The sequence below is a fragment of the Suncus etruscus genome, chromosome 12 (assembly GCF_024139225.1).
Source record: "Suncus etruscus isolate mSunEtr1 chromosome 12, mSunEtr1.pri.cur, whole genome shotgun sequence".
Lineage (NCBI taxonomy): Eukaryota > Metazoa > Chordata > Mammalia > Eulipotyphla > Soricidae > Suncus > Suncus etruscus.
The window spans coordinates 52,158,247-52,295,906 of NC_064859.1; the positions used below are offsets into that span (position 1 = coordinate 52,158,247).

General features: G+C 48.6%; 9 protein-coding genes, 1 long non-coding RNA gene and 1 pseudogene across 12 annotated transcripts in view; 6 read left to right on the forward strand and 5 right to left on the reverse strand.

Moving 5' to 3' along the window:
• Window positions 1-1,820: 1,820 nt before the first annotated feature.
• GGCX (gamma-glutamyl carboxylase) lies at window positions 1,821-17,649 on the reverse strand. Of its 2 annotated transcripts, XM_049784913.1 has the most exons (15): window positions 17,539-17,649; window positions 17,055-17,225; window positions 14,955-15,113; window positions 13,858-14,023; window positions 10,657-10,735; window positions 9,093-9,199; window positions 7,130-7,293; window positions 6,436-6,701; window positions 6,168-6,299; window positions 5,672-5,823; window positions 5,147-5,316; window positions 4,848-4,978; window positions 4,254-4,401; window positions 3,878-4,073; window positions 1,821-2,093 (listed from the first exon to the last, which is right to left on the reverse strand). In XM_049784913.1, exons 1-15 carry the CDS (start codon window positions 17,582-17,584, stop codon window positions 1,901-1,903), a joined length of 2,280 nt encoding a protein of 759 aa, XP_049640870.1. In that variant the 5' UTR covers window positions 17,585-17,649; the 3' UTR covers window positions 1,821-1,900. The 2 variants fall into 2 exon arrangements, with proteins under 2 accessions (XP_049640870.1, XP_049640871.1); XM_049784914.1 differs by lacking the exons at window positions 1,821-2,093; window positions 3,878-4,073; window positions 4,254-4,401; ... (6 more) ...; window positions 9,093-9,199; window positions 10,657-10,735 and adding an exon at window positions 13,301-13,468.
• A 2,454-nt stretch (window positions 17,650-20,103) lies between these two features.
• LOC126024171 (40S ribosomal protein S26-like) lies at window positions 20,104-36,138 on the reverse strand (annotated as a pseudogene).
• VAMP8 (vesicle associated membrane protein 8) lies at window positions 36,094-39,893 on the forward strand. Its single transcript, XM_049784965.1, has 3 exons — window positions 36,094-36,160; window positions 37,842-38,000; window positions 39,477-39,893. Exons 1-3 carry the CDS (start codon window positions 36,137-36,139, stop codon window positions 39,618-39,620), a joined length of 327 nt encoding a protein of 108 aa, XP_049640922.1. The 5' UTR covers window positions 36,094-36,136; the 3' UTR covers window positions 39,621-39,893.
• A 5,784-nt stretch (window positions 39,894-45,677) lies between these two features.
• Window positions 45,678-57,161, forward strand: VAMP5 (vesicle associated membrane protein 5). 2 transcript variants are annotated; one of them, XM_049784966.1, is made up of 3 exons: window positions 45,678-45,690; window positions 56,120-56,257; window positions 56,726-57,161. In XM_049784966.1, the coding sequence occupies exons 1-3, from the start codon at window positions 45,688-45,690 to the stop codon at window positions 56,879-56,881; spliced, it is 297 nt and encodes a 98-aa protein (XP_049640923.1). In that variant the 5' UTR covers window positions 45,678-45,687; the 3' UTR covers window positions 56,882-57,161. The 2 variants fall into 2 exon arrangements, 1 of the variants encoding a protein (XP_049640923.1); XR_007500881.1 differs by lacking the exon at window positions 45,678-45,690 and having other exon boundaries at window positions 56,130-56,270; window positions 56,726-56,800.
• A 5,455-nt stretch (window positions 57,162-62,616) lies between these two features.
• Window positions 62,617-64,456, forward strand: RNF181 (ring finger protein 181). Its single transcript, XM_049784951.1, has 5 exons — window positions 62,617-62,747; window positions 63,172-63,305; window positions 63,483-63,592; window positions 63,936-64,010; window positions 64,319-64,456. The coding sequence occupies exons 1-5, from the start codon at window positions 62,662-62,664 to the stop codon at window positions 64,376-64,378; spliced, it is 465 nt and encodes a 154-aa protein (XP_049640908.1). The 5' UTR covers window positions 62,617-62,661; the 3' UTR covers window positions 64,379-64,456.
• Window positions 64,457-65,581: 1,125 nt separating this feature from the next.
• Window positions 65,582-69,943, reverse strand: TMEM150A (transmembrane protein 150A). Its single transcript, XM_049784941.1, has 8 exons — window positions 69,908-69,943; window positions 69,224-69,404; window positions 68,710-68,757; window positions 68,293-68,379; window positions 67,705-67,772; window positions 67,312-67,439; window positions 66,518-66,695; window positions 65,582-66,326 (listed from the first exon to the last, which is right to left on the reverse strand). The coding sequence occupies exons 2-8, from the start codon at window positions 69,286-69,288 to the stop codon at window positions 66,085-66,087; spliced, it is 816 nt and encodes a 271-aa protein (XP_049640898.1). The 5' UTR covers window positions 69,289-69,404; window positions 69,908-69,943; the 3' UTR covers window positions 65,582-66,084.
• A 1,189-nt stretch (window positions 69,944-71,132) lies between these two features.
• On the forward strand, window positions 71,133-78,908 carry LOC126024554 (uncharacterized). The gene is made up of 2 exons (XR_007500882.1): window positions 71,133-71,163; window positions 78,844-78,908. It is a non-coding gene; the product is annotated as an uncharacterized LOC126024554 (long non-coding RNA).
• Window positions 77,521-80,643, reverse strand: C12H2orf68 (chromosome 12 C2orf68 homolog). Its single transcript, XM_049784998.1, has 4 exons — window positions 80,521-80,643; window positions 80,311-80,429; window positions 79,093-79,244; window positions 77,521-78,408 (listed from the first exon to the last, which is right to left on the reverse strand). Exons 1-4 carry the CDS (start codon window positions 80,631-80,633, stop codon window positions 78,286-78,288), a joined length of 507 nt encoding a protein of 168 aa, XP_049640955.1. The 5' UTR covers window positions 80,634-80,643; the 3' UTR covers window positions 77,521-78,285.
• Window positions 80,644-82,922: 2,279 nt separating this feature from the next.
• On the forward strand, window positions 82,923-113,152 carry USP39 (ubiquitin specific peptidase 39). The gene is made up of 13 exons (XM_049784922.1): window positions 82,923-83,201; window positions 85,025-85,094; window positions 88,484-88,578; window positions 91,914-92,050; window positions 93,358-93,510; window positions 96,837-97,062; window positions 97,710-97,787; window positions 100,780-100,847; window positions 102,224-102,412; window positions 103,814-103,956; window positions 111,514-111,649; window positions 111,882-111,968; window positions 112,717-113,152. The coding sequence occupies exons 1-13, from the start codon at window positions 82,928-82,930 to the stop codon at window positions 112,762-112,764; spliced, it is 1,704 nt and encodes a 567-aa protein (XP_049640879.1). The 5' UTR covers window positions 82,923-82,927; the 3' UTR covers window positions 112,765-113,152.
• Window positions 113,153-119,429: 6,277 nt separating this feature from the next.
• Window positions 119,430-124,899, reverse strand: SFTPB (surfactant protein B). Its single transcript, XM_049784611.1, has 10 exons — window positions 124,833-124,899; window positions 124,530-124,660; window positions 124,305-124,376; window positions 123,955-124,080; window positions 123,478-123,645; window positions 123,233-123,322; window positions 121,966-122,149; window positions 121,729-121,886; window positions 120,497-120,589; window positions 119,430-119,492 (listed from the first exon to the last, which is right to left on the reverse strand). The coding sequence occupies exons 1-10, from the start codon at window positions 124,897-124,899 to the stop codon at window positions 119,430-119,432; spliced, it is 1,152 nt and encodes a 383-aa protein (XP_049640568.1).
• An 11,630-nt stretch (window positions 124,900-136,529) lies between these two features.
• Window positions 136,530-137,660, forward strand: part of GNLY (granulysin) — a 1,768-nt gene continuing 637 nt past the window's right edge. The window contains exons 1-3 of the mRNA XM_049784612.1: window positions 136,530-136,581; window positions 137,129-137,232; window positions 137,558-137,659. Of these exons, the coding sequence (XP_049640569.1) occupies window positions 136,530-136,581; window positions 137,129-137,232; window positions 137,558-137,659 (258 nt within the window). The remainder of the gene's footprint in view (window positions 136,582-137,128; window positions 137,233-137,557; window position 137,660) is intronic.

The window sequence follows — 137,660 nt, forward strand, 5'->3', positions numbered from 1 at the left end:
TAACCCCTGAGCGTCAAACGGGTGTGGCCCAAAAACCAAAAAAAAAAAAAAAGATGCATTCAGGGTCTGGAGTGGAGGTGCAAGCAGTAAGACACTTCTGCCTTGCCCGTGCTTTCCTAGGACAGACCAAGGTTCGATTCCCCCCCCCTCCCCCCCCCCCCCCCCCGCCCTCTGTGTTCCATATGGTCCTCAAGCCAGGAGTAACCCCTGAGCATCACTGGGTATGGCCCAAAAACGGAACAAAAAAATGATGCATCTATCAGGGTTGGGGAGTGGGTAGTGCATAGGATGTTTGCTTTGCAGAAGGCTGACCTGAGTTCAATCTCCAGCATCCCATTTGGCTCCTGAGAAGTAATTCCTGAGTGCACAGCCAGGAGTAAGCCCTGAACAATGCCGAGTATAGTCCCAAAACTAAAAACGCCTCCCAAAGCTTTTAGTTGGTAGTGGTTTAGTGTTGCTTTTGACCACACCTGATGATATGGGCTTACAATCCTGGCAGGACTTAACATGGAGTGCAGGGATTGAGCCCATATAGACATGCAAGGCAAGTGCCTTAACTGTCCCTTCTTTTGGAATGCTGTATCAGTTTCACGGAATCAAATTTCTGGAATTACCCTTACACATCCAAATCTACAAAGTATAAAATCTTTAGTTGACTTACAACACCTGCTTATAGCTATAATAATGCTAAGTACTTATTCTTAGAGAAATACAATCAAATCTTTAAATTTTCTATTTGTGAAATTACTACTGAAATTACTCAACTGCTAGCCCCCCAAAACTTAATATATAGGAACAAAAAAGAACTGTAATGAAGAGAAAAACTGAATTAGAATCTGTTCACCAGGGGGCCAGAGTGGTGGCGCAGCAGTTGTTTGCCTTGCTAACCTAGGACAGACCAAGGGTTCAATCCCCCAACGTCCCCAAACCAGGAGCGATTTCTGAGCACATAGCCAGGAGTAAATCCTGAGTGTCACAGGGTGTGGCCCAAAACAAAAAAATGTTCACCAATCATGATTCATAATTAGGACAAGTTTTAAACCACATATTTATTTTGGGGGGGTTAGGAGCCCTATTCAGTGATGGATCAAGGGAGCATTGTGCAAGTGCCTTAATCCCTACATTATCTCTCTGGCCCTAAACCACATTATTTTAAAATCAACAGTGATTCTGAAATTGACAAGATAAGAGTAGAACCTTAAAGCAAAGAGACTTAAGCTTCATATTTATGGGTCCATTTTTTTTAAGAGCTGTATGTTTCTGAGCAATTACTACTTCCTGCCTCAGTTTTGTCCAACTGTAAAATGGAGGTGTAAGAACTATGCAGGATTATAATAATGCAGGCTTAATGCTTTACACAATGCTCACAAGAGCAAGCACTTGATAAAAGCTATTACTCGTGGTACATTGAATCTTCTGCTTAAGTCAGTCACTTGACACCTATCTTTTATAACCCTTTATCCTCAAAGGGTATTTCTGATTTGTTTTAACCCCCTCCTGGTCTCTCAACCTTGAATTGATAAATATGAACTGTCCTTCATTTCTCAGCTCCTTAAAATATCTCAGAATTAAAAGTAATTATGGATATATGAGGGAAATGTATAAAAAAAGAACCTTAAATTATTTTCTTTCGGGCCTGGAGAGATAGCACAGCGGTGTTTGCCTTGCAAGCAGCCGATCCAGGACCAAAGGTGGTTGGTTTGAATCCTGGTGTCCCATATGGTCCCCTGTGCCTGCCAGGAGCTATTTCTGAGCAGACAGCCAGAAGTAATTCCTGCGCACTGCCAGGTGTGGCCCAAAAACCAAAAAAAAAAAAAAAATTTTTCTTTCAAATTTCTACTGTATATATAAAATGGTCTTGTGACTGCTCCAATCTGTAACCAATGTTGGCCCCACGCTTTCAGAACTCTGAGTGAACATGGTCTGAATTTGGCTCAGGAGGATTAGGATCTGAAGAATCTGTGTTTGAAGGGCTTGATTCTCCAACCGGCTCAAAAGGCCTCAAGTTTGCATAAGTCACCTCTTGGGCCAGCTGCTCCAGGGAAGGGCGGCCTACTGCCAGATTTCGAAGTGAGATACAAGTCATCAGGAAGCTGGAAAGAGACAAACAGGTGACAAGTCTAAACTCCTGTTTCAATAAAGGAACCCTGCCATAGCACTTGGTTCTAGCTCTTCTCATCCAGCAGTACCAGTTATCGCACATCCTAGCTAGAAAGGCACATCACTCCTTAAACAATCTGGCTGTGGATTTCAGGGTTAGGTAGGGAGAACCCTCAGAGAAGCTGGAGGTAGATATGGCCAAAGAGAAGATCAGGCCAGGGGCTGGAGAGTCTAGAGAGCGGGGAGCTTGCCTTGTACATGTTCAATCCCTGGCATCCCATGTGGTGCCCTGAGCACTGCCAGCAATAATTCCTGAGTGCAAAGCCAGGAGTAACCCTTGAGCGCTGCTGTGTGTGAACCCCCACGCCCCAAAAAAGATAACACTTCTTCAAATGCAAGTCCATCACTTTCCCACTTTATCAGCGAAAGAAGGTGGTGAAAGGCTCAATGCCAGAGCGCATACTCTGCATGCAGAGTTCAGACCTTGTACTGCATGGTCCCTGAGCACTTCTGGGTATTAACCCCTCTTTTCAAGTTCCCCTCTCCCTAAAAAAGGGGTGGGGGAAAGAACCAAGGGAAAAAAAAAATAACCTGATGCTAGATCCCGCGGTCACTAAAGAAAACTGATTAAGGGGCCGGGCGGTGGCGCTGGAGGTAAGGTGCCTGCCTTGCCTGCTAGCCTAGGACGGACCGCGGTTCGATCCCCCGGCGTCCCAGCTAGCCTAGGACGGACCGCGGTTCGATCCCCCGGCGTCCCATATGGTCCCCCAAGAAGCCAGGAGCAACTTCTGAGCGCATAGCCAGGAGTAACCCCTGAGCGTCACAGGGTGTGGCCCAAAAACCAAAAAAAAAAAAGATACTATGGGGGCCGGGCGGTGGCGCTGGAGGTAAGGTGCCTGCCTTGCCTGCGCTAGCCTAGGACGGACCTCGGTTCAATCCCCCGGCGTCCCATATGGTCCCCCAAGCCAGGAGCGACTTCTGAGCGCATAGCCAGGAGTAACCCCTGAGCGTCACCGGGTGTGGCCCAAAAACCAAAAAAAAAAAAAAAAAAAAAAAAAAAGATACTAAAAAAAAAAAAAAAAAGAAAACTGATTAAGCTTGGGGGCCAAGAGTTATATGCCTGGTAACTAGAGTTTGACTCCCAGCAACACATGGTCACCCAAACATCACCTGAGAAACCCCCACCACCATGGCACCCCAGCACTGCTGGATGTGACCTTGGAGGCCCAACATTGCCAAGGAGCTGCCTTTTTTTTTTTTTTTTTGGTTTTTGGGCTATACCTGGCCACGCTCAGGGGTTACTCCTGGCTCTACAGTCAGAAATCACACCTGGGGGCTGGAGAGATAACATGGAGGTAAGGCATTTGCCTTTCATGCAGAAGGTCATTAGTTCAAATTCCGGCATCAGAGTGATTTCTGAGCGTGGAGCCAGGAGTAACCCCTGAGCACTGCCGGTATGACCCAAAAACCAAAAAAAAAAAAAAAAAGAAAAGAAAAGAAAAGAAATCACACCTGCAGGCTCAGGAGACTATGGGATATCAGGGATAGACTAAGGCAGATGGGTATAAGGCAAAATGCCCATCCACTGTGGTATATCTCCAGCCTCTCTGAGGAGCTTCTTGTGCTGACCCACTAACCCAATTAGGGGTCAAAAACAGTCAAGAATAGCCAGTAAGGCTCCTGGGTCTCGAGCTCCACTATGGAGTCCCAGCGTGCCTCCAAATTACTCAGTTTGCAAACATCTGAGAGAAATGACAAACACTTTGGGCAAACTTGCCTGCGACGGAAGATATAAAGCTTCCGCAGGAAGAAGCGGAAGAGCCGCTCATGGAAGGGGGTGTTCCGCCGACGTTCAAGCTCCTGGCGCCTGCGCTGACGTCTAAGAAATGTCTGAACCAAAGGTGTTGGCTCAGGGCCGCCTTTGACTTCCCCTTCCAGCAGAGGCTGCAGCTCTGGAGGGAGAGGCCCTGTTTCTGCCAAAAGGAAGCACAAATCATTCTTTCAGAGCTCCTGGGAGCTTCGCTCTATTTGCCTCTTTTCAACTTCATTAATGAATCATTTAATTAATTGAATTAATTAATTGAATTAATGAATTCATTGAATCCTGTACTTGTGACAAGGGGCCACCTCTACCCAAACCAGAACGTACTTACCACTTCCATTCTCAACCTTCTCCTTCAATTCCTGCAGATATGCCAAGTCCTTCTCCAGTGCAACCTCTGTAGTGTTGACATAGATGTACATGTAGCAGGAAGGAGTGGCTGATGTTGTATACACTTTATGGTATTCACCAGAGGGCAACTGGCAAGGAGGAAGAAAGAGATCTAGTTCACTCTAAATTTCCCCTAGTTGGTCTCTAAGCTCCCTATACCCTCACTCCAGCCATCTTCTGGTTGTCTTCTGCAGTCAACTGGCCTCTAGAATCCTAGATGAGGCACTCCACATCCCACTGGCCTGTATTTTTTGAGGCTCACCTCTATTATTCCTATGGTAAATCATTTTAAGTCTATCATAAAGTACTCTCCTAGGGCTAGAGAGCTTGTACAGCAGATAATTTGTGCTTTCCACACAAATCCTGGATACAGTCCCTGACACTGCATCCTTGAGCATCAGGAGTGATTCTCAGAGCACATAGAGCCAGGAGTGAGTCCTGAGCACCCCCAAGTGGGGCCCAACCCCCCACCACATACACAAAACCACACTCCACTTATCTCAATTTTGTGCCACTGTGAATCCCAGCAAAATACCTGCATTTTGTCTCCTTCCAAGAGAGTATGATTCTTCTGCTCTGCCACCAGTTCCACAGTCACCTCCCCCTGCAGCAGCTGGATGCTAGTGTTGCCCAGGTCCTCGCTCACAAAGTTTTCCAGGTGCAACCCTGTCCCGGAGCAACACAGTCCCGGCCCATGATAGAGTGACCTCTCTCAGGAGGGGCCGTCCCACTCTCCCATGCCCGAATGCACTCTCCCACCCTACACAGCATGCAGGGGTGGAGGCCACAGAGGCCAGAAGGAAAGACAGCAAAGCTCCTTGCTTTCTGCCAGACCTGGGAAGTCTGCAATGAACACCACCTCGGTGAAGTTGTCCAGGCTGCTCTTGATTTCCTGTAACTTGGTCCTCCAGGGAGACAGGTCCATCAACAGAGGCTGAAGCCAAGGAGTCCGCTGGAAGGGGGACCAAGCGGCCTGCACAATGTCCACACGAGGGTCAAATATCCTTCATAAAGAAAATCAGGTTCAAGGAGGTAACATACGCCTGCCCTGCAGAACCTCCATCACTGTTTCAGACAGAGTGGCCTATGGCAGCGTATTACTGAGCCAGTCCTGACAGAGAGGAGGGGAAGGATCTTCTTGAGCAGTGGGGAAGAACAGGGGTTAGTGGCCACCTGAGAATCATGTTAAGTTCTAAAAGAAAAAGTTGGTTATTTCCTTTCCCCTTCTATACACTAGCACCCCCTGCTGGAAGCAATCGGTGATGCCCACAACCACATCAACAGAAACATGCACAAAGCAAGGTCTTGGCAAAAAGGAGCTGACGGCACCATATCCCCTTTGGTTGCCCTCATGCCCACCTCTGCTGGAAGCGATCATTGATGGACACCCAGATATCAAAGTAGATTTGGGGCTCAGTGACATTGTACTTGGGAAGCAGGTGGCTCAGGCAAGTGGCATACTGCTTCAGCATGTCTGCATGATCCTTCCATCGCCGGCTCTGTGTAAATACCTGCCCCAAACCCTCAGGTTAGTCCCAACGCGTCACTGTCACTCTCCCACTGGTACAGAGACACGGGGTAGTCGGCAGCCTGTGTCCAGAAAAATCCCCACAACACTAAACTTGACTGTGGGAAGCAGATTTTTCAGGGCTGGGCAAATGATACTTGGTTTTCTAAATCTAATCTCAGCCCATGGAAGTCACCAACAAAGCCCTATTTCAACCTAGTTTCCAAGAAAGGGAAAGGGGACCCAAGTTATTTTACAGTGAATTATATTTCAGGGCAAAGTAAAAACCCAAAGATTGGTGGGAGAAGGGTATGAAGAGAAGTAAACTGTCCACAACAGGTAGCTCACCCCTGGGTTGAGATAGCCCAGCTCGCCCGTTTGGCCGTCGCGGTAGGTGATCTTGACATGCTGGTGGGAACGGGAATGCACCATCATGTCCCAGGAATAACCGTACAGCCCATTGGTCCAGTTATTGTAGCCCTTGACAAGGAGTGCAGAGACAGTTGGCTCAGAAGCTCTCAGGGTCATCCTGGCCTCATCAGCCTCTAAAGCTGAAGTGCTTGCTCCCTACTGATGAGCCCACCACTGCCTAAGCTCAGCCCAGCCCACCACATACCTGGGTGAGGAAATGGGAGTACGGCATGAAGAGCTGCTCCAGGAGGTAGAGCAGCGTAAAGGCGGCACCCAGTTGATGGCGCAGCCCTGGTTTCTGGCCGCCTCTGGTTGGCCTCCTCTTATACACGCAGGAAACACTGGGCTGAGGAGAGGCCTGGAGCGGCAACAGCTGCTGCAAAATTTGGGGACAGTGGGACACCAGCTTCCGAGGCCACTCAGGAGAGCAGAAGAGAGGACTGCTGGCCAGCATGACATAGGAGAACATACCTAGGAAGCAGGGAGGACAGAAGTGGAACTGAGTTCAGAGAACATAGGTAATTGCCAAATCACCTTCCCTTAGACACTTCTCCCAGGTGTTCCACTTACAAAAGAAATTTGTAACAAGAGAGATTTACCCTCCTGGGTTTCTTACTATATAATATAACATACTCCACCCAGAAGTCCCAATTCTCTTCTCCCCTACAGACACTGCATCTAACTTCATTTAGTTCCTGCTCCCATTATTATTACCTCACTAGTCCCTCTCTCCATGCAAACCTCTGGTGTCCAGGGATTTCCTATTTGGTTTGGGGACACACACGACTGTTCAGGGATCACTTCTATCAGGGTCATTCTGGAAAGACCACATGCGAGACCAACCCTTGCCACTGTACTACCCTTGGTATCCAGTTTCCTAACAGACTCCAGGTACTGACCTATGCTGAAAAGCTGAGAATTCATGCAGTGAAAGTAGGATACGAAGAAGAGGCCAGCAGATCTTGAGGCATCGAAGAAGAGCAGGAAGCCGGCCGAGAGGTCCAGCATCAGCCCGCACCAGTGCACCACAATGAGACTCGTCATCTCCTCAGAAAGGATCAATCTGCAGACAGCAAGAACAGGGGTCAGTCCCCAAGTGCTCCCAGCACATTCGACAAAAGGGTCTCAGGGCACAGTTGTTCAAGGGGCCAACGACAGCAAATGGGAAAAAAATCTCCACGAGAGACACAACACCCAACAGTTGTGTTCCTACCTCCTTCCCTTTCCTCACATGGAGGTATCCAACCTTTTCAACACACCTATGTAGCAGGAGCAGGTCTCCTGAGGCAGAGTCTAAGTGTTTGTGTGGCAGGGGACCAGCTCCTCAGGGGGTCATACATGAGAATACGGAGAGGTAAATGGTTGGCTGACAGCATAATGAACCAATCAAACACTGGAAAATAAGAGGTGGAAGAAAAAGAATGAAGTAAAACAAGAGGAAGGAAAGAAAGAGCAGAGGGACAGACCTGTTTTTCATAGTTGGCTTTTCTGGGGAGAGAGAGTACTGTGGGTAGGGGTTTTGCCTTGCATGCAGCCAACCTATGGTTGATCCCTATCACCTCAAATGGCACAAGCCCTACTCCCCAGCCTATTAGTCCAGAGCCAGAAATAAACCCAGAACTGAGCACAGCTGAGTGTGGCTCCAAAATAAAAATAAACAAAAAGGTCAGTTTTTCTCAGGGCAGGGACACTGGATATTTAACTTCTCAGCAACTGACTGCTGGATACCAAGTCCCCAGTTCTGGCCTCCCGTTTTCTGGCCACACCTAGAGATGTTCAGGGGATACTCCTAGCTCTGTACTCAGGAATCACTCCCGGTGGGACTCCTGGTGCTGGGGATCAAAAGTGGGTGCGTCGCATGGAAGGCAAATGCCCTACCAGTCATACTATCACTCCAGCCCCAGACCTGCAACTTTTTTTTTCTGGACCCCACCCAGTGATGCTCAGGGGTTACTCCTGGCTATGCACTCAGAAATCGCTCCTGGCTTGGGGGGCCATATGGGATGCTGAGGAATCGAACCGTGGTCCATCCTAGGTTAAGCTGCATGCAAGGCAAATGCCCTACTACTTGTGCCACAACTCTGGCCTTAGGCCTGTATCTTTTCATCCTGACTTTGTCTTCTGCAGAGTCAGGAGACAAATGAGAAGACCAGAAAGTAAGGTACAATTTCAGGCAAAGGAGAAATGGCAGTCTTTACTACAGACTTTTTTCTTTGTGGTTTCTGGGCCACAACTGGTAATGCTTCAGGACCTATTCCTGGCTCTCTGTGCTGAGGGAACCATACGGGTGCCGGGGATCCCCAACCTCTGTTGCCATGTGCAAGGCAAGCACCCTACTTGCTGCACTACTGCTCTATTGACTACTTTTCTATTGACTTGAGAGAGATGCTATACCCAGCCAGTACAAGGCCTATGGCCTGGGGAACCAACCATTCAATTGTGTGGAACGACTACTTCATGAGCATCAGGCTGCAAATTCAATCCACATGCACAGAAAATCGTTTCTCATGCCCTGCTGACTATAGTCCACAGCTTTGTGGTCAATTTCAGGCAACATCACAGCCAGAGGTATATAGCACCAAAGTGAAGGGTGAGACCCTGGGTAAGCCTCAGTCCAAAAGTGTGATCCCTGATTCAGATCAGAAAGCAGTGTGTGAGCATGGTGAGAAGCTCAGAGAGGTACCAACAAGCCCCATGCAGTCCCTAGCACAAGGAGAGCAGCTGGCACGGAGCACACACACTGCACAGAAGAAGGCAATGCCACCAAGCGCCACAGCTAAACATGTGGGCCCTGGTCATGACAAGAGCACTGAAGGCATAGGAAGGAGAAAGAACAAGGCCTCTGGCCTGAGCAGAGCTCACTTGAAGGGACTGAAGAGCCAGTGTCGGGACAAATACTCCATAGAGTAGCCTTCCACCCAGTCTGCATCCAGCTTTTTCACTCCAGCAATGAAGTACACAATGAAGATCTGTGAACAGAAAATGTAAGAAATGGGACAGACAGATGGTTCAAAGGACTAGAATTCAGTGTTCTGCTCGGGAAGGCCTGGATTCTGCTCAACATGGACTCCATAAACAGTGGCCCCCCGCCCAAAAAAGAAAAAAAAAAAATAAGGCAGAACAAATGCTAGGAAGAGAGGCCGGAGCAATAGCACAGTGGTAGAGTGTTTACCTTGCACACGGCCAACCCGGGCCAGACCCAGGCTCAATCCCTGGAATCCCATATGGTCCCCTGAGCCTGCCAGGAGCAATTTCTGAGAACAGAGCCAGGAGTAATCCCTGAGCACCACCAGATGTTACCCAAAAACAAAAAAACAAACAAAAGTTTGTTTGAAGAGAACTTGGTTTGTTTTTGGGTTTGTTTTTGTTTTTTTTCTTTGGTGGGGGGTGTCACACTCGGCCTTGCTCAGAGATTACTCCTGGCTCTGTGCTCAGAAATCACCCCGGCAGGCTCCAGGGACCATATATGATGCCATATTCAAACCACCATCCTTCTGCATGCAAGGCAAATGCCTTACTGCTATGCTATCTTTGCAGACCCAAGGAATTTGTTTTTTACAACATGAAATAGGTTCATAGCTCAGTGCAAGACCCAAGCGAAAATAGATCCTTTCCTCTATTCATTCATCCAATATTTCTTTTATATTTTTTAGTGTTTTAGGGCTAGTGCTCAGCTCTCTGCTTAGGAGTCACTCCTGAGCTTGGGAGAACATCTGTAGTGCTAGGGATCCAACTGAACTAAGTCAGCTATGTGTGAGGCAAGTGCCTTAATTCCAGTGATTTTTCTCCAGTTTCCAGTAAGGATTTCATCTTGGGTGGAGGGGGGTTGGGACCACACCCAGCAGTCCTTAGGGGTTACACCTTGCTCTTTGTTCAGGGATGATTCCTGGCAGTGCTTGAGGAACCATATGTGATGCCAGAGACTGAATACAAGTCAGCCATGTACAAGGCAAACTCTACCTGCTGTGCTGTCATTCCAGCCCAAGTAAAGATTTCTTAGCATCCTATCAATGCCAAGCACAGTATCAGGCATAGGGGGAATAAAGATATGAAGTCCAGTTATTATCCTTCTCTCCAAATGATTCTATCAGATAGAGACAAAGCTCTATTCTTTCAAGGTAAGAGCCCAGGAGTGTAAAGAATGGAGGGGCTAAGGTGCTAAGACACTTGCCTTGCATAGCTGATACCAATTCAATCCTCAGCGCTACATACAGTCCCCTGAGCATTAGCAGGGAAGTCAGGAATAGGCCCTGGGCTGAGCACCACTGGGTACAGCCCTACCATCTCTGCCCACCCCCAAAAATAGTAGAAAACAATGAAAAACCAGCAAAAGAGCCAGATCTAGAGAAGAGAGCAGTACTGTGGCAGAGTGGCCAGGCCGACAATGGAAGCCGCACACACTGCCCTCATCTTCACACTTCCATACCTGGCCACGAAGCACAGCATAGTTCCAAAGAGGTACGTGGCTGTTCCGCTTCCGGGAATGCAGCAGCCCATCCAGAGACCTACACCAATGGAGGGATACACTCAAACCAGCCCTTTGGCCAGCCGCCTTCCTACCTACACATGATAATCTCCAGAACATCCCCCCATCTCCATTCTCCAAAAACCTCTCGGTAATTTAGAAGCTTCTTATTTTTACAAATGTATGAACAAATTGTAAAATACAATTTTAAGTCAGAGCTACCATAGATAGTATGAAGCCAGATTTATCTCTAGAGAGTTTAGAATAAGATATTCGGGCTGGAGAGATAGCATGGAGGTAGAGTGTTCGTCTTGCATGCAGAAGGATAGTGATTCGAATCCCGGTATCCCATATAGTCCCCTAAGCCTGCCAGGAGCGATTTCTGAATGTAGAGCCAGGAGTAACCCCTGGGCACTGCCAGGTGTGACCCAAAAACCAAAAAAAGGGGCCGGAGAGATAACATGGAGGTAAGGTGTTTGCCTTTCATGCAGGAGGTCATCAGTTCGAATCCCGGCGCCCCATATGGTCCTCTGTGCCTGCCAGGAGCAATTTCTGAGCCTGGAGCCAGAAATAACCCCTGAGCACTGCCGGGTGTGACCCAAAAACCACAAAAAAAAAAAAAAAAGAATTAAGATATTCATCATTAGTTAGCTGATCATAGTGGACCAAATCAACTAGAAAATGACCGAGAAGGGGGCCAGAGTGATAGCACAGCAGTAAGGAGTTTGCCTTGCAAGCAGACATCCCAGGATGGACCCATGTTTGATTCCCAGCAACCCATATGGTCCCCTGAGCCTGCCAGGAGTAACTTCTGAGCAGAGCTGGGAAAGCCACTAGGTGTGGCCTCCATCAAAAAAAAAAAAAAAAAAGACAGAGAAAGAATGGATTTGTGTAAGTTTCTGAAAAGTTCAAGGTGTACAAAAATGCACTGAACTGTTTTTAAATTCAATTTCCAAGATACACTGACATTACATAGCAGACATGGCACATGAAGAGCATGCTAACAATATACTTAGGAGAGAAGAAACAAGCCTGGGCTATTAGGCCAGACACAATCTGGATGCAAAGCATCTTTAGGAATAACAAATACTGAGCAAGGAAGCTGGAAAAGAAGCAAAAGTTGCACTGATGTTCAAGAGCCCTGGAACCCCAGGAAGGGGAACTGCATTCTCCCATGTCTCTCACTATGAGAACTGAGGCAAAGGCTTGACTAAGCCTCAATTTCTTCATTTAGAAACAAGAAGCAGGATGAGGCTGGAGTGACAGCATAGCAGTTGGGCCTTTGCCTTGTACACAGACAACCTGGACCGGACCCAGGTTTGATCCCCAGCATCCCATATTGTCCCCCCAAGCCTGCCAGGAGCTCTGAATTCAGAGCCAGGACCCACTGGTGTTACCCAAAAGAAAAAAAAAAGAACAGAGACCAGAGCTATTACAGTGGGTGGGCACTTGCCTGGAATGCAGCTGACTCAGATTCTATTCCCAGTATCCTATATGGTCCCCTGAGCACCACCAAGAGTGATCCCAGTGCAGTATCAAAAGTTAGCCTTGAATATTGTGGGGTATGGCATAAAAACCAAAGAAAAAAGAAGGGGAGAGGGAAAACTCTAGACCAGTGGTCAGCAACCTTTTTTTTCAACTGAGCCAAATCTCACCAAAACCATGATTGAAATTTATTTTGAGAGCCACACAGGGCGCACACTGAGAGAGGCTAGGAGCAGAATCCTGACTCCTGGAGCGGCCATCCGGCACACAAAAGAGCCAAATTAAAAGTGTAAAGAGCCACATGTGGCTCACGAGCCGCAGGTCGCCGACCACTACTCTAGACCTTACGGGGTTAGCATGAGGAAAAATGGAGTTTTTAGGCTAGTCCCAAGTACATGAAAACCCTCTGTGGTATTTTTCCCCTAAATTGTGCAAAAAGGGAAATAAAAAAGAAAAATGTCAAGGATATTCTATCAAAACTACACCATGGGCCAGAGAAATAGAGACTTCACATGCAGAAGGCCCCAGTTTAATTCCCAAATTCACATGGTACCTCAAGCATCTCTAGGATAGGCACCCCACCCCAAAACACCTCCCAGTACAGAGCCAGAAGCAACTCCTGAGCAATGCTGGATGTTACTGCCCAAACGAAAACAGTAATTTTAATTCTATGTGATCAGAGCTGACCATTCTAGGGGGTAAGGGACATAAAGTATAGCAGGCAGGTTGCCTTGTATGAAGCCAACTTAGCACTACTATATGGTCCCGAAAGTCCATCAGCACTGATCCCTGAAAGCAGAGCCAGGAATGAGCCAAGTGTGGCTCAAAATACAACAAGAGGGCCAGAGAGATAGCACAGCAGAAAGACGTTTGTCTTGCGTGTGGCCAACAAAGAACAGACGTGGTTCAAATCTCAATATTCCATATAGTCCCCCATGCCAGGAGTGATTTCTGAGCACAGAGCCAGGAGTAACCCCTGAGTACCGCAGGGTGTGACCCAAAAACAAAACAAACAAACAAACAAACAAAAAAAAAAAACAAGAACTGGCCATTCTGAATGAGCTTAATGATCATCCACTTTGCTAACCTGTCTCCAAAATGCACTGGATCCCCTGAAAGATCCATTGAAGAAGCAAGAAAACTGTTTCCTCCGCTTGATAGTCTTTCCTAATTCTGCCCTCAGGGCTCACGAAGAAGAAGGTGATGTGACTACCTCCATGTATCTGAAAACAGTTATGTCTAGCTTTTTTATTCTTCTCTTCTCCTAAGAGGGCACAGATCAAGGCATCTGAGGAGATGTGGACAGAGTGAAGGGGAAATGGAGACATTCTGCTTGGTTTGGGGAGAGGGTTCTTTTTACCCCCTTGCAAGTCTGTCTAAATCAAAACGTGACCTTCTGACTGCTATAAAAAGACACCTAAGGGGCCGGAGAGATAGCATGGAGGTAAGGCGTTTGCCTTTCATGCAGAAGGTCATCGGTTCGAATCCCGGCGTCCCATATGGTCCCCCGTGCCTGCCAGGAGCAATTTCTGAGCATGAAGCCAGGAGTAACCCCTGAGCGCTGCAGGGTGTGACCCAAAAACCACAAAAAAAAAAAAAAAAAAAAGACACCTAAGATAGACTCTAACCTCAGTAGGTCCTTAGCTCTGATCCCCGAAAGCAGCTGAGCTCTCATACCAGTAGCGGTTTGCATCCAGGAAGGTCAGCTGGAAGGCCAACAGCCCATACAGGTAGGAATGGTTGTTCCATGATGTCTTGTCCAGGAGAAACACGTACCAGTAAGGCAGCAGGAATAACACACAGCTAAGCCGGTAGCACAGGCCCAGCATCACACCTAGAGCCCCTAAAATTTGTGAGGGAAGAAAATTAAGAGGTCAAGAAGCAACCACCAGACCCAGGCCCTAGTACAGGCTTCAGGTGAGACTAAAATAGAGTCATCGCAGGGCTGGAGAGATAGCACAGTGGTAGGGCATTTGCTTACACGCAGCTGATTCAGGATGGACAGTGTTTCGATTACCAATATCCCATATTTCCCCCCACCCCGTGCCTGCCAGGAGCAATTTCTTAGCACAGAGCCAGGAGTAACCCCTGAGTGCTGTTGGGTGTGACCCAAAAACCAAAATAAATACATAAATAAATAAATGTCATTAGACATTTTATTTTATTTTATTTTATTTTGGTTTTTGGGCCACACCCGGCGGTGCTCAGGGGTTCCTCCTGGCTGTCTACTCAGAAATAGCTCCTGGCAGGCACAGGGGACCATATGGGACACCGGGATTCGAACCAACCACCTCTGGTCCTGGATCGGCTGCTTGCAAGGCAAACGCCGCTGTGCTATCTCTCCGGGCCCCTAGACATTTTATAAACAGGCAGTCAAAGAAGAAGATTAAAGGCTCTATGACTATTTGAAAAAAAAGTCAGGAAGCCCTGGAGTCATATGGCATACCAACTCAACCAGATGCAACTATGCATCATGATGGAACTGAAACAAGGGGAGCCAGAACAATGGGACAGCAAGGAGGGAACTGGCCTTAAACATGGCTGACCAAGGTTCTATCTCCAACACCCCACATGGTCCCCCAAATCTGCCAAAAATGATCCCTTAGTGCAGACACCGGAGTAACCCCTGAGCATCATCAGATGTGGCCCCCAAACTAAAAAATAAATTGAACTAAAGCAGGAAACTCAAGACACCAGCTATTTACCAGCTTGTGTTGTTTCTCTGTGTTTGAGGGGAACCATTCTACACCCCATGTCTCCTACAGCATTCTCACCTAGGAACATTATGGTATAGACAAGATACATCCAGTCAAGCGGCAGTGGTTTCAGGGCATTCAGCAGAGGAAAGCGGCATACATCCAGTCCGTCCAGGTACCTCCGATCAAGGGAGCTGAGGCCGCGCTCCTGGGGGATGTCCAGCACCATCAGCAGCCCTGACAAGACAGAAAGGGGCTCTTAAGGTCTCAAACAAGGAAGTTGAGCAGCCAGGTCAGCACACCAGCTAGAAATCCACACATCTTCTTTTGGAACCAGCAATGACAGAGCCTACTGTGTACAAGGTATTATCTCACTGTGACCACTGACACCCACAACACCCCACTGCCTCTACCTGCCATCGTGAAAGGCTCAGAACATTTCATAGACTTGCAAAGAGGATTGGAGAAAAGCAAACCAAATGCTACAAAAGTGAGCAGGTGGGGCCGGGCGGTGGCGCTGGAGGTAAGGTGCCTGCCTTGCCTGCGCTAGCCTAGGACGGACCGAGGTTCGATCCCCCGGCGTCCCATGTGGTCCCCCAAGAAGCCAGGAGCAACTTCTGAGCGCATAGCCAGGAGTAACCCCTGAGCGTCACAGGGTGTGGCCCAAAAAAAAAAAAAAAAAACCAAAAAAAAAAAAAAAAAAGTGAGCATTTTTCTCTCACTCCCTTTCTCTTGATCCAACACTGACTATGCTGAAGACAAATTCCTGATACCTGGGGTCATTCCTGGTTATGCTGAGGGTCCATATGCCAGTACCAGAATCAAACTGGAGTTGGTCAGCCAGAGTGATAGTACAAAGGGGGCCGGCAGTGGCGCTAGAGGTAAGGTGCCTGCCTTGCCTGTGCTAGCCTTGGAAGGACCGAGGTTCGATCCCCCAGCATCCCATATGGTCCCCCAAGCCAGGAGTAACTTCTGAGCGCATAGCCAGGAGTAACCCCTGAGCGTCACCAGGTGTGGCCCAAAAACAAAAAAACAAACAAAAAAAAAAGAGTGATAGTACAAAGATAAGGCATTTTTGCCTTACAAAAGGCCCACCTGAGTTCTATTCTGGCATGCCACTGGGGTAGTTCTTCTTTTTATTTTTTTTGTTTTTGGGTCACACCTGCCTGTACTCTGGGGTTACTCCTGGCTCTGCACTTAGAAACTACGCCTGGTAGGCTCAGGAGACCATACGGGATGGCAGGGACCAAACCCCAGTTGGCTGCATGCAAGAAAATCACCCTACCCGCTGTGCCATCATTCCTATTACTAAGGGTAGTTATTCTTGAGCACAGAGCCAGAAGTAAACACTGAGATCTACTAGGTGTGCCCAAAAACTGGAGTTGGTCATAGGCAAGGCAAGCATCTTAATCCTGGTCCCATCTCTCTGACCTCAAAAGCTATGAAGCTGTGGAAAGTTATTTACAAAGGCCTAGCCTACTGTGCAAAGGTTCTGGATGTAGAGCTTTGACACCTCTTTCCCTCCTGGCACAACCAGAATACAGTACACCGTGGTAAAAAGAAAAAGCTGATTTAGGGTCAAGAAGTCAGTTCCAGTTGAAAGAGGATTTCAACTCCAGAATCACGTTTTGCACTGAACTACTACTATTAGCTGGGAGAGGTTGTCTTGTGTATTATGGGTCATTTTAGAAGCATCCCTGATTCCTCTAACCACATTCATTTCCCATTCTTCCGGCTATGACAAAAATATCTCCAGACACTGCCAACCATCACCTAAGAGGCACAAATGCCCCAGCTCTGCATCACTAGCTCAAGTACATTCAAGTACATCCAGAACCCATTGCAAGCACAGAGCTGTGGCCTATGAGCTGGATAAGGGAGCCACAGCCGAAAAGTTTGCCCTTTAAACCTAGTCTGAAGCCTAGTCCTCTGCAAAGATATTGGGCAATTGTATGCTTTAAGCCAAAAAGTCCCTGTTTTTCTGCTTTGCTATCTTCTGCGGATTCTTCACCAACGTTCACTGTTAAACCCTGATCCCTGTAAAGCAAGCTGAGGTTGGTCTTAAACTCCACAAACACTTGTTAATCTCTTATGTCAGCAACATCTTCTTGGACAAAGCACCAGTGCCCTTCCGCCCTTCCTCCCACAAACCCACCCCCATCTAGGAACTGCACTTACCAAAGAGAAAACGGAAGACACCCAGGCCTGCAGGATCTGTGGGTCGATTCAGCAGGCTCACCAGCCTCTCCCAGCTGCACAAATCAGCCGCCTCGAAACCCAGGAGTTTGCCCATCCAGCTGCCCTGCCTGGGTCCTGAGATCTGTGCAGCCTTGGCTTTGCGTGCTTTACCTGTAATCAATAATAGAAAGGATAATAGTCGTGATGTTATTTTTTGTTTGTTTGTTTTTTTGTTTTTGTTTTTTTTTTTTTTGCAAAAGGTATATCATAGACATATCTTTGCAGGCCCCAGAAAAATTCGGTTCCAAAGACTCGGGCGTGTGTGTCTTTACTTGATTCAGCCTCGGAGCTTGCAATACCTGAATATTTGCAGTGAATATTTGCTCCTCTCCACATCCCTCCCCAATCTCTTTCACAACTTGCTGGGCCCCTAGGGCGCTCTCAGCCCTGATCCTCTAGAGGAGCCTTTCCACCGCGCATGTACCTGAACCGGGCGAGGCCCGAGCCGTCGACCCGGCCGACTCTGCCATGGCTCTGCAGGCAGGATGGGTTGTGCAGCAGCAGAGCTCCCGGGTAGCTGCAAGAGATAGATAAAACCACGCCCCGCCAGCCCAGGACAACTCAGCAGCTGTGCTGGAAAGCAAAGAACTGTCGTAAAATGACGTCGCAAACTGTCGTAAAAACGTTACGAACAGTCGTGAAATGTGCCCTGCTTGGCGGCAGGAGCCGGAAAGAAAGAAAGGGGGTTGGGAATATTTGTTTGGTTTTTGGGTCACACCCGGCGGCGCTCAGGGGATTACTCCTGGCTCTGTGGTCAGAAATCAATCCTGGCAGGCTCGGGGAACTATATGGGATGTCGGGATTCGAACCACCGTCTGTCCTGGATCGGCTGCGTGCAAGGCAAACGCCCTACCGCCGTGCTAGCTCTCCAGCCCCCTAGTTAGTGATATTTACCTATGTTTCTCGTATTAGAAATTTACGCTGGGGGTGGACGGAACGATAGCACAGCGGTAGGGAGTTTGCCTTGATTGCACACGGCTGATGCAGGACGGACCTGGGTTCGATCCCTGGCTTCCCATGTGGTCCCCCGTGCCAGGAGCGATTTCTGAGCTCATAGCCAGGAGTAACCCCTCAGCGTCGGGTGTAGGCCAAACACCACCCCCCAAATAAAACAAATTTACACTGGGGCCGGAGCAATAGTGCAGCATAGCTGTAGGGCATATGGCCTACCCTGGTTGGGTTTTTTGTTTTGTTTTGTTTTTGGGTTTTGGGTCACACCCGGCGGTGTTCAGGGGTTACTCCTGCCTCTGCGCTCAGAAATCGCCTATGGCTGGCTCGGTGGACTTTATGGGATGCTGAGATTTGAACCACTATTCATCCTGGGTCTGCTGTTTGCTGCGTGCAAGGCAAACGCCCTACCGCTATGCTACCTCTCTGGCCCGCAACCCCGATTCGATCCTCGACATCCCTTACGGTCCTCTGAGCCTATTAGGAGTAATTTCTGAGCGCATAATCAAGAGTGACCCCTGAGCGCCGCCCGAAAGAAATTTACTCTGAATTGTGTCAAAGACAACTTGCACGCAACTGACCCGGGTTCAATATCAGGCCTCCCATAAGGTTCCCATTGAGTACTTGCCAATCACTCTAGCTCAGGAGTGATCCCTGAGTGCAAAACTGGAGTAACCCCTCAGCACCGCCAGTTGTGCTTCCCCCCCCCCCCCAAAATAACTGACGAATGTTTTTTTTTTTTTTGTTTTTTTGTTTTTTTTTTGGTTTTTGGGCCACACCCGTTTGACGCTCAGGGGTTACTCCTGGCTATGTGCTCAGAAATCGCCCCTGGCTTGGGGGGACCATATGGGACGCCGGGGGATCGAACCTCGGTCCGTTCCTTGGTAGCACTTACAAGGCAGACACCTTATCTCTAGCGCCACCTTCCCGGCCCCTAACTGACGAATGTTTAAGATACTTTTACTAAACACAGAAAAGGAATAATTTACTTTATGTTCACATGCAAGACCATTGTTAAAAAGCGGTGTTGAAGAATAGGGGCCAACTAGGCTAGTTCCTAAAGAGGTGCTGCTGCCAGTAGTAGGGCATTTGCCTTGCACGTGGCTGACCCAGGATGGGGTTCAATCCCCAGCGTCCCACATGGACCAATGCGCCAGGAATGACTTTTTTTTTTTTTTTTTTTTTTGGTTTTTTGGTTTTTGGTTGTTAGATCACACCTGGCAGCATTCAGAGGTTTCTCCTGTCTACGATCAGAAATCACTCCTGGCAGGCTCGGGGAACCTAATGGGCTTCCGGGACTCGAACCACCATCCTTCTACATGCAAGGCAAACACCCTACCTCCATGCTATCTCTCCGGCGCCAGGAGTGATTTCTGAACGCAGAGCCTGGAGTAACCCCTGAAAGTCACCAGGTATGCCCCTCCAAAAAAACAAAAACAGAAACAAAAAAATAACCCGACAGGCTCAGGGGACCATATGGGATGCCAGGATTTGAATCACCATCCTTCTGCATCTAAGGCAAACACTCTACCCCTGTGCTATCTCTCCAGTCCCAGCTTAATTGGTTTTGGAGATACTACAGGACCTATGGTTCCCTGGGCACAATCAGGAGTAAGTCCTGAGCAATGCTGAGGGGACCCAAATCTCCCAAAAAAGATTATTTGGATGTAGAATAGTGATATCAGTAAATATTGTGCTTGATTGCATTAGTATCATTGCTTTCTCTTGTACTTGAACTTTTTGTTGTAAAAACAAGACAAAAGAAACTTTTTAGAGTATTACTTCCATTTTATTTACCCTCAGAGGACTTTGTCTTTAGTTCTTTTCGTTCTTGTTGATTCTGTTTTTGGGGGCTAAGCCTGGTGACGATCAGGGGTTACACCTGGCTATGCACTCAGAAATCACTACCGGTTTGGGGGACCATTTGGGATGCCGGGGATCAAACCGAGGTTCGTCCTGGGTCAGGCACAAGCAAGGCAAATGCCCTACCACTGCGCTACTGCTCTGGTCCTGTCTTTAATTCTTAATGTTTTTAGTTGCTTTACATAGGTTTTGATGAAGGTCTTGGGGCAACACCCACAGGTCTGAACCTAGATGGAGGTGTTCGGTCCTTGCAGGCCTCATATACAGCTTGGGAAGTACATAAACCTGAAAAAGATGCTTGCTTTGGAAATGTCCCTCACTGGCAGCAGTCTCTCTGATGTTTCTATTGAAAAAATTCTTAATAGTTTTGTCCTTGGGGACACACTGGGCACATGTGGTGCAGCGAATTGGCTGCACATATTCGAGACCCTTTTTGACTCACCCATTGTTCCTTCTTGGTCATCTTGGAAGTGAAAACTCAAAAAAGGAGACAAAAGAAATTTAACATCTTGGGGGCCGGGCGGTGGCGCTGGAGGTAAGGTGCCTGCCTTGCCTGCGCTAGCCTAGGACGGACCGTGGTTCGATCCCCCGGCATCCCATATGGTCCCCCAAGAAGCCAGGAGCAACTTCTGAGCGCATAGCCAGGAGTAACCCCTGAGCGTCACAGGGTGTGGCCCAAAAACCAAAAAAAAAAAAAAAAGAAAAGAAATTTAACATCTTATTAAAGCAATTGTGAATAAAAACATGAGACACCTATTAGAGTGAAAAAATAATATATTTTTTAAAGTTTGGCTGCTTTCATAGCAAATGCCCTACCCACTGTGCTATTGATCTGCCCTCCTCCTCCATTCCAATCATCTCAGTGAATAGAGGAGCATAAGGGCTGGAATATTTAATTTTGGTTTTTGTTTGTTTGTTTGTTTTTTGGGCCACACCAGTTTGACGCTCAGGGGTTGCTCCTGGCTATGTGCTCAGAAATCGCTCCTGGCTTGGGGAAACCAGATGGGACACCGGAGGATCGAACCGCGGTCCGTCCTACGCTAGCGCTTGCAAGGCAGACACCTTACCTCTAGCGCCACCTTCCCGGCCCAGAATATTTAGTTTTGTAACAAAATTACCAAACTGCCTTTTTTTGTTTGTTTGTTTTTTTGTTTTTTGGGTCACACCTGGCAGTGCTCAGGGGTTACTCCTGGCTGTCTGCTCAGAAATAGCTCCTGGCAGGCACGGGGGACCATATGGGACACCGGGATTCGAACCAACCACCTTTGGTCCTGGATCGGCTGCTTGCAAGGCAAACGCCGCTGTACTATCTCTCCGGGCCCTTTTTTTTTTTTTTTTTAATAGTAGGCAACACACTTAACACACTTAAGACCTGTGAGAGGAGGCAGGAAACTTGCAGCTTCAGGCTATCTTACACAAGGTCTTGGGGTCCTGTGACAGTGGGAGATGAACTCAGGATCTTGCAGCTCAGCCCTGAGTTATCTTCTGGGACTCAGCCAGTTTTTCAAAGCAGACAAACCATTTTGCATTCCTACCAACAAAACAGAGTTTCCGGTATTCCAGGTCTTCAGGAACCTTTGTTGTCAGGGCTTTAGATTTAAAACATTTTGTTGTTTGGGGGCCATACTGGAGGTGCTCAGGAAACCATATGCAGTGGCAGGATTCAAACTGGGATCCACTGCATAGAAGCTGCACCTTAACTCCAGGACTTTTTTTTTTTTTTTTGGTTTTTGGGTCACACCCGGCAGTGCTCAGGGGTTACTCCTGGCTATCTGCTCAGAAATAGCTCCTGGCAGGCACGGGGTACCATATGGGACACCGGGATTCGAACCAACCACCTTTGGTCCTGGATTGGCTGCTTGCAAGGCAAACACCGCTGTGCTATCTCTCCGGGCCCAACTCCAGGACTTTATAGACCCTCAAACTTTAAAATATATTTTATTTTTTCACTCTAAAATCTCTGACATCCCATATTGTCTCCCGAGTCTGCCAGGAATGATTTTTGTTTTGGTGATGATCCTGGCACCAGAATCGCTCCTGGCTTGGGGGGACTATATGGGATGCCAGAGGATTGAACTGCAGTCCATCCTGGGTCAGCCGTGTGCAAGGCAAATGCCCTACCACTGCACCACTGCTGCAGCCCCAAGAATGATTTCTGAGCTCAGAGCTAGGAGTGCCACTGGGTGTGGGGAAAAAAAGTCTACACAAAAATGCAAAAGAGGCCGGAGAGATAGCATGGAGGTGGGCGTTTGCCTTGCATACAGAAGGACAGTGGTTCGAGTCTCAGCATCCCCTATTGTCCCCCGTGCCTGCCAGGGGCGATTTCTGAGCATAGAGCCAGGAGTACCGTAAGTGCTGCTGGGTGTGACCCAAAAACCAAAAGAAAATAGGGGCCAGAGAGATAGCCTGGAAGTAGGGTGTTTGCCTCTCGTGCAGAAGGATGGTGGCTCAAATTCCAGCATCCCATATGATCCCCCGAGCCTGCCACGGGTGACTTCTGAACACAGAGCCAGGAGTAACCCCTGAGTGCTGCTGGGTGTGACCCAAAAAAAAAAAAAGAATGCAAAATAGCATTTTTTTTGGTTTGCTTTTGATTTTTGGGTCACACCTGGCAGCGCTCAGGGGTTACTCCTGGCTCTATGCTCAGAAATCTCCCACCGCAGGCTTTGGGGACCATATGGGCTGCCAGTATTTGAACCACTAGCCTTCTGCATGCAAGGCAAATGCCTTAACACTGTGTTTTCTCTCCAGCCCCCAAAATAGCATTTTTTTAAAATTTCTGGCCACACACTGATCATCAGGGGTTACTCCTGGCTATGTGCTCAGAAATTGCTCCTGGTTTGGAGGACCATATGGGACGCCAGGGAATCAAACCACAATCCATCCTGGGTCAGCTGTGTGCAAGGCAAATGCCTTACCACTGTGTCATCGCTCCAGCTCCACAAAATAGCATTTTAATGTCAGCAGAGTCAAATGAGGGTCATAGAGATAGCAGGGGTTATGGTGTTTGCTGTGCATGCTGGCGACTCTTAATTCCTGGCACCATATATGGGTCATCAGGAGTGACCACAGAGCCAGAAATAGCCCCTGAACAAGCACTGCCAGGTGTGACCTAAATGAAAAAGACTTCTCAAACCCATGTTCCCTTTTGAGTAAGTATCTTGCTATCTCAATGTTCTTTGCTTATTTCCATTTTTTTTTGTTTGTTTTTGGGTCACAACCGGCAGCGCTCAGGGGTTACTCCTGGCTCTATGCTCAAAAATAGCTCCTGACAGGCTCGGGGGACCATATGGGATGCCGGGATTCCAACCACCATCCTTCTGCATGCAAGGCAAATGCCTTACCTCTGTGCTATCTCTCCAGCCCCCACCTTTATTTCCTTTTTTTGTTTTGTTTTGTTTTTTGGTCACACCCGGCAATGCTCAGGGGTTACTCCTGGCTCTATGCTCAGAAATGGCTCCTGGCAGGCTCAGGGGACCATATGGGATGCCAGGATTCGAACCACTGACCTGCATGCAAGGCAAACACCTTACCTCCATGCTATCTCTTCGGCTCCTTATTTCCATTTTTTTTTGTTTTTGTTTTTGGGCCACACCCGTTTGACGCTCAGAGGTTACTCCTGGCTATGTGCTCAGAAATCGCCCCTGGCTTGGGGGGACCATATGGGACGCCGGGGGATCGAACCGCGGTCCTTCCTTGGCTAGCGCTTGCAAGGCAGACACCTTACCTCCAGCGCCACCTACCCGGCCCCCTTATTTCCATTTTTTAAGTGAGTTCCATTCAATAAAAATGCCTTTACTTGAACCCGGAGAGGTGGCGCTAGAATAAGGTGTCTGCCTTGCAAGCGTTAGCCTAGAACGGACCTCAGTTCCACCTGCATCCCATATAGTCCCTCAAGCCAGGGTCGATTTCTGAGTGTATAGCCAAGAGTAATTCCTGAGCATAAAATGGGTGTGGTCCAACCTGGCACTGCATATGATTCCCTGAGTCCTGACAAAAACCCCTTATCGGGGCCGGGCGGTGGCGCTGGAGGTAAGGTGCCTGCCTTGCCTGCGCTAGCCTAGGACAGACCTCGGTTCGATCCCCCGGCGTCCCATATGGTCCCCCAAGAAGCCAGGAGCAACTTCTGAGCGCATAGCCAGGAGTAACCCCTGAGCGTCACAGGGTGTGGCCCAAAAACCAAAAAAAAAAAAAAAAAAAACCCTTATCATAGAGCCAGTAAGCAAGCCAGTACGTAAGCACAGTTGGGTGTGCCCCAACACACACACACACACACACACACACACACACACACACACACGAACTTTAAATATGTATTAGTAAGTGAAAGGAATTATATAAAAAGATATATTTGAAAGCCAGAAAGTACAGTAGATAAAGTACATTGAATTGTATATTTGCCATATAAAAAGATATATTTGAAAGCCAGAAAGGAAAGTACAGTATATAATGTACATTGAATTATATATTTGCCTTGCAGGACCTTTGATTCCCCAGCATCCTGCATGGTCCCCCCAAACACCACCAGGGCAATTCCTGAGCACAGAGCCAGGAGTACCTCCTGAACACTGTCAGGTGTACCCTCCCTCGAAAAAAGATATAGTCGATATAACTCAAACTAAACTATGATGTTTTAGAAAAGACAAATCTTAGGGCCCGGAGAGATAGCACAGCGGCATTTGCCTTGCAAGCAGCTGATCCAGGACCAAAGGTGGTTGGTTCGAATCCCAGTGTCCCATATGGTCCCCCGTGCCTGCCAGGAGCTATTTCTGAGCAGACAGCCAGGAGTAACCCCTGAGCACCGCCGGGTGTGGCCCAAAAACCAAAAAAAAAAAAAAAAAAAAAAAAAAAAACCAAAGAAAAGACAAATCTATAAGGGAATTGAAAAATTGTGGGCTGGAGTGATAGTAGAGCAGATAGAGCGCTTGTTTTGCATATGGCTGATCCAAATACAGTCCCTGGAACCATAAGCAATCCCTGGAACCTGCACTCAGCTGTGTAGGTTGAAGGGAATTGAATGGTTGCAAGGATTGGGGGAAGGGAAGGAGAAATTAAAAAGAGTATGGTCAAAAAAAATTTTTTTTTCTTTGGTTTTGGGGTCACACCTGGCAGTGCTCAGGGTTTACTCCTGGCTCTGTGCTCAAAAATCACTCCTGGTAGACAGGGGACCATATGGAATGCTGGGATTCGAACCACTGTTGGTCCTGGGTCCACTTGCAAGGCAAATGCTCTCCCGCTGTGCCCAATATGGGCAATTTTTTTTTACAGTGACACCCAGTGGTATTCAGTTATTCCTGGCTCTGCGCTTAGGGGTTATTCCTGGCTCTGCACTCAGAAACTACTCCTGGTGGTGCTCAGGGGACCACATAGGATGCCAGGGATTGAACCCAGTTTGCCCACATACATGGCAAATGCCCTAGTTTCTGTACTATAATCCTCCAGACCCATAGTAGGACATTTTTGAGAACTGCTCTAGACAGTATTATAATAGTGTATTACTTCATGCATATTATGCATTTGTCCAGTGTACAATATAATGAATCCTAATGTCAAATCCTGGCTCTGCACTCAGGAATCACTCCTGGTGGTACTCAGGGGACCATAGAGAATGCCAGAGATTGAATCTGGGTTGACCATGTGCAAGGCAAACACCGTACCCACTGTGTTATCACTCTGGCCCTGCATAAGTGTTTTATCTGAGAACTATGAACCAACCATCACACTTGAATGTTCTGTGTACAAATCTTCCATTTCCTCACACAAAACAATAAAGAGAGATATCAGAAATCTAGAGTCAAGATTAATAAACTTGGGGCCTGAGCGATAGCACAGCTGTAGGGCATTTGTCTTCTACTGGATGGACCCCCGGTTCGATTCCTGGCATGCCACAGAGTCGCCTGAGCCTGCTAGGAGCGATTTCTGAGCACACAGCTTTGAATAAACCCTGAGCGCTGATGGGTGTGACCCAAACCATCCCCCTGCCAAAGAAAGATTGGTGGGGCACCAGGGATCAACTGGAGCCGGATATGCACAAGGCAAATATGCACCTGCTGCACTATTGCTCCAGCCCCTCTTCCTTCCTTCATTCCTTCCTTCCTTCCTTCCTTCCTTCCTTCCTTCCGTCCTTCCTTCCTTCCTTCCTTCCGTCCTTCCTTCCTTCCTTCCTTCCTTCCTTCCTCTTTTTCTCTTTCTCTTTCTCTCACCCTTCCTTCCTTCCTTCCTTCCTTTTTTCTTTCTTTCTTTCTTTCTTTCTTTCTTTCTTTCTTTCTTTCTTTCTTTCTTTCTTTCTTTCTTTCTTTCTTTCTTTCTTTCTTTCTTTCTTTCTTTCTTTCTTTCTTTCTTTCTTTCTTTCTTTCTTTCTTTCTTTCTTTCTTTCTTTCTTTCTTTCTTTCTTTCCACATCTAGCAATGCAGGGCCACTCTCAGCTCAGCCTGGCTTGGGCCACTGGTGCTTGGAGGTCACTAAGGCCATACCCGGTGCTGGGACCTTGTAGATAGCATTTGAGCTCTCTCCCTGACCCCATTAAAAGCATTCTTGGGGCCCAAATGTGTCTCAGTAGTAGAGATGTGTGAAGCCCTAAGTCAATCTCTAGCATTATAAAAGGGGGAACCAAAAAAAAAAAAACCAGCACAAAGGGCCAGAGTCCATGCTTTCAAGTGGGATCCCTGGGTTCAATCCCTGGCCTCGAATTCCCAAACATCACAGTGAACAAACCCCAAGCATTGTCAGATGTGGCCCAGAAAACTGAATAAGCATGTGGAGCAACAGTATGCTGCTTTGCAAGCCCCTGGATGCATATAACCCCTCCAATCTCCACCAGCAATGAACCCTGAGTATCTGGTAAAGTTTTGGTGTGGCCAAAACACACACACACATACACACACGAGAAAACAAATCTCTGGGATCAGAGTACACAAAGGCTGCACAAAAGCTGACCTGGATTTGATCCCTCACAACCTGTATGGTGCCTGAGTTCTGCCAGAGCCAAGAACAAGTTCTGAGCACTGCTGAATCTGGCCCCTAAACCAATACCCTCCCCTCCACCTTCCAAACCAGCAAATGACCTGGTAAATTTTAAGAGCTTTTCTGGAGGTTCTAGCAGGGGAGCACAGCCAGTCATATACCTTTGACCGAAGAACGGTCTGTCTCTATTTGGGGAAGGCCATCTTCTTTGACATGGAGCGATGAGAGAGGAAGGGGACACCTGCCTAGCCAGCCAGATCAGCCGAATCAACCCTGGTGATCAATGGAATGACAGATGTTGCAGCCATCTTTACATCCTGGCATGGTAAAGTTGAAGGTAGGTGTTCCTAGGGACAGATAATTTTGGCTGAAATTACTGAGTTAACAGTGTTTTCACTGTTAGTAGTTTAACTACTATCGAGGCTCTAGCCCATTTCTAGGTCATCCAAACAAACAAGGTAGGCAAAGAAAGATATTAGAAAGTTATTCAGAGGATATTCAGGTTAGGAAGATAGTATAAGAGGTAAAGGGCCGGGCCCGGAGAGATAGCACAGCGGCATTTGCCTTGCAAGCAGCCGATCAAGGACCAAAGGTGGTTGGTTCGAATCCCGGTGTCCCATATGGTCCCCCGTGCCTGCCAGGAGCTATTTCTGAGCAGACAGCCAGGAGTAACCCCTGAGCACCGCTGGGTGTGGCCCAAAACCAAAAAAAAAGAGGTAAAGGGCCTGGAGAGATAGGACAGCGGTGTTTGCCTTGCAAGCAGCTGGTCCAGGACCTAAGGTGGTTGGTTCAAATCCTGGTGTCCCATATGGTCCCCCGTGTTTGCCAGGGGCTATTTCTGTGCAGACAGCCAGGAGTAACCCCTGAGCACTGCAGGATGTGGCCCAAAAGCCAAAAAAAAAAAAAAAAAAAAAGAGGTAAGGTACTTACTTTGCATGTCATGTGGCCAAACCTGGCACCACAAATTGTGCCCTGAGCATTTCCAGGGGTCACTCTTGAGCACAAAGCCAGAAATAACCCCTGAGCTCAACCCCTGCAAGACAAACCAAAAAAGTAGAGAATGTATCTCTTAATCCACTGTCAAGTTTCAATTCAGTGAATTCTTTGTGGGGTGAGAAACTGGGTTAGTTCTTCTAACACACAAGATTGCATGATTTTACTAAACTCAATGTGTTTGGACTGTTACATACCAAGCACTGGACAAATTACAGAGGAGAGAACAAAGGATTAATTTGTGTCCTCTGCCCTACAGAAGCTTAAGAAAAAAATATAAAGGAGCCACAAGATGGCTCAAAGAGCTGGAGCACATGCGTCATAGGTTTGGAGCCTCAGGTTCCATCTCTGGTACATTGCGTGCTTCTTCAAGCACAGCCAGGAATCAATTCACAGCACTAGATTAGACGTGGGTTTCAAACATGAACAGGTATGATCCCAAAATTAAAAGGAGAAGAAAAAGAGCTGGGGGTGGAGGGGAACAGAGCAATAGCATAGCTGTATGGTGTTTGCTTGATGGACCGGGTTTGATCATCAGCATCCCATATGATTCCCCCAAGGAGCACAAAGCCAGGAATAACCCCTGAGCGCCACCCAGAGTGTCACTGGGTGTGGACCCTCCCCCCAGAAAAACAACACCAAACAAAACTAGAAAAGGGGTAAAATCACATAAAAATGAAGGGAGAGGGTCTGAGAGATAGTACAGTGGGTAGGGCTCTTGCCTTGCACATAATCAAACCGAAATCCTATATGGTCTCCTGTGCCTGCCAGGAGAAGTTTCTGAGTGCAGAGCCAGGACTAATCCTGTGCATAACCAGGTATGGCTTAAAACAAAACAAACAAACAAACAAACAAAAAAGGAATGAAAAAGAAGAATAGGAGAATATAGAAAAAGCTTTCAGTATTAAATGGGGTTAAAAGTGTATGAGAGGGCCTGGAGAGATAGCACAGCGGTGTTTGCCTTGCAAACAGCCGATCCAGGACCAAAGGTGGTTGGTTCGAATCCCGGTGTCCCATATGGTCCCCCGTGCCTGCCAGAAGCTATTTCTGAGCAGACAGCCAGGAGTAACCCCTGAGCACCGCCCGGTGTGACCCCCCCAAAAAAAAGTGTATGAGAGGGGTCTGAAGATATTCCAGGGGGGGGCGAGTGGAGGGTTGGGGAGGGGGAGTCACTTGCTTTGCCTGCAGTCAACCCAGGGGTCACTACTGAGCAAAGAAGCAGGATGGCGGGCCTGGGGAAAGCAGGGTGTTATTCAAACTTCCCTCTCACCCACCCCACAAAAACCAACAAATGCTATAACTCTGGGGAAGAAATGAATTGACAAGAGAAACTGTGCACCCCCTGGCATGAACTGCCAAGACTTGGTGCAAGCCGTCACCACCTGGCATAGGTTTGCATGGTCTGGCATTGAGACATAGGCTGGCACCATCTGGCTTGGATTGACATCATCGTGCACAGGTTGGTAATGTCTGTCATGGACTGGCACAAGAGGGCTCTGGCTGGAATGTACTATCACAAGTTGGCATGAATTGGCACAGGCTAGCAGGATCTGACACTGACTGCTTATAGATTGGCAGGAACTACCACTGCTGCCACAGGTTGGCACGGGCTGGTAAATAGGGCCCAACTCTCCTCCTAGGACTCTCCTCTTTTTTTTTTTTTTTTGGTTTTTGGGCCACACCCGGTAACGCTCAGGGGTTACTCCTGGCTATGTGCTCAGAAGTTGCTCCTGGCTTGGGGGACCATATGGGACACCGGGGGATCGAACCGAGGTCCGTCCAAGGCTAGCGTAGGCAAGGCAGGCACCTTACCTTTAGCGCCACCACCCGGCCCCAGGACTCTCCTCTTGCAGCTGGGGTAAATCACCATCAAGTTAATGACCTTTGAAAGTACATGCCTGAGGACTTTTTGAGGTGCCAGGGATCAAACCCAGATTAGTAAGATGCAAGATAAGCATCTTACCCACTGTACTTTGTCTCTGGCCCTGCAGGAATTTTGAGATGAACTGGCGTTCATGTCCCAAATGTAAGATCTAGGAACCAGAGAGTTAGTACAGGGATAACTTTTGTTTTTTTTTTTTGGGTCACACTCAGTGATGCTCGGGGGTTACTCCTGGCTATCCCTCTGGCCCCATAACTTTTTTTTTTTTTTTTTTGGTTTTTGGGCCACACCCGGTAACGCGCAGGGGTTACTCCTGGCTATGCGCTCAGAAGTCGCTCCTGGCTTGGGGGACCATATGGGACGCCGGGGGATCGAACCGCGGTCCGTCTCCTAGGCTAGCGCAGGTAAGGCAGGCACCTTACCTCCAGCGCCACCGCCCGGCCCCCATAACTTTTTTTTTGTTTTTGGGCCACACCCAGTGACGCTCAGGGGTTACTCCTGGCTATGCGCTCAGAAATCACTCCAGGCTTGGGGGACCATATGGGACACTGGGAAATAGAACCGTGGTCCATCCCAGGCTTGTGCGCACAAGGCAGACGCCTTACACCCTGCGCCACTGCTCTGGCCCCACTTTTTTATTTTTTCATTTTATTTTATTGAAACAATTGTGACCTACAAAGTCCTTCATAGCTGAATTTCAGATATACAGTGAGTCAGGGCCATTCCTTCCACCAATGAACTCAGAGTGCATCTTATACCACTACACTTTGGCTCTTGGCCTGCCAGGATAACAGCCCCTATTTAAGTTTAGATTGTTAAAGTTTAGGTCTCTTGATTCTATTGTCATTAATTTTGGCTTGAATATTTAGTTCTGTCTTTATTTTTTTCCCACCAATGCATCTGAGACCACTTGGCCCCTAGCCCCAAGCCTTTCTTTATTCCTTTCTTCCCAGGGTTTTTTTTTGGGGGGTGGGGTCACACCTGGCAGTGCTCAGGGGTTACAACTGGCTCTGTGCTCAGAAATTGCTCCTGGCCGGCTCCAGAAATTATATGGGATGGCAGGATTCGAACCACCGACCTTCTGCATGCAAGACAAACGCTCTAACCTCCATGCTATCTCTCTGGCCCTCTTCCCAGTTTTTTAGAAAAATGCAGAAATATCTGGCAAAACAAAGTAATCTGTGTCCCAAGGTTCTAAGAAAAAGGCAGGAGCCCCTATTTAAAAGATAAGAAAGGGGTCGGTGAGGTGGCGCTAGCCAAGGAAGGACCATGGTTAGATCCCCCTGCGTCCCATAAGGTCCCCCTAAGCCAGGGGCAATTTCTGAGCACTTAGCCAGGAGTAACCCCTGAGCATCAAACGGGTGTGGCCCCCTCCCAAAAAAAAAAGATAAGAAATAAAAAAATAGGGCCGGAGAGATAGCATGGAGGTAAGGCATTTGCCTATCATGCAGAAGGTCGGTGGTTTGAATCCTGGCATCCCATATAGTCCCCTGAGCCTGCCAGTAGCGATTTCTGAGCATAGAGCCAGGAGTAACCTCTGAGCACAGCCGGGTGTGACCCAAAAATAATAATAATAATAATAATAATAATAATAATAAATTTAAAAAAATTTAAAAAGGGTGGGTGGATGTGGCAGCTTTTGTTGTTGTTTTTGCATAGGCACAGCAAAATATGGGAAAAATAGAAAGAAAAAACCTGGAGCTGGGAAGGTGGCGCTACAGGTTAGGTGTCTGCCTTGCAAGCGGATGGACCGTGGTTCGATCCCCCGGGTGTCCCATATGGTCCCCCCAAGCCAGGGGTGATTTCTGAGCGCATAGCCAGGAGTAACCTCTGAGCTTCAAATGGGTGTGGCCCAAAAACCAAAAAAAAAAAAAAAAAAAAAAAAGAAAGAAAGAAAGAAAAAAACCTTTGGCCTAAAACCTTGTTTGTTTTTGGGCCACACCCTGCAGCATTTGGGGGTTACTCTTGGCACTATGCTCAGAAATTCTGAAATCGGGCCTGGAGAGATAGCTCAGTGGCTTTTGCCTTGCAAGCAGCCGATCCAGGACCAAAGGTGGTTGGTTCGAATCCCGGTGTCCCACATGGTCCCCCGTGCCTGCCAGGAGCTATTTCTGAGCAGACAGCCAGGAGTAATTCCTGAGTACCACCAGGTGTGGCCCAAAAACCAAAAACCAAAAAAAAAAAAAAAAAAAGAAATTCAGAAATCATTCAAGGACCATATGTGATGCTTAAAATCAAACCTGAACTGGTTCCCTGGGTTTCTCTCAGGTCAACCACAAGCAAAGCAAATGCCCTATAGCTGTCCTATTGCTCTGGCCCCAGGGATAACCTTTGTATGCATGCCTTGCATGCCAGGGTCCCACTGATCCAGGATCAAATCCCCAGGCAGGCACTAGGAGTCACTCATCAGCACAGAGGCAGAAATAGCCCCTGAACAATGCCAGGTTTGGCCCCCAAAAATCTCTTTTCAAAATAATAGCAAATGTGGGGGTCATTGGGGGTCGGAGAGATTGCATAAAAGTATGTCATTTGTCTTGCATGCAGAATGGTGGTTCGAATCCTGGCATCCCATATGGTCCCCTGAGCCTGCCAGGAGCAATTTCTGAGCACAGAGCCAGGAGTAACCCCTGAGAGCTGCCAGGTGAGATCCCCAAAAATGTGGGGGTCAGGAATGTAGCTCAAATGGTATTGCATGGGTGAGGACCTGGATTAAACAATATCTAGTACTGGGCCCGGAGAGATAGCACAGCGGCGTTTGCCTTGCAAGCAGCTGATCCAGGACCAAAGGTGGTTGGTTCGAATCCCGGTGTCCCATATGGTCCCCCGTGCCTGCCAGGAGCTATTTCTGAGCAGACAGCCAGGAATAACCCCTGAGCAAAGCCGGGTGTGGCCCCAAAACCAAAAAAAAAAAAAAAAAAAAAAAACAACAATATCTAGTACTGCATGAGTACTCCCCCTGAGTACTGCCTATGTAGCGAGGGTGTAAACCCTAATAACAAAAAACTGGGGAGAGCTCAGCAGACTGAACATATGTTTGCATGCAAGAGACCCAGATTAAACCTGGCATCCCATGGTCTCCAGAGCTCCTACTAGGAGCTCAGAGCACAGAATTGGGACCAGCTTCTGAATTCCTGCTTCCCCCACCTAATAAAAGCAAAAAACTATGGTCCCCCGTGCCTGCCAGGAGCTATTTCTGAGCAGATAGCCAGGAGTAACCTCTGAGCACTGCCGGGTATGGCCCAAAAACCAAAAAAAAAAAAAAAAAAAAAAAACAACAAAAAAGGGAGGGCTGAAGAGATACTTACCTGTACATGGCCAACCCCAACACCCTAGCAATCCATTTGGTACCCTGAGTCCTGCCAGACAGAGCCAGGAGTAAACCCTGAGCACAACTGAGTTTGATCTAACCCTCCTCCCACCCAAAAGAAATCATATAAATATATAAGTCGGGGCTGGTAGGGCATTTGCCTTGCATGTGCTAACAGAATGGATCATGGTTTGATCCCCTAGTGTCCCATATGGTCCCCTAAGCCAGGAGCGATTTCTGAGCTCTTAGTCAGGAGTAACCTCTGAGCATCACCAGGTATGGCCCCCAAACCAAAATATATATCTATATACAAGTAGATGCAATAGGCATATGTAATAAAAATATAACTTGTGGGCCCGGAGAGATAACACAGCGGCGTTGCAAGCAGCCGATCCAGGACCAAAGGTGGTTGGTTCAAATCCCGGTGTCCCATATGGTTCCCTGTGCCTGCCAGGAGCTATTTCTAAGCTGACAGCCAGGAGTAACCCCTGAGCAACGCCGGGTGTGGCCCAAAAACCAAAAAAAAAAAAAAAAAAAAGAAAAAGAAATATAACTTGTTTTGTTTTGGGACCACACCCACACTCAGGAATTACTTCTAGTGTTGCTCAGGGGACCATATGGGATGCCAGAGATTGAACCTGGGTTTGCCACCTGCATGGCAAGCACCCTACCTGCTGGGTGATGGGGACAGAACTTGTGGCCTCTGACGTGCACAGCACATACATACCCCAGCCCTGAAGCTAGCTCCCTGGGATATTTTTTGTTATTGTTGTTGTGGTTTGTTCTGAGGCAATACCTGGTAGTTCTTGGGACTTATATCTAGCTCTGCACTGAGGCATGGCTCCTGGCAGTGCTCAGAGGATCATGTTAGGTTTTTTTTTTTTGGGGGGGGGGCCCACATCCGGCAGTGCTCAGGGGTTACTCCTGGCTGTCTGCTCAGAAATAGCTCCTGGCAGGCACGGGGGACCATATGGGACACCAGGATTAGAATCAACCACCTTTGATCCTTGATTGGCTGCTTGCAAGGCAAACACCGCTGTGCTATCTCTCTGGGCCCATCATGTTAGGTTTCGGAATGAAGCCTAGGCCACATGAGAGGCATGTGACCTACCCACTATACTATCGTTCTGCCCCTATTTACATTTGTTTTATTTATTTTTATTTTTGTTGTTGTTGTTGTTTGATTTTTGGGTCACACCCAGCAGCGCTCAGGGGTTATTCCTGGTTCTATGCTCAGAAATCGCTCCTGGCAGGCTCAGGGGACCATATGGGATGCCGGGATTCGAACCAATGACCTTCTGCATGAAAGGCAAACGCCTTATCTCCAGCCCCCATTTGTTTTATTTATTGCCCACTTCCAACAGTGCTCAGGACTTACTTATGACTCAAGGAAAACTAGTAGTGGTGCTCAGAGGACCATATGGGTTGCCAGGTAAAGAACCCAAGAAGTTGGCTGCATGTAAGATAAGTGCCCTACTCACCATACTCAATTTAGCCCCGTTAACATTTTTTTTTTTTTTTTGGTTTTTGGGCCACCCTGGCGTTGCTCAGGGGTTATTCCTGGCTTTCTGCTCAGAAATAGCTCCTGGCAGGCACAGGGAACCATATGGGACACCGGGATTCAAACCAACCACCTTTGGTCCTGGATCAGCTGCTTGCAAGGCAAACGCCGCTGTGCTATCTCTCCGGGCCCCCGTTAACATTTTTAACACCAAATCTTTAAAATCCATTATGTATTTCATATCATATTTCAATTCAGATCAGCCACATACCAACTGCTCTAGAGTCACTTGTGGCCAGTGGCTGCTGTATTGGACGGTCCTAGGCCAGGTCAGACATTCTGAACTATTTTCATTTGGCCACATTTTAAGGATGGTGTGAAGTGGGGCTGCATTCCATACATCACATTCCTGAGAGAATCAAAATCAGGTCTTCGGAATAGAATCATTTTACCGAACGGGCAGAAGATTTCATTGTAAAGGACAATCATGCAACTTAAAATGCTACAGAGGGCAATTTTTTCCACTAATGCCTTTTTAAAAAGTGTTTGCCAGAGAAGTTGACATTTCCTCTTTAGAGCTGTGAATTTGGGGATGGGACAGGAATATTTGTTCCCTCCTGCATTTCTTTGTTATTATTCTGCTGTCTTGATAAACACCATCCGGGAAGAGTGAATTTTCTCTGGCCTGGATCCAGGTTGGTGGAAAAATCCTTTGCCTTCCCCTCTCCACAGGACAATCCTCTGGCCACGTTTTTGGACAGAGCTCAGCACCCCTGCGGTGACCCCTGACAGCACTGCAGGTTTGCTGAACTCTGGAAGGAAAGACAAGGGTAGTGGCCTCCTTTCTTGATGAGCACTGAGGGCAGCACCTGACCTAGGCCCTGTGCTGGGCACAGGCCATTTCCTCACACTTGCTGTCTCAGGCCAGCCAGAGAGGATCCACAGTCCTCCCAGCATTTAGTCACAAAGCAGAACTTTTTTATAGTTTATCACATTTTCTTATTTTGGTCTTAGGGCCATATCCGGCATTCCTTAGGGCTTACTCATGGCTCTGCACTCAGGGATCACTCTTGCTGGAGCTCAGGGCACCAAAATGGGGCGCTGGGGAATGGAACCTGGCAAGCAAGGCAAGTGCCTTCTGTACTATTGTTCCCACCTGGTTCTGGGCTTTCTAAGGCCTGGGGAGATCCAGGTACTCCAATGTAGTGTGTGAAGGAAATCGGACTCGGTCCTTTGCTTTGTCTCCTCAGGACCCTGGGCCTAGCAGGAGGTTTTTGAGAGGATTTCAATCTCTGGGAACTGGGGGACCCTCAGGAGGGCAAGGCGGGCCCCACCCAGGCCCTATCAGAAGTCCAGACTGCTGGATCTCACTTCTCCGGTTCCTGCCGCCTCCGGGGACTCAGGGCCCCGCGGCTGTGAGTCCCGGGGAGGAGCCGAGTACCTGGGAGAACCTGGGAGGTGCGGCGGGCGGGCTGAGAGGTGGGCGGAGGCGGCTACAAGGCGAGCGAGCAGGAAGTGAGCCGGGGCGGCCGGAGGAAACACACTGGGCCAGTTCTACGGCTGACATGTCCGGGACGCTCAGAGACATGGTGAGTGCCTGGGAAGTCGGACGGGGCAGCGGGGGTCCGGGGCCGGGGGGCCAGGCAGGGGCAGTCGGTGACAGCGTCCAGAGGGCTGGGGCCTGGGACTTTGACAACTTGCCTGGCCAACAGGTCGGAACCGCCCTCCCGGGAGGGTGTCCCGCGTCTGTCCTGTACCTTCCCGCGCCCGACGGGGTCGAGGGTGCGGACCCTGGAGCTGGGCTTGCTTGGGGAGGAATCGGATCGGGGATCGGGCATTCGAATTCTTGGCCCAGAGTTACCCAGAGACTTTCAGCCCTCCTCCCGGCTGGCCAGGGTTGTGGTGACACTCATCGCTCCCGCAGCGCCCCTCTCTCCTGGGTGCGACTGCAATTTGGCCCAACCCACGGCCCTCGGAGCAGAACCCCAGAGCTGACCCAGGGATTGACCCCCCTCCAGCGTCCTGATCGCCAGCGTCGGCTAAAGAAGCCGAAGATAATTGTCGGAGTTCATTTCCTTGGGGCCTGTTTCTGGAGGCCCCAGTGGGTCAGGGAGGGAGGAGCTTAAAATTGTTTTTCCCTCCCAGTTCACAAACCTTATCTGGAGGCCTGGGGCCCCGGGCTTTAGCTTCGAAGGTACTTAGCCTTGGTTTCCCTGCCTGCCCCCACTCTAAAGAAGGCAGCTGTTTTTGTTTAATATCTGCCCCAGCAGGCTGTGGCCTGGTGCCCACACATGTGGGGAAAGCAGAAGTTTGTGGTTCAACGGCGTGACCCTCTCTTCTGAGTCCTAGGAAGCGTGACCCTCTCTTCTGAGTCCTAGGAAGGGTTGGGGAGAGGGTTGCTGTTGGAATTCAGACACCCCAACCCACCAGCCCCCCCCCCCCCGTTCCCACTTCCCACCCTCTTATGTCTTGGGCCAGCAATGAGGGGGTTCTGCTAGCCAACATGGGCATTTTCAGTGAGTTCCGTGAAATAAGGAAAGAGAGGGAGATTGACCCTTAAAGAAAATATTGGTGGGACGCCAAAGTATTAGTACGGTGGGTAGTGCTGGCCTTGTACATGGCTGACTGGGTTCCGTCCCTGGCACCCAATATGCTCCCCTGAGCCCTGCCAAGATTGATCTCAGAGCACAGAGTCAGGAGTAAGTCCTGAGCACCGCCAGATCTGGCCTAAAACTCAAAAGGTTACTAAATAATAAGATTTTAAAAGAATGTATATTGGTGGGGTTCTGGGCTGAGTGACTTTTCCCTACAGTGAGGAGAAGGGATGCCTTAGTATTGAACTTTTCCTTGTCAGAGGACCTAAGAACCCCCCCCCCCCAAAGAAGTCTGATCTAATTTGTCTTGGATCACGTGCTTGACTTTACAATACATTTGTTTATTTTTACTATTTGGGTTATGAGATCATATCCAGCGGTGCTTGGAGCAACTTCTAGCGGTGCTCAGGGAACCATAAGGTACTGGGAATCGAACCCTGGCCTCCTGCTGCAAAGCCTGTACTCCCGTCCTCTGATCCATCTCCCTGGCCCTACAATATATTTCTTTCTCTTTTATTATGACATGAGTAATATGTGGAAGCATTCTCTATGTAAACAGTTCAGATAATATACAAAGCTAAAGGTCACCTGGGGCCTTCCCCTCCTCAGGCCTTTGAGGTAGCTTCTCTGGGTACCTCCACTTGGCTTAATGACCCCTTGTGCTGTCCTCACTCAGGAGGAGGCCGGAGGGGGTGGAGGAAATGACCGTGTCCGGAACCTGCAGAGTGAGGTGGAGGGCGTCAAGAACATTATGACCCAGAATGTGGAGCGTATCCTGGCCCGGGGAGAGAATCTTGACCATCTTCGTAACAAGACAGAGGACCTGGAAGCCACAGTGAGCTGGGGGAACTTTTGGGGCTCGTAAAGGGAAGAGAGGATTGTGGGGAGGGTTTCATGGGACAGAAGAAACTGTAGCAACAAAGCATTTCTATGCCTTCTCCCCTATTTTTGGAATCGATGCCAGGTGAATCCCTGCCTGTAATTCTGCTGGAGCAGCTCAGTTGGGGCATTCTTGGGCCTCTAGCCCATGAACTGAGTTTGGCTCTGAAATTTGCTCTCAGCCATCTTCTGACCTTTTCTGAGGAAATCCTCCTAGGACAGAAGGATGTGGAAAGCTCCTCAAGTCTTGCTGCCTCATCTTTAAAGAGAAGCTGAGGAGAGCAATTCCATTCTCTGCTGGCTCAAAGCTGGAATAATAGTAGCTCCCACATACCTTGCCGAAACCTCCTCCCTGGAGCAGAGGCTGCAGCCAGCTGCTGTGGAAGGGAGTTGAGCTAAAAGTCCACCTGGAGCCTAAGTAGCTAAGACCAGCTGGAAGAAGAGCTGCAGTGGCCTTCCTGGTCCTGTGTTGTGGGTTGTCTTGGGTATAAACCTCTTTATCTCTCTAGGACTTAGTGTCTCAGCTCCATGTAAAAAAGCCTGGGGAGTGGGACCTGGAAAACAGTTTCTAAACCAGAGTTGTGAAAAGTAGTTTTTCAAACTTCCAAATCCTGTTCTGCTCTGTGCCCCTTCAATAGTCCCCAGGTTGGGGCCGGAGAGATAGCATGGAGGTAAGGCATTTGCCTCTCATGCAGAAGGTCATCGGTTCAAATCCCGGCGTCCCATATGGTCCCCCGTGCTTGCTAGGAGCAACTTCTGAGCATGGAGCCAGGAGTAACTCCTGAGCAACTGCCGGGTGAGACCCAAAAACCAAAAAAAAAAAAAAAAGTTCCCAGGCATGATACAGGGAGTTAAAGGACCGGGTGGAGGGGAGGTGGGGGGTGGGAGAGCTAGAATGCCAGGGATGAGCTAGAGGGCCAGAGAGGGAGTTGGGGGGCCAGGGAGTTAGAAGCCCCAGCATCACCTCCGAGAGTAAATTTTGCCACCAAAATTTCAGACAAATGTGTCTGGGGTATACATCTGGGGTATACACATATGTTGAAGGCCTGTCAGTGTGCTTGGCAGTGTTGGTGTAAGAGTCTGATCACACTGGGTACATAACTCCCAGGAACCCACATATTCTAAGATTACCTTGGTCCATGAGATTGTCATGGATATCAAGAGAGAAGGGTAGGCCAGAGGGATAGCAAAGCAGATAAGGCACTTGCTTTGTACCACGCAGACCTAGGTTTGATCCCCAACACCCATACAGTCTCCTGAGCACAGACAGGTGTGGCCCCAAAACAAAGAAATAACAGGTAGAAAAAAAAAAAACACGGGCACCCAGTCACCTTAAGGACTACTGAACTATTTTGATGCCTGGGGTATGGGCTTCTGTTTTTCTCCGGGCCTTGGGAGAGAGCACTGGCTCATTCTGCTTTGTCTCCCACAGTCTGAGCACTTCAAGACTACATCACAGAAGGTGGCTCGGAAGTTCTGGTGGAAGAACGTGAAGATGATTGTCATCATTTGTGTGGTTGTCTTTATCATCATCCTCTTCATTGTGCTCTTTGCCACCGGTGCCATTCCAACATAGGGAATCTCTGATGCCTCATGGGGCAGCCCTACATGAGGGTGCCCAGAGGGGCCCTCTTTCCTATCTATTTCTACAAGGAATGCTGCTCAGTCCTCCTGCCCCTCACTCTGTACTCCTTTGTCCCCAAGGGCTCTTTGCTCCCCCAGAAGGAGAGAGCTGGACCTTGGTGGTTTCACAGGTTCTCAGAGTTGGTTGGAGAAACCCAGAAGGTCCAGCATGTGGTTGGTAAACTGTTGGTGGCCGGTGGGCAATAAAGACCTTTCACTGACTGTCCCCAGGCGTGTAAGGTACTATCTCTCCTTTTTCTCTTTGATCCTTCTTTTGTTTTTGTTTTTGTTTTTTGACCACACTGGTTAGGGGTTACTCCTTGCTCTGTGCTCAGAAATTACTCCTGACAAAACTTTTCCTGAGACCATGAAGAAAGACTTTGAGACTAGGTAACTTAGTATGCCTGGAGCCTGTAGTTGGTCTTATGGCAGGATGCTTCATAGGTAGGAACACACTTTTTTTTTAGGTCAAAGGTTATTTTCTTTCTATTTTCCCCAACTTTTGTGCACCTATGTAAAAAACTGCCATTCCTTTTTTATCTTTTAGACAGGGGCTTCTGCCTTTTTCATAGAACTTTGGAACATGAATTGCTTTGTTTTACCTCATATTTTGGCATTTTTCTATAAAAATAAGAAGGGGGAAAAACCAAAAGGATGGGAGCCAGGGGCCAAGTGATCTCAGGTGCATTGGTAGAGATAAAAAAAAAAAAGTACCGAACTAAATATCCAAGCAAAGATCAACAACAGGGGCCTGAGAGATAGCACAGTGGTAGGGCATTTGCCTTGCATGCAGCCAACCCAGGACAGATGGTGGTTCGATTTCCAGCATTCCATGGTCCCCTGAGCCTGCCAGGGGCGATTTCTGAGTGCAGAGCCAGGAGTAACCCCTGAGCACTGCCAGGTGTGACACTGCCCCCCCCCCCAAAGTCAACAGCAATGGAATCAAAATACCTAAAATTTAACAATCTAAATTTAAAATGGGCCTGTTATACTGGTAAGCCTGGGGCAATGGTGGTGGTATAGGATGCACTCTAGGAACATTGGTGGAGGGAGATTGACACTGGTGGTGGGATTGGCCGTGATTCATTGTAGGTCTGAAATCCAACTATGAAGGACTTGTAAATCATAAAATAAAATTACATTAAAAATAAAGAAATTACTTCTGACAGGCTCAGGGACTATATGGGATGCCACAGATCACACTCAGGTTTGCTGTATGTAAGGCAAATGCCCTACCTGTTGTGCTATCGCTCCAGCCCCATTGACCCTTCTTTTTAATAAAGATATATTATAATTGGGGCCGGAGCGATAGCACAGCAGTAGGGCGTTTGCCTTTCACTTGGCTGATCTAGGACAGACCTTGGTTTGATCCCGTGAAGTCCCATATGGTCCCCCGAGCCAGGAGCAATTTCTGAGTGCATAGCCAGGAGTAGCCCCTGAGTGTCACAGGGTGTAGCTCTAAAAAAAAAAAATGATATAGTCAGTAAAAATACATCTTCTCAAGAGATAGTACACCAGGTAAGGCGCTTGCCTTGCACATGGCTGTCTTGGGTTCAATCCTAGAACTACCACCTATCCCTCTGCCTAGAACTATCAAGCCCTGCCAGGTACTGTCCTTGAGCATAAAGCTAAGAGTAAGCCTGAGTATGACTCCAAAATCAAAACAATTAAAAAAAAAGTTTTCTCAGAGCCAGAGAGATAACTTTAAGGCTCAGGTCTTGTGTGTATTCTTGGCATCACACAGTTTCTTTTCTTTTTTTTTTTTTTTTAGTTTTTGGGTCACACCTGGCGGTGCTCAGAGGTTACTCCTGGCTGTCTGCTCAGAAATAGCTCCTGGCAGGCATGGGGGACCATATGGGACACCGGGATTCAAACCAACCACCTTTGATCCAGGATTGGCTGCTTGCAAGGCAAACGCTGCTGTGCTATCTCTCCAGGCCCCATCACACAGTTTCTTGACCACTGCTAGGTATAGCTCTGGAGGACCCCCCCCCCCCCCAGGCATCACTAGAGTGGCTGTGGAAGCACCTGGGTGCTGCTGGGGTAGCCTGAGTAACAGCCTCTTATTCTCTGCTACTCACCTCAATCCACCAGCCCAGCGGTCCCAGAAACACTGAGCAGGTCCCCAGGTTTGTGAAAGCCACTTAGGAGGTCCCCACTCATCAAAAAATATTACCTGGACTGGAGTGGTGGCTCAAGTGGTAGGGTGTTTGCCTTGCATGTGCTAACCTAGGACAGAACGGGGTTTGGTCCCCCAAGCCAGGAGTGATTTCTGAGCGCATAGCCAGGAGTAACCCCTGAGCATCACCAGGTGTGGCCCCAAAAACAAACAAAAGTATTTCCTCCCCAAAAATCCCCTCTGGCTGAGGTTCTATGTAAGGCCTTAGTTGTTGAGGAACAGGAATAGATTAGAGAAGAAGACAGAACCTCTCTATGGTTCTCTCTATGGTTCTCTATGGTTGTTTGTTTGTTTTGTTTTGTTTTTGGATCACACCCAGCATCGCTTAGGGCCTATTCCTGGCTCTATACTCAGAAATCGCTCCTGGCAGGCTCAGGGGACCATATGGGATGCTAGGGCTCAAACCACCATCCTTCTGCATGCAAGGCAAACACCCTACCTCCATGCTATCTCTCTGGCCCCTCTATGATTCTTTTAGTTTTGTCTTGTTTTGTTTTGTTTCATGTTGTTTTTGGGCCACAACTGATGTTCATCAGTTACTCCTGACTCTACACTCAATAATTACTCCTAGGGGCCGGAGAGATAGCATAGAGGTAAGGCGTTTGCCTTTTATGCAGAATGTCATTGGTTCGAATCCTGGTATCCCATATGATCCCCCGAGCCTGCCAGGAGCGATTTCTGAGCATAGAGCCAGGAGTAACCCATGAGCGCTGCCAGGTGTGACCCCTTTCCCCCAAAAAAGAATTACTCCTGGGGCTGAAGCAACAGTAGGGCACTTGCCTTGCACACTGACCCAGGTTCAATCCCCAGCATCCCATATGGTCCCCTGAGCCTGCCAGGAGTGATTGCTGAGTGCGGAGCCAGGAGTAATTCTTGAGCACCACCAGGTGTGGCCCCAAAGCAAAAAAAAAAAAAAAAAAAAAAACAAAAACAACAATATAAAAGAATTACTCCTGGCAGTGCTCAGGGGATCATAAGGGGTACAGAATGGGCGATGGGGAACAAAATTAAGTTGGCTGTAAGCAAGGCAAATGCCATACCAATGTACTATCCCTCTGGCCTTCTCTCTGTGGTTCTTTATCCCTCCTTATTTCATTCACTGTTACAGATCTCAAGAACAACAATTTCCTTAGAGTCTTGGGCATGTGGAAAATTAAAAACTTTCCCATGGGGAAAGGGGGGGGGCTTTGGGGGAGGGAGGTAGACACTGGTGAAGGAATCATTGTTGAAATATTGTATACTTGAAACCCTAATCATGAATAACTTTGTAATCTTATGGAGACCAAAATTAAAAATAAAATAAAACACATCTTTCCAGCAGTGTATGTAGCATGAAAGTGTTTGCTTTGAGGCTGGACATGGCTGTTTTTACTTTCGGGTAGTCAACACCCAAGAGTCAGGGCTCTTTCCTGACTCTGCTCAGGGGACCATGTGTAGTGTTGAAGACTGACCTGAGTCAGCTTTATGCCAGGCAGGCACATTTCCACCTGTTCTGTCCAGCTGGTCCTTCTTTTTCTTCTGCTGCAAGTGTTAACTGAAATTTGAAACCTCTGTGTGGATTATTTAAGGATGTGGTGGGGACCTTCAGCTCACCCTCTTCACAATTCTGTAGCCACAGGGGATTTTAGAGCCTGGTGTGGAGGAACTACAGTGTCTCCTCTCCTGCTACTGCAAGGTCCTTTGTCCTTCCTATTCCCCTGCCCTTCTGGAATCAAGCCTGGCCTCTGGGTCCCAGATTTCTTGAGTGGGTGGCATCTCTTCTCTGTGTCCCATGCCAGACACAGTCATTTTCACGGGACAGGGCCCAGAGCCTCCCTTCCCCTTCATGTACAATGGCTCCTCTGTCTCCGAGCCTCCTCCCCTCCAGGTTCCATCATCATCGGACTGTGTCACTCTTTTTCAGTGCATAGATGTCGTGGGAAAAGGGTTTGCCATCTCTGTTCCTTCTGTGTGCATAGGTATTCCAGAAGTGAAAACAAACCTGTAGGGGCCAGAGAGATAGCATGGAGGTAAGGCATTTGCCTGGCACGCAGAAGGTCGGTGGTTGAAATCCCGGCATCCCATATGGTTCCCTGAGCCTGCCAGGAGCGATTTCTGAGTGTAGAGCCAGGAGTAACCCCTGAGCGCTGCTGGGTGTGACCAAAAAAAAAAAAAAAGAAAAAAAAAAGAAAAGAAAAGAAAAAAGAAAAGAAAACAAACCTGTAAAGGACAGGAAGTGGGGAAAGGGGCAGGGTTGGAAGACAGGATTTAGGGCTAGTACTGGCAAGTCAGGTTCAAGAATCAGGTTTCCAACTCTGGGGCGGAGGAAAAGAAGGCACTGAAGCATCCTGTTTCCTCACTCGAAACCTCTTCCCTGAAACCCAGATGGGGTGGGTGTAGGGTCTGTGCTCTCAAAGTGGCCTGTCCCACAGTGGGAAATCCTCAAATGGGCTGTTATTTGAGATGTGGGGTTAAAGGTTGTGTGGTGCAGAAGGCTGATGGCTTGTTGTAGATTCAGCTCAAGAAGACACTGGTCAAGGGCCAACCAATAGCATAGCAGTAGGGCATTTGCCTTGCAAGAGGTCAACCCTGGACAAACTCCAGTTCGATTCCCGGCATCCCGTATAGTCCCTGGAGTCTGCCAGGAGCGATTTCTGAGCGCAGAGCCAGGAGTAACCCCTGAGCGTGGCCGGGTGTGACCTCCCCCCACCCCTCAAAAGAAGGCACTGTTCAGCCTTGCCCAACTTCTACTTTCCTAGGGAAGAAGAAATTCAGAAAAAGCTACAGATAGTATTCCTCCATGGGGGTTGGATCTAGAAAAAAAATATCGAAATGAAATTCACAGAGTATACACAATGTACAATTCAGCTGCCTGGGTGATGCCCAGGGGGCACAACAAGAAAAATGTCCTAGAAGTGTGAAACTAGGGGCCGGAGAGATAGCGCTTGTCTTGCAAAGACCAACGGTAGTTTGAATCCCTGTATCCCATATGGTTCCCGGTGCCTGCCAGGAGGGATTTCTGAGCACAGAGTCAGCAGTAACCGCTGAGCGCCGCCGGGTGTGGCCCAAAAACCAAAAAAAAAAAAAAAAAAAAGTGTGAAACTATGGGCTTGATGCCCTAAGCAGACTGAGCTCGCAGGAGCGCAGCAACCAGACCTATGGGAGTATCACAACTTAGGGAGTGCAGAACCTTCCTGTCCTACCGCCCCCAGAGTGAGCCCCATAACCAGATCTATGACCAGGAGTCACCCCCCCCCCAGCAGTACAATCTAACAGTAACGTGCGGGGAAGAAAAGGGGAAATAATAAAGCGTACACCGCCGTGGCAGGTGCTACACGCGTGATGTTTTGCAAGTACCACCTCTCCCGTTTCAAAACTCCAGGGCGTGGTTCGGGTTTTGTGGGGTTTTTCCCTTTGGTTATGCGCGTTCGAGACCCCGCCCCAGTCTTCTTAGCCTGACCCAAGCCTCGCTGGGGCGCAGAAAGAGGCTGGTGCACAAAAAAAGAACGACGTCTGCCCCGCAGAACTTGCCGTCCGTCCGAGCTAGCCCCGAGTTGCGGCCCGTGCCCCAAGCGTGCGCCAGGCTGCCCAGGTTGGCCAGGTGTTGGTGCAAAGGCAAGGAGAGCGGAGGAGAGAGAAAGTCCTTGGAAGTTGGGCGACGCGGGTCTGGGACAGGCGCCCTACGGACTCCGGTCACAGTCACCACCGGCCACTTTCGATTTGTCACCACTCGGGTCACCGCTCCACCAAGCGCGCCCCCTTCCTCCGATCCCCGGCCGGCCCCGCCTCTCGAGAGCTTCCTCCCGGGTCTCTCGGCTCGCCGGGCAGAGCAGCCGCAGCGTGCGGGGCGACGGCAGCCGCGATGGTGAGGGTTCGGGTCCGGGTCCGGTCCGGGCGGGCTCCCCGGCCGGGTGCGGGGTGCAGAGCGCGCGGGGTTGGGGCGCGCACCGGGCAGGCGCGCAACTGCAGCAGAGCCAAGGGCATCCTCCTCCCTGGGGCCTCCTGGGGCCAGGGGGTGCTCACTCTGGGTGCCACGCGTGCTCCCCGTCGGGGCCACTCCAAGTGGGGCTTGAGGGGACTTGGGGGCACCCCTGTTTCTCAGAGATCGCGATGGTGCGTGGTCCCTGGAGTGACGGACCCGGGTCCAGCCACTTCACCTCTCTGAGCCTCCTTTTCCGCACCGGCCAAGTGGGGTCAGCGCTTGGCAGCCTGGCTGCATCTTTGCGCGGGGAAAGGAAAGCCGGAGATTCCGGGATTCCGGGGCAACCGCCTCTGCCCCCCTAGAAGTGGTGGGTATTGAGATGACCTCTTAAGTCCTTCTTGGAGTTAGTTGCGAGGAGCCCAGCGCTGCCGTCCAGCAGTTGGAAACACGAGCACCCCGGAGGCGGAGTTGGGGCGGCCTTGGGTCAGCTGTTGGAGGGCAAAAAAACTCCCTGTCCCGCAGAATTAGAAAGATGGTAACTAGGAAAGTTCCAGTGAAGTTTACTCAAGGGTGCCAGGGGCCTCGCCACTCGTTCTGGGGTTGAATACATTCCCCATCCTTTCTGCCGTGCTCGCTCTGGGGTAAAGGGTAAAGCCAGTTTCCTCCCGCTGTCCCTGAGTCTCCCGGGGATAGAGGGTACAGCAGGAAGCCGAGGTGTGATGGATGTGGCCTGGCAAGAGGTCAGGATGCCTGGATGGCCCCCTGTCCAGGGAACTGGAGGCAGGAAGAGGAAAGGGGGCAGGAAGGTAGCACTGAGCTGTGAAGCAGGCCAGGAAGCAGAGGGAGGCACCAGGAGCCTGCAGCCCCGGCCCACTTCCTCTGATGCCAGGCACTGACTTAGCAGTCTGTGGTGGGCTGTGGCAGGCTCTGAGCACTGGGACAGGGATGAGAAGAAGCTCAGTGAAAGGGGAGATGTATGGGGTGTGTTGATACCCTCACAGGCTTATTTAAGACAAGTATTGGTTGGATCAGAGCCTGATGGGGACTGCTGATCCCTCCCCGACTCTCCTCTCCTAGCCCGGTGACTGTCTATCCCACTCCTGCCCCTTTCTTTACTCCCAGATCTTGCCCTTCCTCCCTTTCACCCCCTATCCCTAATTAGGGTGCTGCTTCTTTTCCCTCCTTTTCTCCTCTCTTGCTTTCTTTAGCCAATAAGTATTTATTTGACAAGTCCTTTGTGCCAGACATGGTGACTGATATAGAGGGCAGCAATGATTGGAAAGATGGAAATCAGTTCAGGAAATGGCATGAATATATTTATTTATCTTGCAAATGCCCAGAGACTTTGAATTCTGAGTTCTGCACCTCCCTCACATGTGGCTTTAGTCAGCTGGGAAAGCATCTTATACCGTTCATTACATCATCAAGCTTAGCACAGGGGTTAAAAGTGTGATCCTTGGAGTCAATGTTGCTTCAACTCATGGCTTTGGGCTTTGTGACATTGGTCAGATGCCTTTTTTTTTTTTTTTTTTTTTTGGTTTTTGGGCCACACCCGGCAATGCTCAGGGGTTACTCCTGGCTGTCTGCTCAGAAACAGCTCCTGGCAGGCACGGGGGACCATATGGGACACCGGGATTCGAACCAACCACCTTAGGTCCTGGTTTGGCTGCTTGCAAGGCAAACACTGCTGTGCTATCTCTCCGGGCCCGGTCAGATGCCTTAACTCCTAGAGAGCCTCGGCTATGAAATTTTCTTTATTTTTTTTTTTGGTTTTTGGTTTTTGGGCCACACCCTGCAGTGCTCAGGGGTTCCTCCTGGCTGTCTGCTCAGAAATAGCTCCTGGCAGGCACGGGGGACCATATGGGACACCGGGATTCGAACCAACCACCTTTGGTCCTGGATCGGCTGCTTGCAAGGCAAACGCCGCTGTGCTCTCTCTCCGGGCCTGAATTTTCTTTTTTAAATAAAACTTGGCTAATAGTACTGCTCGCAATGGATTGTTCTGAGGATTAAATGAGATAGAGTGAGTAAAAGACTAAGTAGTAAAGGACTTACCTCAGAATAAATGCTATTGAATTTGGGCTAGAATCTCAACAGCCTGCAGAGACTGAAAAAAAAGCCAACTAGATAACCAGCTTGGGCAGTTTGCCAAAGCCTAAATAAAATTCTGTACTAAGTTAGAAGCAGTTAAGTGCACAAATTTGAAATAAGAGCTTAGATTACTTGACTTCTATTTTTAAATTTTTTATTATTGGGGCCCAGAGAGATAGCACAGCGGCGTTTGCCTTGCAAGCAGCCGATCCAGGACCAAAGGTGATTGGTTCGAATCCCGGTGTCCCATATGGTCCCCCGTGCCTGCCAGGAGCTATTTCTGAGCAGACAGCCAGGAGTAACCCCTGAGCAATGCCGGATGTGACCCAAAAACAAAAACAAACAAAAAAAATTTATTGGAGGGGAGGTGTTTGGGATGACCACACCTAGCAGTGCTCAGGGCCTACCCCTGCATGCAAGGCATAGTACTCCTGTACTATCTTTCTGCCCTTAGCTGGATGTTTTGTTTTGTTTATTTATTTATTTTAAAGTTTTTGGACCAAACCCAGAATTGTTCAGGGATTAGTCCTCTACACAAGGAAATTACTCCTGGCAGGTTTGAAGGACAGTATGGGATGCTGGGGACCAAACATGCAAGCCACAGGCCCTACCTATATGCTGTACTATCGCTCTGACCCAGCTGTGTGGGGTTTTTTGTTTTTGGTTTTGGTTTTGGTTTTTGGGTCACACCTGGCAGCACTCAGGGGTTACTCCTGACTCTATGCTTAGAAATCACTCCTGGCAGGCTCAGGGGACCATATGAGATGCCGGGATTCGAACCACTGACCTTCTGCATGCAAGGCAAATAAATGCCTTACCTCCATGCTATCTCTCTGGCACCCCCAGCTGTGTGTTTTAAAAAAATTTCCAAAAGGGGCCTGGGAAGAGTTTTGTTTTTGTTTTGTTTTGGTTTGGTTTTGGGGTCACACCCAGCAGTGCTCAGGGTTTACTCCTGGCTGTAACTCAGGAATCACTTCTGGCAGGCTCAGGGGACCATATGGGATGCTGGGATTCAAACCACCGCCCTTCTGCATGCAAGGCAAACACCTTACCTCCATGCTATCTCTCTGGCCCCTGGGGAGAGACTTCTAAAGGTTGAGTTCATGAGGTGTAGGTTTGATCCAGCACTATATGATTACTGAGCAGGGATGAAACCTGAGCACAAAAGCAGGAGTAGCCCTTGAGCACTGCTGGAAGAGGTCTAAAAATTTTAAATATGTATTTTATTTTGTTTTATTTTTTATTTTTTGGTTTTTGGGCCACACCCGGCGGTGCTCAGGGGTTCCTCCTGGCTGTCTGCTCAGAAATAGCTCCTGGCAGGCACGGGGGACCATATGGGACACCGGGATTCGAACCAACCAAGCACCTGGATCGGCTGCTTGCAAAACAAATGCCGCTGTGCTATCTCTCCGGGCCCAATATGTATTTTATTCTATATTATAAATATATATTTAGGTTTCTGGACCATAAGTATTGTGTAGGAACTGACTGCTAAATAAAGCTAGGTGAAAAAACTTGGGCTACACTGACAATAGTAGCTATTGTTCGTTTAGTATTTGTATGAAACACTTTTTTATACACTGCCACATGCCTCCGCTGAATGGATATTATTTTATTGTCACCACTTTACAGTTGAGGAAGTAGGGGGTCCGGAAGGTCAAGCATCAGTCATTGGTGAGTGGCAGAGGCAGGGCTCCAAGGAGTTCAGGCTGCAATGCGGAGTTTGACCCCTTAACTTTGAACTTAGGTGAGGGCTAATCTTAGTAGTTGATACACCTGGCTTCCAGATTGATGTTCAGGCTCATCTGAAAATGAAAGGATGGGGCCCGGAGAGATAGCACAGCGGTGTTTGCCTTGCAAGCAGCCAATCTAGGACCAAAGGTGGTTGGTTCGAATCCCGGTGTCCCATATGGTCCCCCGTGCCTGCCAGGAGCTATTTCTGAGCAGACAGCCAGGAGTAACCCCTGGGCACTGCCGGGTGTGGCCCCCCCCAAAAAAATGAAAGGATGACTTTTTCTTCCTTCCTTCCTTCCTCCCCTCTCTCCCTCTTTCCCTCCCTCCTTCCTTCCTTCCCTCCTTCCTTCCTTCCTTCCCTCCTTCCCTCCTTCCCTCCTTCCTTCCTCCTTCCTTCCTTCCTTCCTTCCTTCCTTCCTTCCTTCCTTCCTTCCTTCCTTCCTTCCTTCCTTCCTTCCTTCCTTCCTCCCTCCCTCCCCTCCCTCCCTCCCTCCCTCCCTCCCCTCCCTCCCTCCCTCCCTCCCTCCCTCCCTCCCCCCTCCCTCCCTCCCTCCCTTCCCTCCCTCCTTCCTTCCTTCCTTCCTTCCTTCCTTCCTTCCTTCCTTCCTTCCTTCCTTCCTTCCTTCCTTCCTTCCTTCCTCCCTCCCTCCCCTCCCTCCCTCCCTCCCTCCCTCCCCTCCCTCCCTCCCTCCCTCCCTCCCTCCCCCCTCCCTCCCTCCCTCCCTCCCTCCCTCCCTACCCTCCCTCCCTCCCTCCCTCCCTCCCTCCCTCCCTCCTTCCTTCCTTCCTTCCTTCCTTCCTTCCTTCCTTCCTTCCTTCCTTCCTTCCTTCCTTCCTTCCTTCCTTCCTTCCTTCCTTCCTTCCTTCCTTCCTTCCTTCCTTCCTTCCTATACTCAGTGGCAGCTCCAGGGACTAGCCCCAGCTCTGTTCTCAGAGGTTGTTCCCTATAATCTTCAGGGCAGTGGCTGGGATTGAACCAGAATTTTCTTCCTGCATTCAAAGCACATGCTCAGTTCTTTAACTGATCTCTTAGGCCCTGGAATAGATTTTCCTTCTTCTTTTTTTTTTGGAGGGGGGGGTACAACTGATGGTACTTAGGACATATTCCTTGCTCCAAAGCATGTGCTTTAAATTATCTTTTAGACTCTGGAATAGGATCTATTTATTTATTTATTTATCTATTTTTGGTTTTTGGATACAACTGGTGCTCAGGGAGTACTCCTGGCTCTGTGCTCAGGAATCACTCTTAGTCGGCTCAGTGAACTATATGGGGAGTCAGAGATCAAACCTGGATTGGCCATGTGGAGACAATTCCCTACCTGCTGTATTATGACTTCAGCATCTGGAAAAGAGTTTCTTGGGGCCCGGAGAGATAGCACAGCAGTGTTTGCCTTGCAAGCAGCCGATCCAGGACCAAAGGTGGTTGGTTCGAATCCCGGTGTCCCATATGGTCCCCCGTACCTGCCAGGAGCTATTTCTGAGCAGACGCCGGGTGTGCCCCCCCCCCCAAAATGACAAGAGTTTCCTTCCTTCCTTCCTTCCTTCCTTCCTTCCTTCCTTCCTTCCTTCCTTCCTTCCTTCCTTCCTTCCTTCCTTCCTTCCTTCCTTTCTTTCTTTCTTTCTTTCTTTCTTTTTTTCTTTCTTTCTTTCTCTTTCTTTTTTCTTTCTTTCTCTCTCTTTTTCTTTCTTTATTCCTTCCTTCTTTCTTTCATTCTTTCTTTTTCTTCCTTCTTCCTTCCTTCTTTCTTCGTTCTTCCTTCTTCCTTCCTTCCTTCCATCCCTCTTCCTTCCTTCCTTCCTTCTTTCCTTCCTTCCTTCCTTCCTTCCTTCCTTCCTTCCTTCCTTCCTTCCTTCCTTCCTTCCTTCCTTCCTTCCTTCCTTCCTTCCTTCCTTCCTTTCTTTCTTTCTTTCTTTCTTTCTTTCTTTCTTTCTTTCTTTCTTTCTTTCTTTCTTTCTTTCTTTCTTTGCATTTGGGCCACACTCGGCAGTGCTCAGAGGTTACTCCTGGCTGTCTGCTCAGAAATCGATCCTGGCAGGCTCGGGGATCATATGGGATGCCAGGAATTGAATCCCGGTCTGTCCTGGGTAGTCAGCATGCAAGGCAAATGCCCTTCCACTGTGCTATCACTCCGGACCTGGAATAGAATTTCTTGAGAGACAAGAACAGTAGAGAAGCTGAGAGCTTTATTTTTGGGGGGGAGAAGACTCCTAAGCAGTGCTCAGGAGGTGTGGAGGCCACATATCTAGTAATACTTGACTCAGCTATGTGAGCCAGAAAACTACATGCTTGGCTGAGCACTTCTGGGGGCTACCAGGGCAACCTGCATTGTTGGGATGATTGTTTTGTCCTGGGATCTCTGGAGGCCAGCCATGCTCTCCGCCTTTTAAGAGTTTTCTTTTCAAGGGTATTTGGTTTGGAAGTCCCTGAGAGTTTTGAACTTGGAAGAAGGGAGATCATCTATATGGAGGGTAACTGTCAGCACATTTCCTGCATCATTGTCCACTATCTGCTCAGCTGGCTGCTGCCCTCTCCCTGGCCTCAAAACCTCTTGCCCTCCAGGCCCTAGAAGGGCTCTGTCCCCTCCCATCTCCCTTCCTGCCTTCCCCTTATCTCTTCACACCCTTGCCACTACACTTCTCCATCTCTTCTGGCCAGCCTCAGTGCCCTGTGGGCACCAACCACATGCCAGTCTGTGCATGGGATATGATCTCAAAGCACCTTTCCAGGCTCACAAGCCCACATTGGCTTGGACTATCTTTTCCCGGCCCTCCCCTTTGTTTCTCTCTTCCCTCTTTTTTTCTTCCGCGCTCTGTGGTGCTCAGGTATTCCTATGGTGCTGGGATCAAACTGGGCCTTCTTATATGCAGTGCATGCACTCTAGTCCTTTAGACTCTCCCTGGCCCTAGCTCTGGTTCTAGTCCTCTCTCTAAATCTCTTTAGGACTTCTTGTTTTTCTTGTTTTTATTTATTTATTTTGGTCAGGGAGTGAATAGCTGGTGATGGTCAGAAGTTATTTCTGGCTCTGCACTAAGAAATTTGTCCTGGGGACAGAGCAATAGCACAGTGGTAGGATGCTTGCCTTGCATGCGACCAACCTGGGAAAGATCCGGGTTTGATTCCTGGCATGCCACATGGTCCCCCTGAGCCTGCCAGGAGTGATTTCTGAGCACAGTGCCAGGATAACACCCTGCTGAGTGTGGTAAAAAAAATTTTTTTTTTGTCCTGGCCATGCTTGAGGGACTATATGGCATGCGAGGAATCAAACCTGGGTCAGCCTTGTGCAAGGCAAGAGCCCTATCTGCATACTATGGCTTTGAACTACATGTCTTTTTGTTTTTGTTTTTTGGGCTACACCTGATGACGCTCAGGGGCTACTCCTGGTTATTTGCTCAGAAATTGCTCCTGGCTTGAGGGACCATGTGGGACATCGGGGATCGAATCGAGATTCCTGGTCAGCCGCGTGCAAAGCAAATACCCTACTGCTGGCCTATCGCTCCGGCCCCAAACTACTTTTTTTGTTTTGACTTTGTTTTTGTTTTTGGGCCACACTCACCAGTGCTCAGGGGTTTCTCCTGGCTCTCGGCTCAGAAATAACCCTGGCAGGTTGGGGAACCATATGGGATGCTAGGGATTGGACTTCTGTTGGCCTCTTGCAAGACAAACACCCTACCCACTGTACTATTATTTTGGCCCCTTGTTGTTGTTGTTTTTTTTTCTCTGACCACACCCTGTGATGCTCAGGGACTATGCCTGACTCTGTGTCAGGCACTGCACCTAGTGTGCTCAGGAATCATGCCTAGCATTGCTCAGGCAAAGAGTATGCAGTGCAAGGGATTGAACTTGGGTTGGTTGTATGCAAGGCAAGTGCCTTGTATTCTGTCTCCAAGTCCCCTTTATTTCTCATTGTGCCCATACTGATATATGCATGCAGCATCTCTTTCCCTTTGACACGCGCAGTGGGGCCCAGGCAGGCTTGACACCAGAGCTGTAGCCGCAAACATGTTCCTTCAGGCGTGGGTCCATCTTGGCTCTTAACCTGCCTGGCTTTGCAGCGGTGGATAGAGCTTGATTGGTCAAGCTCCATCACTGGGGGCACACCCAGTGATGCTCAGGGGTTACTCCTGGCTATGCACTCAGAAATCGCTCCTGGCTTGGGGGACCATATGGGATGCTGGGGGATGGAACCGCAGTCTGTCCTAGGCTAGCGCAGGCAAGGGAGATGCCTTACCACTTGCGCCACCGCTCCGGCCCCTTGCTTCCCAATTTTCCTTTTTTTAATTTTGGATCACACCCGGCAGCGCTCAGGGGTTACTCCCGACTCTATGCTCACTCCTGGCGGGGCCGGGGCCGAGAAGGTGGCGCTAATGGTAGGGTGTCTGCCTTGCAAGCGCTAGCATAGGACAGACCTCGGTTCAATTCCCCGGCGTCCCATATGGTCCCCCCAAGCCAGGAGCGATTTCTGAGTGCATAGCCAGGAGTAATCCCTGAGCGTCAAACGGGTGTGGCCCAAAAACCAAAAAAAAAAAAAAAAAAAGAAAGAAAGAAATCACTCCTGGCAGACTTGGGGGACCCTATGGAATGCCGAGATTTGAACCATTGTTCTTCTGCATGCAAGGCAAACACCCTACCTCCATGCTATCTCTCCGGCCCCCCGATTCCCAATTTTCTGCCTTTGGATGTGGAGACACTTTGGACTGTGAGAAGTTCAGTAGTACTAATGGTTGACTCTGTAGCATCCCTGCGCTCTTCATTATCCCTCTTCCTTCCCCCTTATGGCTTCCTATGCCTTTGAGTGCGCCCCCCACCCCCGCTGTGGTTTGCCTGCCTCCTCTGAAAGCATGTTGCTTTCCTAGCTCATGAGTAAATATTGGCCTCTGAGTTTTAGATGCCTGCTCTCCAAACCTTTGTGAGGTTAGATAAACATGCTGAGATAACAGCTCTTGAGAATATAAGTTGCTTTTGGCTTGAACACAGAGGATACTCTTGCAAGGGCCTTGAAGTGGTCAGTGCTGTGCTGGAGCCCTGGACCCCCAAGATAGTGGTAGATGGATGACCCAGCCTCCCTCTGAAGCTGGAGGTCCTCTTGGGGAGAGAAGCCTCATACATACCCCAGGAATGCATGTGCAAGGGCAGTTGCAAGGATCTTGAAGGAGGATTCTTGCCTGAGTAGGAGGTGGCCCTCTGACCACCAAAACCTTTTCTTCTCTGTGGTTTGAAGTGGAATTCAGTCAAGTGCCAAAAAGTCTGCTTCGAACAATGGGCAGTATGGGTCGGCAGGAAAGGGAGCCTGACTGACGCTTTGTGGGGAGAAAGAACAAGGCTGTAAGGCGGTCTGGGAGGAGTCCTAGCTGTGGCTTGTTCAACGCTCAGACTCATCTCTCTGACATGTCTCTTACTATGCTTCCAGCTCTTTACAGAGCCTCCTATTTTGCTTTCTTTTTGTGGCATGTGTCAATAGTCCAGTTCTTTTCTTTTTGATGACCCATTTGTTCTTCCTCTCCCTGTTCTCTCAATTTACAATACCTTGGACTTTCACAGTCCTCTGAAACAAGCCTGGTTCTATTGTCAGGGGGAGTGTTACCCAGACTGGAAAAGCCAAAGGTTGGGCTTATCTCTTATTTGGATCCAGCGAAGATCCTGACTGACTGGAAGGCTAGAGATTTCCAGGTAGACAAGCATTGATATGGGGATCTAGTTCAGGCCAGGTCTTAACTGACTGGCTTGACCAGTCAGAGATGTAAGGCTGAGAAAGTTGGAGGACCATAGATCTGAGAGAGATTGTGTGTGTGTGTGTGTGTGTGTGTGTGTGTGTGTGTGTTCGTGATGGTGAGGGTGATGGTGATGGTGGTATTAGTGGTTAGGTAGAAACTAACATTTGTTGAACCAAAACTATCTTTCTAGTTCTGTGGGGTGAATCTTTTTCCTGTCTGGCTTCTAGCCATGCAACTCTGTTCCCTGTTTTTGTTTCTTCTGTTTCCTTAGGCCAATAGGACAAGTGGCATTGAGAGCATCCTGTTCTAGAGACTTAAGGCTTTGCAGGCAGTTGCGGCAGCTGTGGCTCTAGTTCAAATACCTGACACTATGTATGGTTCCCTGAATACCTCCAGGCTCATTCCTAAACACAGAGTTCAGTACAACTGAGCAAGGTTCCCCCAAAAACAAACAAAAAGGAAAAAGCAAAAGAGTAGAGTCCTTTCTAGAACAAGGGAGCAAAGTGTCTGCTTTGTGAGAGGATGGTCTCCGGACTTATCCCATCCTGGGTTACCTGAGTGGAAGCTGAGATACTGGAAGCTTCTAGGCTGACCTGCTCTAAGAGGCAGCAGAAGCAACCCTTAGTCTCTTGCTCAGGAAGTTGAACCTCCACTCCACAGAAACCATACTTTCATGGGAAAGAAGCTGTTTCTCCTACTCATATTCTCCCCCCACCCCACCCCCCCACCCCCAAACACACACGCGGGCCTAGAGCAAGGAGGCCTCTGGGTCTCAGAACAAGATGAGGGCCTGGTGGGGGCCTGATGCAGTCCTGACTTGGGGCTTGGTGCCCAGGCAGGGCAGGAGTTGCAGCGATGCCAGCAGCAGGCCGATGAGGTGACAGAAATCATGCTCAAAAACTTCGACAAGGTCCTGGAACGCGATGGGAAACTGTCTGAACTGGAGCAGCGCTCAGATCAACTCCTGGACATGGTGTGAGGCCTGGGTAGGCTGGGAGGGCCTAGGGATTGTGGAGGGGCCCTCAGAGGTAGCTCTGATGCTTGTAGGCATAGACTAGTAAATTCAGAGGTTAGAGGCCCTGCCTGGGGCATGAGGCTCATTCGAATACCCCAGAGAGCCTCTAGATTTTTCAAGGTTAGATATGCAACAAACAGATTCTGGAGTATGCAGGCCTTGGTTTGAAGCTCCAGCCTTCCCTGAAGTAGAAAGTTGTCATTATTAACTGGGGTAAGCCAATCTAGCAGCAGTCCAGGGTTGCACAATGAGAACAAGTATTCAGTGGGAACTGGGGGACAGCTGGGGTCCCAGCATAAACTGGGTGGGGAAAGGGAGCAGACAGCCTAGGGAGGAAGCAGGAGGAGATTAGTTCCTGCTGGGCTGATGTTGGGAGGAGTTTGCTTCAGGCTCTAACTCCCTCCCTGTGTCTGGGGGTATCCACAGAGTTCAGCCTTCAGCAAGACAACCAAGACGCTGGCCCAGAAGAAGAGCCAGGAGAACAACCGCTGTCGGATCATCTTGGGGCTGGTGGTGGGCGGTGGCCTTCTCCTTATCTTGATTGTGTTGCTGGTGGTCTTTATCCCACAGAAAAGTGACTAGAGCCACTCCCCATAGACCCAGAACACAGGTGCCAGAGACTGAAGCAGCCGTGCCTGGAGCAGAGACTGAACGGCCACACTGACTGGTTCTAGGTTCCAGCAAGTCTTGGTGTTTGCTACAGCTGAGCTTCTCCAGTGGGAGCTGAGGGCAGCCCCCATTGTGTGCACCTTTGCATCTCTCATCATACCACAGAAGTACCCCTGAGGGGAGCCCTCTGTACTGTCATGCCTGCTGTGTCTGAAGCTCAGTAAAAACTGCTGTTTGGTTAAAAGCTGTTGGACACATGTGTGAAGATGTATCCATAAGCTTGTTTGGGGCTGATCAGAAAAGGTCCTACCTGAGGGAGTTCATCATTGTTCCTTCCTCTCCCTTCTCAACCCAATCTTACCAATCATGTTGGGGTACAGGTGTAAAGATACAACAGCTCCCAAAACAGCACTTTCAACTGGGACCCTTTTGAGCCTTTGTTCCGGAGAAGGAATCCATGATTTTCCTAATGTCTCTTGGAGATGCTTTTAGATTCATTAGGCCAACAAAGAGGAAAGCACTTTGAAGATTTTTACACATGAGGTTTTCACCATTAGATAAATTCTTCTCCCTTCAGAATGTCTCCAATCCTCCTTTTTTCTTCCCAAGCTTTATCCCAGATTACCGATGAGACAGGAGGTGGTGATAGTGGGGTGTGCTTCCATTTCAGCAGAGCTGAAATGATGGAGAGCAGAGCAGTTCATACAGTAGGAAAGATAAAAACTTTCAAGTGTCAGTAACCCTCAGAGCCAGTAGTTGGTACCTTCAGGGCTGCTGCAAAGGACTCTATGTCCGGGCTGTGAAAGACACAGGAATGTCATCAGGGAAGCTTCTAATTGGGCTACTTAGTGGAAGAGCAACTCAATTTTGGTTGGGCAAAGAATTTGGGGGGGCTCACACCTGGAGGTGCTCAGGGGTTACTCCTGGTTCTGTGCTCAGAAATCACTCTCAGCAGGCATGGAGGACCATATGGAATGCCTGGATTCAAACCACCATCTGTCCTGGATCAGCTGCTTGCAAGGCAAATGCCCTACTGCTGTACTATCTTTCTGGCCCCTGGGCAGAGGATTTGAGGGTCAACTATACCTAAGTAGTTCCCTCTTACTTAGAGTGGAAAATAATAATAAGTGGTAAAGGTCTGGAGAATAGTATAGTGGGTAGGGTGCTTGCCTTACATGTGGCTCACCTGAGTTCAATCCCCAGATCCCATATCACCCCCAAAGCCTACTAGGAGTAATTTCTGAGTGTAGAGCCCTGAACACTGCTCCAGGGTAAATAAAATTGCTTTTGGGAGAGTTTATATATAATTTTCCAAATTACCTTGACCTGCAATTCTCTGCATCTCTAACAATTAATCTGGATGTTATCACAGGGAAAGCCTTGGGCTCTTTTTGTTTTGTTTTGTTTTGTTTTGGGACCACACCCAAGAGCATTCAGGGGTTACTCATGGCTCTGTACTCAGAAAACACTCCTGGCAGGCTTGGGGGATCATATGGGATTCCAGGGATCAAACATGGATTTGTTGCATGTAAGTCAAACACCTTTGTGTTATTGTTTGGCCCCAGCCATAAACTCTTGATGGTCATTTTTTTAAAATTTCTTATTATAACACTGTGATATACCAAGTTGTTCATAATATAGTCATTTCAAGCTTTAAATGCACAAACATGGGGCCGGGCGGTGGCGCTAAAGGTAAGGTGCCTGCCTTGCCTGCGCTAGCCTTGGACGGACCTCGGTTCGATCCCCCGGTGTCCCATATGGTTCCCCAAGCCAGGAGCAACTTCTGAGCACATAGCCAGGAGTAACCCCTGAGCGTTACCGGGTGTGGCCCAAAAAAAAATGTTCAAACATGAATCCCACCACCAATGTGATCTTCCCTTCACTGGTGTCTCCAATTTCCCACCCACCACCATAGCCGGCCTCCTTGCAGGCACAAATAAATTTACTTCATATTGATTGTTACAAAACAGAGGCAAATAAAATTATCAAAACTTAGATCAATTTGGAATAATTGTTATATCTCTCTGTGCTGTTACTGGAGTGTCTAAGGATTACTGGGCTGTGATGATGAGCCTCCTCACATTTATCCAAGTTATATCTTTGGACTTGGATGTCCACTGAGGAAAGAACTCTGCAGCTAACAAAATTAAAAAATTCCTGAAATTTGAATTCCTTAAATATAGAGAGTCCCGGGCCCGGAGAGATAGCACAGCGGCGTTTGCCTTGCAAGCAGCTGATCCCGGACCTAAGGTGGTTGGTTCGAATCCCGGGGTCCCATATGGTCCCTCGTGCCTGCCAGGAGCTATTTCTGAGCAGAGAGCCAGGAGTAACCCCTGAGTACAGCTGGGTGTGACCCAAAAACCAAAAAAAAAAGAAAAAAAAAAAAGTCGAAAAAAAATATAGAGAGTTCCTAATACATTTGTTTGGTCTGTGGCCATCAGCAAATACTGCAATGCTCAGGGCTGACTTCTGGCTGTGTACTCAGAGATATGGGATCATTACTGGCAGAACTTAGGAGACCGGGCCCGGAGAGATAGCACAGCGGTGTTTGCCTTGCAGGCAGCCGATCCAGGACCAAAGGTGGTTGGTTCGAATCCCGGTGTCCCATATGGTCCCCCGTGCCTGCCAGGAGCTATTTCTGAGCAAACAGCCAGGAGTAACCCCTGAGCAACACTGGGTGTGACCCAAAAACCAAAAAAAAAAAACAAAAAAAAAAAACAAAAAAAAAAAAAAAAAAAAAAAAAAAAAAAGAACTTAGGAGACCATGTGGGGGTGCCAGAGATTGGACCCAGGATAGCAAATGTCCTTCCTAGCTTCTTTTATAAAGGAAAAAACTCATTTTTGGTGTAACCTACTGGTACATTATTGTATTGCTGAATAAAAAAATAGGGGTATTAGAAGTTATAAATCTGGCATTATGATAACCTTTATATATCCACTCAGCACATTTTTAGGGAGACTCAACCATGTTCTAGATCCTGGACTGCTGTTTGAAGAAGAGAGATGTGGTTTGTCTCTTCTTAGTCAGAGACTAATAGTCTAAAAAGGGAGACAAGCAAGAGACCATGTAGAAGCAGAATAGATTAGATTACATTAAAGTACTCACCTTGTTTTTATCCTTGGTTTTATCTGCCAGGAGTCTTGGGTAAAGAGTCAGTATTCCCACTCAGTCCTCCAAAACTCTGAAAAGTTACTCTCTTTCTTTTACTGGGGGTGCAGGGAGCAGGGAGCTGGGAAAGAAGGTGTTCCTGGGCGATTCATTCAGGATGATATTCTGTCACTATTTTAATTTTCCTCTGCCCTAAGACATATGCCTTGGCTCCCAAGAACTCTGGAACCAGTTTGGTCCTGAGCAGGGCTGGGGAATTGGTTTCTTCTAATTGGAAGAGCCAGCCAGAAGTTGCTGCTCCTTGAAGAAGCTACCTGCCTTCTGGACAGGGTTGCAATGTCTAGCAGCCTGTTTCAGAAAGGTGATCATTTCTCCTGATTTTTATTCCTTCTGTTCTGCAACATCAGACATTCAACCTATTGGACATCTGGAATTCAGCCTTGTGCCAACTCCAGACTTCTGAATCAGTAGGTCTGGGTGGAGTCCAAGAACTCCAGAGAGTTCTAAATTTACTGGTCTTCTTGATGGTCCTTTTATATTCTTCTCAGGGCCTTTAGATTTTCCTGTATTTTCTCTCTCTCTCTCTCTTTTTTTTTTTTTTGGTAGGGTCTACCTTTCTCTGGGTGGTAACTCAGTTTCGGGGCCTAGATTTTTTTGGGGGGGTCAGATCCAGTGGTGCTCAGAGGTTACTCTTGGCTCTGTGTTCAGTAATCACTCCTGGTGAAGATGAAGAAATCATATAGGATGTCAGGTATCGAGCCAGGGTCAGCCCTGTTCAAGGCAAGTGCTTTACCCACTATACTATCATTCCAGCCCTGACTTTATGCCAGAAACTGAATGCAGGAATTTGTACATGTGAAGTATGCACTCTTTCACTGATCTGTATTCACAACTTTAACTCAGAATCTTTGAGAGTACCACACTTAAGTTATTTTATTAATTTAATTATTTAAATTTTTATAAGTCAAAGCATCATGTTTTACAAAGAAAGTTATTAGAAGTTGTGTATTAGATAGTGTTTCAGTACTGATCCTATCACCAGTATCAACTTTCCTCAACCCAGTGTTCCCAGGTTTCTTCAGCCAATCCCATACTCTCGGTATGCATTTTGATTGGCACCTTATTAAATTTGGTTGTTGATGTATGGATCTCTTGTTTTTGGTGCAATTGATGCTGGGCTTGGGTATTTATTCCTACACCATTTATTCCTACACAAGGATGTACCCGAACCTTTTTGTACCCAGCCCCTCCTATTGCTTCCCATCTGTTTCTTCCTCTCTCTCAATTACTTTCCTTCCACGCCCCTGCACTCTGGGGGGCTAAGTGTGGTCTTCGCACCCCCTTTTAAACGATTGCATTCCCTTGTTCAGTTATTCTATGAAGTGAGATCATCCTGTGTCCAGAGCACAAAACTTTTTTGGTTTTATTTTGGGGGATACCCCTGGCAGTGCTCAGGGCTTACTCTTATCTTTGCTCAAAGATCAATCCTGCCTGAGGTTGGGGATCATATGGGTTGCTGGGGATAGAACTCAGGTCAGCCATGTACAAGGAAAACTCTCTACCCGCTATACTATCTCTCCAGTTTTAAAGTACCACACATTTTCTTCTGATGATGGGTACTGAGTCCAGATGCTCCACATGAACCACACTTTTAACCACTGAACCACATTCCAAGGTTCCTTCCTTCCTTCCTTCCTTCCTTCCTTCCTTCCTTCCTTCCTTCCTTCCTTCCTTCCTTCCTTCCTTCCTTCCTTCCTTCCTTCCTTCCTTCCTTCCTTCCTCCCTCCCTCCCCTCTCCATATGGGACGCTGGGGATCGAACTCATGTGGGCCGCAAATGTCCTCTTCTCGGTAATCTCGTTCCAGCCCCTGCATTTTTATTCTAACGTTGCAACGCTTCAGCTACTCCTAGATTGCCTGAGATCGAACCTTGGTCAGGTGCGTACAGGTAAGCACTTAACTGGTAGCTCCTCCCCTCAATCGTCCTTTATTACTGTGCCAGGGGCCAGCGGGAGGAGCCCGCTCCAGGCTCATCTACACTCAGGACCCAGTGTGTGTCTCAAAAATTACTCCTGGCAGGCTCGGGCAACCATGCTGAGGATCGAACCCGGATCCAAACGCCCTACCTAGCTGTGCTATCCCTCTGGCCCCACATACTCGATTTTTTGTTTGTTTGTTTGTGGGCCACACCCAGTTATGCTCAGGGGTTACTCCTGGCTCTGTGCTCAGAAATCGCTCCTGGCTTGGGGGACCATATAGGACTCCGGGGAATCGAACCGCGGGCTAGCGCGCGCAGGGCAGACGCCTTACGCCCTGCGCCACCGCTCCGGCCCCCACATTCTCGATCCTGAAGATGTAGCAACCTCAGATCCACGAGCCTTTTTCCCAGGCTGACTCAGGTCTAAATAAGTGTTTTCTAACAATCTCCGCTCTGCCATTGGCTGTATGTTTCGGTCACGTGACTTGTCTAAGCCAATAAGGAGCGGCAGAAGTAACACTTCCGCTTTCTGCGCTGTCAACGAGCCACTGTGCCCGCCCTTCGGCTGCTCTGATTGGTCATATTTCCTAAACCCGCCGTTTTATTGGCTAACACCTGGAAGCCGCTGTCCAGCGGCCTGAGACTTGGGTCATTCTGCCGGGGAGCGATGGCGTCCTATTTTGATGAGCACGACTGCGAGCCGGTGGGCTCCGAGCGGGACACCAGGAACAACAGGCTGCTCGAACTCGCCCGGTGAGTGCGCGGGACTGGGAGACGGGGGCTACGGGAGGCAGGTTTTCGCGGCCTTGTTTGAGGTAGCAGGATCTATGGCGGAAGGATGAATAAGCCGGTTTGTCAGCCGGACCTGGAGATTCCAGGGTGCTGGTGGTGGTGGATTTGCCGTCGGTCATGCCCTATTGGGCTCGGGTTCCACATGGATGCTGGGGATCAGGCTGGATTTGCTGCATGCTAGACTTGCTAGCTAGGCCTTACCCTCTGTCTAAATAGTGTTTCCAGTCCACTATTTATCTGTCCCACTTATTTTATTTCCCTAGCACTATCTCAGGGCAGATCTGACCACAGCCAGTGGGGCAAAAGTGTGCATATGTGAGTGCCCGGTGGGTGGTGGCAGCGAGTCACTCTGGGTGTCTGGTACTGACCATGCCTTTTCTTTCAGTTCACTGTTCAATAGGATGGATTTCGAAGACTTGGGCTTCGTAGTAGTAGACTGGGATCACCAACTGCCTCCGCCTGCTGCCAAGACCGTGGTTGAGAATCTGCCCAGGACAGTCATCAGCGCCTCTCAGGCTGGTGAGAATGGTTTAGTCCTACTTTTTCCATCAGCCAGGCCACACACATACACACAGACCCCACCCAGCCCTGACTGTGGCCTGGTCTTTCACTTTTCCAGCTCGGGGAAGGAATGGCTTCAGGAGGGGTAGACTGGGGGCTACAACAGCTCTCCTGATCCATAACTTCCTCCTAAAGAGCTCAAGTGCCCTGTGTGTCTTTTGGAATTCGAGGAGGAGGAGACTGCCATTGAGATGCCTTGCCATCATCTCTTCCATTCCAACTGTATTCTTCCTTGGCTAAGCAAGGTACCACTTCCTGTCCCCTAGCTGTCCACCCTGCTCTTGGCCCAATTCTTGCCTCATTTGAGTTGTGAATCATTGGGACGGGTTGGGTACTATTTGATTTTGCTTTAGGAAACCAGAATCCTTATACACCAGGGCTTACTCCTGACTTTTCTCAGGGATCATTCATGATACAGTTTGGGGAACCATATGGGATAGTGGAGATTGAGCCTAAGTTAGTCCTGTACAAGGCAAGCACCCTGCCTATTCTGGCTAGTTGCCCTGGTCCCTGAGATGACATTTGAGAGCATGGGAAGTAGCTGATAAAGACCAGATGCAGGTTGAAGCTCTGCCTGACTTTCCCCAGACAAATTCCTGCCCCCTATGTCGCCATGAGCTGCCCACGGATGATGATACTTATGAGGAGCACAGACGAGATAAGGTAAGGGCTTGTGATCAGTGGAGGGTGTTTGTCCTTGTTGTCCACTGTGGTATCACTCCAGCCCTATCCAACCCCTATCTTAAAGCTATGTTCAAACCAGACTCTTAAGTGGGAAAGGAAGTAATGAGATCAGGTCAGTTGTTGTGTTGTCCCCTACCACAGGTCTGGGTACCCACAGATGACATCCCTGGCTTTGGCTACTTTTCCAATCACTTGGGCGTCAGAGCTAGTCCAATGACCACAGCCTCTGTCCCTGGCTCACAGGCCTTTTGGTCTGGTGTCTGCACAGTGAACCCTCTTTTCTTCAGGCTCGAAAGGAGCAGCAGAAGCACCGGCTTGAGAATCTCCATGGGGCCATGTACACCTGAGGCATCAGGATCTGAGCACTGGTGTCCACTCCATCATCATCTTGCACCTTGACCCTCATTAAAGATTTCTTTACCCATCCTGCGGCTGCATTGCTCACAGGCTGGGGCTGGGGCTGCCAAACCTCTATGTCCCTGCCGCAATTGACAAAGGTAGGCCTGAGTAGAAGGTGCCAGGTATATCCCTCCTCGCCAAGCCTGCTGGCCTCAGGCTGGGGCCTCGAGGATCAGGGGCTTGTTCTGTATGTAGTGAGGAAGCGTAATGTGCTAAATTGTCAAGGCCTGGTACCAGGAGTTAGAGAGGCAAAGTAGCCCACAGCCCAGCCCTGCAATTTTTCATTAACCCCAGGGGCTTACTGCATCTTTTTTTTTTGCACCTGCTGGCACCTATAAATCACTCCTGGTGGGCCTTGGGTCATATGGGGTGCTGGACTAGCTTACAGGCTGTACTGTGTAATCTCTCCCCATCTCCCATTCAGGGGTTTTCTGTAACTCCATTAGGAAATTATTTCTAGCATTTTAAATATTTGCTCTGCATTTTTTATTTTGCCCCATCCCCAACTCCTTATTTTTGGGCCACATCTAGCGGCACTTGGATTACTCCTGGCAAGTTTGGGGAGCCCTAGGGGATGCAGGGGATTGAATTTGGTTAGCCACTTGCAAGGCAAATGCCTGATTCACTGTGCTATTACTCCAGCTCTATCCAACCCCTCTCTTAAAGCTATGTTCAAACCAGACTCTTTTGTTTTTGTTTTTGTGCCACACCTGGCGGTGCTCAGGGGTTACTCCTGGCTATCTGCTCAGAAATAGCTCCTGGCAGGCACGGGGACCATATGGGACACCAGGATTCAAACCAACCACCTTAGGTCCTCGATCAGCTGCTTACAAGGCAAACGCGCTGTGCTATCTCTCTGGCCCCTCAAACCGACTCTTAAGTGGGGAAGAAAGTATGAGATCAGATCAGGTCAGGTTTTTTTTTGGTTGTTGGGCCACACCAGGCCAGGCTTATGGGTTACTCCTGGTTTTGTGCTCAGAAACTACTTCTGGCAGACTCGGGGACCATAGGAGATGCTGGGGAATCCAAGAGAGAGCCGGCAGCAGTCTGAAAAGAGCTTGTGCTCTCAGGCTCCCTCCCATGTTTGGCTTGGAGAAAGCCATGCTGGATGGATAAGGCCCTATCTGACTCTCTAGAACATACCACAAACATGCAAATTAGAATTCTTTTAATAGATATAAAAAAAGATACTAAAATACCATGTGGTTCTGTTGTGTTATTTTGCCCTAAAGAAAGTCAGGGGCAGTGGGGAGCGTTCTGAGAGCTGTAAGAGGGCTTCTCAGAGTCTAAGGCCTGCTCAGCCCTCTACCTCCTCCTTTCTGTCTTGCTGTTCCCAGCCTCCAGTCATGCAGCAGGAAACCCCAGTGATTTAGCTTTGGCACCAGGGTGTTGAAGACACCGGAAAGGCTGGCTGGGTGAATGAGAGGTTCCCCTTGGACAGGGAAACAGTGTGTATAGGGCAGAGTGTGCAGCACTGGCAGGTACCAGGTACCAGAGCCCACTCCTCATTGGCATTGTGGTATGTGCAGACCGCTCCTCTAGGACAGGGAGCCTAGAGCCCAATGCAATTGAGGTTATTTTTGGTACAAAAGAAATGCAGAAGAGAGGTGTGGTGAGCTATGGAGGCCACGAAGGCCCTCAATGCTCCCCAGCCTCAGATCATGGCGATGCTCTCAGGGGCACAGTTGAGGTGAGTGGAGGTGCTGCTGCTCCCAGAGGCCTTGTAGGCCCGGTTCGGGGCTGGGTGCAGTGCTGCGACTAGTGTCTTTGAGGAGACGGCCCCGAACTCATAGCTGAAGGTGCCGTAGAACACAAGGATGTCAAGAACAAATACCCATTCGCACAGGGCCGCACCGTGCTGCAGCTGAAAGTTTTCGTGCATGAAGAAGACGCTACCTGGAAGAGGGCTAAGGAACTGTTCACAAGGGGTGATGGGCTGGCAGTACCCCTTCTGCTCCAAATACATGCCTAGGTCTCACCAGCTCCACAATGCTGGGCAGTGTTAACTGTAGCATGTGCAATCCCCCCATCCTGGGTCTGAGAAGGGCTGGGCTAGAAGCAAGCTCCTGGCCATTGTGGAAGGATACTGAGGATGAGGGTGACAGAGGCGATGACAGCTAGTACAATTCGGAGGTAGGCAATAGCCAGGTCCTGGGGGGCAGAGGCTCCGTGGTAGGACAGGGCGCAGTGCAGGCAGATGAAGAGCAGGCCAGCAGAGAAGGCCACTCCAGTCCCAACATAGTGCAGAGACTTAGCGTGATCCACCTGGACCCAGAGAGGGGCAAGGCTGTGAAGCGGCTACATCCACCTCCCTTCACGGGGCTCTGTCCCTCTCCTCTCCCCATACTCCAGCAGCTTGGGTTAAAACCTCAGGAAACCCAGGACCTTCCCCAGCAGGAGTTCCGGAAGTTATTAAAAGCACAAAACAACCAAGAATTCCATCTTTTCTCCCAAGAGCGAAGGTATTCTACTGTTATGTCAGATTTAAATGTTGGCTAATCTGGACTTTGGGTTTGCATCCTCTTCTGCTGACAATTCAAATATGTTTTTGTTTCTTTTTTTTTTTTTGGTTTTTGGTTTTTGGGCCACACCCGGCGATGCTCAGGGGTTACTCCTGGCTGTCTGCTCAGAAATAGCTCCTGGCAGGCACGGGGACCATATGGGACACCGGGATTCGAACCAACCACCTTTGGTCCTAGATCGGCTGCTTGCAAGGCAAACACCTCTGTGCTATCTCTCCGGGCCCATGTTTTTGTTTCTTACCCTTTTCTCAAATCCTTTTGAGAAGAAAGAGACCATGACACCTTCCCGGGGAAGGGGGGGGGGGTCAGTATGTGCTGCATTTACCACCCAGCCAGGACCAGGTGGGCTGATAGCATACCTGGAAGTTCCCTACCACCACCAGGCCTGCGGTGTTGGTGCAGCCTGTGATGAGGGTTGTAGTGTTGAGCCATGAGTGCCGACTCTGCTCCAAGAGCTGCCCGTAGCGCAAGAGGCAGAGCAGGGCCACTGAGGGAGGAGAGTATGGGTAGGGCTTGCCAGCTCCCTGCCACCCCCAGGCCAGAAGGGAAGAGATAAGCGGGAGATCCACTAACTGGGTTTCCTCAGGCTGCGGGGGCGGCAGGGTGACTGTGTGGGAGTCAATCTTTGACCTTCGAGGAAGAGAAGTGGCCCTCTCTCACCATAGTTCTGGAGGGGGAAGGCCTCCTGGGGCCTTTCTGGGAAAGGGGTGGGGGTGGCTGGGCTGGTAAGGAAGGCTGAGGGTACAACTCACCCATGAAAGCACCCATGTTGCCAATGAGGCTGAAGAGGCAGCTCTCGGGGGGATATGTGCCACACTTGCTAAGAGGAAGGGAACAAGGACAGAGAAAGGATGAGTGCACCAGAGCCCCCTCATTCTGGTCCTCCCGCTCCCCCGCCTCACTGGAACCTGCTTTTTGGAGGGTAAGCTGCTGATTTATGAGATGAGCAATGTCCTTCACGAACCAGAGGCGCCCTCCCCAACCCTGATCTGGTGGGCAGAGTACCCAGCACTACTCTCAAACCCTGAGACTGGAACTCTGGGATTCTCAAGGTCACAGCTATTATGGCTTTTCTTGAAGAGAGGGGAAGGAGCTTAGTCTGGAACCTCCATTTAAAACTGGGGGGGGGGGGTCTGGATCAGAGAGATTAACTGAGCCTCAGTTATGAACCTTGTTTACAAAATGGTGAAAACAAGCAGCTTCGAGAGTGGGAAGGATTAGGTGCATATAAGGCAATCAGCACAGAAGCACCACAGTATTGCTGTGGGCTGACTGAAATTATTCCTGGGCACCTCTGCGGGGATTGGGTCTCACGTACCTGCCCCATTTCTAGACCTCACCTGATGAAGGGCACATCATCCAAGGTACAGCAGGTCTTGGGGCCCCCTTGTTCAGTGGGGTCAGGAGAGCAAGACTCATTATAGGACCTAGCAGGCGGATAGAGAGTAGACTGGGGGGAAGGGGCTCTCCCAGGCAGCTGGCCTGCGGCCTTGGCCTGGTCTCGATGTGAGACCACCCTTTGAGGCCTCCCTCAGCAGGAGCAGAAGAGCCCACTTCCCAGGGTCCGCCAGAGGGCGAAGCCCGAGGGGTGAAGGGAGAGTGGGAAGCAGCAGGTGGGCACAAAGCCATGCCTGGGGAGGGCAGGCGCTGCCAGTTGAGAGAAGAGCAGTGAGGCACAGGGTCTCCACCGGGCCCAAGAGGGAAGAAAGATGAAGAAGGGAGCGTGAGAGTGAGGCGCTCTGCAGAGTGCACCATACCAGTTCTCCACGGGGCACACGTGGCGGTTCATCACGGCCATGGCATACCTGCAGGGATGCAAATATCACTCCCCTGGGGCCTGCCCTTCCTTGCCTCCCCAGACTTCTCTCTCAGCACTCCTGACCCATTCAGCCTTATTGTTCTTGGGTGTGTGTGTGGGGGGGGGGAGGGACTAGCTGGGCCCGGAGGCTCAGTGCTACTTGGCCCCCACAGCCCAGTCAACTACAGGGCCACTGAGCAGAAAATGTGCCTGAGTGCTACCTGGTCAGGCAATAGGGGTGCCAACTTGTCCCAAGAGGTAGTGGGCCCAGGCACCAGGCGAGGCATTGGAGACAGGCCTAGAGGTACTGGAGACAGAAGCACCCTGGCTGCCACCACAGAGCCTTCTACAGGACAAGGGACTTGTGCTCCCAACTTTCTCTTGGTTCTGGCTGCCCCTTCGTGTCCATTCTCAGCCGAGGCCTCTTTTGTTCCCTTGGGTTGACTCGGCACCGGGACTTGGCAGGTACTCACACAGTCCATAGGCCCGTGATGGAGAAGGCAGACAAGCTGACAGGAAGGAGGATCCAGGCGGTCATGAGGGAGGGGGGCCAGGATGGTGGCAGAGAGGGGGAGAGGGCGAGAGGTAGGTGGGGACGAGGGGTCGGGCCGAGCTACCTTAAGGCACTTCGCCAAAACCATCAGCTGCCCCGGCCTGGTGGAAAGAGACAGGTCAAAGTCCAGGGTCCTGTGACTGGCCAATGAGGGCGGGGGAGGGGGTGGTGGACGGACACCAGCCTGCTCTGCTCCCCGGGGCTGCCCCGGGGCCTGGCGGGCTCCAACTTCGGGCTGAGCCCACCCACATCGGAGCGGCAGCCACAGGGGGCTTCCACGTCCCAAATGCCACTGGCGCGCTCGGGACCCAGGCGCGGGGCGAGCGAGCCCTGACATCTGGAGCTGGGGTCCTGGGGCCGGGAGACCGGAGGGGATCCGGCTAATCACGTCCAAAAAAGCCCGAGAGGCGGCGGACCGGGGCGCAGACACCTGACCACACACACATACACACAGCGCTCCGGGGAAGGGGCAGCCCCGCGGGGGCACCGGGACCCCCGGTTCGGCTTTGAAGCCCGCGGCCGGCTCCTCCGCCGGGGCTCCAGCCTCCTCGCAGGACCCCGGGAGGCTCCGGGGGAAGGCAGAAGGGGCCCCCCAGAAACTCACCTCCTCGGAGCTCTCCCCTCCGCCGCGCCCAGCCTGGCCCCCTCGTGGCGCTGTCTCCGCCCGCTGCCCGCAGAGGTTTAAAGGGCCGGCCGCCCCGCCCCGCCCCGCGCCCCTGGCCCGCCGCGCCGCCCGCCGGGACGTGGAGTCCGCGGGGCCCGGGCAGTGGCGGCCCGGCCCCGTCCGAGACTACAACTCCCGAGCCCCCGCGCCGCGGCACGGTGGGGACGGGGTGGCGCTCCAGCTTCGGAACCTGGGCGCGGAGGGCTGTGGCCCGGGACGCGAGCCTCGGAGGCTCTGCAGGGCGGGCAGCCCCGGGAAGCCAGGTCGGGCGGCCGAGGCGACGGGGCTGCACGGTCTCTGGCTCCGCGGCCGCCTGTCAAGATGCTGGGGCTGCAGGCGGCTGCCCGCCCCCGGGTGCACTGTGCGTGCAGCCCGGGTCCCCGGCCAGTCGGCTTTACTGTGGCGCCCCACGCCCTCCTTCCCCGGTCCCGGGCGAGGCCGGTGAAAGCTTTTGGCCGTGGCTTTTAAGAAACCTAAGCGCCCTTGGCTTCTGCTTCCCTGAGCTCAGCAAACTCCGGAGGAGGGCTCCTGCATCCGATACTTTTTTTATTTTCAAGGGTACAAGTACACAGAGTGCTGTCCAGAAGTCAGGGCCCAGGACACTTGCCGAAAGCTCACTTGACTACAAAGTGCGGCAAAGACCAATGGAATCATTTCGAAGTGAACACACGGCAAAAACCAGTAGGGAACTCTCTGCAGAGTCTGGGAAGAAGACACGGGGCAGCGCCGGAATTAATTTCAGATTTACCCACTTTTTTGGTTTTGGGGCCTCAGTCAGCAGCACTCAGGGAGGCTCGGGAACCCAATGGGATGTCGGGGATTGAACCCGGTCCGTCCCGGGTCTGTCGGTCCCGGGTCTGCCTTTACGCTGTGCTCTCTCTTTGGCCACACGATTCACCTGCATTTTAAGGGCGAGTAGCTTCCTGGACGTTTTCAGGGTTAAATGGCGGGAATATTTCTCCTGCATACATGTGTGCAGCCCAGTGTTTGCTGGCGTCCCATGAGGCAATACTGGTCGATAAGGTCACTGACCTCGAAAGGTCCGGGGCCCACGCCGGGGAGCTGAGCTTTGGGAGTTGGGGAAGACAACGGTGCAGGACGGGAGGTGCGTGGACCAAGAGCACATACATTGTGTTTGTTTTTGCATCAAATCTGGAGACGCTCAGGGTTTACTGCAGACTCAGGAATGACTCTGGGTAAGTGCTGGGGGCGAGGGGAGTGCGGTGGCCATCAGGACTTGGGGACAGAACCTGGGTGCGCGCGCTGTGTGAGAGGAAGTGCCCCAGGAAAGATAAATTGGACTATAGCTTTATGAGGAGATATTTTCTGGACCCAGAGGTTCTCAAACATGGCTTATTGCACCAAAACACCCCCTCCCTCCATCTACCTTTTCTTTGGTTTCTGGGCCACACCACTCAGTGATCTGCAGTGCTCAGTATTGGACTGAGGTCCTCTGAGTGCAAGACAAGTGCTTTTTGGTCGCTGTTCTCTCTGGCCCCAGCTATTTTCTTTAAGCAAACAAAGCACCCTCTCATTGTACCAAGGCGCAAGGCTACTCCACCCCTTTAGTTCCAGTGGCCACCACACGGTTATACCGCCCTTTTTGAAAAACACTGGATCTGGGGCCGGGCAGTGGCGCTAGAGGTAAGGTGCCTGCCTTGCCTAAACTAGCCTTGGATGGACTGCGGTTCAATCCCTCCAGTGTCCCATATGGTCTCCCAAGCCCGGAGCGACTTCTGAGCGCATAGCCAGGAGTAACCCCTGAGCATCACTGGGTGTGGCCCAAAAACCAAAAACCAAAAAAAAGAAAAAGAAAAGCACTGGATCTGGTGGTGAGTTAAAAAACAGAAGCAGAGATAGGAGAACATTAGCTTGTGTTGCATATGGGAAGTTTGCTCCCTGACTCAGCATGTTCCTAGCATAGCTGGGGCTAGCCATTGAGTGCTGCAGGTGACACCCCCCCCCCCCCAGCTCTGCAAAGATCCCTATGAATTCCTGGCTGACTGGGGTGCACACAATTGAGAAGAACAGACAGGAAGTGGGGTGGCCTGGAGGTGACACAGCAATAAAGGTGGTACTAACTGCACCTAGACCATAAATGTCACCATCACTGTAAACACAGACAACATCACCCTAGCTGAATGGGTGGGATGCACAATATTTTGTGACCCAGGACAAACACCTTTAGAGAAGAGGCAACTTCCCACCTACAGGTGCTCCCTTTGGGCAGGAACCCTCAACTCTCACTATAAATTGACTCTGTAGCTTGAGGTCCTGCCCAACCATGTTCATGGGAAGGTCTGATGTATACACAGACCTTACCTTGTTTCAACATAATGTTGGGGTGAAACAGGCTCTGCAGAGAAAGGAAGGGCAAGGGAGCAGATTTGGGCTTAGTGACTGATTAATCTCAAATTGAATCACCCCCAACTAAAGCTCCTATGAAAGGCTCTTTATGGTGGCTGGCCTATCAGGTAAGAAGTAGAAGCTTCTTTAAAGGGGGTCTTTAAAGATGCCTTCAGATCTAGGGCTGCAGTTACTGCAGCAGGTAGGGTGCTTGCCTTGCATATTAAAAAGAGAAGGAACTTTTTTCTTTTTCTATTTTTACCTGCCTTGTTTTGCTTGAGCTTACTCTGGTACCCCATATGGTTCCCCAAGCACCTCCAGGATTATCTCCAGATTTTTTTTTTTTTTGGTTTTTGGGTCACACCCAGCAGTGCTCAGGGGTTACTTCTGGCTGTCTGCTCAGAAATAGCTCCTGGCAGGCACGGGGGACCATATGGGACACCGGGATTCGAACCAACCACCCTTGGTCCTGAATCGGCTGCTTGCAAGGCAAACGCCGCTGTGCTATCTCTCCGGGCCCTATCTCCAGATTTTAGAGCCAGAAATAACCCTTGGTTACTGCCAGTGTGACACCCCTTCCCCTATTGGGAAAAAAAAAAAAAAAAGATCCTTTTTAGCTATAATGCTACGTGACAGTGTAGCTGTTACGTTCCAAAGAGGTCAAGTCTTAAAATAGAAAAGACAAAGTTATGAGATGAAATTTCAAGCTCTTGGTTCTATGCTGCTGACTGGACATTAAATTGTCCCTTCCTTTTTATACACAAGTGATTTCACAACTTTTGGCAAGTGTTAAAAAATGTTTTAAATTTATTGGTTAAAAAGAATACTGTATTTGAAGAGTAACTACCTTCTAGAGTTTTCAAAAATAATTTGCTCACTTCACTTTACCCACACAGAAGACACATTGGAAACGAGAACACAGAACATATGGCTTTTCAGACAATATCACAATACACCAGTGCAGCTGGGATGCTGACATGGCTGGGGAATTATTCATCTTGCAAGGTTTCACTCCAGCATGATTCCTCACAAGGGATTTGGGATGGATTCCCAGGGCTTCCTGGCCATCAAATTCCTCCCACAAAACAGGACTTCTAGGGAGCTTCCAAAGTTTCCAAGAATTGTCAAATTCCTTACCAGATCTTCTCAAAAGAATCTGGGAAGTCAGAAGGTTAAGTCCTTTATCTAGAGCTAATGGCCTAATTTACATTGAAGCCTGAGGGGATCCACTCCTCAACCATCCAGGGATGGATCTAGACTACAGGAAAGAAACCCTCCAGCCTCCAGGGACTCATTTCTCAGGAGCAGTATCCTGTAGACTGGGCTACAGAGATGGACAGTCACTTCCAGAGGATCATTCACTGGGGCAAGCATTTGTCTGGAGCCTGAACAAACGGTGTGGAAGTCTTTGAAGAATATCATAGAAGAGGAAAAGAAATGTGAGACTGTTCTGAGACAGACTTCCAAACTGGTTGAAAATTCAGGCTGCAGTGTTTTTTATTCTTGCACAACCCAAAGCTCTGCAAGTCCTGTTTACTTCTTCATCATCATCTTCTTCTTTTTTTTTTTTTTTGGTTTTAGGGCCATACCCAGTGACGCTCAGGGGTTACTCTTGGCTATATGCTCAGAAATCGCTCCTGGCTTGGGAACCATATAGGACACACGGTCCATCCTAGGTTAGCTCGTGCAAGGCAAACACCCTACCCCTTGTGCCACCGCTCCGGCCCCTTCCATTTACTTCTATCTGTAAGATCATCTAGTGTGGGCCAAAAAAGACAAAACCTTAAAACTCAAGGTTCACCCTTAAGAAAAACACTTCGTTTGGGCACTACTTGGCACTTTTTAGAGAGCTAAGAACACCTATAATCACTGAAGTATTGATTCCAAAGTAGTCTGCTGGAAGATCCAGCTACTCCCACACTGCTCCCGCAAAACAGTGCCTGGCAGTCTCCCTGAGGCATCTACTGAGCCTGTAGGAAGGCTTTGGAATGGGATTCTTGATAGCAAGAGCATTAATTTAAAAAACATGAAAGATGATTGGAGGCACATCTGGTGAGTAATTGGATCTAGTTTCAGATTGGACTCAGAGGAGGGGTGGCAATAAATAAGAAGCTAGAGCTAAAAAGCTGCCAACCAGCAGTGGGCCAAGACAAATCCCTAGACAAGTGGAAGAATGACTGATCCAGGAACAGGTCTGTTCTGAATGAAAACCTCTCATTTTTGTTTCTTTTCTGTTACGCCCAATGGTGCTTGGGAACTACTGCCAGCTTGGTGTTGGGAAAACATGTGGTGCTGATGCCAGGCACTGAGCCCATGACTTCAGCATTCCAAATATGCACACCAATCCTCTGAACTAGTCTAGGAGAGCCTCTTATTTAAGCACCAGACTTCACACTTTATCCAAGCCATATCATATTATTTAGTAAGAATTAGAATATTTCTGAAAAAAAATTAAAAAATAAAAGAATATTCCTGGGGTTAAAGAATAGTCCATGGGCTGGAGCGATAGTACAGCAGGTAGTGAGTTTGTTTGCCTTGCATGTGGGCTAGTACAGGTTTTGATCCTTGGCATCCCATATGGTCCCCGAGCACCTATGGGTGTGGTCCCAAACCAAAAACAATATACATGTCCTGATAAAGTGCTTCAAAATTTGTCTGTAAGCAAGGCGTTCCCACCAGTCTTTTACCTGAGAGGGTTATATGAGAGGTACACAATTCCCTTCTCACAGAACAGGAAAGGAAGCTAAAATTTCAGGTGCCATGTTTTAGCTTCCTCTCCTGGTCTTTTCTGAATTCTGTAGTACATCTAGGAAACTGGCAATTTGGCAGTGAGATGAACCTATAAAAATTACTTCCAGAGTCAGAAGCCTTAGAGTTCCAGTAAAATCTTATGTTCAAGTCAGGTCAGCCAAAGAACTGGAAGTCTAGAATGACTGGTCCTCAGAGCTGCAGACTGGAGACAGGGAATGTCACAATCTCCTAGGCCACAAGAGCTCCAGAGGGAGGGTAGTTAACACTGCAGATCACAAGGCACTTTTTTTTTGTTTTTTTTTTTTGTTTTGTTTTTTGGGCCACACCTGGTGGTACTCAGGGGTTACTCCGGGCTGTCTGCTCAGAAATAGCTCCTGGCAGGCACGGGGGACCATATGGGACACCGGGATTCGAACCAACCACCTTTGGTCCTGGATCGGCTGCTTGCAAGGCAAACGCCGCTGTGCTATCTCTCTAGGCCTGGATCACAAGGCACTTTTAGGCCATCAGTTAAGTACAAGGAAGACTTTCTCCTTTGAGAATAAAAAATGAGCCCAGTATTGGGGCTAGAGAGCTAGCATGGAGATAGGGCATTTTCCTTGCATGCAGAAGGATGGTGGTTCAAATACTGGCATCCCATTTGGTCCCCCAAGACCACCAGGAGCATAGAGCTAGGAGTAACCCCTGAGTGCTGTCAAGTGTGACCCAAAAAAAAAAAAAAAAAAAAAAGAGTTTAGGATTAAGTTTAAGGTATTTCATTTTCTTTTCTTTTTTTTTTTTTTTCTTTGGGTTTTTGGGTCACACTGGCAGTGCTCAGGGGTTACTCCTAGCTCTATGCTTAGAAATCACCCTGGCAGGCTCGGGGGACCATATGGGATGCCAGGATTCAAACCACGGTTCTTCTGCATGCAAGGCAAATACCTTACCTCCATGCTACCTCTCCAGCCCTGGTATTTCATTTTGGACCAGCTCTGTGGGCCAGGAGCATTAGCATTAGCTCCATGGCTGTCCATTTCAATCAGACCCTTAACTGTTCTTCACTTCACTCATCTTAGTATATCCTGACAACACAAGTTGAAGCCTGCTGTGTACACACACACACACACACATGTATATATTCTCCTCCCCCATCAGGGCCATACTTGGCAGTGCTCAGGGGGTCTATGCAAAGTCAGGGATACATCTCAGGTCTAGATGTATAGAAAGCATGTACCCTACTACTTCTCTGGTAGTTTAAATAGCTGCCTCACCCCATTTCTGGGGTGTTGATTTTGTTTTGTATTGGGGTCACACAGGCAGTGCTCAGGAGTTACTCCTGACTACACTCAGGAATTATTCCTGGTGGTGCTCAGGGGACTATATGGGATGCCTGGGATCAAACCTAGGCAAAGCAAGCAAGAGACTTAACCACTATGCTATTGCACCGGCACCTGGGGTGTTTCAATTTTTCAGGGATGTACAGCACAAAATAACAGTGCTCTCAAATGAAAAGTGTTTTTGGTTTTTTTTTGTTTTGTTTTGTTTTTTTGGGTCACACCTGGCAGCGCTCAGGGGTTACTCCTGGCTCTATGCTCAGAAATCACTCCTGGCAGACTCGGGGACCATATGGGATGCCAGGATTTGGACCACCATCCTTTTGCATGCAAGGCAGACGCCTTACCTCCATGCTATCTCTCTGGCCCCTTGAAAAGTGTTTTTCAAAGATGAGATGTTACAAAGATGAGAACAGGCTTAAGACACTGACCTGGGGGCTGGAGAGATAGCATGGATGTAAGGCGATTGTTTGCTTGTTATGCAGAAGGACGGTGGTTCGAATCCCAGAATCCCATATGGTCCCAAGACTGCCAGGAGCGATTTCTGAGCTAAAGCCAGGAGTAACCCCTGAGCACGTGTGACCCAAAAAGCCAAAGAGCCAAAAAAAAAAAAAAAAAAAAAAAAAGACACTGACCTGGAGAACCCCCCCTCAGGGAAAGAACTTTGGTTTTAGGAAGTCTCACTGTTCACAAAATTCACTTCAATTCCATATTTTATAACACTGTTAAGCCCATTTGTTGGAAAACTGAAATGGCTTAGAACTTTAGAATGCAGGTATCTTGTGAATTCTCAAATAGACCTTGGCTTAATCCTGCATTTGTACAAATGTTACTCTACATGATAATGGTGTTACTTCTGGGGATGTTTAGTCTAAGGATCTGGGTTTTATAAACCATTTGGAGGCATGAAAGGAAAAAGCAGATGCTGGTAAAGGTAGATGACACAAGTTCATTTTAACTACCCCCTTCTGGGGAGTACCTAGGATCCCAAACAGGCAATTATTGCTCATGTTGAACATCTCTTCCTATGTTCTAGACAAATCATATTTGGACTTACTTTAGTTTGTTCTGATAATTCCCTGTTAAAAGGAGAATGACCTGTTCAGATAGGTCTGAGGTCAAATGCTAGGATTCTACAGCTCTAAATGGATCAGATTTTGCATCAGAAATCCCTAAAGTTTAGTTTCATCCTCCTTCTGGGTTCCTTTGCCTGAACAGTGCAAAGCCTTGTATACCATGACACTTGCAAAAGTTTTGAAAGGGGAACACATAGGCTTGCAAGTAGGCTTCAAAAACAATGATTTTCCAGTTTACTGGTATGGGGATTACTGAGACAAGAAGACAGACTCCCCAGAGGCCCACCTCCAAAGTCCTGAGTAATTGGATGTGCATAGTCAGTTTGGGAGGTGGGTGAAACTGGTAAATTCAGAAACTAAAAGATAAAGGGGACAATAAAGATCACTTGAATATGTAGGAAAACGTGGATGGAAATGAGCAGCACAGGTAAGTGAAAATCTGATATCACAAATAAGGTTCCTAGAGCTGAGTGAGCTAGCAGTGGCCTGGCACCCCAAGCCCATACAACCCAACCTCAGCAAGGAAGCCTAAGGCTCTGTAAACCTTGGTTCTCTCTGGATTCTGCACCCAGACACTAAGATAGCTAAACAAAACTCTCAAAAGTTCTAAAATTATTAGGCTCATCAAACGGGCCAACATACAAGAAAAACGAACCGCAAGGGAGGTAGCCAAGAACAGTCCCTGCAATATCCTTTTCTTGTGAATTCGGCTGCTTGGGGAAGGAGGGTGGTGTCTCAACTCAAGATCAGCCCAGTCTGGTTCTGCACTCCCAAGGGAGGGTTGAAGACCCTGAGAATCGAATCCAGTTTGGAGAGAATGCCTTCAACCAGGTCAGTGTCTGCTTTGGCGCTTGGCAATCTCTTCTTGGATGCGCAACTTGAGGGCCTCTTGCATGGGTGGATCCAGAGGCGTGTGAGCTGACACCTCTTCACTCACCCTTCCTGGATCATCGTCCTATGTGAAGAAGAGTCAGGAAGCTCAGCGCCTGGCTTCTTCTGGAAAGACGAGCTGTCCTGTTCCCAGGCAATACTCCCAGAACACCTTTGACTCAAAGGTTACTACTATGTCCCAGCCTTATATTTGATTCTGGGCCACTCAGCTCAGGGATCACTCCTGGCTAAGGTAACCACAGCTAGGTTTTGAACTAGGGTCTCAGATCTCAGCTGGGGACTGAACTGGGCCAGCTGTGTGCAAGGTGTGCCTTACTTGCTATACTGCTGTTTTGTGCCCATAATAGGATTATTTTTGTTTTTTGGGGGGTACAATTGGTGGTGCTCAGAGGCTATTCTTGGCTCTGTGCTCAGGAGGAACCCCTGGTGGTGCTCGGTATTCAAACTGGGATTAGCTATGAGCAAGACAAACATCTTACTTCCTGTCCTATCTCTCCAGCCCTATAATAGTGACACTTAATTGGAAGCCATATACCCTGCCTGGCGTATGGAGAACCTTATGCCTGATTCCTGGAGAACCACTGGATGACAACTTTGAGTTGTGGCCAAAACTATCATCCAGCAGCCTATGCTCCTGTCTGGAGGAGCTCTTTCCCACTGGCCTGGATAACAGAGGATCACAGCCTGGCAGTGATTCTAAGAGCCCAGGACTTTCCAGAACAGTTACAAATGTTTCCATGAAGCATACCTGATACACAATAACTGATGTGACTTCTCCGCTGTCTGCCTCATATTCTAAGCAGAAGAGCTGATGGCTGGAAGACTCTGGTTCAGAACTGACACTACTGCTGCTTTCTGCGGACTCTGCACAGTCTCGGCTGCTGGGGTGCGCAGAACCATCTGGAAGGATGAATCAGAGTGACAGGGAAGAGGACTGGACTTCCATCCACAAAGATAACACAGGAAACATACGGTTAAACAAGCCCCAATCTCCTTGTGGATGGAGTGTGTGGGGGAAAGGGTGTAGAGTAGACAATCTATTTTATTCACCTTTGTATTTGTATCCTTCTGGGACTAGCACATCCAACCAAACAGCAAATGTGCACATGGGGTGGGAATGGGGAGGTGGGCAGAGCACTGCCTGGTCTAATCCTGGGTCTGAGTTCTCAAACACATCAAGCAGTCTATGCTTGTTAACCATAAAGCACAACAGCTCACAGAAGCTGTGATGTTCACTCAAAGTGTAACTAAATGCACTGCCGATGTTCAAAACTAAGAGCCTTTTCTCTTTATTTTTATTTGGGGGGGGGGGGGTCACACCCAGCAGCACTCTGTGGTTACTTCTGGCTCTAAGCTCAGAAATCGCTCCTGGCAGCCTCGGGAGACCATAGGGGATGCCGGGATTTGAACCACCGTCCTTCTGCATGCAAGGCAAACACCTTACCTCTATGCTATCTCTCTGGCCCCAAAACTAAAAGCCTTTAAAGGAAGCGTCGAACACTGTGGCCGCCTGGGAAGAACTCTATGCTCGCTAGATCCTAGGGGAAGGTGGGTTGGTCTTTTACTAGGTTTGATTTTCAGTCTACAATTATGTGCAATATGTCTTGGACCAGCACGGAAAGGCCATTTACTGGAGGCCCTGAACCCTCCTCATTTCTCTGCCAGAAGCATTTCTGTGCAGAAACTGGAGGATGTTGGAGAGAAGGAAGAGATCTCGGGGAACAAGCCTGGGAGACAAGAATTCTTTTTCCAGAAAAAGATTGTTGAGCAGGGGAGCGTTAGCCTTGCAAGCAGTCGATCCAGGAGGGACGGTGGTTCGACTCCCGGCATGGCATCCCATAGGGTCCCGCCTGTGCCTGCCAGGAGCGATCTCTGATCGCAGAGCCAGGAGGAACCCCTGATCGCCGCCGGGTGTGACCCCAAAACAAAGAGCCAGAGTGCATCGTGTGCGTCCGTGGGGCCTCACCTCGGTGCCGCGGCAGGTACACCTGCAGGTCGGGCCTGCGGGGCCGCGTGGGCGCGGCCGTGTGGCGCCTCCGGGCCTTGTCCTTGGCCGCCTGCTTCACCTTCTTGTCGTAGTCGTCCCTGCGGGGAGCCGGGCGGGAGTCAGGGGCCGCCGGGCCGGGCCAGGCCTCGCCGGGCTGGGGCAGGCGGCGGCGGCGGGGCGGGGCGGTACCGGGCCTGCTGGTTCCTTCGGATGTGATGCACGAAGCCGTGGCTCATGTCCAGCCGCCCGCCGGGCTTACAGCGGAGCCGCGACCCGGGACGCGGAGAAGACGAGGACGCCATGTCCAGCCGAGCTCGAGACCGCCGCTGCCGCCTCCGTCTCCAAAACGGCCCCACGGCGACGATGCGCTTCCGGGAAGAGGCGACAGCGCGCGCCACACTTCCGGCATTCCGCACCACACTTCCAGCATACCGCGCCACACTTCCGGCCCCGCGCGTGACGTCGCGGCTGGGAAGGCGTGAGGCCTTCTTCCCTCAGTAGCTGCAGGACCTCTCCTGGCTTTTGATTTTTTTTTTTAAGTCATAGTAATATATTTTCAGTTTTACATAGAGGAATTGCTGTATTTAGTTTACAAATATTCTCTATTCTTTATAATAATTTTTATTTTGATTAAAGTGGTTACAAATCTTTCACAGTAACGTTTTAGGTACATATTAACATTGAATCAGGGGCATATCCAACAACCAATGTTGTCTTCCCTCCACCCCCATTCCCAGCTTGCATCCCATATCCCCTACCTTTACCCCCCGGGGTGCTAGTATAAGTGGTCCCCTCTGTGTCTAGCTTATCACTTAGTGATCATATTACTGTTTGGTCTTGGTACCCTCCATTATTTCCCCCTCTGTTTATTTTTAAAATACCTTTATACAATTTGATTACAAATATGATTGTAGTTGGGTTTCAGTCATGTAAAGAACACCCCCACTTCACCAGTGCAACATTCCCATCCCCAGTGTCCCAAATCTCCCTCCTCTCCACCTGTACTCTAGACAGGCTTTCTACTTCCCTCATTCATTCACATTGTTATGAGAGTTCTCAGTGTAGTTATTTCTCTAACTGCACTCACCACTCTCTGTGGTGAGCTTCATGTAGTAAGCTGGAACTTCTAGCCCTCCTCTCCTTGTCTTATTGCAAGAATGTCTTATTTTTCTTAAAACCCATAGATGAGTGAGACTATTCTGCGTCTCTCTCTCTCTCTCTCTCTCTCTCTCTCTCTCTCTCTCTGACTTATTTCACTCAGCATAATATTCTATGTACATTTATGTATAGGAACATTTCATGACTTCATCTTTCCTGACAGCTGCATTGTGTATACATACCACCGTTTCTTTAGCCATTCATCTGCTGAAGGTCATCTTGGTTTTTTCCAGAGTCTGGTTATTGTAAATAGGTGTGAGGAAGGAATTTTTGTATTGTATCCTTGTGTTCTTAGGGCATATCCCTAGGAGTGGTATAGCTGGATTGGGGTCATTTAAGCCATATCTGGCGGTTCTCAGTGCTTGCTTCAGGCTCTGCACTCAGGGATCACTCCTGGCCTGCTTGGGAGTTCCCGGGGAATCAACCAGGGTCGGTACGTGTAAAGCTAGAGCTTTATCAGCTGTTCTATCACTCCTTCATAAGCCTCCTTATTTAATTTTAGGGGGCACACCAAGCGGTGCTCAGGGTCTGTGGCCAGCTTAGTTGGGATAATGAAGGGGGAGTATGTTTTTTCAGTTCTGTCTCTATATTTTATTTTTTTATTTATTATTTTTTAACTGAAACTCAATTACAAACATGTTTATGATCATGGTGCTTAAACAGACACTATTATAAGAAAAGAGATGAAAAATAAATTCTTCAGTTTATTTTTTTCTTCTCTTCTTTTTCTTTCTTCTTTCTCTTATTTTATTTTTTGGTTTTTGGGCCACACCCAGCGGTGCTCAGGGGTTACTCCTGGCTGTCTGCTCAGAAATAGCTCCTGGTAGGCACAGGGGACCATATGAGACACCGGGATTCGAACCAAGCACCTTTGGTCCTGGATCGGCTGCTTGCAAGGCAAACGCCGCTGTGCTATCTCTCGGGCCCTCCTTTTTCTTATTCTTCTTCTTCCTCCTCCTCTTCATTTTCTACTTCCTCTTCCTCTTTTCTTGTCTTCTTTTCCTTCCTCCTCTACTTCCTCCTTTTCTTCTTCTTCTTTCTCCTCCTCTTCTTTTTCTTCTTCCACTTCTTCCTTTTCTTTTTTATTCTTCTTCCGTGAAGGGAGAGTATTAAGGTTCCAGGGAGAAGGAAGAACGGGACCTCTTGCTTGCAAAGTAGCCACACACCCCACTCAGCTCTCTCCCAGGCCCGGGGTTCTAGCCTTTTTGACAACTGGAAACTGCGGATTAGATTGCATTAAGCCCGTGCAGGTCGTTCACCTAAGCAAAACCCTTGGAACTCTCAATTTAGCAAGTCCCTCCTGGCAGTTTGTTTTGGCGCGCCCTGTCCCTCGCGGCGACCCGTAGAGCGGCGGCTGATTGGTTCGCGCGCCTGCGCGGTGGTCCGGCGCGCTGGGCGCATGCGCAGAGCCCCCTCGGCCGCCCGTCCGCCCGTGGCGATGTCCGGCCGGTCCAAGCGGGAGTCCCGCGGCTCGACCCGCGGGAAGCGCGAGTCCGAGTCCCGGAGCAGCTCGGGCCGCGTGAAGCGGGAGCGCGACCGGGAGCGGGAGAGCGACGTGCCGGCCGCCCGGCTCAGCCCGGTGCGCGTGAAGCGGGAGGTCGAGGCGGCCGGCACGCGCGTGGCCCCGGCGGCGCCCCCGGTCGTCCCGGCGGCGCGGGTCAAGCGGGAGCGCGAGGCGGACGAGGACTCGGAGCCCGAGCGGGAGGTGCGAGGTGCGCGGGGCGCCGGGAGGGGCTTCCCGCACCCCTGCACGTCTAGGCCTTGAGTGCATTGCTTTTTGTTTTTTTGGGGGGGGTCACACCCTGCATTGATCAGGGATTACACCTGGCTCTGCAGGTGTACACCTGGCAGGCTTGGGGGACCCTGTGGGATGCCGGGATTCGAACCACCGACCTTCTACACGCAAGGCAAACGCCTTACCTCCATGCTATCCCCTAGGGCCTTTACTGCCTTTCAATTGAAGCAGTACTAGGGCTTATTTGTGAGTAACTGGCTGTGGTTCTAACATGGGTCAGGCGCTGTGCTCATTGACAGGTGCTCCTTGGGATTTTACAGAGGACCCGGGGAATGAGCCTGGCCGTTATTTATTTATTTATTTATTTATTTATTTATTTATTTATTTATTTATTTATTTATTTTTGCTGGGGGTTTCACATTCAGTGATGCTCCGGCCATTCCTGGCTCTGCATTCAGGAATCACTCCAGATGATACGCGGGGTACCATATGAGGTGCTTGAGATCGAACCCCGAGGGGCCGTGTGTAGCAGACACACTACTCCCTGTACTATTACGCTGCCCCCCACCCCACCAGCTGTCGTATTTGGATAACATATTCAGAGTCAAAGGTTGGGCCCGGAGAGATAGCACAGCGGCGTTTGCCTTGCAAGCAGCCGATCCAGGACCAAAGGTGGTTGGTTCGAATCCCGGTGTCCCATATGGTACCCCGTGCCTGCCAGGAGCTATTTCTGAGCAGACAGCCAGGAGTAACCCCTGAGCACCGCTGGGTGTGACCCAAAAACAAAAACAAAAAGTCAAAGGTTGAGTGAATGCTGAATGCTTGCACCCTACTGCCCCAGAGCATTGCCTAGTGTGGCCCAAAAACAAAAGTCAAAAAAGGGTGTAAGTGGGTAGGGTGTTTGCCTTGCACGCGGTGGACCTGGGTTCGGTCCTGACATTCCATATGGTCCCTCGTGCCTGCCAGGAATGATTTCCGAGTTCAGAGTCAGGAGTAACCCTGAGCACCGCACCTCTGGATGTTGCCCTCCCCCATCCCCAAAGAGGGTGTAATTGCTACTTGTGGCTCAAAGAGATACTATAGTGGTAAGGTTCCTGGCACCCTATATGTTCCCTACCAGCTTACCAGTAATGAGCCCTCAGCCCAGAGTAAACCCTGAGCACTGCTGGGTGCGGGCCCCAAAAATCTTACCTCTTTAAAACATAAACAAAATAACTGCTACTTGTTAAGAACTGAATCATCTGAGATTTTTTTTTTCTCATGCTAATTCCTGGCTCTGTGCTCAGGGACAGAGCCTTACCCACTGTAATATCTCCAGCCCTTCCCTCCTTTTCTCCCTTCCTCCTTCCTTTCTCTCTCTTCCTCCCTTCTCAGAGGTTCTCAGAGACTGCTCTTGATTCTGTGATCTCCCTGTCTAGGTGTGTGTGCGCGACTTATTCCATTTGTGAGCATTTTTTGAATGGTATTACCTATAGAGAGCCTATCCTAGTCCCCTTCCCCCCCCTTTTTGCCTTAATCATACCATTTTGGTACCCAGTGGCCCTGCCCAACTGATAGGCCCTTGAGCCTAGTTTTTCTCTCATCTTTGTACTGGTCACTGATCCTGAATATAGGTTTACATGTCCTGTCTTTTATTGTTGGGCCAAAGTTAGTGAAGCTGGTGACTCTTCCCAGCTGTGCTTGGGGCCACACTTGATGGTTTCGTGGAACCATCAGGCATCAAACCTGACTCCATGTGCACAGCCTGCTGTCAGTTCTGTGTGCTGATTCCCTCAAAGTTTGTGATGATTTTATTTTCAGCGAAGAATGGCCGAGTGGATTCAGAGGATCGAAGGAGCCGACACTGCCCGTACCTGGATACCATTAACAGGTCAGTAGGATGGGATATCTGGGTGGCCCAGGAACCACAGAATCTACAGCAAATTCTTTGGACAGGTTGTTGAGGTACAGGTGAAGGTTTTTCTGGATCCTTTTAAAGCTTTCTACATTGAAAACCTTGTTGCTCCCTATGTGGTTAGTGTCTGCTCTGTAATGAATGTCAGGTTGGGTTGATTTATTGTGGGCACAGCCTTCAGGATGGGTCCTCGCATGGCTCAGTAGCCCAGTGTCTGTTATGTGTACTTGGTACTGAGTGTGATCTAGGAGCAGCATCATTTGTGACCTACCATCACAAGAAAGTGTGCTATCTCGGTGCACCAGCTGGTTGTGAATAGACGCAGCATGCTAACCTGCGGTGGACCTCTACAAATTATTGTCTGCAACCATTGTTCATTTTCACAGTGACAAAAGGAATGGATAGATTGTGTGAGGGAACCTTACAAAGGAGCAGCCTTTGGAGCTGGGAAAGCATTCTGGGGCTTAAGTCAGGCTTTTCTTGCCTGTACATGCTCCCTTGAGAAATGCCCCCCAAATACCGAGACAGAGTAGACACAGATATTACTGGAAGTGACATTCCCCCCCAAAAATTGCCTTCATTCTTTTTGATGAAATAGTGTCTTTAAAATGGCTGTGACAGACTGGAGCAATAATGCATTGGGTAATGGGACCTGATGGAGGTAAGGCGTTTGCCTTTCATGCAGAAGGATGGTGGTTTGAATCCCGGTATCTCATATGGTCCCCTGTGCCTGCCAGGGGAGACTTCTGAGCATAGAGCCAGGAGTAACCCCTGAGCACTGCCGGGTGTGACCCAAAAACAAACAAACAAAAATGCAGCGGGTAAGGCACTTAGCTTGCAAGCAGACAACCCCAATTTGATTCTGGCATCTCATATATTTCCCAGAGCCTGTCTTGAGTAACCCCTGATCATGGCCTAGTTTGACTTGAAAATAAAAGAAAAAAATGTCAATGGCTGGGCCTGGAGAGATGGTACAGAGTGTAAGTTACTTGCTTTGCATGCAGCTGACTCAGGTCTGATCCCTGCCATCCCAGATGGTCACTGAGCCTGCCAGGAGTGATCGATCCCATAGAGCAGAGCCAGGAGAAGGCCTGAGCACTGACAGTGTGCCTGGAAAATGACAGTTTTAAAATTTAATCTTTTTTTGAGTGTCAACACAGGCTAAATTTAACTTGGGTGTGTGTGTGTCTTGAATTCATTGGTAGAAAAGTGTCAAAAATAAGTCCTTGGGGGTGGGTCTGCTCTGGTCAGGGGACTGACTATATGTGATACCATGGATTAACCAGGGGTTAATTTGTCTTCCTCAGGGAAGGCAAATGTCTTACTCTTCTACTGTAACTCTGATACCTAAACTAGATTTTTATTTATTTCCTTTGCAGGGAGTGGCAGTGTGGAGTGTGGGGGGAAAGGCATACCTGCTATGTGCATAGCTTACTCCTGATTTTGCTCAGGGATCACCCTTGGTGGAAAAAGCTAGGTTTCAAAAAGCAGTTTTGGTAACATGCAGTTTAGTAGTTTAGGTAACATAGTTATAATAGCATTTATAGTAGCATTTGAGAGAGTTTTGTTGTTGCTGTTTTGGGAGAGAGCACAGGGGCTTAAGCAAGACCCAGTTATGCTCAGCACTTTTTTTTGACTCTCCTAAGAGTTCACTCCTTTGGTTCAGTCCAGGGTCCATATGGGGGGACTGGGGATTGAATCTTGATGGCTTACCTGCTGTACTCTGACTCTGATATACTATTACCTTGAACTTAAATAGTTTTATTCATAGGCATTATTGTAACATTCTTTTGCTTCCCATTAATTTTTTTTGGACAAACTATTTTTTTTTTTGGTTTTGGGGTCACACCCGGTGACGCTCAGGGATTACTCCTGGCTCTGCACTAAGAAATTGCTTCTGGCATGGGGGACCATATGGAATGCCAGGGGACCCAACAGCGGTTCGTCCTAGGGTAGCATGTACAAGGAAAATGCCCTACCAGTTGCGTCACCACTCCAGCCCCATGGACAAACTATTTATTTATTTATTTATTTATTTATTTATTTGGGGGCCACACCCGGCAGTGCTCAGGGGTTACTCCTGGCTGTCTGCTCAGAAATAGCTCCTGGTAGGCACGAGGGACCATATGGGACACCGGGATTCGAACCAACCACCTTTGGTCCTGGATCGGCTGCTTGCAAGGCAAACGCTGCTGTGCTCTCTCTCCGGGCCCTTTATTTTGATTTATGTTTTGGTTTTTGGGTCATACCCATTGATGCTCAGGGGTTACTCTTGGCTATGCACTCAGAAATCGCTCCTGGCTTGTGGGACCGTGTGGGACACCGGGGAATTGAACCATGGTCCGTCCTAGGCTAGCGCAGGCAAGGCAGATGCCTTACCACTTGCGCCACTGCTTCAGCCCCAGACAAACTTTTTTGTTTGTTTATTTGTTTTTGGTTTCTGGGTCACACCCGGCATAGCTCAGGGGTTACTCCTGGCTCTAGGCTCAGAAATCGCTCCTGGCAGGCTCAGGGGACCATATGGGATGCCGGAATTTGAACCATTGTCCTTGTGCATGCAGGGCAAACGTGCTATTTCCATGCTATTTCTCCGGCCCCAGACAAACTTTTTTTAATAGAAGAACTCGTCCCCCTATTTCCTAGTCTTTTTAGAGTGCTATAGGAACCCTCCCTCCCCCCTCCCACCCTCCCTCCCTCCCTCCCTCCCTCCCTCCCTCCCCTCCCTTCCCCCTCCCTCCCCTCCCTCCCTCCCTCCCTCCCTCCCTCCCTTCCTTCCTTCCTTCCTTCCTTCCTTCCTTCCTTTTGTGTGTGTTTTTTTTTTGGGTCACACCCGGCAGTGCTCAGGGGTTACTCCTGGCTCCATGCTCAGAAATCACTCCTGGCAGGCTCAGGGGACCATATGGGATGCCGGGATTCGAATCAATGACCTTCTGCATGAAAGGCAAACGCCTTACCTCCATGCTATCTCTCCGACCTCAGGAACCCTTTTTTTAGTCCTTCTTGTACCTTTTACCCCCAGAGGAAGTGGCTCTGACTTTTTTATGGTAGAACATTCTTACAGGGCTGTTACCATGTCTGTGTTGCTGACTGTTGTGGGGTATGGGGGATAGAGGTACAGGACTCACAGTCAGGAGGATTAGTCTGTCGCTCTGTTTACCAGCTCTCACTGACCTTGTGGAACTGGAGCTGACTGTTGTGGGGTATGGGGGGTAGAGGTACAGGACTCACAGTCAGGAGGATTAGGCTGTCGCTCTGTTTACCAGCTCTCACTGACCTTGTGGAACTGGAGCTTGTGCTCCTCTGGGTGGCTGTTTCCTAGACATTTGTCCCTATTAATTGCCTTTTTTTTTTTTTTTTTTTTTTAGGAGTGTGTTGGACTTTGATTTTGAGAAGCTGTGTTCCATTTCTCTCTCCCATATAAATGCATATGCCTGCTTGGTGTGTGGCAAGTACTTTCAGGGTAAGTATACTGCTATATGTTAATACATTGTTAATTTTTGAATTTTTTTTTTTTTTTTTTTTTTTTTTTTTTTTTTTTTTTTTTTTTTGGTTTTTGGGCCAACCCAGTAATGCTCAGGGGTTACTCCTGGCTATGTGCTCAGAAGTTGCTCCTGGCTTGGGGGACCATATGGGACACCGGGGGATCGAACCTCGGTCCGTCCAAGGTTAGCGCAGGCAAGGCAGGCACCTTACCTTTAGCGCCACCGCCCGGCTCCAATTTTTGAATTTTAACCATAGGTCTACTTCAGTTTAGTTTTTGTACACTCAACTATGCCCAGGACTTACTCCTGGTTCTGTGTTCAGGGATCATTCCTGGTGGTAATCAGTGTACTATACAGGGTGCTGGAGATTAGACCCAGTTGGTTGTATGTAACACAAGTGCCCTGCCCATTTTACCATCTACATTCTCTGTCTCTCTATGGTGTCTTTAGAATTAGAGTAGAGTACGAGAACATCCCTGGCGAAAGTTTTTTTTTTTGTAGTTGAGATAACATGATTACAATTATGTCTTTTTTGTTTTTGGCCACAGTTGGCAGTGCTTAGATTACTCCTGGTTCTGAGCTTAGGAATCACTCTTGGCACAGTGTAGAGGACCTTGTGGGATACATGAAAATGAAACCCAGCTTGGCTTGTGCAAGGCAAGCACCTACCTTACCTGCTTGCTACACTATTGCTCCGGCCCTAGTATTAATGCTTTAGATGTACAAAATGACAAAAGACTCTATTGCTGTCCTTATGTCACTTCTAGTCTGTTTTCTTTCAGAATGTTTTTGTTTTGTTTTTGGTTTCTGGCCACACCTAACTGCTCAGGGGCTTATTTCTGGCTCTATATTTAGGAATCATTCCTGGCAGACTCATGGCCATATGAGATGCCAGGGATTGAACTTGGGTGAGCCATGTGCAAGGTAAGTGCCTTGCTGTGCTATCACTTTATACCCAGGAATGCTTTATTGTACACATTATATTTATTATATTTACTGATAGAATTAATGACAGAGGACCTAAAGGGACTATTCTCTCTAATGTGATATAGTAGTGGTGATTGATTTGATATGTCCAGATTCATGAAAGAAATCCTAGATAGCACCAACTATTAGTTTATATCAAAGTCCCTGACCTCCTTCATTTCTTGTTTCTTCTTTTATTTTCTTTTTTTTTGGGGGGGGGCAGTGTCTGGTAATGCACAGAGATTACTCCTGGCAGTGCTCAGGGGACCATGCACCTCTAGGGATTGAGCCTGGTTCAGCCACATGTAAGGCAAGTGTCCTGCTATTTCTCTGGCCCTATGCCTTCTGCTCCTATGACTCCCATGCATGCACAAGCTAGCACTGTATTTGGACCTTCACCTCATCTTTCATCTTTCACACTTTAGCCTGGGCTATTGCTTCTTTTTTTACTTGTCTGTCATGGTGCAGAGGCTTCTGGGATGCTGGCACTTAGGGTGAGAGAGTTCAGGCCTATAGCGGGGTTTTTCTGTACAGTTTTTTTTCCTGTACAGTTTTATGTACTTGAATACTTTCTTTGGAAGTCTTGTGTGTGTAGAAATTTTTTTCTTGAAATTTATGGTTGCAATTAATTTATGCCAAATAGATGTATGCACATAGTATAGTGAGTATTCAGAAGAAAAAGGAAACTTTTTTTTTTTTTGGTTTTTGGGCCACACCCGTTTGACGCTCAGGGGTTACTTCTGGCTATGCGCTCAGAAATCGTCCCTGGCTTGGGGGGACCATATGGAATGCCGGGGGATCTAACCGCCGTCCTTCCTTGGCTAGCGCTTGCAAGGCAGACACCTTACCTCTAGCGCCACCTTCCCGGCCCCAGCCAGGAGTGATTTCTGAGCGGAAAGCCAGGAGTAACCCCTGAGCACTGCTGGGTGTGACCCCCCTACTCCCCCCAAATAAAGGGCTGGAGTAGTGGTGCGTTTGCCTTGCATGCATCTGACCTAGGATGGACCATGGTTTGATTCCCTGGCGTCCCATATGTTCCTCTGAGCCAGGAGCGATTTCTGAGCGCAGAGGAACACCTGAGCATCACTGGATATGGCCCAAAAACCAAAAAAAAAAAGGTTGGGCCCGGAGAGATAGCACAGCGGCGTTTGCCTTGCAAGCAGCCGATCCAGGACCAAAGGTGGTTGGTTTGAATCCCAGTGTCCCATATGGTCCCCTGTGCCTGCCAGGAGCTATTTCTGAGCAGACAGCCAGGAGTAACCCCTGAGTACTGCCGGGTGTAACCCAAAAAAAAAAAAAAAAGGTTAAAAAATAAAATTTAAGTGTTTTATTTGTTTTTGTTTTTTTTTTTTCTTTTTTGGTTTTTGGGCCACACCCAGTAGTGCTCAGGCTCCACGCTCAGAAATCACTCCTGGCAGGCTTGGGGACCATATGGGACGCTGGGATTCAAACCAATGACCTTCTGCATGAAAGGCAAACGCCTTACCTCCATGCTATCTCTCCAGCCCCACTTAAGTGGTTTTTTTTTTTGTTTGTTTTGTTTTTGGGTCACACCCGGCAGTGCTCAGGGGTTACTCCTGGCTCTATGCTTAGAAATTGCTCCTGGCAGGCTCGGGGGACCATATGGGATGCCGGGATTTGAACCACCATCCTTCTGCATGCAAGGGCAGATGCCTTTATGCTATCTCTCTGGCCCCAAAACTTAAGTTTTAAAACATAAAACGTAAAACTTAGCCAACTCTGTAGGAATGTAAAGATCACTGCTATATTCATGCCACTTACGTAAGTACGGATGACAGGAGGTGAAATAGATAAAGATCTGTGTTAGCTAGACTGTTTTTGTGGGTTCAGGACAGGTGGGGTGGCCTATAGTAGTAGTGATCTAGGATCTGAATGGGTTAAAGGAGAGAGAGTACAGGAAGGAGTGTTTTCAGGAAAAAGAAAGTCACATGGCCAATTCTCCCAGGATTTGTATGTATGTATATCGTTATGTGTACATATTGCACATAATGGGTATTTCTGATTTCTGAGATAATATGAAACTAGTTCACATATGTATATGCCTATGCACACATATACATGTATAGTTCATATTTGGACATATGAAGACATTTTCCCCAACCTGTATCTTATGCTTTTTAGGGAACAAAGTAACAAAGTAGGGAACAAACTGCTGACTAGTCTTTCTTGCTAACTTGTGATTGAGATGGTTATGTGGAAGGTTGACATAGGACTTTGTGTTCTTTGATATTTACATATTCTGTATATTAACATAGACTGGTATATAAGCCTGATTCGTGCCTTTCTGGAACTTGCTTTTCTCATACAGTCTTATCCTTCCCTACAGGCCGGGGTTTGAAGTCTCATGCCTATATTCACAGTGTCCAGTTCAGCCATCACGTCTTTCTAAATCTCCACACCCTTAAGTTTTACTGCCTCCCAGACAACTATGAGATTATTGATTCCTCGCTGGAGGATATCACGGTATGTGGCCAACTGGGAGTTTATTTGGAACCATTTCTTTTTGGCTATACCAGGGCTCTCTGGGATCTGCCTCACCGAGGTGAGGAAGATTTTGATCCTCTGGTCTTAGAGGGGCTTTTCTCACCTTTGGGAAGCAATCAGGGAAGGCTAGTAATTGTGACCTGTCCCCTGAATCTAGCCATCATTTCTGCTTTTAATGTGGAGGCTTGGGTCTGAGGATAAGGCTCTTTTCTCATCATGGCTAAAATTTTTTTCTTTTTGGCCGCACTATGCAGTGATCAGGGCTTATTTCTGGCTCTGTGGATCATTTGGGGTTTCTGGATAGAATCAGAGTTGACTCTACAAGGCAAGTGCTTTACCCGCTATATTATCTTTCTAGTTCCTACTTGTGCTGCTTTTGTAGATTCTATAGATCTATTAGTAATTAAGGATAAGGTGATTATGGGCAATACTTATAGAATCTAAAACAAACGTGAAAGTTTTTTGTTTTTGGGTCATACCTGGCGAGGTCAGGGGATTCCTGCTCTATACTCAGGAATCACTCTGGTGGTGCTTGGAGGACTATTTGGAATGCTGGGAATTGAATGTAGGTTGGCCCCCTTGCAAGGAAATTATCCTACCTGCTGTACTATTGCTCTGTCTATTTTAGGTTTTGGGACTATATTTAGTGTATTCAGGGCTTATTTCTGGCTCTGCATTCAGAGATCACTCCTGGTAGAGTTTAGGGGACCTTGTGTGGTATCAGGGATTGAATTTGGGTTGGTATTTGCAAGGCAAATGTCCTACTCACCTTACTGTCACTCCAGCCCTTAGACATGAAGGTTTTAAAGCAAGTTAGTGGCAGGTTTGTGATCCACTGACCCTCATAGCTCTAGGACTGGGAAGGCTTTGACCTCCCCTCAGCCGTTGTTGGAAATCTCAGTACCATAGAGCAGGAAGAGGTGCTCCTTCTTGGGGAGGGCATGTTTGGGGGGTTTGGTGGGAGGGTATGTGTTGGCTCCATGATCTTGCTCCTGAGAGGATCCTGTTGCCTGCAGAGATGTCTCCTGCGGCTCCAACAGACTTGTCCCCTGAGGTGTGGGAAAGACTTGGTTCAGTGATTTTGGTATAAACACCAACTGATAACAGCTATGTGGAGAGAGATGACTACTTTTACATTGCTTAGGATTTTGCACTCATTGTTGGGGATCCTTTTAGGTACAGGGTGAGAAAGTCATAACCAAAGTGTATTTTGTTGGGGCAGAAAGACAGATGTTGGGAACTCTGCATGACTCTAAAGTGGTTTAAAATTGTCTCTCTCCCTGCAGTATGTGTTGAAGCCCACGTTTACAAAGCAGCAGATCACAAACCTCGACAAGCAAGCGAAACTGTCCCGAGCATATGATGGCACCACTTACCTGCCGGGTATTGTGGGTCTAAATAATATCAAGGCCAATGACTATGCCAACGCTGTCCTTCAGGTAGGACCTGGGATGAAGAGGGCTGGGTAGCAGGAACATTGGATGAGAAATGAGTCTCTTCTTTTGCAGTTGTAGTCAGACGGTCCCCAGGCACCCAAGTCTTGCCAAGGATTACTTGAGTGTTCATGAGCACAAAGGACATTCCTGCCTTCGTTAAATGATTTGCTGCCAGAGGGAACATAGACAGAATTGCGGGGGAGACAGAGCCAGTTAAGATGCACCTATGGGGGATACTGTATGGTTTTCTTTCTTTTTGCATTTTGAGCCATATACACCAGTGATCAGGGGTTACTCCTTTGGCAGGCTTGGGGTACCATTTGGAATGCCAGGGAACAAAACTGGGTCAGCCGTGTGTAAGACAAAACACCCTACCTGCTGTGCTATTGCTCTGGCCCCTGCCTTGAGTTCTCTGAGGTCCTGCCTCTGCTCAAGACTTGAAGTAGGAAAGACAAAAGCTTACATTGTCTATTTTTAACTGAATTATGTTTTTGTTTGGGGGTCACACTAGGCATTATTCAGGAGTTACTCCTGTCTCTGCACTCAGAAGTCATTCCTAGCAGTACTTGGGACCATATATGGTGCTGGGATTTGTACTGGGGTCAACCATGTGTGAGTCAAGTGCCTTAACCCTGTAGTAGCTCTCTGGCTCTGACTTACATTGCCTTTATTGGGGGGGGGGGTCACACCGAGTGGTGCTCAGGGATTACTCCTGGCTCTGTGCTCAGAATTGCTCTTTGCAGGTACAGGGGACCATATGGGATGCCGGGATTTGAACCACCATCTGTCCTGGATTGGCTGCATGCAAGGCAAACACCCTACCACTGTGTTATCTCTCCAGCTCTTATATTGCTTTTTTTGTTTTGTTTTTATTTTTTGGGGGGCCACACCCATTTGACGCTCAGGGGTTACACCTGGCTATGAGCTCAGAAATCGCTCCTGGCTTGGGGGACCATATGGAACACCAGGGGATCAAACTGCTAGCCTAGGTCCATCCTGGGCTAGCACTTGCAAGGCAGACATCAATCCTCAAGCACCATTACACCGGCCCCTTATATCGCTTTTTTTAAATCAAACTTATGAAGGGCCGGAGAGATAGCATGGAGGTAGGGTGTTTGCCTTTCATGCAGAAGGATGGTGGTTCGAGTCCCGGTGTCCCATGTGGTCCTCCATGCCTGCCAGGGTTCGATTTCTGAGCATGGAGCCAGGAGTAACCCCTGAGCACTGCTGGGTATGACCCAAAAATAAAAAAAATAAAAATTATGAATTATGTCTACATTAAAAACTTAGAAAACATTGATAACCATAAATAAGAAAGAGAAGAGAAATTCTGCTTCATGTAAAAGGTGCCTTCCATATGGTTGACCTAGGTTCAATCCTAGTCATCCCTATGGTCCCCTGAGCCTGCCAAGAGTGATTTCTGAGTCCAGAGCCAGGAGTAACCCCTGAGCGCTGCTGGATGTGGTTCATAAACAAACAAACAAACAAAAAAAATCAAAGGCTAAATAATGTTAAGGGAAAAGATGGTCAAAGTTTAAAATGAAAGCTCCCACCCTCTCCTCTTCCCTACTGCTTTGCCCTGGGATAGTTCAATGACCTTCATAGTTTGCTTCTAAACACACACGCACATGCATAATAGTCTGTCAGGATTTATTTTGCTCTTTGATAGATAAAGTTAGTATTTTACACCCCCCCCCCTTTGCAGGTATTCTACATTATAGTCTTGCACATTATATGACACATTTTGTTATGCACCCCCCCCCTTTTTTTTTTTTTTTTTGGTGGTTTTTGGGTCACACCTGGCAGTGCTCAGGGATTATTCCTGGCTCCATGCTCAGAAATTGCTCCTGGGCCCGGAGAGATAGCACAGCGGTGTTTGCCTTACAAGTAGCTGATCCAGGACCAAAGGTGGTTGGTTCGAATCCCGCTGACCCATATGGTCCCCCGTGCCTGCCAGGAGCTATTTTTGAGCAGACAGCCAGGAATAACCCCTGAGCATCGCCGGGTGTGGCCCAAAAACCAAAAAAAAAAAAAAAAAAAAAGAAATTGCTCCTAACAGGCATGGAGGACCATGTGGGATGCCGGGATTTGAACTGATGACCTTCTGCATGAAAGGCAAACGCCTTACCTCCATGCTATCTCTCCGGCCCCATTTTTGATTCTTTTTTATTTTTTTTATGCCCCCCCTTTTTTTTTTTTTTTTTACTTTTAAGTGATTTTATCTTTTATTCTCTTTGATTTTTGGGCTACCCTCTGCTGTGCATAGGGCTTATTCTTGGGCCTGTACTCAGGATTCATTTCCGGTAGTGTTCAGGCAACTCTATGTGGTGCCGGGGATCTAACCTGAGTCAGCTACATGCAAGAAAGTACCATATCCATTTACTGTCTCTGCCCTAGAGCACATACTTTTAAGTGAAAGACCTGGGTTCAGTTCCTAATAGCCACAGCTGCGAGTCACACCTGAGTGAGAATGTAGCCCCCAAACCAAGCAAACAAAATAAAAAACCCAACTACCCCAAACTCCTTCGTCATATTCATGCTATCAAAATGTCTTGCAGGGGTCTTCAAACTATGGCCCGCGGGCCACATATTGTATTTATTCCCATTTTGTTTCTTCATTTCTTTTTTTTTTTTTTTGGTTTTTGGGCCACACCCGGCAGTGCTCAGGGGTTACTCCTGGCTGTCTGCTCAGAAATAGCTCCTGGCAGGCACGGGGGACCATATGGGACACCGGGATTCGAACCAACCACCTTTGGTCCTGGATCGGCTGCTTGCAAGGCAAACGCCACTGTGCTATCTCTCCGGGCCCTCACTTGTATTTTTTTGTTTGTTTGTTTTTTTGTTTTTGGGCCACACTTACTCCTGGCTGTCTGCTCAGAAATAGCTCCTGGCAGGCACAGGGGACCATATGGGACACCAGGATTCGAACCAACCACCTTTGGTCCTGGATCGGCTGTTTGCAAGGCAAACACCACTATGCTACCTCTCCGGGCCCTGTTTCTTCATTTCTAAATAAGATATATGCAGTGTGCATAGAAATTTGTTCATAATTTTTGTTTTTACTATAATCTGGCCCTCCAACAGTCTGAAGGACAGTGAACTGGCCCTTGTTTAAAAAGTTTGAGGACCCCTGGTTGAGTTTTATATGAAGCTCAGTCCATAGGAGTCTCTGCTTTGACCACTGGGTATGACTCTCTTGAACTCTGTTTTCTCCGACTCTGCAGGGTCCATATAGGTCCATATATGCTTAATATAAGCTCTATGGTCAATATAGGCTCTCATGGTTCCAGTGAAGAGGATCTAAATTAACTAGAGTATTTGGCTTCCAGGCTCTGTCTAATGTTCCTCCTCTCCGGAACTACTTTCTGGAAGAAGACAACTACAAGAACATCAAGCGTCCCCCTGGGGACATCATGTTCTTGTTGGTCCAGCGTTTTGGAGAGCTGATGAGAAAACTCTGGAATCCTCGGAACTTCAAGGCACATGTCTCTCCCCATGAGATGCTTCAGGCTGTTGTTCTTTGCAGCAAGAAAACTTTTCAAATCACAAAACAAGGTTAGGAACAAGTTCTCTGACATTGATAGAAAAACTAGTTTGATGAGCAAATTTATTCTCACTTTGTATTGAACTTTATTGTAGCTAGATCAGAGTCTAGTGGATGATGGGGCTAAGATCCTTCTCAGAAATGAAATCCCAAGACACTCAGGAGTATGGATAGAAAGTATGTTTTGGGGTGTGGAGAGGGCCCCCTAGTGTTCCGGGACCTGGGGTTCCTCTTTGCAGTCCTTGGCCTGGCTGTGCGGGTTGCATGCTTCAGTGCTCAGGCAGCAATGCAGGGCTAATGGAAGCCTCAAGGCCACATTCGGCAGTATGATACCTGGTAATGCTTGGGGCCCCTGTGTTATTGGGGACTGAACTTCGATTGGTTGCACACCTTGTATCTGTCTAGCCTTAGGATTTATGTTTTAAAAACGTTCTGGCTGGGGATTGATTTAGAGGAAAAGTTCAAGAAGGGCTTTTGATGGGTGATGAGGAACAGTATTGGAGGAGAGAGACCAACCAAGAGTCCTGGCTTCATCAGATAGCCAGTTGGAGGATGTTCTGGGAGTGGTGTGTTGAGAGGAGGGGGAATAAAAAGGACCAAGGAATGATGCCATTGAGTGTCTGGTTCTGAGTATACCGTGTTCCACATTTTTTTCCAGGGGATGGGGTCGACTTCCTCTCTTGGTTCCTGAACGCTCTGCACTCAGCACTGGGTGGCACAAAAAAGAAAAAGAAGAGTAAGTCTTGTTTGTTACATTGAAAAAGGAACTTTTTTGTTTTTCTTTAAAAAACAAATTTTGCAGCTTTCTATCCTTTTATGCCTGACTCAATCTTTTTGTGTTAAGGAAGTGTCTGTACTAAATTTTCTTCATGAATAAGCCTCTGATTTTTCTTATTAGACTTTTGTTATATTCTGGTAGGTTTTTTGTTTGTTAGTATTTGGGTTTTGGGCCACATCCAGCTGTGCTCGGGGCTTATGACTTCTGGCTCTATGCTCAGAGATCACTCCTGGTGATATTCATAGCTTATACAGGGGTTCAAACCAGGCTTGGCCTCTTGCAATGAAAGTGCCTTAACCTCTGATGACTCTGACCCTCAATTGTTTTTGTTTGTTTGGTTTTTTGCTTTTTGGGCCACACCCTGTGATGCTCAGGGGTTACTCCTAGCTATGCGCTCAGAAAGTGCTCCTGGCTCAGGGGAACCATACGGATGCCAAGGATCGAAACAAAGTCCGTCCTAGATGGGCCGCATGCAAGGCAAATGCCCTACCTGTCTCTCGCTCAGGCCCCACCTCGGTTGTGTTTTTATTAAGTGAAGATGATGTCCTAATCTAGATTGAGGCAGAGAGACTGCCAGTCTCCTGGGGGTACAGGAGTTAATCAAAGGCCTTAGGAATAGCTCAACAGCTGACCAATTACTTTGCATGCTGGAGGCCCAGTTTTGATCCCTGGCATTGCATGGTACCCCTGAGCACTGCTGAAAATTATGTCCAGGCTCAGAGCTAAGAATAGTATCTATAAGCATCACTGAGTGTGATTCAAAAACAAAATTAGGCCAGGAGGTAATTCTGAAGTTAGAGCATATGTCTAGAATCCTCGGGCCCTTGTATTGAACTGCTGGCCCAGTTGATGGAATTCCTGATGGGTTCCTGGGCCTCCTGAGTTCCACATGGGAGTCCCTCATCCCTCCCCCCCAAAACAAACAAACAAACAAACCTCAAACCCATCAAAATTCAAAGCAAAAAGAATTGATATGAGGAGAATTTAGTGGGTGGTATGCCTGACTTGTAAGTTGACAATTAAAACAGACTCTGAGGGGTTGGAGTGATAGCACAGCAGTAGGGCATTTGCCTTGCATGTGGCTGACCCGGACAGACCTGGGTTTGATCCTCAGCATTCCATATGGTCCTCCTAGCCTGCCAGAAGTGATTTCTGAGTGCAGAGCCAAGAGTAACCTTTGAGCACTACTGGTATGGCCCCCAAAACAAGACAAAACCCCACAAAAAACAGACTCAGATCATTTTCTGCCCTTCTCAGCGGCTTGCAGTAGGATGCTCCTAGACTTGCTGCCATATGTTCTCAGACTACTGTGTCCCTTAGCTTCCAGCTCTGCTCATTAGCAGTGGAGATATCTATTCATGAATGATGAAATAGCTACTAGCTTAGCTATTAACCCGTTCCTGCTGGTTGCTTGGGTTAATTATAAGACCTACTGCAGGTTTTTTGTTTGTTTTGTTTTGGGGCCATACATGACTATGCTCAGGGATCACTCCTGTTTGGCTCGGGGGACCATGAAGAGTATTGAGCTTGGGTCAGCTTTGTGCAAGGCAACTTTCCTAGCCTCTATTTTCGCCCCAGCCCCTACAATTGTCTTTGTTTATGTGTTCTGGTTTGATGTTTCATTATTTTTGATTTTCAGGCCACACCACTTTGCTTACTCCCGGCTCTGTGCTCAGAAATCACTCTTAGAGGGCCCGGAGAGATAGCACAATGGCATTTGCCTTGCAAGCAGCAGATCCAGGACCAAAGGTGGTTGGTTCGAATCCTGGTGTCCCATATGGTCCCCCGTGCCTGCCAGGAGCTATTTCTGAGCAAACAGCCAGGAGTAACCCCTGAGCATCGCCGGGTGTGGCCCAAAAACAAAAACAAAAACAAAAAATCACTCTTAGAAGGGTTTGGGGGCACATATCAAATGTGTTGGCCATATGCAAGGCAAGCACCTTCCCTGCTCTGTCCTTTCTCCAGGCCCTGACACTGGTTTTCAGGTCTGTGACTGAGTACCTTCTGCTACCTCACTGAGGTGGGTATTTCAGTTCTCGCCCATCTCCTGAGTCCTGTGGCTTCTCCTGAGTCCTTGGTTTATGTTCTGTGTAGATTCTGGAGCTGTTTGTTGTGTTAGCTCTGTCCAATGCAGGGGAACATTTTCTGCTTGGAGGCAGTATAAGTTTCTGGGAAGTCTATCTTTGAAGTGTATCTTGTTATCTTGTTTTTGTTAGTTTTTCTGTGACTCCAGGCATTGTAAATCATTAATTCTCCCCCATTTTAATTTTTGCTTTTGGGCCACACCCAGTGATGCTCAGAGGTTACTCCTGACTCTGCCTTAGAAATTACCTCTGGCAGGCTTGGGGGACGATATGGGATGCCAGGAATCAAACCCAGCTTGGCCGTCTGCCAGGCAAATGCCTTTCCCACTAGGAGATATATCACCCTGGCCCCGAAAATAACTAATTCTTTCAACTGCACTTCATTTTTCACTTATGAGTCACACTTATAAATGGAAGTTCTTGTAAAAAGGGAGTAGACCGATATACAAGAATTTTAAAAAGGACACGGCTGCATATGTTATAAAGGCAAATCAGTAGTTATCTGTAGTCTTGTAGTATATGTTTTAAAGGCAAACTTCTGTAGTTATCTAGTTTTAGGGTGGAGTACGTTGATTTATTTCAGAACTATAAAAGTTCTGGAGGTTTTTTTTGGAAATAATTTTTTTGGGAAATAATTTTATTTTTGTTTTTTTTTTTTGGGCGGGGGACCACATTCAGTGACGCTCAGGAATTCCTCCTGGCTATGCACTCAGAAGTAGCTCCTGGCTTGGGGAACCGTATGGGATGCTGGGGGATTGAACCACAGTTAGTCCTAGGCTCATGTATGCAAGGCAGACGCCTTTATGCCCTGTGCTCCAGCCCCATGGAAATAATTTCTAATGTGAAACTGCATTTTTTTTTAATAGCTATTGTGACTGACGTTTTCCAGGGGTCCATGAGGATCTTCACCAAAAAGCTTCCCCATCCAGATCTGGTGAGTGGGTTGAACTTGAGTCATGGGCAGTTTCCCATTGTGTTGCTTGTGGGAATTTAGAGTTGACCGATGCTTAGAGGACTGCTTATTAAGCCCTGTTTCCTGAGGAAGAGCTTCTATAAAACACCTGCAGAGTTCTAATTCTTTCAGGTTCTTACCATTGCTGGGTGCTGGGAGCTGGTGGGTGAATACAGACTTGTTTTTTTTTTTTTTTGTAGTGTTGAGGATCACTCCCCCTCCCCTACATGCCAAGTAAACTGCCACTTGAGGTACACCCACTTTTAAAAAAAGACTTACTTTTGAGTGGTTTGGCCACTGGGGGGCGCAGGTACGCTCTTTTTTTTGTTTGTTTTGTTTTTTTGGGTCACACCCAGCAGCACTCAGAGGTAACTCCTGGCTCTATGCTCAGAAATCGCTCCTGGCAGGCTCGGGGGACCATGTGGGATGCCCGGATTTGAACCACCATCCTTCTGCATGCAAAGACAATCACCTTACTTCTATGCTATCTCTCTGGCCCCAACAGGTACACTCTTTCAAAGAGCTTGGCTCAGCTTTCTAGGTTTTCTTTTTTTCTTTTCTTTTCTTTTCTTTTTTGTTTTTTGGGTCACACCCAGCGGTGCTCAGGGGTTCCCCCTGCTCTACGCTCAGAAATGGCTCCTGGAGGGCCGGAGAGATAGCATGGAGGTAAGACGTTTGCCTTTCATACAGAAGGTCATCAGTTCGAATCCTGGCATCCCATATTGTCCCCGTGCCTGCCAGGAGCAATTTCTGGGCATGGAGCCAGGAGTATCCCCTGAGCACTGCCGGGTGTGACCCAAAAACCATAAAAAAAAAAATAAAATAAAAGGGGGCCCGCGAGGGGGCGCTAGAGGTAAGGTGTCTTCCTTGCAAGCGCTAGCCAAGGAAGGATCTCTATTCGATCCCAGAGTCCCATATGGTCCCCCCAAGCCAGGGGCAATTTCTGAGTGCTTTGCCGGGAGTAACCCCTGGGTATCAAATGGGTGTGGCCCAAAAATAAAAACACAGAAAAACAAAACAAAAAAAAAGAAATGACTCCTGGTGGACTCGGGACCATATGGGATGTCGGGATTCAAACCACCAGCCTTCTGCATGCAAGGCAAACTCTATACCTCCATGCTATTTCTCTGGCCCCAGCTTTTTAGATTTTCAAAGTACTTTGTATAAAGTAAATGAAACCACACGGGAGAAGTCAGTCCACCTGACCTAATCAGGTGGTACTGAAGATCACAAGAGCCACCTGTCTCTGGGCACCCATCTTCATTCACATTAGTATTGAAGGAATGGCAGGTGCTTCTCAGTGTCCTGGTGTGTGCGCTGCTCTCACTCCTTCTCTTTTGCCCTCCCTCATGCTCTAGCCAGCAGAAGAAAAGGAACAGCTGCTCCATAATGATGAATATCAGGAGACGATGGTGGAGTCCACATTCATGTACCTGACACTGGACCTGCCTACAGCCCCCCTGTATAAGGATGAGAAGGAGCAGCTCATTATCCCGCAGGTGCCGCTCTTCAACATCCTGGCCAAGTTCAACGGCATCACCGAGAAGGTAGCCTGCCCCTTCCTACTTATTTATTTTTGAAGCTCAAAAAGGGTAGTTTATTTTCTCTTTTATTTGGACAAAATTTATATATGTGTCATATATAAACTTGACACATATGAACTCTATTCACGGCATAAAAAGGAATAAAAATTCACCCATGAACTTTATAAAAATATAAATATATAAAGTTCACACATGAACTTTATTCACTTCATAAAAAGAGGATAAACATTTGCAAGTCATAAGGATGAAACTTTTTTATTAATTAAATTATTTAATTGAGTCACTGAGATGCAGTTACAAAGTTGTTTATGATTGAATTTCAGTCATCCAGTGTCCAACATCCATTTCTTTACCAGTTCACATTTCTTGCTACTAGTGGCCATATTTTTCCTCCCCTTCCCCTTCCCCCTGCCTTCCTCTATAGCAGATACTCTCCCCCTTTCCCTTTTAGACACCGGTTTTCAGTGTTGTGAAATATATTTTTTTTTGTTTTTGTTTTTGGGCCACACCCGACGGTGCTCAGGGGTTACTCCTGGCTGTCTGCTCAGAAATAGCTCCTGGCAGGCACGGGACCATATGGGACACCGGGATTCGAACCAACCACCTTTGGTCCTGGATCTGCTGCTTGCAAGGCAAACACCGCTGTGCTATCTCTCCGGGCCCGAAATATATTTCTTATATGAGAGGAAGCCTTGGGCTGGAGAGAGAGTGTAGGGGGAAGGCACTTGCCTTGCATGCACAATCCTGATTTGATTCTGCACACACACATGACTCCACAAGAACTGCCAAGAGTGATCCTTGAAAAGAAATTTTCTGGGGCCGGAGAGATAGCACAGCGGCGTTTGCCTTGCAATCAGCCGACCCAGGACCTAAGGTGGTTGGTTCTCATATGGTCCCCAGTGCCTGCCAGGAGCTATTTCTGAGCAGATAGCCAGGAGTAACCCCTGAGCACCGCCAGGTGTGGCCCAAAAACCACACACACACACACACACACAAAAGAAATTTTCTAAAGAAAAATATAGTACAGTGGAAGGCCTTGCTTGTGGCTGGCCCAGCTTCAATCCCCAATATGGTCCTTCGAGTCCCACCAGGAATGATCCCTGAGTGTAGAGCCAGGAGTAAATAGTAAACCCTGACTAACACCAAGTGTGGCCATAAGAAATAAGTGGAAATCCATATCTAGGGGTCGGAGAGATAGCACGGAGGTAGGGTGTTTGCCTTGCATGCAGAAGGTTGGTGGTTTGAATCCTGGCATTCCATATGTTCCCCTGAGCCTGCCAGGAGGAACCTCCTGAGCGTTGCCGGGTGTGACCCAAAAACCAAAAAAGCAATCCATATCGAACCCAAACAAAATTCTGTTTTGATACTCCAGCAGTAATTTGATGGCTTATTTTTTCTCTCTAGGAATATAAGACATATAAAGAGAACTTTCTGAAGCGCTTCCAGCTTACCAAGCTGCCTCCATATTTAATCTTTTGTATTAAAAGATTCACTAAGAACAATTTTTTTGTGGAGAAGAACCCAACAATCGTCAACTTTCCTATTACGTGAGTATCACCTTGCATCATTCCTCTTAGACAAAGTGAGCATAGGAGGGTTTGCCAAGGATCAAACCCAGCTCTTCAAGCATGCAGATACTATTTGAGTTACATTCCTATCTCTGAATTGCCTCCCCCCTTTATTTTCATTTCCTTATGTACTATCTCTCCAGTCCTAAAAACATTGTGCTTATGGGTCACACCTTAGGGGACCCATACGAGGTGAAGGGAATTGAACCTGGGTCAATTCCTTGCAAGTCAAGCATGTTTCTTACCCACTATGCTATCTCTCTGGTCCCCTGAATTATTTTTTCATTCTGTGTTTTCCCCTCTTAAAACCATGAGTAGGGGTTATTTTCAGCTCTGTGCTTAGGGCTCACTTCTGGTGAGGCTTGGACCATATGGGGTGCCAGAGATTGAATTTGGGTTTACCATATGCTAGGTCTCTACTTCCTGTACTATTGCTTCAGATCCTAAATTTCTTTTTAAACTTTTTTTTTTTTTTTTTTTTGGTTTTTGGGCCACACCCTGTGACGCTCAGGGGTTACTCCTGGCTATGCGCTCAGAAGTTGCTCCTGGCTTCTTGGGGGACCATATGGGACGCCGGGGGATCGAACCGCGGTCCGTCCTAGGCTAGCGCAGGCAAGGCAGGCACCTTACCTCCAGCGCCACCGCCCGGCCCCCCTTTTTAAACTTTTGTACCAGTATAAATATTGGACTCTTAATTGGAGATGATAATAAGGAACAGAGCCTTCCTATATTATATTGGTTAAGTGTTTTCATTCTAAGTTGTATTTCAGAGGTACCAAAGATGATGGAGCTTTAAGATAGGTATTTTTTGGTATTCTTATGGTTTAGTTTGGTTTTTGACCACACTCAGTTGGTACTACCCTTCCTTCTTTCCTTCCTTCCTTCCTTCCTTCCTTCCTTCCTTCCTTCCTTCCTTCCTTCCTTCCTTCTTCCTTCCTTCCTTCCTTCCTTCCTTCCTTCCTTCCTTCCTTCCTTCCTCCCTCCCTCCCTCCCTCCCTCCCTCCCTCCCTTCCTCCCTTCGTGTATTTACCGGCGTATAAGACGACCCCCTAATTTTGCTTAGGCCTATATTCGCTGTATAAGACAGAACATTCCTGTGCTGCAACTGTATGTACCACAGTGAGCCAATCACAACAAGCAAAGATTCAAAGGTTATACTGTAATAGACTTCCTCTCTGACTTTGGCCAATCTGAGCAGGCTTTTGACAGTGTAGATTCAGGTCCAGAACATTGTCTAATTTACATGCATAAAAAGCCTGATTGGATTGGCTGAGTAAGAGAGGCGGTCCAGGCAGCCTTGTAGTGATTGGTGCAGGATCGAGTTGGAAAATTCGTTTTGTGGCAATATTCAGACAATTTTCATTTGGTGGCATATTGAAACATTTTTGGGGATATACTTGGCATATAAGGTAACCCCCGATTTTCGGTTGACTTTTTTTTTTTGTTTCAAAAGTCATCTTATACGCCGGAAAATACAGTCCCTTCCTTCCTTCCTTCCTTCCTTCCTTCCTTCCTTCCTTCCTTCCTTCCTTCCTTCCTTCCTTCCTTCCTTCCTTCCTTCCTTCCTTCCTTCCTTCCTTCCTTCCTTCCTTCCCTCCTTCCCTCCTTCCCTCCTTCCCTCCTTCCCTCCCTCCCTCTCCCTCCCTCCCTCCCTCCCTCTCTCCCTCCCTCCCACCCTTCCTTCCTTCCTTTCGGCTGTGAGCTCAGGAATCTCCTGGTAGATGCAAGGGAACATATGGGATGCTGGAAAATCGAAATTTGTCTGGCTACCTGCAAGGCAAGTACTCTCTACCTGTTATACTATCACTCTGGCTCCTGTGGGATTTTTTTCTTTTGAGGGGGACCACACCTGATGGTGCTTGGGTCATTTCTGGCTCTGTGCTCAGAAATCACTCCTGGAAGGCTCAGGGGACCATATGGGATGCCGGGGATTGAACCTGGGTCCATCCCAGGTCAGTTGCGTGCAAGGCAAATGCCCTATCACTGAGCTATGGCTCCGGCCCCAGCTTAGTTTTTTTCATTTTTTTGGTTTTTGGGTCACACCCCCGCAGCGCTCAGGGGTCACTCCTTGCTCCACGCTTAGAAATCACTCCTGGGGCCGGAGAGATAGCATGAGGGTAAGGCATTTGCCTTGCATGCAGAAGGACAGTAGTTCGAATCTCGGCATCCCAGATGGTCCCCCGAGCCTGCCAGGAGCGATTTCTGAGTGTAGAGCCAGGAGGAACCTCCTGAGTGCTGCCGGGTGTAACTCAAAAAAAACAAAACAAAAACAAAAACAAAAACAAAAAAATCACTCCTGGCGGGCTCAGGGGACCATATGGGATTATGGGATGCTAGGATTCGAACCACTGCCCTTCTGCATGCAAGGCAAACACCCTACCTCCATGCTATCTCTCTGACCCCCCTTCTTAGTAGTTTTTAAAAACCTTCACCAAGTTATTTAGGAGCTGGTATGGATAAATATTCATCCCCTTCTCCTTTCTGTTCTCTATCTCCCTCCATTTGCCAGTTCTCTAAACTACCAGGACTCCCTTTCCTTCTTTAGAAACAGTTGCTATTCTTACTTGCTTCACCTGGATTGTATCTCTGACATTGCAACAAAGAAAGAAAGAAAAGCAGCCTAGGTTCTGGCTGGCCCTTTATCTGACCTGGAAAGTTCACATGCATTTTCCTAGATGTAGTCTCTGGTGTTTGGACCATACTCAGGCCTCTCCTTACTTGGTACTTGGGGATCACACTCTGTGGTGCTAGGGACAGAACCCAGGCTTTATGCGAAGACTGTTCCAGCCTTTGAACTTTCTCCTTGACCTGGTTGGTGCTTTTACTGCTGAAATGGAGACTTGGGCTAACTGAGCACTAGAGGTCCTTCCAGTATGGCCTTTTGTCCTTTTTGATTGGAGGACCACCCAGAGTCCAATTGGCCTCATGACAAAATAAAGCATTTGTCTTTGGAAGTACAGGAGAATTTTTTTTTTTTTTGGGTCACACGGGCAGTGCTCAGGACTCACTCCTGGCTGTCTGCTCAGAAATAGCTCCTGGCAGGCACGGGGGACCATTGGGACACCAGGATTCGAACCAACCACCTTTGGTCCTGGATCGGCTGCTTGCAAGGCAAACGCCGCTGTGCTATCTCTCCGGGCCCACAGGAGAATCTTTTACCTTCCCTTCCTCCCTCCCTTCCTTCTGCTCAGGGCTTATGTCTTACGTCTGGCTCTGCACTCAGATCACTTCTGGCAGAACTCAGAGTTTTGGGGATTGAACCCAAGTTGGCCACGTACAAAGCTGTGCTCTGGCCTCGTACACTATCTTCTATATTAGAATGAAATTGGGGGACATGATGTGAGCTCTGTTGCATAAGTACGATCGCAAAGGAGCTATCTTTAGAGTCTGAGTGGTGTTTGTTTGTTTGTTTGTTTGTTTTTGTTTGTTTTTGGGCCACAACCAGCGGTGCTCAAAGTTTACTCCTGGCTCTGTGCTCAGAAATTGCTCCTGGCAAGCTCAGGGGACCATATGGGATGCTGGGAATCAAACCCAGGTCCATCCTGGGTCAGCTGCATGCAAGGCAAACACCCTACTGCTGTGCTATCTCTCCGGCCCTGAGTCTAAAGTTTTATTTTATTTTTTTTATTTTTTATTTTATTTTATTTTATTTATTTATTTATTTTTTTGGTTTTTGGGTCACACCTGGCAGTGCTCAGGGGTTATTCCTGGCTCCAGGCTCAGAAATTGCTCCTGGCAGGCACAGGGGACCATATGGGGCGCCGGGATTTGAACCGATGACCTCCTGCATGAAAGGCAAACGCCTTACCTCCATGCTATCTCTCCGGCCCCAAGTTTTATTTTATTAAGAATTTTTTTTTTTTTATTGAATTACTGAGTTACAAAGTTAAAAGCTTTATGGTTGAGTTTCAGGTGCACATTGTTCCAAAACTTATCGCTTCATCATTGTCCATTGTCTTCCACCAATCTCCCAGTTTTCCTCCACTCCCCACCCCAGCTTGTCTGTGGAAGGCACCCCTCCATTGTCCAGGTATTCCTTCCCCAATTTATCACTCCTCCTACCCCTGCCTCAGTGGCACACTTTTTATTGAAGACCTGTTCTCCTGGTCTTCGTTTCTCTTGTCATTGGGCAATTGCTATTCCCCGTACAAAATGTCTTTATGTCACATATGTGAGGGATCACGAGTCTGTCCTCCTTTTGACTGATTTCATTCAACATGATACTCTCCAGGTCCATCCACATTGCAGCAAATTGCATGACTTTATCTTTTCTTACGGTAACTAGGTTTCCTTTGTGTACACGAACCATAGTTTCTTTTCTTTTCTTTTTTCTTTTTTTTTTTTTTTTTGGATTTTGTTTTTTGGGTCATACCCAGCAGCTCTCAGGGGTTACTCCTGGCTCTATGCTTAGAAATCACTCCTGGCAGGCTCAGGGACCATATGAGATGCCGGGATTCGAACCACCATCCTTCTGCATGCAAGGCAAATACTGTACCTCCATGCTATCTCTCCAGCCTCTTGTTTGTTTTTTTGTTTTTGTTTTTGGGTTATACCCAGTGTCTCTCAGGGATTACTTTCTGGCTCTGTGCTCAGAAATCACTCCTGGCAGGCACAGGGAACCATATGGGATGCTGGGATTCGAACCACCACCCCTCCTGAATCAGCTGCATGCAAGGCAAAAACACCCTACTGCTATGCTATCTCTCTGACCCCGAACCTTAGTTTCTTTACCTAGTATTTGTGTCTATTTTAGTTGTTTCCACATTTTGGCTATTATGAATAGCCAAATGCTTAAATGAACATAAGAATACCTATGTCTTTTCTGTATTATGTTTTGGATATATTCTCAGGAGAGTATTTCTGAGTTGTGTAGAAGCTTAACTCATTTTGAATTTATTTATTTATTTATTTGGTTTTTGGGCCACACCCAGTAACGCTCAGGGGTTACTCCTGGCTATGCACTCAGAAGTTGCTCCTGGCTTGGGGGACCATATGGGACACCGGGGGATCGAACCGCGGTCCGTCCAAGGCTAGCGCAGGCAAGGCAGGCACCTTACCTTTAGCGTCACCGCCCGGCCCCATCTTAACTCATTTTGAGGTAAGTCTCTGTTGTCCTCCAAAAAGGCTGGACCCTTTGACATTCCCACCAGCCATGAATGAGAGTTTCTTTCTCACACCTATGCCAGGTGGTTATTTTATTTTATTTTTATTTTTTGAGGGGTCACACCTGGTGGTGCTTAGGGCTTATTACCTGATTCTGCACTTAGGAATCATTTCTGGCGGGTTCGGGGTATCATACTGGATACAAGGGATCGAACTCGGGTCAGTGGCTTACAAGGCAAGTGTATACCTGCTATGCTCTGGCTCCAGCCTGATTCTTGTGTGATATGCCTGCCACTCTGTGTGTGAGGTACTGTCTCATTGTTGTTTTGATTTGCACCTCCCTGAAGGTTAGTGATGCAGAGCATCTCTTCATATACTTTTTGGTCTTCTGTATTTCTTTTTTGAGAAAATTTCTGTTCATCTACCCATTTTTTGATGGGGTTTGAAGTTTTATTTAGAACTAGAAATGAAACTAAGTGTGAGTTGCCAGTTGCTTCTCTGCTTTGGATAGATGGTCCCTAGACCCAAGGCAGCTGCACAGGGACAGTCCTGCCCATTCACTGCCAAAATTTTGCCTCGTTGGGCTCTTTTGTATTAGACTTGGAATATGCTCATTTTACTACCAATTTTTGAATTTGTGGTAACTGACTTCAGAAGCTACTTCTTGGAAAAGTTTGACTTTTCTTTGACTAGTTTAGGCCTATGACTAATTCCCAAAGTCTGTTGTTTTTATCAGAATACTAGGTTTCAGATCAGGACTTATTCCTGGCTTTGCATCAAGGGAATCACTTCTGGCAGGGCTCAGGGGGGTCATATGGGATGCCAAGGATCAACCTGGGTCATCTGTGTTCAAGGCAAGTGCCTACCCACTGTACTATCACTTTGGGCTTCTCATAGGGATTTCTTAAGACATATCTAAATCGGGGGCCCGTAGAGATAGCATTGGAGGTAAGGTGTTTGCCTTGCATGCAGAAGGTCGGAGGTTTGAACCCCGGTATCCCATATGGTCCCCTGAGCCTGCCAGAGCGATTTCTGAGCATAGAGCCAGGAGTAACCCCTGAGTGCTGCTGGGTGTGATCCCCTCTCCCCCCCCCCCAAAAAAAAAGACATATCTAAATTATCTTTTTTTTGGCGGGGCCACACCCAGTGATGCTCAGAGGTTATTCCTGGCTCTGCATTTTGGAATAACTCCTGTTGGTGCTCAAGGGACCATATAGTATGCTGAGAATTGAACCCACGTCAACTATATGCAAGGCAGGTGTCTTACTTGCTATACTCTCTCTCCAGTTCCCTAAATTATTTTTAGTAATAACTTTTTTTTTTTTTTTTTGGTTTTTGGGTCATGCCTGGCAGTGCTCAGGGGTCACTCCTGGCTCTACGCTCAGGAATCGCCCCTGGCAGGCACGGGGAACCACACAGCATGCCGGGATTCCAACCACCGTCCTTCTGGACTCAAGGCAAACGCCTTACCTCCATGCTATCTCTCTGGCCCCAGTAATAACATTTTATTGTAATATGCACTGTAAACTATAAAAAGTAGTTATCAGTTGTACAGAGAGCTATGTAGCATAAATAAATAGAATTGTTTGTATAAACAATTTTTGTTTATTTTGGAGGGCCAGAGAGTTAGCTCAAGGGCTGAGCCTATTTTCTGCATGAGGAAGGCCTGTGTTAGGTCTCCAACACCCATGGTTCCCTGAATATCAATGGGAGTAACCCTCATGTACAGCCAGGAGTAGTCCTTGAGCACTTCCAAGTGTGACCCTAAGCCATCTCCCGTCTCCAAAAGAAAGATGCTCCCAGTCTAAAATAAATTAGAGTATCTAGATGTTTGCACAGCTTTTTGTTTGGGGGCTACACCAAGCAGTGCTGGGGATCCAGGTGATGAATTTCCCTTTAGAGGACATTACTGTGTTTCAGGTAATTAGTGGTAGCACGTCATACAGCTCTACAGGAGTTAGAAATAAGATAAAATATCTTGTATTAGTTCTTGTTTTGGTGCATTATTTTTGTTTAGGAAATGTGAACGGGGAGAGTTCCATCAAGAAAAGGAAGACTGGGTGTGTGTGTGTTGGTGATGGGTCCTTAATTTGTGGGCATAATGCCCGAGGTTTGAGCCCCAATACTACAAAAAAGAAAAAAAAAAAAAGCATGTAATCAATACAGATGGAAGACATGGTCTCATGTGGAAACCCTGGTCGGTCATGCCACTACATGATTCCCTGGGCACAGGAGAGAGCAACCTTTGAACACTGCATCAGGTGCAGCCCCCAAGCACTGCTAGGGGTGATCCCTAAAATGAGAAGAGAGTGGCAGAGCAGCAAAATGACAAAGGGCTGGAGCACGTGCTCTGCATGGGGGGGCTCTGTTTATAATCTCTAGCACTGCCTGGTCCCCTCATGATTGGTCTGTGTTCATTTTTGCTATGCCCAGGAACGTAGATCTAAGAGAGTACCTGTCTGAGGAAGTCCAGGCAGTCCACAAGAACACCACCTACGATCTCATTGCCAACATCGTGCATGATGGCAAACCCTCCGAGGGCTCCTACCGGATCCATGTGCTCCATCACGTGAGTTCTGCTTCCTGAAGCACACAGGCCCGCCCGGCCTGCAGTCTCCTCTTGGTCTTCCTGTGGGGAGCCTGCAAGCCCCGGAGCCGTGTGTCTGTTGGTGCTTCTCAGTCTGGGCTCCAGATTGGGTTCACTTGGAGAGATAGAAAATCTTCTGCTCCTTGGGCACCACTCAGGTCAGTGATTTTCGATAATGTGATTCATTCCATCTTCACACCTTCATTTTCTGCAGGGCACAGGCAAATGGTATGAATTACAAGACCTGCAGGTGACCGACATCCTCCCCCAGATGATAACACTGTCTGAGGCTTACATTCAGGTGGGTCAGCCACTCAGTGAGTGCTGAGTGGGGGCTGTTGAGAGGAAGGGAGTGGTGGTGGCAGGAAGTGGGATGGAGTTAGTGCTTTGATTATGCTGGATGCCTTCTGGGATGCACTGAGTAATAAGTACAAGTAGCTGACGACGCTGTGAGATTATGGAATGATTTGAATAGAAGTGCAGGGAAACATGAGTGAACCAGACTAGGTTGCAGGGTGTGTGCTTGGTTCCAAGGAGGAGGAGCCTAGAGTCATTGGGGATGTGCCTGAATTCTCTTCAGCTCCCACACACTCTCCGTGACCCACACATCACTTTCTATGCCTCTGGGACACCAGCCTAGCCTATGGTACTCTTGACTGGAGTTGTCAGTGAATTGAAGCCTCACAGTGCAGTCTCTATCTAACTTCCCTGATTCCCTTCAAAGAAGGAGGCTTGAGATTAAGAAAGAGGTAAAACTTTGTGGAAGAGAAGAGAGATACCATCACTTGTAGAGTTGATTCTTCCTTGGTCACTACCTACAGCTGTAGCTGGAGGCTTGAGATTTTCAGCCCACAATTTGTATGGGAAGGAGAGAGATGGGATTGGTGGGACAAGGAAAGCAGATTGATGAGAATTTTCTGACTGATCAGTTACTAATCAGATTGACAAAGTGGGACAATAGGCTGTCCACAGCATAGTGCTGAATACATACTTGAATATTTGAATCAAATGCTGCCTCCTCAATCTCTGCTGTCTTCCTTTCTCCACAGATCTGGAAGAGGCGAGATAATGATGAAACCAACCAGCAGGGAGCTTGAATGAGGAGTCGGCTTTGGGCTGATGCCACAGCGTTTGGTGCACATACTGACTAGTATGTCCTTCACAGTTTAAATCACCATTGTACATCAGAGGGACCCACTTTTTGGGATGGCTCAGTGCTGTCATCCAGCTCCTGGCCAATCACTTTGTCCTAGTCTGGCACTCCTTTCCCTTCCTGTATCTCTCCCTCGTTGCTCTAGCAGACCAGATGTATGTAACTTCTTTCTGAGCAGCTGGAGGACTGGCAGGCAAGACCATTTCTTCTGAGTAGCAAAATCTACGCATAAAGCTAGTACTATCCTATGGTCTTAGGGAAATTATTTCCGATGGTTCTGTGCATTTCCTCATAAGTGTTTTTGGAACCAATTAAATATTTTCTTTTTTAAAGCTAGTCTCTTGTTCTTTCTCTTTTCCTTGTGCTATTGGGGGGTGGGGGGGGATTTTCTTGACTTCATGGTCCCTGATAGCCCTTTAACCTGTGGATGTCTTGCTTGTCTTTTCCTGTCGATATTGGGCATTGTGAGGAAACAATTGTGAGTCCCAGCAGAGCATCTGACTAGTGCACAGCCATAGGGAAATGTGGCACTGATGGGTTGGCAAACTAATGGCATATTTCTGTTGTTTATATGTATGTGTGTTTTGCCTGTTGATCTTTACTACTGTCAACCCTGCAAATTTCTCAGACTCTGTTATCTGAACTATAGGTGAGAAAGATGTGAAATTCAGACCGTGGACATGACGCTTAAGCTAGAAATCATGACAAGATATATAGGAGGGAAACAAACACATAAAAAGTTGTTGACTTAGGGGCTGGAGTGTTAGCACAGCGGTAAGGCGTTTGTCTTGCACGAGGCAAACACAGGACGGATCCTGGTTCAAATCCCGGCATCCCATATGGTCCCCCGAGCCTGTCAGGAGTGCCTTCTGAGTGTAGTGCTAGGAGTAACTCCTGAGCACCACCGGGTGTGACCCAAAAACCAAAAAAAAAAAAAAAAAAAAAAAGGTTGTTGACTTAGTAGCCAGCAAAATACTAATAAGAGAATTGGAGAGGTAGGTTTCATAGTTCTGTTTACCTGGGTTGGACTTAGTGGTGCAGCCCGGGATGAGGGGAAACATTGTTGGGGAGACCCTGACTTCCTGCAGGGATGGATGCTGGTATGTCTGGACATAAGCCTAGATTAAAAGCAAAGTGTTGTATAGTTTTTGTTTCCAAAACAATATTTTGGGACTGATTCTAAAAACAGAAAGTGAAGATATAAGGGCCAGTTCTTTGTTGGGGTGTGGGGAGACTTGGTGGCTCTTGGGTTACTCCTGGCTTTGTGCTTAGAAATTGTTCCTGACATGCTTGGGGACCATATGGAATGCCAGATTAAACTTGGGTCAGCCTCAGGTCAGCCATGTGGAAGACAAACACCTTACCCACTGTGTTACTAATCCTGCTCAGTGCTGGATTAAGTCAGTACCTGTTGAGGGTAGTTATTTTATTTTGTTTGGTGGCCTCACTTGGTGATTTACTCCTGCTAAGCACTCAGCAGTCTCTCCTGGTGGGACTTTGGGGACTATATGTAGAGATCATGTAGAGATCAAACCTGGATTAGTAAGGCAACCTTCCTATGCTCTGCCATGGCTCCAGCCTTCAGACTAGCTGTTTTAAGAAAGAAAAGGCGGGGCCGGGCGGTGGCGCTAGAGGTAAGGTGCCTGCCTTGCCTGCGCTAGCCTTGGACGGACTCCGGTTCGATCCCCCGGTGTCCCATATGGTCCCCCAAGCCAGGAGGGACCCCTGAGTGTCACTGGGTGTGGCCCAAAAACCAAAAAAAAAAAAAGAAAGAAAAGGCTTGGGGCCGGAGAAGTGGCGCTAGAGGTAAGGTATCTGCCTTGCAAGCGCTAGCCAGGGAAGGACTGCGGTTCGATCCCACATGTCCCCACAAGCCAGGGGCAATTTCTGAGTGCTTAGCCAGGAGTAACCCCTGAGCATCAAACGGGTGTGGCCCCAAAAACCAAAAAAAAAAAAGAAAGAAAGAAAAGGCTTGTTCCACTTCTGGGGTCACTTGCACATCAGAGAAGGATTGTAACTCCTTTCTTTTACTCTATAGGTTTCCCTCCTCTTCTTTAGCATAGTCCTCAAAGGCGCATTGCTTAAAAAGAGAAGAAAAGGCTGAGGATGTAGTTCAGTGGGAGAGAACTTGCTTAAGTATGTGAGGTCCTAATTTTAATTCACAGCACCTGTCCCGCTGTACCTCCCAAAAGAGCAGCAGCTTATAGCACACCAAGCCATGCTATAAGCATTTTAAAAATGATAACACTGTTTATTACCTCGTTGAAGCCTCAGTACCCTAATGAGGTAGATGTCCTCATCATCTGACTGGAAGTATGGTTCAGTAGTAGATCATTTGCCTTATTATCTGTGAGGCCCTGGCTTTGACCTCTGACACTGCGGAAAACAGCCCTTTGTTCAAAAATAGAAAAAGGAAAGAATTCAAATCTAGTAAAAAAAAAAAAAAGTCACATGGAATAAGCAATGATGATAGATATTGATTGACTGACCTTGAAAGGATGTTTGTTTTCAGCCATGCCAGACTTGAGCTCTGCTTCTGGGAAGTGCTTGGGGGAAGGTGAGGTGATAGGATTGCACCTGTCTGTGGGTGGCTTCCACACACTTGTGATTCCAGCCTCATCCTTGGGAAGAGTATTTATTTATTTATTTATTTATTTATTTATTTATTTATTTATTTATTTATTTATTTATTTATTTATTTATTTATTTTGGTTTTTGGGCCACACCCGGTGACGCTCAGGGGTTACTCTTGGCTATGCGCTCAGAAGTCGCTCCTGGCTTGGGGGACCATATGGGACGCCGGGGGATCGAACCGTGGTCCGTCCTAGGGTAGCGCAGGTAAGGCAGGCACCTTACCTTTAGCGCCACCGCCCGGCCCCTATTTATTTATTTATTTATTTATTTATTTATTTATTTATTTATTTATGGTTTTATTTATGGTTTTATTTATATATTTATTTATTTATGGTTTTATCTATGGTTTTATGTTTTTATTTTGGGGCTATACCCGGCAGTGCTCAGGAGCAACTCCTGACTGCACTCAGAAATTATTCCTGGTAGTCTTGAGGGATCATGTTGAGTACCGGGGATCAAACCCTGATCAGCTGCATGCAAGGCAACCACCCTACCTGCTGTGCTATAGCTCCAGACCCTGGGAAGGTTATTTTTATTTTTATTTATTTATTTTTTTATTTTTTTGGATTTTGGGCCACACCTGGTGGTGCTCAGGGGTTAACTCCTGGCTGTCTGCTCAGAAATAGCTCCTGGCAGGCACGGGGGACCATATGGGATGCCAGAATTGAACCAGGTTGAGTCACATGCAAGGCTACTACTCGCTGTGCTGTGGCTCCAGCCCCTCAATTTTGTAAAATATCAAACTTTGTATATGTGCATAGAGGTTTGGAACTATAATAAATGTTCAAATAGTGAAAACACCTAAGGTATGAGTTAGAGGGACATAAAGGTAACCTTTCCTGTTTACAGAACTGAACTCATTTTGATACTTGGGCCTCAAGTTGTAGTATTTCATTTAAACATGGTTCACTTCTTTCTGGTTTAATAAAGTGTTTCAGGTGTAATTGCCCACCAGCCTCCTTCTTTCCACTTAGTTTGGATGGTTCTTGGACAAGAGGAGTGATGTCAGCTCCCACTGGCTTCTGGGTTCCTCAATGCCTCTTACAGCTCTCTCTGTAAAGCTGGTTTCCGCCAAACCAAACAGACAACTGTTCCCAGCCACAGACTTGCAGAGGGTGCTTGGGCCAGGTCGTGGCTACTTTCTTGCCTCATGCTTTCTGAGCCCCTAGCTCACTCCTACTCCAACCTCTTGATTCTTTCTGATGGTGGAGATAAGCTTCTGGAAGTTACTTGTATTCTCATGTACGGAAACAGAACCTTCACCCCTCTGGAGGCCTCCCCTGTTGCTTGCTCCACTGGGGGTTGCAGGATATTGGGAGCTCTGAGTCTCCACTTCAGCCACTTCCTGCCAGTTCTATCACCTTTGGGTAGATGACTAATAAAGTTTTTTCATTACTGGAAGTTCATACCCAGGGTGCCTTGGGGTAAACTTTAGTGCATATCCTCCCTCCGGCTTTGAGGCTTTCTGTTTTCCATCAAGCCTTTTTTCCCCCATCAAGCCTTTTAAAACATTAAAAACATGTTTCTCTCAGAACTTGTGATTGAAATTATGGCTTCCAAAATAATTCCCTGCTACAGATTTACAAAAAGCAAATTCTGGGGGCCAGAGAAAGCTCAGTGGGCTCTGTGCACACTGGATCCTCAGCTTTGATCACTTTTGATCACTGCCTGGTCCCCCAAGCACCATTAGGAATGATCCCCAGCCATGTGGCTGGGAGAAGACTTTGAGCATCAGGGTGTATTCCCCCACTCACTCCCCACAAACAGCTTGAATTCTGATTTTCTGTCACTGCTGTCTATTCCAAGACAGGTTCTGTGGAAACCCTCCTGGTGCTTGGGAAGTGGGGTGGAACCAGATGGCAAATGGACCCTAGTTCTGCACCAGTTTCAAGTCCTTGTAGCACCCGGGTTAGGGAGGAGGGTAAACATTTTCCTTTGCAATTGTTGAGGTTTTGGCAATAAACATTTGTTTCTCTCTCTCTCTCTCTCTCTCTCTCTCTCTCTCTCTCTCTCTCTCTCTCTCTCTCTCTCTCTCTCTCTCTCTCTCTCTCTCTCTCTCTCTCTCTCTCTCTTATTTTTACATTTGTTTCCCTTATGGCAAGAATATAACAAGAAAAGTTCTTGTTAATTATTTTTGCTTTTTGGGGGGGTCACACCTAGTGGTGCTCAGCACTTCTGACTGCTCAGGGATCACTCCTGGTAGTGCTGGGGATTAAGCCTGGGTTGGCTGCAAGCAAGCATGTGCCCTACCTGCTGTCCTCTCTGGCCCAAGAAAAGTTCTTTTGTAAACAGATAGACATATCCAAGCACTTAAGACTTTACCACTAAAGGTTTATGTATTTAGGGATACTTTGGGGACTCTGACTTCTCCTAGTCACAGGGAGCAGATTCTCTGGGGGAGGGTCCTGCTGGAAGTAGCTGGGAGTTGGTGAGAAACGAGGCCTTTTTCCTTCGGGGAAGAGAATGAGGCAAGCTCCAATTCAGTGGCCGTTAGCTAAGGCTGCAGCTTCTGCATCAAGGTAATTTTTTTTCTTTTTTTTTTTTGCCACCCCTCTGGTGCTTACTCTGCACTCAAAAATTACTCCTGGCAGGCTTAGGGGACCATATGTGGTGCTGGGGATCAATCCCAGATCAAATGCATGTAAGGCATTTCAGGGCTGTAGAGATAGTATTGGGGCCCCCAGCACCACATATGAGAGCCTGCCAGGAGTGATCCTGAGTGTAGAGCCAGGAGTAAGCCCTGAGCACTGCTGGGTGTAACCAAAATCCCAAGACAAAATGAAAAGAACAAAACTATGAACAGCTTCTTTTTCTAGGAACTAGGACTTTATTAGCATTGTTACAGTACTGCATGACAGAACAGTCCCACCCAAGCAAATAAGCAACTCCCAAGGACGAAGTAGCTCACAGCAGAGATTGAATTCACCTGAAGTTTCAGGGAACAGTGACAGTTTTACAGGCAAATGAGCACAACAATTGCCCCCTTCACTTGGCATCTGAGTGACAACTCTCCAGCACAAGGGACAGTGTCTACCCCACTCCTTCCCAGTATGACCTGGCCTGCCTTCTTCACGCTGATTTTTTAACATTTAAGGATTAATTTCTCTCACTTTTAGGAAAATGAACACTTGATGTTCCTCTCTGATTCTTCTGAGTCTTTGAATTGTGTTGGAAGTGTCAGAAAAACCGTGGGGAAAGCTGGAGTCTTGAATACATAGGAACGCATTGAAGGCTGCCCCTATGAGGCAGGGAAGAACTGACACAGCCCTGGGGTGTTGGAGTGGGCTGGTCTGCACCCCTCCTCCCCTTGCCTCTAGAGGTTTCCTGCTCGATGTCCTCACTTCTGAACTGGAAGAAGGTTGGAACAGGACAGGCAAAACAAGCAAGGCACAGAGCACACCAGCATGGGTTTGTGGCCCCGGGGTAGAGTGCTTTGGAGACCAGAGGTGGGGAAGGTATGTGTGAGATGTGGCTTGTTGGAGTGTGGCCAGGAAGTGTGAGCATGAAGCAGGGATAAAGGAGAGAGTGAGGGCCATAGCAGACCAGCGGGAACTCTGGCCGGCCACTCAGGGCAGGTTGATGGCAGAGTTGGGCCCGCACACTGCTCATCCTGTCTCTGTCCTGTCTCATGCAAGTCACCATGAAGGTCACCTGCCTGCAACAGCTCACATCATGGCTGATCAGCTCCGGGGTCACCTGAGGCTGACCTTGGTTTCAACAGGTTCCGTAGGGTGTGGGGAGGCTCAGGCCACCGTGGCTTGGACAGGCTTGGTCAGATGTGGATTTTGAGAGCAGAGAGCAGGACTGTAGGGTGAGGCTGCCGGGAGCCTGTGTACGTAACCTGGAGCCTGCTGGAGGATGATGCCGTTGGCATTGCCGGGGCCTCCTCATCCCCACCTGAGCCTTCACATGGGCAATATTCTCCTGCATCCCCAGGTGGGGCTGGGACTCACCTGAAGCGGCTGTTAGCTCTCCTCAGAAGTGGGGGCTCGGGATGCACTGGAGGGGGCTGAAGTTGGCCTCACACAGCCCCAGGGCCTGCCGCAGGGACAACCAGAGGCTGAGTCACCACTGGTCCCACTCCAACAACTCCCTGCTACCTGGGCTACCCCTAGAGCCATGGGCCTTCTGGGTAATCTTAGAGCAAGAGGGGGTGCTCACCCACTTTGTGCTCCCAGCAGCTACCGCTTATTGGGCAGCCCCCACACAAAGCTATTCCTTTCTCTTCTTTGCTGTCTCCTCCCTCCCTCCTTCCTTTCTTCTTTCCTGTTTATGGGCTACACCTGGCAGTGCTCCGGAATTACTCCTGAGTGTGCTCAAGAATCTCTTGGTGGGCTGGTGGACCTTATGTGGTATCAGGGATCAAATCTGGGACTGCAATGTGCAGTTTCATGCTCTGTTCATTTATTCTTTTGTTTTTGTTTTTTTGGGCCACACCCTGTGATGCTCAGGGGTTACTCCTGGCTATGCACTCAGAAATTGCTCCTGGCTTGGGGGACCATATGGGATGCCAAGGGATCGAACCGCGGTCCGTCCTAGGCTAGTGTGCAAAGCAGACGTCTTATGGCTTGCGCCACTGCTTCGGCCCCTGTTCATTTATTTTTAACACCTCTGAGGGTTTCTCTCTCTTTTTTTAGGGGTGGGGGGCCACACTCAACAGTGCTCAGGGGTCACTCCTGGCTGTCTGCTCAGAAATAGCTCCTGGTATGCACAGGTGACCATATGGGACACCGGGATTCGAACCAACCACCTTTGGTCCTGGATCGGCTGCTTGCAAGGCAAACACTGCTGTGCTATCTCTCTGGGCCCTGAGGGTTTCTCTTCTATATAGAAATGTGTGTGTGTGGGGGGGGGGGAGAGGGGGAAGTGTCTTAGTTGGGACCCCTGGGGTGTCTCAGGGTCCATTGGGGGTCTTGGTCAGGGCCTATAGGGGTCTCTGTCTGGGCCTGTGGGTGGTCTTGGTTGGGGTCTGTGGGGGCCTCAGGGCCTGTGGGGGGTTCTCAGTTGGGGCCCAGGGGTCTCTGAGGTGAGGGGAGGCGTACCTGGCAGGTGGTGCGGGCGTCCCATCCCTGGGTCAGCATGCTCTGCAGCTGGCCTGTGTGCTGCTCCACCAAGCGCTCCACAAAGCGATGGCACTGAGGGAGACAGAAAGGGCTGGAGGTCCCACTGAGCACAGCTCTCCTGTTTGACGGCCCAGTCACTTTGCTTCTCTGCTTCATTTTTTCCCACCACCAGGCAGCTGTTTTTTTTTTTTGTTTTGTTTTTGACTTTGACTTTGGTTTTGGGGGGGGTCACACCTCGGGTGCTTAGGGTTAACTTCTGGCTCTTCACTCAAGAATCACTCCTGACAGTCTAGGCCCTAGACTCTAGGGGAACTATATGAGGTGTTGGGGATCAAACTTGGCTACATCCCAGGCAAGCACCCTACCCTCTGTGCTATTATTCTGTTCCCTAGGGAAGGATTTTGGGGAATCTGAGGGCGTGAGGATATTTGGGCCCCACTCAGCAGTGTTATAGGGCCACTTTCAGTTCTGTGCTTGGAGGATCCTTCAATGCTGGGGAGCGAACTGGGGTCAGTGGAATGCAAGGCCAGGCCTTGGCCCTGTCCCAGCTCCCTGGCCCACAGGGGAGGTCTTGGAAGCCTGGGCAGGGCTGGAATTGGAGCTCCCTCTTCAGTTCTGAAAGGTGTATTTCTCCCTGCAGAGAATCCCAGGACAGCCTCTGAGGGCATCGGGATCCTGGGGGCAGGGGCAGCAACTGGCTTTGATGCACAGCCTGATGCTGTGGGCTTTTTCTATGGTGTAAACTCATCTCTGGGGACCAAACACTGCAGGGCAGTGGGCTGTAATGTGGCCTTGCAGGCATCTAGACTGAACTGGGAAAGCCTATCTGCTCTCTGCAGCCAGTCAGTATGTGGGAGGGAGCACTAACAGGTGAGTGGGGTATGCTCTGTCGTTAGTGAGAGGGAGCACTGAGCCAGCAGCCTTAGCCTCACAGAGAAACATCCCACAAACTCTGTGGCAACTTGGTCTGTCTAGGTGGCCCATGTCTCTCTCCTGCTGCTGGGTTCTGGGGTGGCACCTCCTGGAGCTCGGGGTCCTTGTGGCCTGGAGAGAGGCACTCTTATTCCTGTAGCAGGCTTCACCCTACATCAGGTCTCCAGGTGCCTTGTCCTGGAGGGCTCCTCAGGCGAAGGTCTGGCCACCTTCTGTCTCTCTCATTGCTCCACCACCTCCCTGAGCTCTTGCCCCAGCTACCCTGGCATGCCCCAAACCTGCAGCTGCTCCATCGGGGAACCCAAGCAGGCCTGGAGCATGGTCTGGGGCATGGTAGGCCCTGTGCTGTTTCCAGCCTTCGTGGCGAGCATGCAGAGGCGGCACTCAGAGTCTGGTGGCATCCACTCTTCCGGCAGGGATTCCGGCATGGCAAGGCCTGGAGAGGACATAGAGAGTGACCCTGCAGGTCGGGAGCATTCTGAGGTGTTGATGGGGTGAGGCCAGGGGAGGCTCACCTGTGCCGATACTGTCCTCACTGGAGCAGCGAAGAATGAGGCCACAGACCAGCCGGGGCAGCATCCGGCCCAGTAGCGCATCCAGCAGGAGGACTGTGTAGCGCTCAGCCAAGCACTGGCAGATGCCGCCCGCCACCAGGGGTACCACATGGCACACCTGGGACACGGTCAGGGCAAGCACACCCTGGAAGGGCCCAGAGAAGCAGGTGGGAGCTCCGGTCCAGCTCCTGGCACACCCAGGCTCAGTACCAGAGATCAGAGCAGGGACGATAATAATCTCCAGCACCCCAAGATATATTCCCAGCCCAGCACCCCAGGCAAGTAGCACTTCCATGTCAATCCCTGTCCTTACAGATGAAGATGAGCCTTTGTCCATCCTGAGACTCACCAGTGTTACTTTCTAGGTTTAGGAGCCAGACCCAGTTCTATTCCAGAGCTGTTTGCATTTCCTGGTGCAATAACCCTGCCTTCCCACTCCTGCCTGGGGCTCCTCAGCCCTCTGCCCTGGCCTTGGGAAGCCCTGGGAACCTTAGAGGGACCCGTGGGAAGAAAGGCATGGGGAGAGGCATGACCTTCTGGCCCCCTTCTCGACTCTGTTCACTCAAGCAGTGATTTGTCTGGGGCCCAAAGAGCCTAACCCATATTCAAATCTCTGGCACCTTCTGTGGTTCCCCTGAGCACCACCACAGCTTACTCCTGAGCATAGAGACAGGAATACCCCTTGAGCTCTGCTGAGTATGATCCTGGCCTCCCAAATGAAAGGAGACCCTGTTCCAGGCCTGCCTCACTGCTGGTCAGTGCTGAGAGATTGAGAAAGAAAAGGGCCCAGGATGGTGTTGGTAGGTTGGGGTGCCACCAGGCGGGTCCCAGGATGCCCTGCCCTGTACCATATAGGGGGTATCCTTGCTGTGATGGGCCCCTGCTTGGCTGCTGTCCACTCGGACCACTTTCAGACTAAGCAGTTCTGAGCCCTGGGGTCCTGGGGTCCCAGAAGCCTTAGTTTGGTACTGGCAGGGCTGGGGGCATCCATCTAGGAATGTTCTTTTGAGATAGTAAAACACTGTGCACTGTCATTGCAGGGCATACAAGGGTCTCTTGTTGCTGTTTTGGGGACCCCACAGTAACGAGTCCTCTGCACTGTTCCTGGCTCCAAGACCTAGTTTTGTCCATTGACTCTGACCTCATCCATTCAGCATGAGGCCTGCTGCCATGGGGTACTGGGTGGAGCTGTGGGGATCCTTCTGGGCTTGGGGTTCCCAAGACCTACCCTGGGAATCACAGCTTGAACCCTCTTGAGCAGAGTCTTGCAGAGCCAGCAGAAGGGGAGTGGGATGGGGAACTGGTGCTCTGTGAGATCCTGGGGGTGAGAGTTTGTAGGTCGCTGACCTGGACACGGCTAAGCTCTGTACCCCCCCCCCAAGAGCCCCTGCCCCCTCCCTCTCTCTCCTGGCCCTGTCCAGAATGGACCATGCATTTCTCCCCCTGTGCTGGGGGATGTGACAGGCCCCTCACCTGTGTGTACGGCCCTGTTCGGGTGCGGAGGGCCCCGGGGAATGAGGTCAAGACCAGATTGTCCAGCAGGGCCTTAGGCAGCTCCAACTCCTGTTCTGGCTCAGGGGACTTGAGCTCGGGGGGTTGGGGCTGGCATAGGCCTAGGTGCTCGCAGACAACCTGGGGGGTCTGGAACAGGGGAGGTGGTGAGGGTGACCGGCCTGCTTAGGAGTTGGGGCACTGACTTGGTGGGGCTGTGGGTCAGTGCTGGCATGGGAGGGAGTTCTGCACAAGCAGATGTGAGACAGGAGAGGGGCGAGGTGGGTGCATAGAAGGTGTGAGTATGTTTGTGTTTGTGGGAGGGGAGGGGTGAGTGTATTTGTGGGAAGGTGTGAATGTGAATGTCAGTGTTTGTCCTGGCAGTCTGGCGTGTGGCTTGTGTCGTCACAGGTGGGGGGCTGTGTGGGGCAGTTTAGGGGGGTGAGTCCAGGTGCTCACAACGTGGGTCTGGAAGTAGTTGATGACCATGGGGAAGTAGATGTCCAGTACACGGTGACACTGAGGCACGAGCAGCTTCACAGGGAATGCATCACACTCTCTCTTCAGGAACTTCTTCATCTTGTCCTAGAGCCAAAAGAGATGGGGACGGGGCGGTTTACCAGAGGCCACCGCTGCTACTAGAATTTCAGAAGTCTAGTGGCTGGCACCAGGCCTGCTCCCCTTCAGAAAGCTCTTATGGCCCGGCCAATTCCCGGGTCCTCCTGGCCTCTGTGCCTTGCCCAGTCCTGCAAACCACTTCCGCTCTTCCCGACTCTGGCCCTGCTGTGCCAGTTGCTCAGTGGCCTCACCTGGAACATGGACTCCTTGGCCATACTGATGAGGATTGGGACGATGGTCTTACACTCCAGACACAGATCATCCTAGGGGGGTCCAGGGGCACCTGAGTGGGGCACTGGCAGGGTGCAGGCTTTACCAGCCCTGCAGCCCAGCATACCCTCCAGTACCCACCCGCCCTTGCCTCCTCTGCCCCACCACATCCGGGTCTCCTCCTGTCTGTTCCCGGGGTTACTCACGGGTCCCGCATGTCCCCAAACTTCCTGCAGGCAATACCCCAGAGCCCTGCACTGCAAAGCTTGCTCCAGACTTTGGCACCAGAACTTGGGGCCATCAGTGCAAGTGGAAGGTGGCTGGGTGGTCCTGACAGCTGTAGTTTGGGACCAGAGCAAACTCAGGATGGATCCGGATTGCAGAAAATACCCCAGAGCTGCCCCAACCTCCAGGCTTTGGGAGACTCTGAGCTCTGCGGAACCCTCCAGGCTAGCACCTCAGGGTCCCTCAGGGAGCTGGATTGGGGGCACGGGCCAGAGGACACTCACCCGCGTCTGAGCCCTGGCAGAAGAGAACAGGCAGCAGCAGCCACAGTAACAGGCCTGGCTTGGACATGGTGTCTGCTCAGTCTGGACAAGGGCTTGGGGAGGGGCCCTTTTAGCGGGGGGGCGGGGGGCAGGGCGGGGCTGCCTCTGTGTTTGCCAAGGCCCTGGAGGGCCCTCCAGGCTCTGTCTGCCCCTTCCCAGCAAGGGCACTCCCAATGCCCCCCCCACCCCGCCCAGGTCCTGCCCCTCCCATCCTTGCACCCCCTGGAATGTGTCTCCCTCAGAACTGGGTACTTTTGGCCCTCCAAACCTCATACTCTCTCTCAGGGTTATAGGTGGGAAATAGGCAGGACCAGGTCAGGGATCGATTGTTCCCTCCTGGCACTCCCCCTTATCTCCCCTTTCTCCGGCTGCCTCCACTAGAGCAGTCTTCGAGCTTCGAGAGCTTCCGGCCTCTTCAACTAGGCTGAGCACCCTAAGCAGACCCTGGCCCCTTCTCCCCCCATTCACTCCTCGGTGTGGGCTTGGTTGCTATTAGTTACAGGTGTTTACATGCACCCTAGAAATCAAAACATCCATCAGAGCTGGAGCGAGCAGAGGACAGCTGTTACATGAGTAAAAGACCTGCCCATGATAGGAGGGACAGGACCAGCCCTCTGTGACCAGTTCATCTGGCCCCTGAGGAGCTTCTTCACACAGGTTCTTTGGCTGCAGTGCTCAGGGTGTGGGCAGGGTGATGACCCAGGGACACCCTAACAGTCACACAGGAGTTCTCGTCGTTTCTGTAACTTCAGTACATACAGATGCTTTCCTGGGATGTGGGCAGGAGTATGTGGAGGGGAGGGATGCAGCTCACCAGAGGTCACGGTCCCATCTCTGAGGGTGTGTGCCCGTGTGCCCATGTGTCTGTGTGTCTGTGTACCCATGTGTCCCATGTCCATATGCCAGTGTGTCTATGTGCCCATGTGCCTATGTGCCTGAGGCCAGGGACTCCCCTCAGGGCACTGAAATTGCAGGTGCAAGTGGCACATGAGGACTGCACCTGAGGGTGTGGTGGTGGGGATTGTGCAGGGCCACATACTGGGGTGTGTCTAGCATCCTGGGATGGTCTTGGGGGCAGGCTAGTCTGACAGCTGAGACAAATTCCCTTCCAGCTTGTCCCCCTTGAGGGCATCTCCCTTGAACCCAGCAGGCAGTTGTGCAAAGTAGTTTGATGGGGATTGGGATGTGGGGTGGAATGGGGTGTGGGGTGATGGTGATTGTGATCAGCTCTATGGCACCCCACCTGCTCTCACAAAGTTGGCTGTAAGGAAACACAACACAAACACTCCTAGCCACCAGGAGGTCCCATGTCAGGAAATGGTGACCTTGGAACCCCGACATTTTTTTGTTTGTTTTTTGTTTTTTTGGGCCACACCCATTTAATGCTCAGGGGTTACTCCTGGCTAAGCGCTCAGAAATCGCCCCTGGCTTGGGGAGACCATATGGGACGCAGGGGGATCGAACCACGGTCCATTCCTTGGCTAGCGCTTGCAAGGCAGAACCTTACCTCTAGCGCCACCTCACCAGCCCCGAACCCCAACATTTGTTTAGTGCTTTAGGACCATAAAGATTTGCTCCATGCTAGCTGACTGGGGGCTGTGCTTGTCAGGGTCACCTAAGGGTGCAGGCTGCTATCAACAGTGTCAATCACAACTGTCTTCTACATTGCTGCTACCATGCCAGGGAGAGAGGAAACTCCGACTTCACACTTCCTGGCCAAAGCTCCAGGGGAAAGGCAGACAGCTTGAGTGCGCTGCAATTCTACAATTGGCCGGAAGATGGAGAGCGAGAGCAAGGCGGAGGCAGTGACTAAGCAAGCGCTGACCACCTAACACCCTGGGGTCCAGTCTCTGCACCTCAAGTTTTACACCCCAACTGGTGTTGTTTGGCCTCTGGTGCTTGTCCTGGTTGATGGTGAGAAGAGAGCGTAGAATGGAGACAGTCTGACAGGCAGAGGAAGGAGCATCAGGAGAAAGGTCGCAAAGGCTGACCTGCCTGTTTTCCTCTGGCTGCCCCAGTGACAAGGGCTGATGGCAAACCTGGACCTCCATATGGAAAGACTTGGTTCTCACAGCACCGAGTCCCCATTTGTGTTTTCCTTCCTTCCTTCCTTCCTTCCTTCCTCTTCCTTCCTTCCTTCCTTCCTTCCTTCCTCCTTCCTTCCTTCCTTCCTTCCTTCCTTCCTTCCTTCCTTCCTCCCTCCCTCCTCCTCCCTCCCTCCTCCCTCCCTCCCTCCCTCTCTCTCTCTCCTCATCTCTCTCTCTCTCTCTCTCTTTCTTTCTTTCTTTCTTTCTTCTTTCTTTCTTTTTCTTCTTTTCTTTCTTTCTTTTCTTTCTTTCTTTCTTTTTCTTTCTTCTTCTTCCTTCTTCTCCTCCCTCCCTCCCTCCCTCCCTCTCTTTCTCTCTCTCTCTCTCTTTCTCTCTTTCTTTCTTTCTTTCTTTCTTTCTTTCTTTCTTTCTTTTCTTTTCTTTTTTCTTTCTTTCTTTCTTTCTTCTTTCTTTTTTCTTTCTCTTTCTTTCTATCTTTTTCTTTCTTTCTCTCTTCTTTCTTTTTTTCTTCTTCCTTCCTTCTCCTCCCTCCCTCCCTCCCTCCCTCTCTTCTCTCTCTCTCTTTCTCTTCTTTCTTTCTTTCTTTCTTTCTTTCTTTCTTCTTTCTTTGTCTTTCTTTCTTTCTTCTTTCTTTCTTTCTTTCTTTCTTTATTTCTTTCTTTCTTTCTTTCTTTCTTTCTTCTTTTTTTCTTCTTCTTCCTTTCTTCCTCCCTCCCTGCCTTCCCCTCCTTCCCTCCTTCCCTCCTTCCTTCCTTCCTTCCTTCCTTTCGTTTTTGGGTCACACCCAGTAGCATTCAGGGGTTACTCCTGACTCTGCATTTAGAAGTCACTCTTGGAAGGCCATGGGGGAGAACATATGGGATGCTGAGATTTGAACTACTGTTTGTCCTGAATAGGCTGCGTACAAAGCAAACGTCCTGCCACTGTGCTAGCTCTGCCCCTTCCCCATTTGTCTTTTCTTTCTTTTGTAAATTTTTTTTGGTTTCTGGGTCACACCTGGTAGTGCTCAGGGGTTACTCCTGGCTGCACTCAGAGAATCTATGGGATGCCGGGAATAGAACCCAGGTCTGATGTATGCAAGGCAAATACCCTATCCTCTGTGCTATTGCTTCAGGCCCCAATGGTTTTTATTGTTCTTGCTATTCACCCTTAGTTTTGTGATGTTGCTTCTTTCCTCTAGAACTGAACTCCCTCCCTCAGGGCAGTTCTGGGCTCTCTGCCTCCCTGGTTTTTCTGGGTGCAGCAGGTGTTCATTGCTACGTGCAGGATCAGGGGTGAGCTCCGGCTCTGAGGCTGGGACAGGCTGGGAGGAGCAACCGCTGTGGCTGAATGCGTGACAGAGTGCAATGCAGTTGAGGGTCTGTGGGAAAGAGAAACCTGCTTGCATGGGTCTCAGGGTTGTGGGCTCAGCGGGGAGCGGATCAGGGTTGCTGATTCAGTCCCTGGGGACTCTTGTCCAGGTTCTAAGGACAGTGTGTCCATGAACAAACAGAGTGAAGACACTTCAGTTAATGATGCAGGTTACCCTACAATAGGGAAGCCAGAAGACTTGGAGGGCCCCTCACCATTCCAGGATAAAACCTCATGGCTTTGGGGTCTCTGGAGGGCATAGGGTCCTGGCAAATATGCCTCAGGCGCAGATCAGTGGTTGTGCAGAGAAGGTAGCTGTAAGGTGAATCTAGGTAAAAGCCTAAACAAAGGTGTTCTGTTCCCTAACTTCTTTTGGTGTGTGTGTGTGTGTGTGTGTGTGTGTGTGTGTGTGTGTGTGTGTGTGTGAGAGAGAGAGAGAGAGAGAGAGAGAGAGAGAGAAAGAGAGAGAGAGAGAGGGAGGGAGAGAGAAGAGAGAGGAGAGAAAGAAGACAGAGAAGATAGAGAGGGGAGAGAGAGAGAGAGAGAGAGAGAGAGAGAGAGAGAGAGAGAGAGAGAGAGAGAGAACGAGCAGGCTGACTAGTTAATCTTTTGTCCGGTTAACCTTTTGACTGGCTTGGTGTTATTTCTCTGCCGCTACCCTGCTTCATCAGACTCTTCCACTTAAGGAGTTAGAAACACGATGCTTGGGGGGGGGGTCTCACCCAACTCGTGGATTTTTATTTATTTTTATTTTACAGATAGTGACCACCATAGCAGATCAGTGGCTGTGTATACAACTGAAGGACAAAGTACAGAGAATGTGAAGCCCTTTCTTTTTTTTGGGGGGGGGGGGGAAGTCCCAGCAGGATCTATAGTCTGGGATCTATTATTTGGTCACACTGTGTGAACTGTGTGGGCCTTACCAATGAAGTAGTTGGGCCCAGTGGTGCTGGGGCCACCAGGGCCACACCTGGTGGTCTTGAGGGCTGAAGTTGGGCCTCAGTCATGGGAGGCTCACACTGCTGCCTGCTGAGCTCTCTCTGAGCAGGCCTTGCACTGACCCACAGGGAGAGATAAGAAAAGGTGGGTGACCTCCTCCAAGTTTACATACAGATTGCTGTCTGGAAAAACCTGAGTTTACTTATTTATGTTTTTGAAGCTGAAATTTATGTGAAATCCTGGCAGGAAGTAAACCCAGCTTGCTGGTAATGGTTATTTGTTGATGGAATCATGTGTCAAATCATGTCAATCATTAGTCAAAGTCTCTGAACCTGAAGAAAGGAGAGATGGTAGCGGGCTAAGGCACTAGTCTGGCACTCAGCCCCCTATAGTTTCATCCTAGGCACCAGATAATGCCCCAGCATTACCAGGCATGACTACCAAGCAGAGTCAGGAATAGATCCTGAGCACAGTTGGATGAAGTTCCACTACCAGCACCCCCCTGCTGACCAAGTAAAAGGAAAAGAAAATGGGCCTTAAAAATGTGACAGAAAAGGGGGTCGGAGTGATAGCTCAGTGATAGGGTGTTTGCCTTGCACATGGCTGATCCAGGAAGAACCTTGGTTTGATCCCCAGTGTCCCATATGGTCCCCCAAACCAGGAGCAATATTTGAGCTCATCGCCAGGAGTAACTCCTGAGCGTCACTGGGTGTGACCCAAAAAACAAAACAAAACAAAATATTATAAAAAAAATTGTGACAAGAGGGGGTGGAGAGATAGCACGGAGGTAAGGCATTTGCCTTGATTGCAGAACAGTGGTTCGAATCCCAACATCCCATATGGTTCCTCGAGCCTGCCAGGAGCGATTTCAGAGCATAGAGCCAGGAGTAACCCCTGAGCACTGCCTGGTGTGACCCAAAAAATAAAACAAAACAAAAAATTGTGACAAGAAAGAAAGATGTTCCATTCTCAGACACTTTAGCCAATGGAAGCCTTGGGCAAGTGTGTGTGGATTGGGGTCCTGCCGGTTCTGTGCTGAGGCTGGCAGGGCTGGGCTGGACAGTGCTTCAGAACTTTCTAGAAGGATGGGGAACAAGAAGGGTTAGACCCTGGGAGGAGCCAGGGTCAGAGCCAGTGTGGAGATGCTACCACCAGCTGTGACACTGACACTGCTCAGCCTGGTCACTGCAACCACAGCCATAGAGAAGCGAGCAGAGGGCAGGGGCTTCGGAGGGCAGAGGCCAGGCCCCTCTTTCTGTGTCGGGAACCTGCAGAACAGGGCTGGGCAGTTGAGCTGAGGCACCTCCCTGAGAGCAACTGGTTTCCCCTGTATCACATGCTGCAGTGACTCAGCTCTGTGGTCAGGAGTGTCCTTAGCTCCATCGTGATAGTGAAGCAGAGGGTGGTGGTCAGTCAGCCTGTAGCACCACAGGACATCCGGGAATGTCTGTCCAGACACTAACCAGTCATGCCTGTCATTCCTCAATAGTCAGGAATGTTTCTGGGTTCACAGTGAACCCCAGAACCAACTGATGCATAAATGGTCTCTGTGCTTCTGTGACACTCTCTCTCTCTCTCTCTCTCTCTCTCTCTCTCTCTCTCTCTCTCACACACACACACACACACACACACACACACACACACACACCAGTGGTACTCAGGGCTTACTCCTTCTTGGGGGACCATATGGGGTATAAGGGAACAAACGCAAGAAAAGAGCCCCACTCACTGTATATCTCACCATCCCCTCTCCTTCCGCTTGAGTTCTTGGGGTGATTTGTTGTGGGCCACATTCCTTGCACTCTTGGTTGTGCTGTAGGATTGCACAACCTACAGGGAGGGGGTGGTGTCAGGAACTGAACTCCCTCACATTTTCAAGGGAGATACTTTGCCACTGAACAAACCCTTCTACCCCTAAACCAACATTCTTCTTTTATTTTTTTATTTAAACACTATGGTTATAAGGTTGTTCACAATACAATTTTTTTTAACAGATAAAGTTGTTCAGGATTGAGTTACAGTCAGACAATGTAACAATAACCTTCACCAGTGCACATTTCCCACCACCAATGTCCCTACTTTTCCTCTCATCCTCCCTGATCCTCTCTCCCCTTTTTGTCTCTGGGGCATATACTCTCTCTCTCTCTCTCTCTCTCTCTCTCTCTCTCTCTCTCTCTCTCTCTCTCTCTCTGTCTCTCTCTCTCTCCCTCTCCCTCCCTCTTCCCTTTTTTTTTCCTTTTAGGTACTTTGATTTGCAGTACAGTGCATATTTTCCACTGTCAAAGTCCTCAGTTTTCCTTCCACCCACCCTTCCTTGCCTGCTTCTGGGGCAGGTATTTTACTTCTCTCTCTCTCCCCCACACACTCTCTTTTCTCTCTCTTTTCTTTTTTGACACTGTGGTTTGCACTACTGTTAATGAAGGAGTGCCATGTTATTCTCCTGACTATGTTATTCTGTTTAGCACCCAGAAGAGCAGCCATTCTTTTTTTTTTTTTTTTTGCCTTTTGGCTTTTTGGGCCACTGTGATGCTCAGGAGTCACTCCTAGCTATGTGCTCAGAAATTGCTCCTGGCTTGGGGGATCATATGGGACGCTGGGGATTGAATCAAGGTCCCTCTTGGATTGGCCATGTGCAAGACAAACGCCTTACCTCTGTGCTGTCTCTCAGGCCCCTAAAGCAGCCATTCTTGAGTGCCTCTTCGTGGGCTGCTGAAATGGATCTGACAAAACCTTGGCTTTCTGATTCTTTCATCCTTTGTTTTCTCCTGGGGACTTTCTTGGCTGATAATCCTGTTTTATTTTAGTTGTAGTCCCATAACTTAACTTTTGGCTCCTGTTTTAAAATAATACAAATTGAATCATATGGGTTATAGTCTGCCTACTAGGTTTACTCCTTCCTTCCTTCCTTCCTTCCTTCCTTCCTTCCTTCCTTCCTTCCTTCCTTCCTTCCTTCCTTCCTTCCTTCCTTCCTTCCTTCCTTCCTTCCTTCCTTCCTTCCTTCCTTCCCTTCTTTCTTTCTTTCTTTCTTTCTTTCTTTCTTTCTTTCTTTCTTTCTTTCTTTCTTATTCTTCTTTCTTTCTTCCTTTCTTATAATATTTATTGTTATTTACATAACATTTATTGCGAGAATAAGATACATTTCCTTTATCCAGTCTTTTTTCCACTTCTGGCTATTGTGAATAAAGCTGCTATGAGTATTGACGTATAGATGTCTGAGTCCCTGTTTTCAACTCTCTTGGGCATATGCCGAGGAGCTTAACCATTGAGGCCATATGTCTGTAAACATTCCTGAATAGTCTTTGTAGGTAAATCTGCCTTCATCTAGCAAGAATGAATGAAGAGGTTGAGGTGACATACAGGAACAGAGGGCAAGAGTGAACGTGTCTCCCCGTGGAGAACCCTTTGTCCAGTGTCAGGGGCTTATTCCATTTTACAGTGTCACCAACAATGTTTGAAGTTGCTCCATGTTCTCCTAAGTCAGTGGTCGGCAAGCTGCGGCTCGAGAGCCACATGCGGCTCTTTATACTTTTGAATGCGGCTCTTCTGTGTGCCGGGCAGCCGCTCCAGGAGTCAGGACTCTGCTCCTAGCCTCTGTCAGTGCGCGCCCTGGGTGGCTCTCAAAATAAATTTCAATCGTGGCTTTGGCGAGATTTGGCTTAGTTAAAAAAAAAAAAGGTTGCCTACCATTGTGACCTAAGTGGTTGCTGGTGCCTATTTCCTCTTCTCTTGCATCAAATATTTAAAACAAGATCAATTTCTCACAATTGTTCATGTAAAAGTAATGAAATTGAGATATAATTGCTTGATATTATTTTAATTTTAGGTATTCACAGTAAGGATTTGATGTTTGTTTGTATTACAAAATGATCATCCTCATAAACCTAATTAACATCTCCCACACTTTTTGCTACAGATTTCATTTTAGTATAATTCTATTTTTATTAAAGCACATTAATTAAAGCACATACTTTAATTTGCATTTCAATAATTACATGAAATTATTTTAAATAGATCATAAAAATGTTATTATGGAAAACGTTAGTGTTACTATGACCAAAAGGAGAGTTTGACAGAATGAGAGTAGCATTTTAAATTTTGATTTAAATTTGAAATAGTATAATTTTTGGAGAGGACCACATCTGGCAGTGTTTCGTTCTTACTTCTGGCTCTGAATGCTCAGAGCCACATATGCACACACATATGTGTGCTGGATTGAACCCTGAACTGCCTGCAAAGTAAGCACCTAAGCACCATACCTTCATATGCTGTACTATTTTTCCTATCTGAGATCCAATGTAATTTAGAGGTATGCTATTGAGAATAAAAAAGACTAAATGAAAAGACACAAACATTATCATAACTTCTTAAAATGGAAGAACTATAGACTCTTCATTTTCTTTTTCCATATAAAACCACATTTTTAAATTCTTTTGATTCATCATTTAATTTTACATAGTTATATATAGGTTTAGGAAATTAAAGATTATATTATCCTTTGCTTTTGATAAATGTCCTAGACCTAGGTGCGCATATTCTCTAGAACATGAATATAAATACAACTTCATTTTTGGGGGGGGGTTGGGTCACACCTGGTGGCATTCGTGTTACTACTGGCTTTGCTCAGAAATCACTCCTGGCAGGCTTGGGAGATCATATGGAATGCTGGGAATTGAACCCAGGTCCGTCCTGGGTTGGCCATGTATATATAAGGCAAACGCCCTACTGCTGTGCTATCGCTGTGACCCCTAAACACAACTTCCTGTTCCTAAAAATGTGAAGAGTCACATTGTATCAGTTTCCATATTTCTTTCTTGTGACAAGAACTTTGAAAGGTAGGAGAGATGGTTCAGGGTTAAGGTACCTTACATGTGGCTGATCCTTCTTCTATCTCTGACCAGGACTGATCCCTGAGCTTAGAACCCTGCAGGAGTCAGTCCTGAGCGCACCCAGGTGTGGTTCCAAACCAAAAACAAAGCAAATTAAATGAAAAAGAACTTTCAAGATCTTAGAACTTTTAAGTATGTAGCACAATATCATTGGCTCAATTCCCAGAATGTTCTAGAAGCTGTTCCTTTTGATCTCTTCATCCAGGACTTCCAACCCCACCCTCTACTCTGGAAGCTGCCAAATTGATCTCTGTTTCTAAGTCTATTTGTTTTTGGTTTTGGAGATACATCCTAGCTCCATGCTTGGGACTTGCTCCTGGTAGTGCTTGGGGATCAGACAGTTATATAGTGACAATGTGGGCCTCCTGCATGTAAACCATGTGATCAAAGGGATGTTGTTGGGCATTGTATGACTGGGACTCAATCATGAGAAATTTTGTAATTATGTATCTCATAATGATTCAATGAATAATACTTTTTAAAACGTTTTTGGGGGCTACACCTGGTGGCTCTCAGAAGTTACTGCTGGCTCTGCACTCAGAAATCTCTCCTGGCAATCTTAGGGGACCATGTTGGATGCCTGGAATTGAACCCGGGTCCGTACCAGGTTGGCTGCATGTAAGGCAACTGCTCTACCACTGTACTATCGCTCTGGTCCCCAAATTTTCTTCTTAAAAAGAAGGAATTCAGGGCCGGGAAGGTGGCGCTAGAGGTAAGGTGTCTGCCTTACAAGCGCTAGCCAAGGAACGGACCTCGGTTCGATCCCCCGCGTCCCATATGGTCCCCCCAAGCCAGGGGCGATTTCTGAGCACATAGCCAGGAGTAACCCCTGAGCGTCAAACGGGTGTGGCCCAAAAACCAAAAACCAAAAAAAAAAAAAAAAAAAAAAAAAAGAAGGAATTCAGCCTCTTGAGTTTTTTCCAGTTCTGTTTCTCTATTTCAGACATTTTTTATGCCCTCATCTTGTTGTAGTTATTTTTTTCTCATTGTAGTTTTAATAGAATTTTTTCCCTAAGACTTCAATATTTAGTACTTTTTCCAATGTTTATTATTATTATTATTGTTTTCTCTCTCTCTCTCTCTCTCTCTCTCTCTCTGTGTGTGTGTGTGTGTGTGTGTGTGTGCACGCATGCTACACTTGGTATGGTTGAGACTTATTCATGGCTCTGTGCTCAGGCATCACCCTGGCTGAAGGGTTATTCTTGGTGGTGCTAAGGGGACCATATGTGGTATCAAGGGTTGAACTCATGTCAGCCACATGCAAGACAAATGCTGTAATCCTACACTATCTTTCCTGATTCTGACTTTTGGGGGTGGGGTTGGGTCACACCGGCGGCAACTCAGGGGTTCCTCCTGGCTCTGTACTCTGAAGTCACTCTTGGCAGGCTCGGGGGCCCATATCTGATGCCGGGATTCAAACTGGGGTCCTTCCTGTGTTGGTCGAATGCAAGGCAAACGCCTTCCTTACTGCTGTGCTATGGCTCCAGCCCCTGACTATTTTTATTTTATGAAGAAAGAACTATATTAATGGTTCAAATATTGTGCTGTTTAAAAAATGCAGGATACTGTTCTTTTTTGCTTGCTTTTGGACCACATTTGGCAGCACTCAGGGATTACCCCTAGCTCTGTGCTCAGAAATCACTCCTGGAGGCCCAGAGGAACCTGCCAGAGATAGAATGCCAGAGATTGAACCTGGGTCAACTATATGCAAGACAAACATCCTACCTGCTGTGCTAATGAAGTCTGACTCTGACTTTGTTCTTATTATTGCAATAGTACTCATGATAATAAAGAATCCATAAATAGATCCAGATTTATAAAGCCGATTGAAAGATGCCAAAGCAATTAAGTCAATGAGAAAAGAAAAATGGTTTCAACAAATTCATCTGAAACAGTAGAACCTCAATTCAGGTTCTTGTGAGATGGATCATAGACCCAAATGAAGTAAAAATGCGGAAACTCTCAGAAGTATGATCTTTGTGACCTGGAGAAGAAAGCAGAGTCTTAAAGATAAAAAGGAAAGCAAAAGCCTTTGTAAGGGAGTCAGGTGGGGACCTAGGGGCTCAGCGGGCAGTGGGTCAGTTGACGGTACCCCATCAACAGGAAGGGGGAGAGACTAGTCCTTTCTTCATGTGGAACCCTGTGGCCTGTGTGGAAGGCCTGACAGATGACGCCCCCTTGGTCTGGTGCCCCTCAAACCCCAGGCAGGACTTTACTGCACTGTCTGTACAGCCCACATGAGAGATGTGAGTCACTTTCCGGCTCCCCACTTCTGTGGTCTTCACACATTCGATCAAGATCTCCAGCAGCTTATAACAGAGGAGGCGATAGGGGAGACGTGGAGACGGTGGAGATCTCAGGCTCTGGTTCTGAGGCCCCACTCTTATTTGTTCCTCTCCGTGTCCCCAATAACCCACTGGCTTCTCTGCTCCACCATGACCACCTGGGTTCTAGCGATCTTAATATTTGCATTGTTGGCCACCCCAGGTAAGGACTCTCCCTGAAGGAATAAGGCTTGGGAGGTTCCAATCCCAAATTCTTGGGGCTCTGAACCCTGCTGGGAGCCAACTCCCTGTGGCACTCAGCTGTGGGCTTACTTCTTGGGGCCCGTCAGCTCACACAGGGATACCCCTGAGAGCTGTGACGCTCCTGAGTGTGAGCTCAGTGGATGTCTAGTCTTGGAACCTGGGGCCTGTGGGAGCACCCAAGGCTACTGTGAGGTTCAGGAAGCTTCTGGAAGGGTGTGTGCCACATGAACTATTGTGGGAAAGAAACACAAAAAAGGAAGCTGATTTCTTGAAAGAAGATGAGGAAAGTATCAACCCCAATGTGTGTGAGGGTGTGTGTTTGAGTTTGTATGAGTGTGTGAGGTAAAGACAAGTGGACAGAGGGACGGAGGATCAGGGACCTGAGAAGGGCTGTGCCGGGGAGTCTTTTCCTCTTGATTCAGATGAGTGTGTGAAAAGGCAACACCCGGTTTTCTGATCTCCCTTCTGCACCAACTCCCCCTCTCCCTGCCACTTTCTCTCTCCAGGTCTGGCCGTTTCTGGTATGGACCCTGAGTCCATGGACCTGACAAAGGACCATGTGCATGAGGGAGAGTGGCCCTGGCAGGAGCTGACCCAGAAAGACCTCCAGGTATGCAGGGCTCCTGCTCAGTCTTCCTCTCTCAGGGTGATGGGAGGTGGGAGAAGCTGGTTTAACACTCATGTGTGCCTTGACTGAAGGGGCTCCATGATCCCAAGACTAGGGAGCAGGGGTGGGGGTGAACGCTGCTCTGGGTAGAGCACAGCAGTGCAAGGCATGCTCTAGGCTCGCTGGGCCTCCCTCAGGCCAGCAGGAAGGTGGTTCAAGTCTGTCAGAACTGAAAGGCTTCAGAGGATCTTGCTGGTCTTGAAACTTTCAAGGGTCTGTTTTTGAGCTGAGAAACTGTGGGACTGAGTCAGTGGAACTTTCCTGACAGGATGATATGCTGATCGAAGGCTGGCAGGTGGGCATCACCTGTTCGCCCTGTAAGAAGATAATACAGAAGCTGAAGGACATGGTGGGAGACGATCCCACTGATG

Excerpts from the sequence above, each read along its gene's own strand:
- USP39 (XM_049784922.1), top strand. The coding sequence starts at position 82,928 with ATGTCCGGCCGGTCCAAGCGGGAGTCCCGCGGCTCGACCCGCGGGAAG. Across the intron at positions 100,848-102,223 it reads AGCTTCCCCATCCAGATCTG|CCAGCAGAAGAAAAGGAACA; the intron begins GTGAGTGGGTTG and ends CTCATGCTCTAG. Across the intron at positions 102,413-103,813 it reads TCAACGGCATCACCGAGAAG|GAATATAAGACATATAAAGA; the intron begins GTAGCCTGCCCC and ends TTTTCTCTCTAG.
- VAMP8 (XM_049784965.1), top strand. The coding sequence starts at position 36,137 with ATGTCCGGGACGCTCAGAGACATG. Across the intron at positions 36,161-37,841 it reads CCGGGACGCTCAGAGACATG|GAGGAGGCCGGAGGGGGTGG; the intron begins GTGAGTGCCTGG and ends GTCCTCACTCAG. Across the intron at positions 38,001-39,476 it reads CAGAGGACCTGGAAGCCACA|TCTGAGCACTTCAAGACTAC; the intron begins GTGAGCTGGGGG and ends TGTCTCCCACAG.
- GGCX (XM_049784913.1), bottom strand. The coding sequence starts at position 17,584 with ATGGCAGAGTCGGCCGGGTCGACGGCTCGGGCCTCGCCCGGTTCAG. Across the intron at positions 17,226-17,538 it reads TCGGGCCTCGCCCGGTTCAG|GTAAAGCACGCAAAGCCAAG; the intron begins GTACATGCGCGG and ends TATTGATTACAG. Across the intron at positions 4,979-5,146 it reads GTTCATTGCAGACTTCCCAG|GGTTGCACCTGGAAAACTTT; the intron begins GTCTGGCAGAAA and ends GCTCCGGGACAG.
- TMEM150A (XM_049784941.1), bottom strand. The coding sequence starts at position 69,288 with ATGACCGCCTGGATCCTCCTTCCTGTCAGCTTGTCTGCCTTCTCCATC. Across the intron at positions 67,440-67,704 it reads CAACATGGGTGCTTTCATGG|TGGCCCTGCTCTGCCTCTTG; the intron begins GTGAGTTGTACC and ends CTCCTCCCTCAG. Across the intron at positions 66,327-66,517 it reads CTCTGTCACCCTCATCCTCA|GTAGCGTCTTCTTCATGCAC; the intron begins GTATCCTTCCAC and ends GCCCTCTTCCAG.
- RNF181 (XM_049784951.1), top strand. The coding sequence starts at position 62,662 with ATGGCGTCCTATTTTGATGAGCACGACTGCGAGCCGGTGGGCTCCGAG. Across the intron at positions 63,306-63,482 it reads CATCAGCGCCTCTCAGGCTG|AGCTCAAGTGCCCTGTGTGT; the intron begins GTGAGAATGGTT and ends TTCCTCCTAAAG. Across the intron at positions 64,011-64,318 it reads AGGAGCACAGACGAGATAAG|GCTCGAAAGGAGCAGCAGAA; the intron begins GTAAGGGCTTGT and ends TCTTTTCTTCAG.
- C12H2orf68 (XM_049784998.1), bottom strand. The coding sequence starts at position 80,633 with ATGGCGTCCTCGTCTTCTCCGCGTCCCGGGTCGCGGCTCCGCTGTAAG. Across the intron at positions 80,430-80,520 it reads CGAAGGAACCAGCAGGCCCG|GGACGACTACGACAAGAAGG; the intron begins GTACCGCCCCGC and ends GGCTCCCCGCAG. Across the intron at positions 79,245-80,310 it reads GTACCTGCCGCGGCACCGAG|ATGGTTCTGCGCACCCCAGC; the intron begins GTGAGGCCCCAC and ends TCATCCTTCCAG.
- VAMP5 (XM_049784966.1), top strand. Across the intron at positions 56,258-56,725 it reads CAGATCAACTCCTGGACATG|AGTTCAGCCTTCAGCAAGAC; the intron begins GTGTGAGGCCTG and ends GGGTATCCACAG.
- SFTPB (XM_049784611.1), bottom strand. The coding sequence starts at position 124,899 with ATGTCCAAGCCAGGCCTGTTACTGTGGCTGCTGCTGCCTGTTCTCTTC. Across the intron at positions 123,646-123,954 it reads ACTACTTCCAGACCCACGTT|ACCCCCCAGGTTGTCTGCGA; the intron begins GTGAGCACCTGG and ends CCCCTGTTCCAG. Across the intron at positions 121,887-121,965 it reads TGAGGACAGTATCGGCACAG|GCCTTGCCATGCCGGAATCC; the intron begins GTGAGCCTCCCC and ends TGTCCTCTCCAG.